This window comes from Osmerus mordax, chromosome 26, assembly GCF_038355195.1.
Source record: "Osmerus mordax isolate fOsmMor3 chromosome 26, fOsmMor3.pri, whole genome shotgun sequence".
NCBI lineage: Eukaryota > Metazoa > Chordata > Actinopteri > Osmeriformes > Osmeridae > Osmerus > Osmerus mordax.
The window spans coordinates 3245043-3386555 of NC_090075.1; the positions used below are offsets into that span (position 1 = coordinate 3245043).

Here is a 141513-nt window from a genome sequence, read left to right on the forward strand (position 1 = left end):
GACAGTCTCAGTTGGAATCTGAACACAATTCTCTCTCTCTCTCTCTCTCTCTCTCTCTCTCTCTCTCTCTCTCTCTCTCTCTCTCTCTCTCTCTCTCTCCTCTCTCTCTCTCTCTCTCCCTAACACACACACACACACACACACACACAAGCCGACACCCACACACATACTTTTTACACACACACACACAAACATCCTGTAGCCACGTAACCTTCTTAGTTGAGGTCATCCCTGAATTCACACTGTCAAGTAGGGTCACAACCCCTAGAAGACCCTGGCGGGACCCCACTCATCGCCAGATGATCCCAGCCTGACCCCCTCGTCTCCTGGCCCACTACATTCCCAGCCCCTGTAGAGAATGCCTGCTATCCACACATAACCACCGGCTAGCTCTCACCAACAACATTTTTCTGCCGTGAGCTTGCTGGCTACCGTTGCATCCTTTCCTGGAAGTCGGCCTGACAGAAAACAACAAGAGGACCTCCATCCGTACATGAATACTCATCATAGAACACTAGCATAGCAAAGTAGGATCATCGTTTTGGGTAGTAAAGTATATATGTTTTCTACACTATGTTTATTTGGTTTTTCGCTGTCATACATTCATGATACTGTATTGGGTGCTACATCTATCTTGCTCTTCACCTCAACTGTAGCAGATGAACTCTGCTACACGCATTTTGCTGATTCATCGGCTCAAGGGAAAGAGTTTGTAAAAGTCTCCATCACCACATTTGAACTTAAATGCCTTTTTGGGGCAAAAAATAAAAGAGTGATGCTGAAATGGTTTGACTGGGGTAGAGATCTGGCCTTTGCGAGGCATCTGAGACTGTTGAGCTGAATTGTTCCAGGGGCCAGAGAGCTGCTGAAGGTGCTGTGATGGCAGAGAGAAGACAGTAGAAATGAAAATGTCAAGTCTCTAGGAGGTCAGACATGAGCAGCAAACACAGTTTGTACTGAGCGTGCGAATGTGGCAGAGCATAATGCGTGTGTGTGTGTGTGTGAGAGAGAGAGAGAGAGAGAGAGAAGGAAGAGGGTTTTCATCATTATAATGAGCCACTGCTTGCTCTCGAAACCTTCCATACACAATCACCGCTACACACCCACATAGCCGCCCCCCGCCCCCCGCCCCCCACACACACACACGCACTCACTCACACTCACTCACACATTGACACTCTTTCTAACCGTGCTCCTTCCCTTTGTCAAGGGGCTGGGGATGAACTCTTTCTCTCTCTCCTCCCTCATCCCTCCATCATCCCCCCCCTTCATCTTTAATCCCTCGCTAACAGAAGCTGGAACAAAGACTAGCCCTGAGCTGGGGAAGAGGCTGCGCTCTGCCAGGGAGGAGGGACGCACTGCTCTGGATGACTCCAGTCTCACACAGTACACACTGCCACCACGCACTGACGCGCATCGCTTTCTTAGATATGGGATTTTACAGTGTTGCCACAGCCTATGGTCTTTTTCGATACTGCGTCCCGTCGTGTAAGTCCCATTTGTAAGCGCGTGGTGTTTCCATCAAGCTGTGGAAAAACGGCTAAAGGACATGATCACTTCATTGGATCATTTGTTATTAAGTCCTATTGCTTTGTGTTAGACACATGCTAATGCAGTGGAGGTATTTGAACAGATGTTTTACAGAAGGGTGATCTCAGGAAGACACTGCATACAATAGAATGAGAGGGGGTGATGTAGTGGTTTCCTAGCAGGGAAGGCTTGGTGTATATCTGGACACTGCCTCTTTGTCTCAGGTCCCAAGGGAAGACTGGCCGTTTGAACTGATATCCTCCTATTGTCCTCCTCCTCCTCTCCTCTCATCTCCTCTCCTCTCCTCTAATCTCCTCCTCTCCTCTCCTCTCCTCTCCTCGCTCTCCTCCTCCTCTCCTCTCCTCCTCCTCTCCTCTCCCTCCTCCTATCCTATCCTCTCCTCTCCTCTCCTCCTCCTCTCCTTTCCAATAACCTATGGTGGTATGTACATGTGTGAATGTGTGTGTGTGTGGTTCCAGGAGTGTTTGGCGTGAGTCCCCCCCGCCTTCACTGTCACCATCAGCACCACCAGTCCTCATCTGACATGACTGTGCCACTAACAATGTCACCACGGCTGTGGCATTTCCAAACGGGGCCTAACCCCACCACATCAACCCATTCAACCCTCTCTGTGAATCACCGAGCCTCCCCGCCTCATTTGTCAAATGAACGAATGACGGCGAGCTCTGAAAGAATGGGCCGTGAAGATCATAGTTCTTTATTTTGTCACTGTGGAGATCACCTTACACATCGTTAGGTTGTTACCCGTGGATACTGGATTACCGTGCAGGTCTTTAGGTTGTTACCATGGAGATCGGTGTGCTTGTCATTATGTTGTTTGTGTGAGGGCGCTGGGAGAGACAGAGGGAGAAGGAGGGAGAGAGATGGAGAGATATCGAGGGAAGGAGGAAGAAGACAGAGGGTGAGAGGTAAGGATGGAGGGAGACGGAGAGAGTGAGAAAGAGGGAGGGGGTTAGACGGAAGGATGGAGAGAGCGGGGGGAGAGAGTAGGAGGAGAGAGATAAAGAGCATGAACAAGGTAAGAGAGAGAAAGAGAGAGAGAGAGAGAGAGAGAAGGAGAGAGACAGAGAAAGTTACAAAGAGAGGAACCAAGATAGAGAGGGCAGTCAGTGGAGCCATGCTGCACTGCCTCTGCATAAGGATTATGCAAATATGGATTCTGTTGAGGAAATTGATTTGAGGGCGACAGCTTCAACACAGGGCCCTTCCTAAGTCTCTCAGATAACGAGTTCCCTCAGACCTCACTGCCAGGCGGAAACGTCAAACGAGCAAGGATTTACCGGCATCATTATACCACCCTGCACCATCTCATGACATCAGACTAGAATAGGCGGGTTTCTGTCTCGGCCCACAAAACGGTCTTTGGGAAAACCCTTTTCTTCTCTCCATTCTCTCTCTCCCTGTCGCAACTAATCCGCTGTGACCGTGTGACTCGGCCCGGTTACGCAATCCTTTTAAGCGTTTGGCAAGCGAGCCGTGCCCCGGAAAGATGCCACGCCGAACACGGAAGGAAAAACTGGCCCCAGGCTGCGGGCGCGGAACACGACTCGCAGTCCAAGTTGTGTCTGGAGCGAGCACAGGAGGGAGCTCCCCTGGTCCTTTAGCAGCCCGCTGGGCCCCTCGCCAAGTCCTCCCAGGACGCTGGACTGGGTGGGAGGGAGAGAGAGAGACAGCGAGAGAGAGACAGAGAGAGAGAGAGAGACAGAGAGAGAGAGAGAGAGAGAGAGAGAGAGAGAGAGAGAGAGAGAGACAGAGAGACAGAGAGAAAGAGACAGAGAGGACAGAGAGACAGAGAGACAGACCAGAGAGAGAGAGAGAGAAAGATAGAGAGGGAGAGAGAGAGAGACAGAGAGAGACAGAGAAAGAGACAGAGAGAGAGAGAGAGAGAGAGAGAGAGAGAGAGAAAGATAGCGAGAGAGAGACAGAGAGAGAGACAGAGGAGAGCGACAGAGAGAGTGACAGAGAGAGAGACAGAGATAGAGAGGGAGAGAGACAGAGAAAGATAGAGAGGGAGAGAGAGAGAGACAGAGAGAGAGACAGAGAGAGACAGAGAAAGATAAGAGAGGGAGAGAGAGAGAGACCAGATGTGTGGGTGTGTCTCGGGGGGGGGGGGCGACATCTCCTCTGGGATGTGCTGAGTCGGAAACGGGGGGGGGGGGAGGGGGGGGGGGGCGAGGTTGATGTTGACACGGCGCGCTGCAGGTTGTTGGTTTCCTGTGTTTGTGTACTCGGACAGATGGATCTTTGGGGCGGTTCTGTGAGGTCACGTTCACTGTTGCTGGATGTGGACCATAGCCGGTGCTTGTGTGCACTGTTTTTGGCAACACTTTGACTGACCTGATGTTGTTTTTCTGTCTCCCTCCCTCCCTCCTCCTCCCCCCATCCCTGCCAACGTCCCATCGTCCTCCTCCATCCACCAATGTCCACCTCTCTCCTGTCCTCCATGACCCCCCCCCCCCTCTCCTCCCAGCATGCCCCCAGGGGACGTTCAAGTCCAGCCAGGGGGCAGGGGCTGTGCCTGCAGTGCCCGCTCAACAGTCGCTCCACCGTGGAGGCCGCCACCATCTGCGGCTGCCGCAACGGCTATTACCGCGGCGACATGGACCAGCCCGAGGCAGCGTGCACTAGTAAGTCTCTCGACCTATCCTGACCTTTGACCGCGTGATGAACACACACGTGCACACACACATGCACGCTAGCACACACGCGCTAGAATAACCCAGCACCTCATACCCAGCCCTACGTTTCGACGCGGAGGGACGCTAGGATATGTGAGGGCGTGAAAAGATGCTGGAAGTAGTCCGACTGTCTCTGAGGTGTGAGACCGTCCAGAGGCTGTCTTCCCCCCATGACCCAGAAACAGGTAATGTAGGTCGGGGCGTGAATAACACTGTCCGGTCCCTAAGCCCTAACCAGACCTCCGAGCCACCACCCTCCTCCCTCCCTCCCTCCCTCCCCTCCCTCCTGGTTCCTCTCCGCTCAGCCCCCACAGGGACAGGAAGTGGGGCGCTCTATCTAGGTGACCTGGAAAAGGAGAGAGATTCTTGGGGAAAAACAGGCAGGAGAGACCAGCTCATTCATGGATGCTCCTGTGTGGGGTCTCTCTTTGTGAATGAATTGTGGCTTGCAGGAAAACAAACATGTTGAAACGGTGCTGCACCGGCCAGATGCCATCCAGACATGTTCTTTGCTCGGGGTGTAGTGGTAGTGGTGTGTGTGTGATTGTGTGTGTGTGATTTTGTGCGTGTGTGTGTGATTTTGTGTGTTTAAGCAAATGTGTATGAACGAGCAAGTGTTTGCGCGCAAACGTGCGGTCGAGCGCGTCCCTGTGTGCATGCGATCTTGCGATCCCGCGCGCATGTGCACACGTGCAGCAAAGTGCAAGTGAAATGCTGCACTGTGACGTCGGGCCCATTTTGCAGTTCTTTCATGTGGCTGCGCCTCGGCTCGGTGATGAGGCCTGGCGTCCTGCAGAGCCTGGGCCCACGGTGATGTTCTAATCCTCATTACCCCCTCCTCTTCCCTGGGGCTGGTACATCCAGAGAGTGGCCTCCTGCTGTGGACCCTGGAGAACAGGCCTTTATCCCCCTTCTTCCCCTGCCAGTTCCAGGCCTGGATCCCCTGGTAGTGTGATTAACAGGATGAAGCCTCTCTCTCTGGGGCGTAGAGTTAGCTCTCAGATGCATCGGGAAGACATGCTGGGACTCACACGTGAGAGGGGAGAAAGAGAGGGCGAGGGAGAGGAAGAAGGAGAGGGGGGGCAGAGGGGGGCATGATTGAAGAGGGAAAGAGAGAAAGACGACAAGAAAAAAGAGAGATGAGTAAGAGAGAGTGCGGGAGGGGAAGCGAGACAAGAGAGAAGATGGCAGGAGAAGGAGAACAGAGGAGATGAAAGAAGAGAAGAGGAGAGCGGAGGCGAGGAGAAAGAGAGAGAGAGACTTCCTCCTCACGCACTCACTAGCACACCAAGGGTGCCCCTGATCTCAGTGGTCCAGTCCCCCGCAAACACCAGACATTCCCAGGGGCGTGCGCTCCTCGGAATGGGTCCCGGGTCTGAACCGTGAGGCTGGTTCAGACCTGATGCCGAGCTCCCATTGTTTCCACTGCGCTGTCATCTGTCTGTTGTCTCTGACCAGCCGGTCGCTTATCCCGTCAGCGTGGATGTAGAGCAGGCCTGTGTAAACCACCACCTGCTGGGGTACAAGACTGAATGACTCGGCAGTGTTGAACACGTTGGATGTTGGGGAGTTGGGGTGGAGGGTAGAGCGCTCCTTCTCCCTGCTGCGTGAGGCTGGGAGCGATGGGGACTGTGGGAGTTGGGGACTGTGTTGACTGTTTGTCAGTAATCACCTTCATTAGAGATGAGTATTGTGGTGGAGTTGAGAGTGAGAGTATGTTCGCATCACACGCTCATACAGATAGACACAGACACAGACACAGATCGACAGACACAGACTGACAGACAGATACAGGAGTCAGGTGGCTGAGCGGTTAGGGAAGCGGGCTTGTAATCAGAAGGTTGCCAGTTCGGCCGTGCCAGATGACGTGTCCTTGGGCAAGGCACTTCACCCTACTTGCCTCGGGGGAATGTCCCCTGCACTTACTGTAAGTCGCTCTGGATAAGAGCATCTGCTAAATGACTAAATGTAAATGTAAATACAGACTGTCACATAAAGGCACACACACACACACACCACACTCAAGGTCATGATCATGAAACAGAATGAGGCCTGACAGATGGATTGGGAGATGAGATGTTCTCTCCAGGGTTTTCCAGAAGGACAAGGTTAAATATCAAAGTTTTCTTCGCGTATCTTGCCTGAATGTGACAGCTGGACTTTCATCGCTTTACACGGGTAAAAAACAACTGAACCAGTCCTGTAGAACGCAGACAGACACACTGAAGCACATTCTGAAGACAACCCAGGCTGACAGGCAGAGAAAGAGATTTGCAGGCCAGAATATTTATGCCCTTTGAAAGATTTTCTCAACAGTGAAATTGATAAGGCTTTCATAAAATGTATCCGACAAGACTATCAAAGTAACTAGTGGGACCGGAACTTTCAAACACCCAGTAGTTGAATCGTTAAAAAGGGAAAATCATTTTACCTTTCCATTCACCATCCTCTCTATTTTCCTTGCTCCCGCCTCTCCTTCATTTGTCTTTTCATCCCTCCTTCTATCCCTCCCTCCCACCCTTTGTCCATCATCCCTCCCTCCCTCCCTCCCCTCCCTCCCTCCCTCCCTCCCCTCCCCTCCCCTCCCTCCCTCCCTCCCTCCTCCCTCCCTCCCCTCCCTCCCTCCCTCCCTCCCTCCCTCCCTCCTCCCTCCCTCCCTCCCTCCCCTCCCTCCCTCCCTCCCTCCCTCCCAGGTGTTCCCTCAGGACCCCGCAACGTCATCTCACTGGTCAACGAGACGTCCGTCATCCTGGAGTGGAACCCGCCCCGCGAGGACCGGCGCCCCGCGGCGACCTCACCTACGACATCCTGTGCAGGAAGTGCCGCGGCGGCGGCGGCGACCGGCGGGGGCCGTGCTCGCCGTGCGACGACAACGTGGACTTTGTGCCGCGGCGTCTGGGCCTGACGGAGGCGCGCGTGGTCATCAGCAACCTGTGGGCGCATACGCCATACGCCTTCGACGTCCAGGCCCTGAACGGCGTGAGCAACAAGAGCCCGTACCCCCCCCAGCACGTCACCATCAACATCACCACCAACCAAGCCGGTCGGTCGCAGCGCTGTGCACGCACACACGTGAATCCGGGCACAAACACACACACACACACAGAGAGAACCACGCGAATACTCGCAGAACCGTACGCACACACACGGAACCGCACAAATGCACACACGCAGATGGGAACACACGTATACGCTCTCTCGCTCGCACACATAGAGGGCCCGTGAATACACACACGGGCAGACCGAAATACACACACACACTCTCCGCACTGTTTTCACATAAGCATCCAGCCAGCACATGATAAACACCGTCTTAGGAGTGTCTGGCTCCATGAAGAGTCAGTAACAGTAATAGATGGGCTGGTCTCTCCTCTCTGCACTGTCAGTCAGGGCCTGGTCTAGTGTTGCTGTGTGTGTGTGTGTGCGCGCATTGATGTGTGTACGTGTGTGTGTGTACGTGTGTGTTTGTGTGTGTGAGGAGGAAGTATCTGATTGGTTTTTGGGAGTTCTTGCACCGTGGGGCTGTTCCTCAGACAGCTATAACTCAGACCAGGCGTGAGGACCAGTGATGCGTGGCTGATTTATTTTCCGGGTGAAAGTGACAGTGCTTTTCTCCCTGCTCTCATATTTGGCTCCTAATTCACCCTGGCAAGCAGCAACAGCAGTGTACGGCTGTCATTGTTAAATGACCGCACACACAAAGTCCACACACACCTACTCACGTACGCACACCTACACACAGTCACACAGCCACACACTCAAACAAACAGGTCGGCGTTGATTCCGTTTCAGTTCAATCAATTCACTTAAAATGCTAACTTTGAAGACTTGTGAAAAGTTTCGTGTAATTTCTGTTTCGCAAACTATTTGAAATAATTTGTTGTGTCAGATGATTCAATTGATGTAACGCTCACGGAACTGACCCCCCACCCCACACACACGCACTCACAAACACACGCACACACAAACACACACACGCACGCCCAAACACACGCTCGCACAAACACACGCACACCCCACACACTACAAACGGCAGGCTGATATTGCTTCCGTCCCTCAGGGTAATATTCAATATTAACTCGAGCCTTTGATGTTTCATCCCACCTGTTCTCATCAAAACACAGTTTTCTTCACCGCTGCTTTTAGAATAAATAGGGCCCAGACTAAACCTGGGCCGAGAACTGAGGAGAGGAGGAGAGAGGAGGACAGGAGAGAGTGTGGTACGTGTTGAAGAAGTGTGTGTGAGAGGTTGCCCTCCTGGCCAGGGCTGGTTAGAGAGCAGCCAGACCAGGGCTGGTTAGAGAGCAGCCAGACCAGGGCTGGTTAGAGAGCAGCCAGACCAGGGCTGGTTAGAGAGCAGCCAGACCAGGGCTGGTTAGAGAGCAGCCAGACCAGGGCTGGTTAGAGAGCAGCCAGACCAGGGCTGGTTAGAGAGCAGCCAGACCAGGGCTGGTTAGAGAGCAGCCAGACCAGGGCTGGTTAGAGAGCAGCCAGACCAGGGCTGGTTAGAGAGCAGCCAGACCAGGGCTGGTTAGAGAGCAGCCAGACCAGGGCTGGTTAGAGAGCAGCCAGACCAGGGCTGGTTAGAGAGCAGCCAGACCAGGGCTGGTTAGAGAGCAGCCAGACCAGGGCTGGTTAGAGAGCAGCCAGACCAGGGCTGGTTAGAGAGCATCCAGACCAGGGCTGGTTAGAGAGCAGCCAGACCAGGGCTGGGGTACTGAAGCGTGTAGAAGAGATGGGCAGGAGGTTCCTCTGCCTGAGCCCAGACTCAGCCAGCAGGTGTGTGTGTGTGCGTTAACGTGTGTGTGCATGTGATAGTGTGTGTGCTTCTGTGTGTGGGTGCGTGCTTCAGTATGTGTGTGTATCTTATATGTGGAGATGAATAGCCCTGGCTGGAGATAGCCTGAAGGGTTATGGGCTCTGAGATAGAAAATAAATTGAAGGGACTTAGTTTCATTCATAAAACATGTTCTGCTGTCTGCTGTGGCATGTTGCTCTCTTTTCTGGAGAGGGGAACTCAACCATGTATCTCACAGGCCATGTGGAGCACGCCCCCTAGGGCTACAGAAAACAGATATGCTACACTATTGGATAGTTCTACTTTGTACCACAGATATAGTACTGTACATCTCAAAAGTAATTTTGATATTCTTATTATATCAAAATTGATTCAAATTCGACTTATTTTTGGGGGGGTTCTCTATGGAAAGATGCTGCAAAAAAAAAAAAATTATTGATGGATTGATCGATTCATGGATTGACAGATTGATTGATTGACTGATTCATGGATGGATGATTCCCATTGGTTGATCGATGTGTTCCCTCCTCCGCCAGCTCCTTCCACGGTTCCCATCATGCACCAGGTGAGCTCCACGAGCCGGAGCTTCACGTTGTCATGGCCACAGCCCGAGCAGCCTAACGGCATCATCCTGGAGTACGAGCTGCGCTACTACGAGAAGGTACGCCCAGAAATGGTGTCATCACTGACACTCAACCAGCATTCACCCACACACACATCCTCAACCCATAGCACCTCTCAAAAACACACCACACACACACCCAGGTCTGAGTATCTGTCAAGAGGCGGTGGGTGTCTGGATACAGTTACCTTGAAGAAAATCTGGACGCCACCAGACCCTGGCTTCACCAAAAATCGGACCCACCTTTATATGGTGGTACTCAGTTTGAGTGTGATTCTCATCTCTGGAGTCATTGGCGTGGTTGCTGTGGTGAGGTCGGCCTGAGGTGGCCTTTCTAAGCGGCCTGATTGTCCTGCTAATTTTGTTTAAGTATCTTCTGCCTCAGACCGGCACACATCGCTAGGTTGCTAGGATACCACAAGGCCCGGACATAGCTGTCTGTGTCCTTATATTCCTCCTCATCCCCTTCTCCCATCCCCTTCTCTCCCCTCCTCTCCTCTTTTCCCATCCCCTTCCCTCCTCTCCTCTCTTCTCCATTTCTCGCCCCATATCTCTTCTCTTCTCCTCCCTTCTCTCTTCTCCTTTTCTTTCCTCTCACCCCGTCCCCGTCCCCTCCCTTCCCTCCAATCCTCTCCTCTTCTCCCTCCAGTAAACTTGATCCCAGTGCTGAGGATCATTGTAAAACAGTCTCTTCCTGAGGTTTAAGTGAGGGCTCACTCTCGCAGGCTCTCTCTCTCTCTCTCTCTCTCTCTCTCTCTCTCTCTCTCTCTCTCTCTCTCTCTCGCCTCCTCTCTCTCTCTCTCTCTCTCTGTCTCTCTCACTCTTTCTCTCTTCTTGCTCCTGGTGGGGTCCTCTGTGCTGTCACAGACTTCCATCTACATCTCCACCTCTTTTCCCCCCATTCCTCTCTTACCCTTTTTTCACTGATGAATGCTGTCTCTCTCTCTCTCTTTCTCACACACACACACACACACACACACACACACACACACACACACACACACACACACACACACACACACCAGACACACATCCTTTCTGTGTTAAATGCCAGTCCCCAGCTGAACCCTCCCTGGACAGTTTGGCCCCTCAGGAGGGCTTTAGAGACAGGGAATGGCCTGGGTTGCTCTGATTGGCTAATGAATACTGAGATAAGGTCAACTCCATCCTACAAAAGGTTTTTCATCCCCCTCCTTTCCTCTCCTCCTCTCCTCTCCTCCAGCCCATCCTCTCTATGGTACAATATATCCTACAGTAAGCAATCAGACGTGCTAGACAGACTGACCGAGTCCTGCTGGCAGTGTGCATGTGAGGACTAGCCCCTTCCGTCCTCCTAGGCTCCAGCTCAAGGTTATGGACGCCTCCCAGGAACCTTGGTGCACATTCTGTCCAGCAGAACCCCACTCTCCCAGGACAGGTGACTGGTCACAGGCTGGCGGGGGGGGGGACATGCTGGGAGAGAATCTCTGCCTGCTCGGTGTCTTCTCTCTGGATGGTCTCATTCCCCTGGTCCCCCCCACCCCCCCCCCCCCCCCCCCCCCCCGAGCATGAGGAAGGGTGAGGATGGATGTTGGGGGGCTGGGAGGATGGGGGGGGGGGGGGGGGGGGGTATGGAGCGAAGGCTGAAGGATGGGGGGTAGGGGCTGGGAGGATGGGGGGGGGGGGGGGGGTATGGAGCCGAAGGCTGAAGGATGGGGGGTAGGGGCTGGGAGGATGGGGGGGGGGGGGGGGGGGGGTATGGAGCCGAAGGCTGAAGGATGGGGGGTAGGGGCTGGGAGGATGGGGGGGGGGGGGGGGGTATGGAGCCGAAGGCTGAAGGATGGGGGGTAGGGGCTGGGAGGATGGGGGGGGGGGGGGGGGGCTTCCGGAGGAGTCACAGAGGAGAGGGGGAGGATCACGGGGCACTTCTGCAGGGGAGAGATAAGTAGCTTTGGGCAGAACAGGAGAGCTTCTCTCTCTCTCTCTACCGAGTCTCCCATATCTAATTCTGTTCTGTGGGTCTCGTTATCTAAGAGCTCGATAGGGTTCAGGGTTGAGAAGGCAGACGTGTTTTAGGGCTAAAGCTTGCTGCATTTCCCTCCGGTGGCCTGTCCCCAGATAGCAGAGGTCTGGTTTACCCGTTCGGCTGAAGAGGTATGGCTTTCGTTGGAGGAGCCTCGTAGAGGATCGCGTCGGAAACGAGCCATCGATCGCCGTGCGTCACTGTCCTACTTTTAATACCGTTGGAGGGTTATCCACAAATATCTGAAATCAATCGAGGGAATCAGCGGACGAAAGCTGGTTCATATGGGAGCTTAATCTTATCTGTACTCTCTGGTATTCAAATGTTCTTCATCTCCCTCTCCCCCGCCTCTCTCGCACCCCCCCTCCAGGACTCCAGTGAGGGGAACTCGTCGGTGGTGCGTAGCCAGCCCAGCACGGTGCGTCTGGAGGCCCTCAGGCCGGGGACCATGTACGTGGTGCAGGTGCGGGCCAGGACCGTGGCTGGCTTCGGCAAATACAGCAGCAAGATGTACTTCCAGACCCTCACAGATGGTACACCGGAGCCGGGGCGTGTGTGTGCGTGTGTGTGTTTGGATTAGAGTGTGTGCGTGTGTTTGGATGAGAGTGTGTGTGTGTTTGGATTAGAGTGAGTGTGTGTGTGTGCGTTGAACTGCAATGAATTTAACAACGGCAAATCCTCCTGTTTCATCTTTCTCCCTGTGGTGTGTGGTGTGTGTGGTGTGTGTGTGTGTGTTCAGATGAGTACAAGTCAGAGCTGAGAGAACAGCTTCCTCTGATTGCTGGCTCTGCAGCTGCGGGTGCTGTCTTCCTCGTTTCCCTGGTGGCTATCTCGATCATCTGCAGCAGGTAACACACACACACACACACATGCGCGCACATACAAACCCCACACACACGCGACACGCCCACCGACACATCCACCCTGTCACACAAACGCATCATGCGTACGGCGATCTCCGCTGATCAGTATGTGTGGACGTTGTAGTTCCAATGAGTCATCAGGGCAAATGTGTGTTCTCTGGCTGTGCTGCAGGAAAAGAGCTTACATGAAGGAGACCGTGTACAGCGACAAACTGCAGCACTACAGCGCAGGCAGAGGTAAGCTGTAATGGACTCACACACTCTTTCGCAGACAGACGCACGCACCCAGGAAGATGCAGCACGCGCAGACAGAGAGAGACACACACACACACACACAAGGACACAGAAAAGGCACGCGCACAAGCTCAGAGAAAAGCACACAGGCGCTCGCACACACCGAGTACAACAAAGACGCCCCACAGAACCTGTTTTCCACCCGCCCCCCCCCCTCCGCCCGGCCTTTCCCCAACACCCCTGCCAGGCTGACATTTGATCAATATCAGTGCAGCTTGCTGCTCTCTTCACATCTCCCAGCCCAGTGTGAGGGGCTAGGACCAGGACCAGGACCAGGCCCAGTCCTGCACTGTACCAGCCCTGTGTGAGGGACTAGGACCAGTCCTGCACTGTACCAGCCCTGTGTGAGGGACTAGGACCAGTCCTGCACTGTACCAGCCCTGTGTGAGGGACTAGGACCAGTCCTGCACTGTACCAGCCCTGTGTGAGGGACTAGGACCAGTCCTGCACTGTACCAGCCCTGTGTGAGGGCCCAGGCCCAGTCCTGCACTGTACCAGCCCTGTGTGAGGGACTAGGACCAGTCCTGCACTGTACCAGCCCTGTGTGAGGGACTAGGACCAGTCCTGCACTGTACCAGCCCTGTGTGAGGGACTAGGACCAGTCCTGCACTGTACCAGCCCTGTGTGAGGGACTAGGACCAGTCCTGCACTGTACCAGCCCTGTGTGAGGGCCCAGGCCCAGTCCTGCACTGTACCAGCCCTGTGTGAGGGACTAGGACCAGTCCTGCACTGTACCAGCCCTGTGTGAGGGACTAGGACCAGTCCTGCACTGTACCAGCCCTGTGTGAGGGCCCAGGCCCAGTCCTGCACTGTACCAGCCCTGTGTGAGGGCCCAGGCCCAGTCCTGCACTGTACCAGCCCTGTGTGAGGGACTAGGACCAGTCCTGCACTGTACCAGCCCTGTGTGAGGGACTAGGACCAGTCCTGCACTGTACCAGCCCTGTGTGAGGGGCTAGGACCAGTCCTGCACTGTACCAGTCCTGTGTGAGGGACTAGGACCAGTCCTGCACTGTACCAGCCCTGTGTGAGGGCCCAGGCCCAGTCCTGCACTGTACCAGCCCCACTGGGAAGCCAAAGAGACCCCAGAGAAGATTCTAGGCTGGTTCTGTACTAGCACAGTTGATGACATTTCGTTATTAGCACCCACGCACATCTCTACCAGATAGGAGAGGAGATTGGTTGGGATTAGAATGCCATGCCATGTCTGTCATGTCTGTTCTCTGAGTTTATTACTGTACTAGCGGCCGTAGCGAAGGGTTAAAAACACACCCAGCGCAGCTTAAGTGATCGATAGAGGATAACAGGCAGCCAATCGTCTGCCTGCGTCTCGGCCGCGACCTCACACTCATCAATCTGTTGCCATGGAGCCAGGATACACACCAATTAACCCCCCCCCTTGCCCCCTGGGGGGGAGGGCCCACAGATAGAGAAGGCTGCTAGTACGGATTGTGGTCTCACTATCACCAGTCGGTCCTCTCATAGAGCTAGATACAGTAAACTCTACATTCATCTAGTATGCTCCCTCATGGAGCTAATACAATTCTGCTATGCTCTCTTATACAGCTAATTTTAATCTGCTGTGCTCTCATGGATATATAGTACAGTACTATACCTGGCTCTCACATTGACAGAATATTACTCTCTTGCTATGCTATACAGAACCACAGGATATGACAGTGCTATGCTGTCTCGGAGAGATGCAGTACGTTTCCACTGTCTCAAACACTGCTACTGTGTTTGAGACAGTGGGAACGAACACTGTGTGTTCGTGTGATGTCGCTGCCCCTATCTGTCCTTCACCTGCATACAGCATCCTCACGCCACTGGGATAATCAGCTGCAACAGCTTGCAGCTCGATCAAAACGTTAAAATTCAATGTCACACTCGTAAACTTGAACAGGCTCTATCTGGCTCTGCGTGCGGACTAAGTACGCTTGGGCAGATGCTGTGGTAACGCAGGGTTATTGTCAGCGCTGCCTGCCAGGCAGCTCATTATGGGATGGAAAGCTACATTTCCTGTCTACCATTGCATCGGGCTAAATCCCCTATGTTTATAAGCGTTTGTGCGAGTCTGGGTGATGTTGTTGTGTGTGAGCGTGTGAATGTGTGTGTCCATGTTTGTCTACATGCGTGAGTGCGGTACATGTGTGCGTGTGTGGGTGTGTGTGTGTGTTTGTGTGTGTGTGAGTACGTGTCGAATCTCACCAGCAGCGTCAGCTCAGAGTAACGAGGACTTGAGATGAACAGATCTGGACCACTCACACAGGCACACACAGGGGATCACTTAACACACACACACACACACCATACAGTTAGTCTACACATAGCATTTACATAACTCTGCTTCCTGCAGAGCGTACGGACATCACACATCCAGCGTTCTGCGTACGGCCGTTCCTGCTGCCGTTTTAATCATCTTTTATTTAACGTGTCCTCAATTGCATCTTGCTGCTCGTTCTTTCGCTGAACGACGGTTCGGTTTCATTTCGTTTTGTTTGTGTTCTTCTCGAAAAAGGATCAGCTTGAACCTTTCATCTGCCCCCCAGAGCTAACCCTCAGACCGGACCTGTCCAACTGCCCCTCCCCCATGGGATGCCCCACCCACTTTTCGGGGTCGCCGGGGGGTCAAGATCTACATCGACCCGTTCACCTACGAGGACCCCAACGAGGCGGTCCGCGAGTTCGCCAAGGAGATCGACGTGTCCTGCGTCAAGATCGAGGAGGTCATCGGAGCAGGTACGCGCCAGAGGTGGAGGAGGGGAAGAGAGGAGGGAGAGGAGGAGGAGGTGGAGGAGGGGAAGAGAGGAGGGAGAGGAGGAGGTGGAGGAGGGGAAGAGAGGAGGGAGAGGAGGAGGACGTTCAGGAGGGGAAGAGAGGAGGGAGATGAGGAGGTGGAGGAGGGGAAGAGAGGAGGGAGAGGAGGAGGACGTGGAGGAGGGGAAGAGAGGAGGGAGATGAGGAGGACGTGGAGGAGGGGAAGAGAGGAGGGAGAGGAGAGGACGTGGAGGAGGGGAAGAGAGGAGGGAGATGAGGAGGAGGTGGAGGAGGGGAAGAGAGGAGGGAGAGGAGAGGACGTGGAGGAGGGGAAGAGAGGAGGGAGATGAGGAGGAGGTGGAGGAGGGGAAGAGAGGAGGGAGAGGAGAGGACGTGGAGGAGGGGAAGAGAGGAGGGAGATGAGGAGGAGGTGGAGGAGGACGGGAAGAGAGGGGGGAGATGAGGAGGAGGAGGGGAAGAGAGGAGGGAGAGGAGGAGGAAGGAGGGGTGGGAGAAATAGGAGGCGGGGGGAGGCAGGAGAGGAGGATGGTAGGAAGGAGGTGGAGCAGGAAGAGGAGAGGTTGTGGGACAGAGCTGTAGAAGCGGAGTGAGGAGAGAGGGCGGAGGAACAGGGGGATGGAGGGGGTGATGTGAGGGAGAGGTTAAGGGGGGATGGTGAAGGGTAGAGGAAAGAAGAGAGAAACAGGAAGGGAGACTGAAAGAAGAGAGAGAAGGAAGGGAAAAGGTGTCATGTTAGACTCTCCTCAATGCAGCATGGACCTGCCTTTCACAGTAGAGAGTGCGGAGGCGGGGGGGCGCGAGGGATGGCAGGATGAAAGGATGGGGGGGGGGCGGGCTGGAGGTGGTGCGGGAGAGGCGAGGTTGCGTAACGTTAGACACCGCAACCCCTGGCACTGTTGAGTGACATCAGCTAATGGCTGATTTGCTCTTTGCCGTAACAGAAGCAGTGAAAGCCCTGCCTTTTCCCCTTTCATTCCGCTTCAGCTAAATCGGAGAGCGGGATGAGGAGGTGTCATTTGAGTCATTTGATCTCCACTTCTCCGGATCGAAAATTCCCTATTTTACCCCCCTCTCTCCCTCTCTCTCTCTCTCTCTCTCTCTCTCTCTCTCTCTCTCTTCATCGTTTTCATTTTGCCGTTCAAGTCCCGTAAGTCCCATTTTCTTGCTCCCTCCGTCTCTCTTTGTCTCCTTTTTCTTTCTCTTTCTAGTCTGCTCTCTTCCTCTCCTGTTTAGCTATTTGCGTCCTGTGAGCAGTATGCTGCTGTGTTGTGGAGGACAGTTTTAGCCGTGATCTCAGAGAGTTAAAAGGCTGATATGTCATCCAACCTCCATCCACTCATCCATTATTCACACAGATTTTATCTGCCAATGGGACTTTTATATCTTTTTTTCTTGACGTGATGACATATTCATGCCTTCAGTAGAGAGTCCCCCCCACCCCCATCCCCCCACACTCCCAGCCTCCCTGTCCTCCTGTCCCCCTGTCCCCACCCCCACCGTCCGCACTCCTGAGTCCCATCAGGGGAGAGTTTGGTGTGGCCTTGAAAATAGAAGCATGTCAAACAGCCTTGATCAGTTATCTGTTAGTTGGCTGTGACCTGACAGGGGAGTTCTACGGTAATTGCTTGGTGGGCGGCGTGGTCTGGATGATTTACTCCGAGGAACCAGATTTGTCCCGCGTGGAGGAAATCGGTGGCATTAACGGAGAACTTACAGTCCGAGGAGGTTTATTACCTGTGACCTATCCAAGCAATGGCATATTAGAGTTATCATTTAGGGTTAGCAGTGCTTCAGTGCTCGTTTGGATGCGGTCAAGCTTGAGGTTTAAAAGCCTTTTGTTTTCTGTGAGGTAAATAGCGTGTCTGTTCTTCCTCTAGGTGAGTTTGGGGAGGTGTACAAAGGGCGTCTGAAACCAGCTGGGAAGAGGGAGATGTCGGTGGCCATCAAGACCCTGAAGTCGGGCTACTCTGAGAGACAGAGGCGGGACTTCCTGTCGGAGGCGTCGATCATGGGCCAGTTCGACCACCCCAACATCATCCGTCTGGAGGGCGTGGTCACCAAGAGCCGCCCGGTCATGATCATCACCGAGTTTATGGAGAACGGGGCGCTGGACTCTTTCCTCAGGGTGAGACATAGCTTCATCATCATCACCATCACCTTCATCATCACCACCATCACCTTCATCATCATCATCACTTTCATCACCACCATCACCTTCATCATCATCATCACTTTCATCACCACCATCACCTTCATCATCATCATCACTTTCATCATCACCACCATCACCTTCATCATCATCACCATCACCTTCATCATCACCACCATCACCTTCATCATCATCACCATCACCTTCATCATCACCACCATCACCTTCATCATCACCACCATCACCTTCATCACCATCACCTTCATCATCATCATCACTTTCATCATTATCATCACCACCATCACCTTCATCATCACCACCATCACCTTCATCATCACCACCATCACCTTCATCATCACCACCATCACCTTCATCATCATCACCATCATCACCATCACCTTCATCATCACCACCATCACCTTCATCATCATCATCACTTTCATCATTATCATCATCACCATCACCTTCATCATCACCACCATCACCTTCATCATCATCATCACTTTCATCATTATCATCACCACCATCACCTTCATCATCACCACCATCACCTTCATCATCATCACCATCATCACCATCACCTTCATCATCACCACCATCACCTTCATCATCATCATCACTTTCATCATCACCACCATCACCTTCATCATCATCATCACCTTCATCATCATCAAGTTCATCATCACCTTCATCATCACCACCATCGCCTTCATCATCATCACCTTCATCATCACCACCATCACCTTCATCCTCATCATCACTTTCATCATCACCACCATCACCTTCATCATCATCATCACCTTCATCATCATCATCACCTTCATCATCACCTTCATCATCACCACCATCGCCTTCATCATCATCATCACCTTCATCATCATCACCTTCATATCATCACCATCATCATCACCATCATAACCATCATGAACATCATCATCCTCCCAGTCATCAGCTCCATCCCCATTACCCTCAGCACCATCATCATCCTCATCATCAACATTCCCTTCTTCATAACATCACCATTCTTATTGCCATCATCTGCAACAGCGATGACCAGATAGTGTTCTTGGTCTAATGTGCTTGGTGTTTGATCCTGACAGCCGGGAGCTGAAGTCGGGCTACTCTGACCTACATCTCACTCCTCCATCTCATCTTCACACAAGTGGCTGGTTTTGGGGCCCCGTCATGTGGCTTCAGTCAATCATAACGATCAATGAGCCTGATCCCTTTATAGCTAATTTGACGGCGTCCTCGTAAACAATGAGTCATGGTTATTGAGATGAGTTGGCACAGGAGATCACTGCAGCAACGTTTTACAGCGAGCTGGATGATCAAAGGTGTTTTAATACCGTGGTTCTCCAGTGTTGGATCTAGGGGAGCATGTGTGTGTGTGTGTGTTTTGTGTAAACACATGTACGGTTTGATCAATTATACATTATGTCAAGTATAAGTGCTCCGCGGAGAGCGGCTCACTGCATCTGGTCGTTCATCTCCACACTGACTGGCCTGGTTCCAATTCTCCTCCTGCACCTTTCTGTCCACTGGTGGAGGCAGAGCGTGGGGAATCCAATCAGTTCTGAACGTGGCCCGGTTTTCTCATCTGCTCCACCTGTCGGCCCCGTAACTTTGATCCTGCCACACTCTCTCGTCCCAAACAGCGGGGCTTTGAAAACGGCTTCTTTGATGTTCCGAACTCCCAGCATGCACCTCTTCCCGGTCGCTGCTCTTGACTCGCTCGGCGATCTCTAATCCTGGAGGGGTTTTTGTGTCCTGGTGATGAGGGCAAAGACAAACGTGTGCAACACACACAAACACATGTACACAAACACATACACACACACACACACGTATACACAAAACACATACACACGCACAGACCCCGCAGTGAATGGCTCCAACCCCGCAGTGTAAGATTTCGGACAAACAGGTATGTGTGTGGAGGCGTATGCCTGCGATGTGTTTCCTGCTCTGTGACATCACATCCTCCTCTGCTCCTCCCCCTCTGCAGCAGAATGACGGGCAGTTTGCGGTCATCCAGCTGGTGAACATGCTGCGTGGCATCGCCTCAGGTATGAAGTACCTGGCAGAGATGAACTACGTCCACCGTGACCTGGCCGCACGGAACATTCTGGTCAACAGCAACCTGGTGTGTAAGGTGTCCGACTTCGGCCTGTCTCGCTATCTCCAGGACGACACGTCAGACCCCACCTACACCAGCTCGCTGGTGAGTGTGGCACGTCACACACACACAAACACACACGCACATGGACCTTCTCTCTCTCTCTCTCTCTCTCTCTCTCTCTCTCTCTCTCTCTCTCTCTCTCTCTCTCTCTCTCTCTCTCTCTCTCTCTCTCTCTCTGTCTCTCTCTGTCTCAAACACACAAACATACAGTACAGTCACACACATATATTCATACATACTGTACACTAGTACACACTCATTCAAACATGCATAAATCTCTGGGTACAGGAAGGAAGTAGGTGTGATGCCAACAAGATCGATTGACTAAAAGAATCGATTGAAGATAAAACCAAATTTGAGGAGAATTGCCCCATGGTCTCTAAACAGTGAACTTCGACCAGTTTAGAAGGTTGTCTGAGAAGCGAAAGAGAAAGTGAGAGAGAGAAAGAGAGAGAGAGAAGAGAGAGAGAGAGAGAGAGAGAGAGAGAAAGAGAAAGAGAGAGAGAGAGAGAGAGAAAGAGAGAGAGAGAAAGAGAGAGAGAGAGAGAGAGAGAGAGAGAGAGAGAGAGAGAGAGAGAGAGAGAGAGAGAGAGGAAGGGGTCCTCTTGAAAGCAGATGGAGGGTACTGTGTCTGTGAATGTCAGACAGATGACTCTCTGTAGGCAGAGGAGCAGCATCCATATTGTCTACCTGTGCCGGCCAGACAAAGCCAGTCGTGACATTATACACCTTTAAGGTTTTCCCCCTCGCTGAGTAAGTGCTATTCTCTTCAGCTCATGAGATCATAAACCAAATTATGCCGCGCTGCCTCCATCGCACTCTCTGTCTCCCCGCCGCCACATTAATAGTCTAATTTATCCTCTCCGATTGGGAGGAAAAACAAAGTCATTTACTCAGACTTCGCATTACTATTTATGATGTGCCTCCGCAGATATACGAGCTTACGTCGGCTGTGTAAATGTGTATCACATTCTGGAGATGGTGTGTGTACTGTGCGGGAGAGGGGGGGAAGAGAGAGGGGGAGGGAGAGAGGTAGGGAAGGGAAGGGGGAAGAGAGAGGGGGGAGGGAGAGAGGTAGGGAAGGGAAGGGGGAAGAGAGAGGGGGAGGAAGAGAGGTAGGGAAGGGAAGGGGGAAGAGAGAGGGGGAGGGAGAGAGGTAGGGAAGGGAAGGGGGAAGAGAGAGGGGGAGGGAGAAAGGTAGGGAAGGGAAGGGGAGGGGGAAGAGAGAGAGAGAGGAAGAACATTCACTGGAGAGACCAAATGAATCTGTGGGAGACAGCAGCGAGGAAGAAGAGTGTTTCTGAGGATGAACATGAGAGAGGGGCACACCCAGTGGATAGGGTGGAGGAGCTCATTTCACGTACTCAGATGCATTATTTATCCGTTCGTGGTCAATTAGTTGAGGACGCCAGTCTCTCAGTCACAACCGGCAAGAAGACGCTGCTCTGCGACGCAGCACAGTCACAGTCTCCTTACGCCGTGATCCATAGACTGGGTCTGTCTCCTCCGGAAGCTGAACACACTCCAAGCTCAGTCTGCGATGTCCTCTCTGCTCTCCCTCTCTCCTCTCTCCCTCTCTTCTCTCTCCCTATCTCCCCTCTCTCCTCTCTCCCTCTCTTCCCTCTCTCCTATCTCCCTCTCTTCTCTCTCCCTATCTCCCCTCTCTCCTCTCTCCCTCTCTTCTCTCTCCTCTCTCTCTCTCTCTTCTCTCTCTCTTCTCTCTCCCTGTCTCCCATCTCTCCCCTCTCTCCTCTCTCCTCTCTCCTCTCTCCCTCTCTCCTCTCTCCCTCTCTTCTCTCTCCTCTCTCCTCTCTCCTCTCTCCCTTTCCTCTCTCCCTCTCTCTCTCCCTCTCTTCTCTCTATCTCTCTTCTCTCTCCCTCCAAGTCTCTCCACTCTCTTTGGAGTTCACAATGTTTGTTGACTGAAAAACCTACTGTAATTCTGTCGACACTATTCTATTGTGTCCCGGGGGAAATTTCTCTAGTCCCAGTCCTTATTAGAGAGCGAAAACTTGTTTCATTACACTTTGCTGCTGCTGTGTGTGTTTGTGTGTGTGTGTGTGACGGGTCTGCGTGCATCTGTGTGTGTGTGGGAGCGGGAGAGAATATCCAAGGCTTTCTTTCTCCACATCCACAGTTTGAGTGTGAATCACAAGAAGTCTTTTTCTTCCTCACAGTTGGCATTTCAACTGTAAGAGCTTTATTAAAACCCGGTGGTCGGACGTTTCTCCCTGTGGTGCTGATAATGTAAACGACACAATACTGCTCACTGCTCCCGCCAGCCAAACCATTAGAACTGCATTAACTCTGCAGAAACACAAGTGGTTGCTGGGAGGTAATTGTATCATATTCATGTATTCTATTGTATCATATTCTATCTGAGAAGAAGACGTTCTGTCTATGGCTTGGATGAGATAGGAGTTTGTTGCAGTGCCCACACTGGTATGAAAAGGGGAAATATAGATCCTCTTTTGTGGTTCGGTTAGTCCCCTTAACACACCATTTCATTTTGATATGCTGGGAAGAGTTTCGGTTTCTCTTGGTCAGCCAAGCTGAATTATCTGTGTGTGTGTGTGTATGCGTGTGCGTGTGTGTGTGTGTGTGTGTGTGGGGGTGGGGGTTCCCAGGGAGGAAAGATCCCTGTGAGATGGACTGCCCCGGAGGCTATCGCGTACAGGAAGTTCACCTCATCCAGCGACGCTTGGAGCTACGGCATCGTCATGTGGGAAGTGATGTCGTTTGGCGAGAGACCCTACTGGGACATGAGCAATCAGGACGTGAGTGTCTCGCAACTTCCTGTCTTCTGGACAGTGCCATTTTCACCTCTGTCATTAGGATAAACACACACACTGTAACACACACACACGCACACGCACTTCAGCAATCAGGTTTCAACAGTCAAAGGAGCACCCCATAATAGCCTCAGCCTTCACAACCCCTCCACATCCCTTAACCCCGTCAAATCCTCTTCCCCCTCAGTTGCTACGGGAAACCATGTTTTTCCTCCCTTTGTGATGGAGTGATTGATATCTGTCTATCAAGACCCTCCCCACCCCCATCCCTCTCTCACCCCTCCTCCCTCCCCACCCCCATCCCTCTCTCACCCCTCCTCCCTCCCTCCCCACCCCCATCCCTCTCCCACCCCTCCTCCCTCCCCACTCCACCGGCCCCTCCCCCGCCCTTTAATCAGAAGGATATCGTGGATCTATGCGAAATCCCCGACGGGGCCTGTCTTCCCTTTTAGTTAGTCATCATCTGGGAGCGTCTCGGCTCCCCGACCTGAGAATGCGCTGACTCCAGCTGCCGCTGCCGTAGAGACGCCGGGCACAGCCCGCTCACCAGAGTCTTGCCGCCTCATTAACGAAACATGAGTCTGTACATTGTGCGATGTGTAGCGCTGCTGTTTTGACTGACAGTTGCGATTGCGGGGGACTAGGAGCAGGGGCCCGGGGTCACACAGAGTGCACGGTGCAGGCTGATGCGGAGCGGCAAACAGTTCACGCCGGGCTCTTTGTGCGTGCTGTGGTGTGGGAGATTGCTTTAGCGGGAGCTTCCTGTTGCCCTCTTTTTAGACCGCTGTCTTTGACACTTTTATTATCGTCTGCTCTGTTCTTTTTTCCCCCTTCTTGCTTCCCTCCTCTCCTCCCGTTTCCTCTGCTTGCGTCTCCTCCCCTTGGCTCTGCTCGTCTCCCGCTGTCTTCCTCTCCGCTCTTCTCCTCTCCTCTCCGCTCCGCTCCCCTCCTCTCCCCTCCTCTCCTCTCCTCTCCTCTCCGCTCCTCTCCTCTCCCTGTTCCAGGTAATTAATGCCATAGAGCAGGACTACAGGCTCCCCGCCCCGATGGACTGCCCCACAGTGCTGCACCAGCTCATGCTGGACTGTTGGCAGAAGGAGAGGAACGCCCGGCCCAAGTTCCCCGACATCGTCAACACCCTGGACAAGATGATTCGCAATCCCACCTGCCTCAAAGCTGTGGCCACCATCACTACCGTGTGGGTTCTCTCTCTTTTGTCTCTCTCTCTCTCTCTCTCTCTCTCTCTCTCTCTCTCTCTCTGTCTCTCTCTCTCTCTCACACACACACACACACATACACACACACGCTCATGCCGAGCCCGTGCTGACCGCTCTTTTTCCTTCCTATCTCCCCTCCTCCCCTCCCTCCTCCCCTCCATCCTCCCCTCCCTCCAGGCCTTCCCAGCCCCTGTTGGACCCCTCCGTCCCAGACTTCAGCAGTGTAACCTCAGTGGAGGAGTGGCTGAGGGCCATCAAGATGAGCCAGTATCGAGACTCCTTCCTGGGGTCAGGGTTCACCTCCCTGCCCCTGGTCACCCAGATTACTCCAGAGTAAGTCCCACTACAACCCAGCCCACTGCCATGTAACATTGCTTTCTATCTGGTCTGAGTCTAAATTGACACTACGTGCATGCTTGTGTGTGTGTGTGCTCCATCAGAGACCTGCAGAGGATAGGCGTGTCCTTGGTCGGCCATCAGAAGAAGATTTTAACCAGTGTCCAGTCCATGAGAGGTCAGACGCTCCAGTCGCCCACTCCTAGCATCTGACCACAGGGGGCCAGGGGGGCCAGGGGGGCAGGGGGGGCAGGGGGGCCAGGGGGGGCAGGGGGCCAGGGGGGCAGGGGGGCCAGGGGGCCAGGGGGGCCAGGTGAAAGAAGGAACAGCAAAGTCTTGACTGACCTGAGTGATCTGTGTGTGTAGAGACCAAAACAGTCTTCCACAGACCTGCCAATGCATCATGAGACCCCCCCCCCCTCACACACACACACACACACACACCCTTGTAGAATAAAAACTCGGGGGAAACCGCAACGTGAACTTCCAAACCCACCCGTGGATCAGTGGATGCCGGCGAGGAGAACCTCAGAGGCTGGTGTCTAGAAGCTACGGCGGGATCTAAGGCATCAAACCCCCCCACCCCACCCCCCCTGCCTGCGCTGTTGTTCCTTCTGCTTCAGCTGAGCTATGAACGCAGCCCATTGGTTTACTGCCTTCCACGCTGCGACCCCCAGCCAGGGCTGCTGGCTTCCTGCGTAGAGGGACACCTGCTGAGCGACCCTTGATGTTTACCGACTGACGCAGACCGCCCAGGACACGTCTCGCAAAATAGCAGGAAAGAAGTGAAGACACGAAGAGAGGAAATGAAAGGGGAGAAGGGTAGAAGGAGTGGGAAAGATGGGAGTAAAAGTGAAGCGATGAGGAGAAAAGCCTGCTTTGAAGGTTAACAGTTGGATCGGATGAGGTCCATCTCCAAACGACAACAAACAAACGATATTTATTAATGAAACATCTGGACAAGCAGATGAACGACTGAATATTTATATGAATCTTCACATTGAAGAATTATGTAGATGATGTAAATAGATGTTATTTTTCTGTGTGTGTTCGTGGGCACACCACAGAATTCTTAATCTGTGGGTTCTTGAAAGTACTGTAGTTCAACATTTCGGTAGAATCATCTGGAAATTCCGTCCAGTTGAGGGTAGAAGGGTCCCAAAGTCTGACCAATGGGACTTCAAAGCATTGTACAGACACTGATTATATTTAAATATGTACATCTCTTTTTTTATGTTTCCACTCGTCACATTTCTAGACACGTTTTCTTTGTGAGTGAAGATTTCAAGTGTTATGCCTTGACTAGTGTTTGACCCAGCGAAGGGGGGAGGGGAGAGGAGGACTGTACAGAAAGTGAAAGCTTTAGGATTCAGCTCCCTGATGGACATTAAGGTCCTGAATGAATCAGTCTTCACCCCGCTACTCTTTTAACAACATTTTGATATGAAAGGAACATCACATGAAACTTCCTTACACACCTCCTCCAAAAGCAAGTAATCCCAGATTACAAGGCATTCTAAAAAGATAAATAATAATAAATAATCCCTTTTCACATTTTAATTGAAACGATAAATGGGAATCTTTGTTGAGTGTGGGGCAAAAGTGAGCCCTCGTGTTACAGACTGAGTGAGAATATTTGAGTGTTTCAGAAAATGTGTGGACATTTCAGACAACCGTGTTTCACCAGCCACCAGTAAATTGCACCAGCCATATACTCCGTTAAAGCACTTGCTTTGTACAGATGCATTGTTAATATGAGGCAGCAGCTATCTGCAACTCTCTTCTAAAGTGGATTAAGTGCAGCAAATCTAGATCATTTGCAATCAGACCGTGTGCATGTCCTTGAGAGAGAGATAGAAAGAGTGAGAAAGAAAGAGAGAAAGAAAGAGAGAGAGAGAGAAAGAGAGAAAAAAAGTTTTTAATTTTCTACATCAGACACATCTGCACATTCAGTTGGATTTAGGATTTATTAATAACGTTGCGGCCTTATAAAAAAAAAAATCTCTCCAAACGCCAATTCCATATCTGTTAGACAGGACTAAGCTATCTATTCTCCTATTCAGTGACTCTGTAATAGACAGGTGGAATTGGGAAAGTTTGTTGTTATTTTGCAGTTCTGACAAGGAGAGAAGAGAACTTTGGTGGAGAGACTCCCGCAAAATGTGAAGCCAGCCAACATAATGAGATTCCAAGTCCTCAGTCATCTCAGCATTTAAAGTGACTCCTATTTCACTCTACTGTTCAGTCTAAGTACTCAGCTCTACACAGACCATACTCTGAAAAGGACCGTGGTTTTTTGCGGTCTTTAGGTTTAATTTATATGGCATGGTAGTCTCCACTTCTCTCTGGTCAAGCCAGTGTAAGAGCATTGTTGTGTTGTTCCCATTGACAATGTTTGTGATTCCCCTATTGTAAATATACGCTGACACTAATAATAGGGATTTTTCTATCTGTGCGTGTGTGTGGGTCTGTGTGTGTGCGTATGTGTGTGTACACTGTGTGTGTGTGTGTGTGTGTGTGTGTCCGTGTGCACCCCTTGTATACATTTAAAGATTTGTTCATTGTGATGAGTGTGTCAGTTTGTGTGTAACTTTCTGAGACAAAAACATTGTATTAAAATGCACTCAATAAAGACAAATCAAGCAAACGTATCAATTGAAACCGTTATGAACGTACATCGTTGGGTGTCGTATGTGTTTCAAGGTATGTACTAAGTGCATGCACAAGACAGAATAATATTGCGGCACAACCGAATGTGCAAACAAATTATATAATTAATAGATGTGTAAGCACCATAGAGTCAAATAACTGTAATTCCATTGGTATTGGCATAATTTGCTTCATGTTAAAACACTGTTCAGTTCAGTTCCCCATCTTCCTTTAAACCATAGGGGAATTAGTTTAGTTGTTTGCCCAATATTTAACCCCCTACACATGCATACTTTCAAAAAGAGGGGTGGCGCGTAACCAACCAATCGTTAGAGGGTGCTAATTAGCATGGATGCTAATTAGCATGGATGCTAACCGTCACGCACCTCTCCTCCCCGAACCGCCACAGCCCACCACCGCCCACCCCTGCTCTCCCACACACTCTGTCATCACACGGGCCACTTCATCAGTGTAATCTCATTAGAAACCTGCGGCATGCTGGGATACCGCTGGGCCTACGCAAACATGGCCGCCTGCGTCTCCAGTGGGAGTCTCCCCAGAGTCAGCGGTAGGCCGGTAGGGCACACTTCACCCTAATCACAGCTTCACAGCGGCAGCCTTTGTCAATTAGCATGTCCTAATGACTGTTCATAGCCCTAATTATCATGTTGCCATAGCTTCTGTTGTGTTCGTCTGTTGTAATGCTGACTGATGAGGTCACTTCTGGAGATTAGTATTGATTTACAGTATCAATCTCTGCAGCAACTCCCTTCTAATACTCTCTGATGAAACTGAAGGGCAAGGATTGATGATTAGGAGCACTACTAAGTCCTGCGTAATTACATTCCAACTGTCTAACATCTAACCGCCAGAACATGTCAGGATGTCAGCAGTCATACTGTTTAAGAGAACCCCACTTATTGTCTACAAACTCTCGCAAGTCTGTTCAGTCTGTGATAGTTGCCCAACAATCCGAGCTTTCTCCAAGAAGATCGAATCACGAACAATCACTCGTTACCTCCGAACAAAGGCCTGCGATTACAAGGCGCCTGTACCAAACCACCAGACTGTTTGGAAACCCCAAACCACCTCTGCTACCCGGGTGTGGGCGTGTGCGGGAGCCTGCCGTGCTCGGTAGAGACCCGAGGAGGAAGCCGGCCGCTGAAAACAGCAGAGGAGCTAAACAGGCTTCATGCGATATGTATGATGTGGTGCCTGGCACGGCTGTGGGCCTCAGTACCAGAGGTTAATGGTTTTCATGACTAAGTGGCCGGGTGCGGCGAGGCGTGTTTGCAGGCCACACAGTGGCTGAGGAAATAGATGAGAGCAGAGGCGAGATCTAGCCTAGATGTATTTCCTGGAATAACTGTGCGATGGAAGAAGGACCAGGGTGTGTGTGTGTGTGTGTGTGGGGGGTAAATCAGGGGAAGGGTGGCTTGCGTGGGCCGAGGAGGATTCTGGGAAGGGTTGATTGAATCCTCAGAGAGTACCGTGTCTGTGGCTGGCCTCTTGGGTGTGTGCCGCTACGGCTAGTCTGCAGCCCTCCTCCTCCTCCTCCCTCCTCCCTCCTCCTCCTCCTCCTCCTCCCTCCTCCCTCCTCCCTCCCTCCTCCCTCCTCCCTCCTCCTCCTCCTCCCTCCTCCTCCTCCCTCCTCCCTCCTCCTCTTCCTCCTCCTCCTCTTCCTCCTCCCTGGGGTCAGCCGGCGGAGGGAGGGATTGATGAGGAGGAAGAAAAGGAGGAAGAAAACCCAAGAGACAGAAAGAGGAACGAGAAGAGAGAGAGATGGAACGCGAGTCAAGCGAATAGAGCCAACCAGCCTCACGCCATTACCATACAACACCACCCCCACCCCCCTCCCCACACTCACACAAGCCCCCTCCCCTGCACCCCCGTGCCACATAGTCCAGCTCTCCTCTCATACCCGGGTGAATTATTTAGCCCTCTTCGCCTGACAGTGATTTAATGCTGCAATACGTTTTGCACTCCAAACCCAAAATTCCTGGAGATGGCATGATGTTTCTGCCCTGGAGTCACGAAACAACTGAATGGTCTGTTGCCTTGGAAGTGGGACCCTGCAGAGCTGGAATGTTGGAATTTGTTGAAAATGCGTCATTTATATTTTAGGACATCCTCAAGGCCGAGGAAGACTAGCTTGTCTCATTAGAAATATTGAGGGGTTTCGCCAAAACTGAAACTTTGAAACACACAGACTCGCGTCATACTATTGAGACCAAGAATGGAGCCAATCTCATCTACACGCTCACCCAGAAACTCACACACACTGACACGCAAACTCACACTCACTCACATATACTGACACACACACTCATACACACATACTGATACACAAACTCACTGTGATACACACACACTGGCACACGCTGACAGACAAACTCACACTCATAAACGCACACATGCCAACTCTCACTCATACGCACACATTCAAACATAAACCGACACTCATACACACACACACACACACACACACACACACACATATAAACTGAAACACACACACAAACACATAGACACCATGCTGTCAGGAACAGTTGGGCTGTCTATCGGTGCCAAGGTCACATTGTGGGGGGTGAGGATGTTTACAGGAAATAGAATTTCTCCGTAGCTCAGAGGAAATTCTACAGATAGCAACAAAGCTTTAAACTCTGTGTTGCGTTCTTCCTGTCTCTTGTAGGAATTGCACATCGCCGGTGTTCAAAGAGCCGAGACTCGTGGCAGAACGCAGCGAGGAGCGGGCACGCAGCTTCGCAGTGAAACATTTATCTTTCGCACCATCTCGAGTCCAGTGGTCAAACTCCTTTTCATGTCACCCCCATCATGCCTTCTTCCTCTCTCCTTTCTTCTCCACCTCATTCATCTCCCCTCTTTTTTCTGGAAACGTGTTCCAGTTTTTCCCTTCAAAGCCACAGGACGTTGAAAGAGAGCACAGAAGTACAGAAAGTAGAAGTCTGTCTCTGTCTCTGTCTGTCTCTGTCTGCCTCTGTCTGTCTCTGTCTGTCTATGTCTGTCTCTGTCTGTCTCTGTCTGTCTCTGTCTGTCTCTGTCTGTCTCTGTCTGTCTCTGTCTGTCTCTGTCTGTCTCTGTCTCTGTCTGTCTCTGTCTGTCTCTGTCTCTCTCTGTCTCTGTCTGTCTCTGTCTCTGTCTGTCTCTGTCTGTCTCTGTCTCTGTCTGTCTCTGTCTGTCTCTGTCTCTCTCTGTCTCTGTCTGTCTCTGTCTGTCTCTGTCTCTGTCTGTCTCTGTCTGTCTCTGTCTGTCTCTGTCTCTGTCTGTCTCTGTCTGTCTCTGTCTGTCTCTGTCTGTCTCTGTCTCTGTCTGTCTCTGTCTCTGTCTGTCTCTGTCTGTCTCTGTCTGTCGGTCGGTCTGAAAAGCTGTGTTCCTAGTCTATCTCAGTCTACCTCGGCAGTGGATTTCTGGTAGTGTGAACCGCAGGGCTATAGCTGTGTTCAGATTAATCTCTGTGTTTACAATTTCCGGACCGTTCCATCATTTCTATTGAACTGCGGAACACAAATCACGCCCTCCCCAAGTATCTGAGAATATTAACACATTAGTAACATGTTAGTAACACATTCACACACTCTGTTTGGTGCGGATTTACCCCTCTCTCCTGCCTGTGTTTGCATCTATGTTCATAACTAGTCCCTGTGTGTGTGTGTGTGTGTGTGTGTGTGTGTGTGTGTGTGTGTGTGTGTGTGTGTGTGTTTGTGTGTGTGTGAGTGCATGTGTGTTGCTAGGCTTTTGACCGGCACTGGGAAGAGGAACCAACTTTACCCCACAGCTTCACTGGCTTCCAGTTAAATCTAGAAATGATTTAAACATTTCATTGTCTGTTCTTTCAAAAGATAACATATGTTTAGGCACCACTTTATACTTCTGACCTTCTCTGCCTCTACGACACGTGTAAAGGTCTCTCAGATCCTCAAACCATATGCTTTTGTGTACTCAAATGCAAACTAGATTTCAGGATGAGGACAATTAGTACCTTCTCTGTTGCTGGCTCAAAGCCAAAGCAATAAAATAGCATTCCTCTGCATGTCCTGGCCTCCCTTCGCCTCAATACATTTCAATCATGCCTGAAGACCCATTGATTTTCCTTGGCTTTTGATTCTCCATAAGGTATAGTCATAGTTTTCCTGTCAGGTCACATGTTATATCATGTGTATTCAGGATGTGTGTGTAGTCCATCTCTTGTGTGGCATGCCTTGTACTTATTTTGGCTTTGTTTCTATTGTACCACTTTGATTGACACTAAATGCGCCGTGCAGATACAATTACGATAGATTTATTGATTGTGTGCTGTGCACAATTGTGTTTGTGTCTGTTTGTGTGCGTTTGTGTGTGTGTGTGTGCGTGCATGAGCAACATTGCTAGGTGTTTTCCTCCCCCTTCTGTCCCTATCCCTGCTAGCCATTAGAAGCACCTGCTCACTATGCTAATGTCCCCAGCCCCGGCGGCTGATGGGAGACAACTTCTTTTTTTTCTTCCAAGCCGCTATTCAAAGGCTCCAGGTCTGGTGAACGCTCGCCTCGCGGGGTTTAATAATTCAGCTTACTGAGACTCTGCGACGCCTCTGCCACTCAGTCCTCCTCCCTCCTCATCAAACGGTTCATATGCAGGACACCTGAGCGCTAACGACGGCACCTGCTAACGTGGCGTTCTAAGGGTATAGCGCTCTCACGGGTTCGCGCGGTTGCTAATTGGGGGAATTCTTTCGAGGGTGATGGAAAGAAGCGCGTCGTGTCGGTCGCTGTGCCCCCCCTCTGGGATCGCATTTGTTAAGGTTGCCTCTCCGCACTCTCTCTCCTGTTCGACTTGCAACCCATCGTTTGCGCGTTTGTGTGCAATCCAGTGTGTTCAGGTCAACAATAGTTGTTTGTGGAATCATAAAAAATATCAAAAGCAGACAAGTCAATTCAAGTCTAATTTATTTCCACCACCCACCCCCCCCTCCCCCCCATCATCTTAGCTACCACAAGCCAGCCTGTCACACACACAGAGAGAGAGAGCAGGGAGAGGAAAGCAGAGAACTAAAGACAACATGCAGACCCCGGTGCTATCTCTACCTCTTCAAACAGCCTAACATGTTGATAATGCTTGGTAGTACCAGACGGAGGCAAGAAGCTGGATTCGCTGCCCCGTCTCCATGGAAACCAGCCGCCCTTTTTTTTATCTTCTTTATAATCTTTCAAAAGATATGATGGCCTCAAGGCATGGGGTGAAGGCTGCACCTTCAGTGACAATAAGACCTCCAAAGACAAGCAAAATACAGTCTGTATCTGTTTGTGTGTCTGTCTGTGTGTTTGTTAGTGTGTTTGTTAGTGTCTGTGTGTGTCTCTGCAAGTGTGTGCATTGGTCTCTGCGTATTTCTGTGAGTGCGTGTGTGTCTATGTGTGTGTTACCCTTTGTGTGGGATGATGTGTGTGCATGTGTCTCCTATGTGTGTATTTGTCTCTTCCATGTGTTTCCCTTTGTGTGTATGTGTGTTAGGTGTGTGTAGGTGAGTGTCTGTGTGTGTGTGTGTGAGAAAGTGAGTGAAAGGGATTGACTGTGGTATGTTGTTCTGTTGTTCCACTGCAGGGTCTGAGGACTAGACATACACTGCAGCTTTCATCTGCTGCTGTTGATGTGGTAGCAGCGGCTCTGTGAAATCATGTCCTCCCCAGGCAGAGAGAGAGAAGGAGAGAGAGAGAGATAGATAGATAGAGAACGAGAGAGCATACTGTAGGGCTCACAGAGAGGATCTGGATCTCAGTGAGCAGACTCTCTCGGTTGCTGCTCTCGTCTCTGGAGTGGTTGTTGCACATGATAGATGAGAGACAAGAGAGCCAGAGTCGTCAGATTGTCTTAATGACAACACCTGCCTCTGCATTCCTGCAGAGATGGATGGCTGGTTCATTCAAACCATTTGGGAGCGGTAAAAGGAAGCCAGTGTTGAGGTTGTCTTCAGCGAAATGACATGAAACACTTCTCCCATGATGAAAAGCCTCACAGAACTCTGCACTGAACCAATCCCGTACTGTACATACACCACAACACATTTTTCCGGGAACGCTCCGCAACTCCACACGCTTGCAAACGGGCCCCCTGGAGGATCTGAATCCCTCTGTGTAATCCTGTCAAGAGACGTATACAGTATGATGCCATGCAGCCCATCCACACATCTCTCTGGCCCGGGTCACAATCCATAAGCCCCCCTGGATGTCTTCTGTGACCCTGCCCCTCAGACACCCAATGACAGGTTGCCTGGGCGTACTCCTCATAACGTGCGCTCAGCTGTCTCAACACATCATCGCTGTGCTTCGTCACGTTACTCCGTGATTAGAGGAGCTCAGGTTTAGTTCCCTGGGAAGCGTGCGTCAGGCAAATCCCGTAGGGGGGTCAGATGGCTGAGCGGTGAGGGAGTCGGGCTATTAATCAGAAGGTTGTTGGTTCGATTCCCGGCCATGCAAAATGACGTTGTGTCCTTGGGCAAGGCACTTCACCCTACTTGCCTCGGGGAGAATGTCCCTGTACTTACTGTAAGTCACTCTGGATAAGAGCATCTGCTAAATGTAAATGTATGTATGTAGGTGTGACCGAACGCAGTGAGGGAACGAGGGGCTGGTGTGTCGCGGTGCGAGCCGGGGCTCAGTCGGCAGGGTGGCGGCGCGTGACAGCAAGAGTTAGAGGATGTTAGGGGGAAACCGCGTCTCGATGCGTGTAGGGGGGGGGGGGGGGGGGGGGGGGCATGTCTGTGGACTGTCGGGGAGTTGTGAGACACAGCGTGGATGAACGCCTGAGTGCTCTCAGTCCTCCTAACTCTGCTGTTTGTTCTTCCGTTGGCCTCGGGTACTGTGGAACAGGATCGAGGGGAGACGTGATGTCATCTGTAAGTGTTGGAGTGCACTCGATATAAGTGGGATTATGATATATAATATGTGGTGGTGCAACACTGTTTTGTTTACAGTCAGAGACACTTTTCAGTTCATGAGGGTTTCCAGTGTGAAGTGAAATCTGTAGGTTACAAATGCCAATGCAATTTCGTACTTTCCAAATGTTGCCATTGTATTTTTCTAAGGCATTCCACTTAATTAGGTTACAATCCCAATGTGTTTGGTATAGTACATTCTATATCTCTACAGGATGCGTTTGCCATAATAACTGTCTTGTAACATTGTCACCTACTTTGGATATACTGGCGTACGGTAGGTCTCTGTTATGGTTTGGCCTGCTGCTAGGCAGCGTCCTTCCTCTCAGCTTCTCCACTCCCTGCTTCCTCTCCGCTCTTCTCCTCACATAACAAAAGGCTCATTATATCAAAGCATCCACAGAAACAGTTTGCAGCCCAGCCTCATTTCCCAGAGCTGTTAAATATTTCACAGAGTGAGCGTTGGGTGTGCGCGCGCTGCCTCTGTCTTTCCCTTCAAGACCAGCACTCCTCATGCGTTGACCACAAGGAAATCTCCATATTAACCAGGTCTGGGCCTGGGTGAGGCCCTGGTATCTGGTCTGTCCTGCCGTTCTGAACCCCTCTGGCCTGTCCTGATCTCCCCAAAGACATCTGTATCCCCATTACCAGGCTGGAAGTCTATGCATGGAGAATACTGGATGAGGGGGGTTCCTAACTGGCTGGGCCCAGGGCTTGAAGACTGGATGGGGGTTGTAGGCTGGGGAGCCTGGGGGTCACGCCAGAAGACAGCTCTGGTTGAGTGGAGAGAGGAGAAGGGAGTTTTTTGGGGGGGCTTGTAGGCTGGTAAGCTGGAGGTGCTTGAGGGCTGGTGGACTGGAGAGAGGGAAGCTTGGGAAGGGCTGGGCGACCGTAACGCCACAATGCTGGAGCACTGGGAGGTTCTCATCCATCAGAACCACGAACCATCATGAAGACCCAGGGGGTTTTGCACGGTCCATGAGGACTGTCCACCAACACGTTCTCTTAAGGATCATCTCAAAGGCAATTATCTCTAACTGCTTTCACCCAGTCTCATTTTCCACTGCTAAAGGGTTTGCCCTTACTTCAGGGATACTCAATAAGAAATAATGAAAGTAGGTGACGTCTAATTTACACTAAGCAACAAGATTCCTGTGATGTGAGAGGAGAAAGTTTGAGAGTAGACTGCACATTGGGTAAAGAGTTTAATTTGATGGACAGGAGATGGCAGCTTAGTAAAGAACCTCGTTCCCAATGTAGACCACCTGAAAAATCGAAAGAAATTCCTCCGTCAGTCACAGAACAACCGGAGAGTTGCTGAGAGTCACTGGAGCCACCATTAAGCCTTGTGAGACTGAGGCACTTCGGTTGGTGGCACGGACAATAAAGACATTTCTTTTATCCACTCGTCCATTTGTCCTCCACCGGTGGCCGCTCATCACATGCCCATCAGGCACTGCGGGGACGAAAGGCCCGGGTTTTAATTGGCTGTTTCTGGGCAGAAGAAGAAAGTCTAAATTGGAGTTGTGGCCAGGAGGTGCAAATGGGTTGGGGAGACTACTCACTGAGATATGTGTGTGTGTGTAGGGGGGGGGGTGTCTATTTGTGCTCGAAGGGCTGTGTGTGTGTGTGGGGGGGGGGTGTGTGGGGGGGGTGTCTATGTGTGCTCGAGGGGCTGTGTGTGTGTGTGTGTGTGTGTGTTGAGGTGAGCCAGGGAGAGCCTCCCGGAGCAGATAAAGCCACACTGTCACAGAGAAGGAGACTTGTGTGGACAGCTAGGAAAGGTTGGCTGTAATGATGGCAGTAATAGAGGCTTCTCCCCCTCCCTCTCCATACCAACTCCATCTCTTTCAGACTCTTCTTGCCCCTCACCCCCCCCCCCCCCCCACACACACACACACACACATATACACACACACAACACGCGCACACTACACTTCAATATCTTTCCCTCACGTTTTCCTTATTTTTTCACCTTTTTTATGTCATTTTACATCATCAAAGCATTCTTCCCAGCACGGACTGATACTCCCTCATACTCACAGTCACCTGAATACCCTTGAACGGCACTGTGAGTCGTATGACATGCACATTGACTTTGTGTAGTGGTACAAGAATGTACCTCCGTATGCGGGTTCAAACCCCAATCTTTTGAGCATCAGCAGCCAAATAATAACTGCATACAATACAGATGTAGGAAACAGACATCCAGTATCAAGAAGTCAAGTTTTATATCCCAAAACAACTTTCCCCCTCACTGCTGTTGTTATTAGTGGTAGGGGAATGTTGTGGGTCAATGTTCTTATCAGGTTTTATAGGCAGCCAGACAGCCAAAGACATCTCTATACACAGCAACGTACGATGGCAAATAAATCTATGAGTTTGTGGGGTGTACAATTTTATGGTCCAATGAGATATGATGAGTGTGTGTGTGTGTGTGCTTGAGTGTGTGCGTGTGTGTGCTTTTGTGTTCAAAACACAGGGCGGTGGAGGTGGTGAAGACAGGGGTCAAATTGACACTAAAAAGTTTTACAACCAAACATCTAAACTACACTCCAGAACTCTCTACGCTGCAGGCGCAACACTGTCAATAGCGCTTACAATCTATCGCACGACGCACACCGACAGTGCATGTTAAAACACTCACTTTGAACCTCATAGGTTAGCACATGAAAAACACTGTGAACTCCCGCGACACGTCAGTCTCCCACCCACCGTGATCGAAAACCCTTTGATACGCTGTCGCAAACCCTTAACTGTTTCTGCCGCTTTTAACCCCCGACATTTGCATCACAGTCATTCTCAGAGGCACATGGGGATTTCCTCTGGCTCGAATCCTATGTTTTCTTCTTGTTTTTCCACTCTCTTTCCACGCAGATTCATTACTAGCGACACAGACTGGGGAACTCATGCAGTCATTTTACTATTCTGTAGACGAAGCCCCCGACAGACTATGATTCATCACCCTTGGTGGCTCTCAAGATGGTAGTTCAGTCTCTGGTTAAATGAGTCTCATCTATTCAGAGAAATTCAATCAGATTTGTGGGCTTGATGATCTTTTTTTTCTGTACATTTCATACGCATATTCATAATAAGGTTCACTTTCATTTGATTAATAGAAGCATGAAGTCAGGTGTTCACCCGAAGATCCTGTCATCAGCTGGAACAGATGAGACAGAGAAGTCCGTTGGTTCTGAACATGGTTCTAGGATCAAGGTTTCAGGTGCTGAAGGAAACTGATGGACACCATCTTTGGATGGTTAGAGGGATTATCTTTGCCCTCGTAAAGTTGAAAGCGAATTATTGACAGGTGTCCAGGATAGAATGGGGATCGTTAAAAAGCCATCACATCCTTGAACTTGAGTGGAAAAACTGTGAAATATTAATGAATCCATAGTTCCCTCAGCATCCAGACCCAGAAACTAGGCCTTTCTCCCAGTAAATTATCAATGAGAAGATTGTCATTCTCAGGCCTCATTAAGACACTGGAGGGGAATGAGGTTTTAATGAGAGTTGTCTCTGGGAACTATGGCTAATGATGATCATGTTCAGGCCCCGGGTGCAGAGGAGTGACTCAGTATTGTGAGCTGTGAAGAAAGCTCTCCCTAGGAACGAATGGCAGGGCTTTGTGGTCGCTCTCCGTGGTGCTGATCTTCGTTTACAGCCGACTCCTCTGGGACTGACAGGCTCTCTTAATAGACACGTGTTTGATCCCATCAGTGGTGGGTTCATCCATCTACCTGAGTCTGTGGCCAAACACAGGTCTGACTGCAGCCTGCTAACCTGCTGTATGACAGATACAAGACGATGTATGATAGATACCGACGAGGAGAGAGACCGAGAGAGAGAGAGAGAGAGAGAGAGAGAGAGAGAGAGAGAGAGAGAGAGAGAGAGAGAGAGAGAGAGAGAGAGAGAGAGAGAGACAGAGCCATAGGAAAAAAAAGAGAGGAATCTACTAACATGATTAAACAGGAAGCAGTTCTTCTATGTGGGTTGGAACAGACACAGTCCGAATGTAAATATCTGCACTTACGTTTTAACTGGGGTTGGGCTAATGGAAGATAATTATGCCTATTGGGACCCCCATCCTCTCCACAGACATGAATAAGACATGTCTATATGTCAGCCAGGTAGAGGCAGTATGGTAAATCCAGTTAGCATTGAGCCCCTCTTCAGAAATCATCATGCAACATGTTACATCAGGCTGCTTTCTTTCTCTTCATTAATCTAGAGGCAAGAGATTGATGCCGACCTGCTACTGTACTGCTGGTGTCGTCATGCCCAGTGTGTGTGAGTGTGTGTGTGTGAGTGTGTGTGAGTGAGTGTGTGTGAGTGTGTGTGTGTATGTGCTTGTACGTCTGAGAGAGAGAGAGAGAGAGAGAGAGAGAGAGACATACAGAGAGAGGGAGAGGTTAGAACATTTTCTTCTCTCCTTTCTTCTTCAGGATGGTTTGAACCTTGTCCTCTCTCCCCTCTCTCGTTCCCTCCATACAGATGGCGCTTGTCTACAGGTAGAGTGAGAATAGACTCAACAATGAGCATGGAAAGGGAGGCAGTGATAGCCAGGGACAGAGGTTGTCTTTTCATCTCCCTCCTCCGTGACAGTCCTGTCTCCAGCTCGCTCCCCACCGGCAGGGGGCTTGATTGACAGGGGAAAGGAGGACAGGTTAGATCCTTTGTCTGGGATGCAAAAGATACACTGAGCTTGTCTTTCAAGCACACTGGACGGGAAGAACGAAGAGACAAAGAGCGGGAGGACGGGAGAGCGGGGGGGGGGGGAGGGAGGGAGGGAGGGAGGGAGGGAGGGAGGGAGGGAGGGAGGGAGGGAGGGAGGGAGGGAGGGAGGGAGGGAGGGAGGGAGGGAGGGAGGGAGGGAGAGTGTAGGATGTGAAAGAGAAGGAAGAGGGAGAAGAGAAAGAAAGACAGTTGAAGATAAAGAGAAAGTGGTTTTGAGACGGAAAGACTGTGTAGTTAGGGAGGGTGTTAAATACTTCTTTGAATGAGTGAGTGAATATTTTACCCCCTGGATGGAGTGGGGCCTCGAGGGACTCCATTACCCAGGAGGCCCTGCTGTTTTCCATTGACTGACTCTGAGATGGCTACAATAGAGGATTGGGTTCCCCAGATGGATATGTGTGTGTGTGCATGTGTGTTAAAGTGTGTGCGTGTGGAAGCTTGTGTATGTGTGTGTGTGTGCGTGCGTGAGTGAATGTGGCCATCCATATTCAAAGCAGGCTCTCCTTGCTGTCTTGCACCTTCCTTTTGATCATGGTGTGATGCAAGCAAATCCAGCTCTGTTCCAACTGCGCAGTAATCACACATCCCTCCTGTTTCGTTCTGTCTCTAGGTGGTGAGGCCGTGTAAGGCACAGGCTAGAAAGCCGTATTAGAATCCGGTGGAACTTTATATTTAAAAATATCAGCAGAGGATTCTGCAGCATTCCGCTGGCTCATGCTATCAGAGACATGAATGTTACATACCAAAGACACAACCCTCTTGTAACACCCACAGAATACATGATACGTGCTCGCAAAAAGAAGTATTTTCAGACGTATCAGTATGTGTGTGGGTGGGGAAGAGGGAAAGAGGGGGGGACCTGTGTGGAACATCCAGTAATTACGCAATGACAAGCATCTGGGTTTGGCACTGACTGGCAGATCTAAAGTCTGAAGAGGAAACAGATGATTGGACTGCGTCAGCAAACCTAATCAAAGGGGATTATCTTCAAATTCCTGAGTTAGATTGCTTCACTCTGGGCTTATTTGTCCCTATTCTATTGTCTACACAAATCCAATAACAGGAGAAATGAAGAGCCACTTAAGATAATTAACTCTTCCTCATTCTCACTCATTATAATAATTACCAAGCGCTTATGAAGCCACAAAGACGAAAGATATGCCATGCCGTAATAACCACAACCCGTTCTGGTAATCCCTTCACTACTCTAGGTAATCATAACTGTAATCTTGTCCTAATTGTAAATGGCATGAATAGATTCTCTTTTCCACCTTGGCCTTTATTAACGGGCTCCTGTTCAGTCCATGTCTTTATTTTCTTGAACAGAAGCTTTCTTTTTTAATGTCTTTTTTTCCCTCTGTTGCAGGAGGGTTTGATTGATTGCCACAGACGCTCTATTAATTCAGCTGGAATTGAATGTCTGTTTGAAATAAGGCAAATCATACTCCAAAACTGAAGCCAATGACAGCAGCTCTGTAAAAGCACACCATAAATCCAGCGTGGGTACCAGTAGAGGCGTCAGGGAAAATAATCCAATTTGATATGAACAAATGTCTTATTCTTTTATAAATAGCATTTACCTTTCTGCATTACCAGCAGATGACGCAGGGCTAGAGGGCCATGATATCTCTACATTTACATTTAGTCATTTAATGTCATAATCTCTAGATTTATACCCCCCCCTGCATCACCACTCTGGTCATTAACCAGAATTTATCTCTGTTACCCACAATCCATCTGTATTAGCCTCAAGCTGTCTGTGCTTTGCTGTGTGTGTATGTTTGTACTGAGCAGGATTAACAGGACTCGTGTCTTACGTGGACGCGAGGTCGGACGTCAGAGTCCTGCGTTTCACTTGCTCTCGTTATCCATCCATCTTCTCATCCTAAGTCTTCTGGCCTCCTGCTTGTCTCTCTGTCTATCTTTCTCTCTCTGTCTCTCTGTCTCTCTCCCGCTATCTACTTCTCTATCCATGTCACCTCTACTTTGTTCTTTACCACCAATTTCTTTTTAATCAATCCATCTTCTAGTTAACTCTACACACACACACCCGCAAGCAGCGACACACACACACACACACGTCAATGTCACTGAGCAGTCTTTTAAAAGAAACACATTTATAGATGTGAGGCGTGCAGGGAAAGAGCCCGTCCCTCCATGAGAATAGTATATATCATGTGTGAGTCCATGAATAAGAGAGCAGTCTCTGGTTAATGAAGGCCCAGATAGAGAGGGCATGTAATGAATAGGCAGAGTGTGCTCTCCTATAATTACATCCGCATCACTGGCCCCCTAAGTGATTTGAAACATCCTGGAAGCCTACGGGTGTGAAATTGGGAATGTGCGTGTGCAGGCCACAGAAGTTAACATACACAGTACGACGTGTTCGGTGTCGCCATGCTAAACTTCAGCGATATTTCCTATTGTAACTTAAACGGTGCGAACAGGATCATCTCGAGGGTGAGAGAGGCAGGTGGTTAACATGTTTCCGGGTTAGAGGCAGCACTCCTGTTTAACTGAGTTGTTCAGGCTGGAAGACTCAGCAGCAGTTAGTTGATAACCACCATATCGACAGTTCAGATACTCTGTCTTAGCATTATGGTCTCTGCTGAGGAACCCAGCTGACACTGCGTCTCGACATCCATGGCATGGTTTCGGGAGTCAGATGGCTGAGCGGTGAGGGAATCGGGCTGGTAATCCGAAGGTTGCCAGTTCGATTCCCGGTCATGCCAACTGACGTTGTGTCCTTGGGCAAGGCACTTCACCCTACTTGCCTCAGGGGAATGTCCCTGTACTTACTGTAAGTCGCTCTGGATAAGAGCGTCTGCTAAATGACTAAAATGTAAATGTAAATGTATGGTCGAAGGGGTGATTGGGTATGCATAATTAGACTGTAGAATTCTGACTGACAGCAAGAGGCTTTGCTCTTTAACATGGTATTGGATTAGAGGCAGGAAAAATGAGGGGGTTAACATGTGTCTGGGTTAGAGGCAGTTCTCCTGGATGACTGAGACTGTTTACGGAGTCTTTTTTGTTACTGTTATGAATAATAGATTGTCACTGTGCTGAACATTCGAATATGGAGCGACCGCAGACAGTTTATCTTCAAAAGAAATCACCTGCACCGACTGTCTGGAAATGAGTCTGTAAAGAAGTGATCACCATATAGACGACTGATCATCATATAGAGAAGTACCACTATGATCATTAAATACTATAGAGGATCCTTTCTGTACAGAGGAGTGTAATTATACAGCATGGAGGAGTATTAACATATAGAGTGTCCCTATGTAGAGGAATGTCACTGTACAGAGAGGTATCACTATGATCCCTACAGTATAAAGACAAATGTTACTAAGTATCAGTTGGATACGGAAACAACAAACGACTAATATTTTGTAAGCTGATTTGGTATCTTTGCTTGTTCTTGCTGCAGTGTTGCAATTGCAGCAATATCTAACAGGCTTCAACAATCATGCTATCAAATGTCACATTATCATACTCCCTTATCAGTTATCATCCTAGCTCTCTCCTAGCTCTCTCCTAGCTCTATCGCCCTCTCTCTCTCTCTCTCTCTCTCCCTCTCTCTCTCTCTCTCTCTCTCTCTCTCTCTCTCTCTCTCTCTCTCTCTCTCTCTCTCTCTGTGTGTGTGTGTGTGTGTGTGTGTGCGTGTGTGTGTGCTTGTCTTTCGCTACTAACTGGTCTACTGTATTTGCCAACTTCAATGTGACACAGAACAGAATACATTGGAAGCTACAAATGAAATTGGACTTAAATGTCAACTTCGTAATGAGAAAATTGGTTTGGCTGTCCTGTCCACAAGGCATTTCGCCCAGATAAAAGAAATGCATGATTAGATTATACAGCGGTTCAGAATTCAGCTGAGGTCTTTGAAGAGTGAATGCAGAATAAGATAAATATTCCAAGCTGAGAAACGGTTTGTCAGTTTGTGTGGATGTGTGGAATACCAATAAGTGGTGCTTCCAGTGAAGCGACTGCAGCAGTTTTCGGTTTCCATGGCGTTGAACCAATCATGGGACCCAATGTCAGTCAATGAGATCAGTGTCACAGCTGAGCCAAGGGAGGTGAAGAGAGGAAAAAATCAAGACAGAATGAAATAGAAATTGAACTGGCCTTTTCTTTTACAAGATATTTCACAGAGAGCTTTACAGGCGCTCACGTAGACGTCAACAGCTTCTGAGGTCCTGTGGGCGACAAGGCCTCCCTAAGTAACTACCTGGGAAAAGAGGATAGGAGACAGGAGAGATGAGGGCAGCGAAAAGAGGGCAAAAGAAAAAAGAAGCGTGAGAACTGGGAAGGGAGAAGGGAAAGATGTTGTGGCGTGAGCACGTTTCACATTTTAAGGGTTTGGACTTCAACCTGCATTTCCACTCTTGAAATGGTTTGCCGGCAGTCATACGTAACAGTCTTTATTAATGATCTGCATCGGAGCTAAGCTGCTATCTGAGGAAAGAGAGAGAAGGTTAAGGATTTTACATAACTGCGTTGTGTGTCTTACTTTAGATAGGTTACTGAGTTCCAGTCACGGCCTGTGACAAACACACAGACTCTCTCTCTCTCTCTCTCTCTCTCTCTCTCTCTCTCTCTCTCTCTCTCACACTTATTCTCTCTTATACACTCTTTTTCTCTTTCTTCATAGCCCCCCACCACCCCCACCCATCTTTCACACACACACTCACACACACGCACACACTCACACACACACACACACACACACACACACACACTACTAGCTTTCAAATGAGTGTCTCCCTGGCGGCGATGAAAAAGATTGGTGAACATCAAAGACTTCCTCTTTCTTAATTACCCCAACTCAGCTCTCACCCTGCCCTCTTCCACTGCAACACTTCTCCTAATGGCTAATTAGATTAGACTATTTATAGTCTCAGATGCTGCGGATCTTTTGAGTTCATATATACTACAGCACTCTTAAACACTTCCTGTTTCTGGTTCTTTAGTTTCGGATGCAAAGTTCTTGTTTTTCCTTTTCCTGTATAGGGGGAACATATTCTGAACCTGTCTTAAACATCTTCAATGTCTGGGTTCATAACGACTGATCGATGCATGGTCATTTTTGTTTCATGGTTGTTTTTTGTTTTGTATGTGATTTTTTTTTCTTTTTTACCTGAAGGAAGAAATACTTCATTTGCTCGGTTACGCATAAGGGTTGTATATGACTGAATATGTCTGATTTGTCACATTCATATATTCGGTCTTGAGCGCAATAAATCCACTCTGTGTCTGCATAGATGTGTTGAATTACGGTTGCAACGTTTACAAATGGGGGTGAGGTGTGTGTGTGTGTGTGTGTGTGGCTGTGTTTGTGTGTGTGTGTCGGCAACAGAAACCTGACAACAGGCTTATCCCTAACATCCACACGACTCAAAAACCTCAGTACATGAAACCAGTAAGCCTTCCATCCTACAGAACCTTCCCTAAGCTAGGACATTCCTCACAACCAAAGTCGGACAAGAACGCAATCCACAATCCACTGCCTTCCTGCATCAAAGCTTCCAGCTGTTGTACCATAATCGTTTCTGTAATGTTTAACCCATGTAATTATTTGGTGGGTTTGTTCTTTCCTTACTTGTTAAGTGTGTGTGTGGGAAACAACCAGACACATCTACCTATGTGGAGAAGACTTGTGGAGGACCCACCTGCTACATCAAAGCACCCAACCTGGCTAACCAGATGCTAATATTGTGTGTTTGGTTGTTATGCACAAGCCCTCCTGTAGGTAGATTGCACAGCTGACAGAGACATTTAATGCTAGGAAGAGGTGATTCCGTTGAAAGCCGACTGCCAGATGCCTGGAGTATCCTTCTAGCTCAATGCCACAGTCGAGCGAGTTCGTCAGAGTGAGTTCGCCAAGAAGTTCATCGTGGATGGACTGGATGGGTACTTACCGTCCGGTGTTGTAGCGGTGTGCCTGGATGAACTGTGCGTGTGTGTGTACGAGGGAAAGTGTGTGCCCACATACATGTCGCCGTGCGTGTCCGCTTTTGTGCGGTCCGCCTCTTCTTTCAGTAAAATGGAGCACTCCCATTGCATGTTTTATATCATGAATTTAAGTGCTGTCAAGTCCGTGAGCTCCTCTTCATCTCTCCCATTCTCACTCGGCCCTTGTTCCTCTCGCTGCCACGGCAACATCTCACTGCCTGACATCAGGGGGGTCAGCAGCTAATGGGCTCCAACATGGCTTTGAAGGGGCCTACCTGCAACCCTAACTTCAATCTTGCTTGCGGATCACACGTCTCAAATCCAACACACACACACACATACATACATTCCTGCACGCACACACACACACACACAGTCACTCACTCACGCCCATCTTCAATCATTTACTCTTCCCGCTGCTAGATACGTTCAGAGACCTTCCATTCCTGGATGGGCTTTTTGCACCTCTTCAACTCCACAGAAAGCCTGAAACACTGATCTGATGGCCTCTCCCCCCCCCCCCCCCCCCCCCACCTGCTGTCTTGCGACTCGAGACAGACAGACAACCAGACAGGCGGACGGGTTGGGAGGAAGGAAGAGAGGCAGACAGACAGACAGACAGACAGACAGACAGGCAGACAGGTAGACAGGCAGACAGGTAGACAGGCAAACAGGCAGACTGACAGGCAGACATACAGACAGACAGGCAGGCAGACAGGCAGACAGGCAGACAGGCAGACAGGCAGACAGGCAAACAGGCAGGCAGACAGACAGACAGACAGACAGACAGACAGACAGACAGACAGACAGACAGACAGACAGACATACATACAGACAGACCGGCAGGCAGGCCGGCAGGCAGAAGGGCTAAGGAAGACAGTTTGGGGTTAGAAAACTTGTGAAGTGGTTCTGCGAGAATTCGAACCCCTCTGGGTCCATGTCAGAGGTAAGAGAGCTGCATGCCCTGTCTCCTGCTGTCAGACGGCCTGCAGAGGCTATGGGCTACCTGCACAGGCTCAGGCAGAGATGTGTGATCTCTGAAGCCCTCCAGAACATCACTGAAGTTTTTCTGACAGTCGCTGTGGCAGAGAATTATAGGCTGTACTGGCCCATACTTAGGCTACTCTTAGGCTCAGCAAATGAGACGATAGGGTTGGGAACACAGAGGGGGACTTTAAGGAGAGGAGGGGAGAGAAGTGAAGAGGAGAGATATTGAATGTGCCAGTACTTCCATGGGGTAAAATCAAAGGGAATCCTCTATGACCTTAGGGAGCAAAACAGATGGGTGGAAAGTTCCACTGGAAAAAATAAACTCTCAATCTCTCTTTCATACTTCTTTCTTTCTTTCTTACTTTCTTACTTTCCACTTCTCTCTGTCTCTTATTTACTAATTATCTTTCCGTGGTGCAGAAAAAAAGCACAGCATTAGGGCGTCAATATTGATGGAGTTGAATTTGGATGACAATTTTTCTCTATCATTGTTCATGTTAAGAGAGGATGAGGAAGGTGAAGATCGATTAACCAGTCGTTCCTGAAGCAACCTTTTCGAAATAACTCTTTGAACTAAAAAGGCGGTAACTCAAAACTGCTTTTACGTTATCGTCGACATCGCAGAACAGGCCTTTAGAGCGTCAGCGAGGCAGATTACTTTTAAAATCACATCAAAGGAGGTCTCTAAACTTTTGTCTCTTGCTTCTTGCGAGCGAGCCCGCAGAGCGTTTTGACATTCTTATCTCGCCCAAACAGACCCTGCTTGCTAACACATCAGCTGGCAGGGCATCTCACACACATACGCACACAACAATGGACGCACACGAATGGATGGAAACACACACACACACACACACACACACACACCCCTGTCAGCTATACCAGTTTCCTCTGTCATCATTTCTTTTTATGTTTATTACAGAAGCTTCTCTCGCCATATTCTGTTTGGATTTGGTAACTGAATGGTTTCCAGATCCATAATCTCTGTCATGGTTTGGCGAGGAACAGACGCACCGGTGTTGTATCACCCGATGCATGACTCTCTGGATTGCCACCCTCTCGCGGGAGCGCGCGCGAATCAAAGAGTGAAGGATTTCGTCTTGATATCGTAACCAAACGAAGGAGAGACAGAAGTCTCACATTATACTTTCTTTGTTATAGAATTCAAGAGAAGAATGTCGTTTATCTGTGTAAATATCAGATACTATTTTCATCACAAAATCCTTAAAATTCGTAATTCAAACCGTATAGTTACAAACGCGAACCAACATTCTTGCTCCACGACATCCCATTCTGAGGAAATGTACCCCAGTATGATTACCAAAGGAAATTTATTTTGTGTAGCAGGTTCAAAGTATTTCACATGGCTCTTCATACTAATGTATAGGTTCAAAGGCATGCGATTTTAATGCAGTTAGCCTGCGCGTACGGTGGGTTACTCAGACAGGTCAAAAACAATTCTGATCCAGAATAGGCTATCAGCTGTCCTGAAAAGGGACCAAAGGTTCACATGCCTATAGCCTTCAAAAGACAAGTACTAAAAACGATGTATCAACTATGTATCAACATCAAAACAATTGTTCTCACAATCAAATCCTTTTTTAAGATAGGAAATATTACTCTTATTGTTTAAGTCAATTAAATAAATGAAAAAATAAAACGTAATAATCCCACACCTACCAAGGACTATTCTGATTTAAGACCTGCATACACATGTATTGGTATTACATTTGATCAATCATTTGATGCTGGGATATACAAAACAGACAATAGAGGGGGGTGCATTTCACGACAGGCTTAATGCACCCCCTGCTAACCCTGACTAGGAAAGTGTCACATGCCTGAAACTTACTGTGGTTATTCATACTAGTGCCCTCAGTGTACAGTAAGAATCATTTGATGCTGGGATATACAGAACAGACAATAGAGGGGGGTGCATTTCACGACAGGCTTGTTGTATTCCTTCTTGCCATGAAATGCACCCCCTGCTAACCCTGACTAGGAAAGTGTTACATGCCTGAAACTTACTGTGGTTACTCATACTAGTGCCCTCAGTGTACAGTAAGAATCATTTGATGCTGGGATATACAGAACAGACAATAGAGGGGGGTGCATTTCACGACAGGCTTGTTGTATTCCTTCTTGCCATGAAATGCACCCCCTGCTAACCCTGACTAGGAAAGTGTTACATGCCTGAAACTTACTGTGGTTACTCATACTAGTGCCCTCAGTGTACAGTAAGAATCATTTGATGCTGGGATATACAGAACAGGCAATAGAGGGGGGTGCATTTCACGACAGGCTTGTGCTGTATCAAAGTATTTTCTGCATCTAATTGTTCCTAGATTTGCTTCATATATTGATTGAGGATGACATGCATGTTGCAGTTGTCTTTGAGACAGCAAAGATATGTTTTGTTTAGGATATTATTTATCAATAGCCTTTTTCTTGTAGGTAATACAGCTTTACTCTAAATGATTTGTTTCTGGCATGTCTCTTTCTATTTGTGTGAGTATTATTTCTGACTGTTAACAGGATATGTTAGACTCTAGCTCTGTCTATGTATGATATCATAATTTAATTTTTAGCAATGAGGCCTTCAACAAATTATTTTCAGAAAACGGGGAAGGAGGTGTATATCTACTACCATCTAGTGGGTGTGCTGAAGTACCACAGCACTGAATGTGAATTCCACTTTACTGCTTTACCGGTTTATTTCGTTGGCCATTGCTTACTGTAAGTGATTTGGACTACAGTAATATTTAAACGTGTGAATACATGTTAATATGTTAACTGACAAAATTATTAACCTTAACCTATTTATGATAAATCATGTTTTTGTTCATTGTTTAGAACATAATAACCTGAACATGACAGGACTTATGTTTCCAAAATTGGGTACTTTTAAAATCTGTAAGTAGTATTGTGTTTCGGGAGTTGTCCAGTAGGCTATACGGTGTAGGTCTGGATATAGCTGGCTGACTCGTGCCAACATGTTGGCCGAGGAATGACCTCGCCCAGTCCATATTGCGGATTCATTGCCGATCTTACATCATTCAGCCTCACCCTCTGATACTAAGTTACCTCCAGTAGGTGATAGTTCATCCATGTTTCTAAGTAGCGAGTTAAAGAAGACTTGATAAGACTGGGCATTTTCATATCGAATGTAGAGCTGTCAAAGGCGAAGGCGGTGATTGTGTGTAGGTTATTTGTTTTCAGAAGCTAATGTGCGATAATTGCGAAGCCCAAGAAGATGAACTATTGGCGCTGTCGAGTATCTATAGTGACGACGAGTTCGTTCGGACAGAGTCGACATCAGGCGGAGAGATCCGAGTTACAGTGGACTTGCCTCGGGACTTCAGTGTAGTTATTAAAGAAGGTAGGAGATGAAATTAAAGCGTTATTCATCATGTTTTAGACTGCTAACAATTTTGCAAGTTAGTCTGCTAAACTATAGCCTATATGCATAAAATGTAAATGTAAATAAGTATGATTTAGTTTGTAGGCTTTGTAGTCAATATCACAGAGGATACAATATCAGTCTACATTTGTAGGTAAGGCCAACCCGGTTTTAAAGCCGTCCTGACGTGTGTAATTTCTGAAAAACATGACTGCATACACCCTTTTCCTGCCATCTGGGATCACTCTCATGTCGCAGCAGTGACATGAGAGTTACTAATTCCTCATGTGAGATGAAGGCTTAAGCATATGAATCAGAATCAGAATGGGATTTATTCGCCATGAAAGTTTGCACAGACAAGGAATTTGCTTTGGCAGGAAGGTGCAAACAATAAACATATAGGGACCTAAAATTTAAATATGTGGACTATCTATACTAAGGGTACATAAACTAGCAGTACTAAGTGGGATTAGAATTAAATAAAATATACAATAAAATAAAATATAAGTTGCCGTAAATTACATTATAAAAAAAAAATACAAATATTACAAAAATGAATAGGCCTCTCATGTGTTGTTGTTATTGTCACCTAGGAGACTCGTTGAAGCAGCACGCCATATCTTTTCTTCCTCCTCTGGTTCTGACCTTCAACCTGCCAGGAGATTATCCTTCCTCTTCCCCACCCACATTCACTCTCAGCACTCGATGGCTGTCACATGCACAGGTGTGAGGGTGTGTGTGTGTGTGTGTTTCTCCACTAACAAGTCTAATGCATTTCCTCAATTTAATGTAATACAACAGCATACATTGGAAGCTGTGTGTGTGTGTTTACGACGTGTATGTATGCATATGTATGTGTGACCTGCTATGACCCCTGGCCCTCTCCCTCAGCTCTCAGCAGTGTCCAGGCATCTGGAAGAGCTGTGGCAGGCTGCAGAGGGCAGCGTGGTTCTGTTCTCCTGGGTCCACTTCCTGAAGGAAGACCTTCTCAGCTTCCTTCACATCCAACCACCCCTTGCGGTCCCGGTCAGCCAGGCACCCGAGGAGCCCAGCCAGTGTGGAGACTCAGGGGCATGTGGAGGAGCTGAGGGCCCCGGGGCCCTGGGCCCTGGAGAGGCCTCGGTCGGTCCCCCAGAAGTTGACCTGCTGGCAGGGCTCCTTGCCTACGATGTGAGCCAGAGACGGAGGGAGTTCGAGGGCCAGGCATTCGACTGCGGCATCTGTTTCCGGGGTATTCCGGGCTCCGGGTGTTTCCAGTTCCCACGGTGCGGTCATGTGTTCTGTGACCCTTGCGTGGCAGAGTACTTCCGGATGCAGATCACCGCCGGCAACGTGCAGAGCCTCACCTGTCCCGAGTCCGAGTGTGACTCCATGGCTACACCTGGCCAGGTAACAACTGAAACACAACCCCTTCAACACCTGCTTATGTCATCAAACACGCGCACGCGCACACACACACACTCATCCCCTCTTCCTCAACTTCCCCTCACACCTTCCAGGTGAAGAAGCAGGTGGGGGAGGAGCTATTCCTTCGCTATGACCGCCTCCTCCTCCAGTCCACTCTGGACAGCATGGCGGACGTGGTGTACTGCCCTCGCCGTGGCTGTGCCTCCGCCGTGGTCCTGGAGACCGACCGCAAGTCCGGCATCTGCCCCGCTTGCCGCTACGCCTTCTGTAGCCTCTGTAGGAGGAGCTACCATGGCCACGCCCCCTGCCAAAAAGAGGAAACGGCGAAGGAGGCGGCACAGGACGAGTATGCAGCCATACCCAAGAATCTGGGTGAGGGGAAGTGTGTGTGTTAGTGTGTGTTTATGTACTAGTGTGTAGGCATGTTGCTGACTCTTCAGTGTGTGTGTGTGTGTGTGTGTGTGTGTGTGTGTGTGTGTGTGTGTGTGTGTGTGTGTGTGTGTGTGTGTGTGTGTGTGTCCAGCCGGTGTGCAGATCCTCTGGGAGGACTACACCACAGGCAGTCTTAAACGAAGGAAGGTTCTAGAGAAACGCTATGGGAAACCCGGACTACTGGCAGACTGTCTAAGTGAGGACTGGCTTTCCCACAACAGCAAGTCCTGTCCTCGGTGTAACTCCAAAATATATGTGAGTCACTGTCCACACTGCACTCCTGCAATAGAGGTCTACCTGACAACATGTTGTATTTTAGTTTAAATTTAAAAAAAGAAATACAGTAGTTGACATAAAAGTGTAATGCTTGTGACTTGGTTTGATACAATGAAGCAAGTCTAACCTCCAACAGCCCTTGTCTAGGGTGGACTATTTGAACAGCCTTTTTACATGCAATGTTACAGACAGCTTCACAGATTCCCACAGGTCCGCACCTGTAACCAACCTAAACCCTCAAGCGCTAACCTGTTATTTCTCTCCCTGCTTCTTTGCAGAAGGACGGAGGCTGCAACAGGATGTGTTGCACTAAATGTGGACTTTATTTCTGCTGGGAGTGTCTGGTCCAACTTCATGAGAAGAATAGCTGCGTACACTTTATGTAAAGAATAGCAAGAGGGCATGCTAGAATATTATCAGCACTTAAGTTTGTAGTGGTAACCATACAATACATTAAACATAACAATTATGATACTGCTACAATGGAAACAGCACTCGTGATGTGTGTGAAAATTCCTACTAATACTGGATCAATGCTAAAAGGATATAATGTTACCATGATAATGGATTAAAATGTATTACAGTATCCTAATCTTATGATAGTAACTTTCGCTTATTTATTTTTGTATAACCGGCAAATGTTTACTGACGGGAAAAATATGTTTTAAAATGTTCTATGTTGACATGATTCAAATGACAATAATCAGTAGATAAAAAATCAGCAGTGTATAGGAACAAATACAAAAAAGACATCATCACAATTTAATAAAAACTATGTAACATTCATATAATCTCTGTGCTTGGTTAATGTGCCCGGAGGCACAAAATCCTTGTTGAATTAAAATACACAGAGAGTCAGATGGCTGAGCGGTGAGGGAGTCGGGCTAGTAATCTGAAGGTTGCCAGTTTGATTCCCGGCCCTGCCAAATGATGTTGTGTGCTTGGGCAAGGCACTTCACCCTACTTGCTTCGGGGGGAATGTCCCTGTACTTACTGTAAGTCTGGATAAGAGCGTCTGCTAAATCACTAAATGTAAATGTAACATTCCCATTCCTCTTGCGGGTTTATTTATTATAATTCAAAACCTTGTGACTTGAACCAATACGGTTTCCAGAATAACCAGTATTATGAGCATCAGGTATCTCAGGGTTTCAAACAGCCTCTCCCTGGTTTATTCTTTATTGTGTTGAAGTGAAAGCGGAGCTTCGGTTGATAGGGAATTTAATGACAGGTTTCTCTCATAAGACTTAACAACAGGGATGCTTTCCAGACAGGTTTACAGGTATTTACATTGCAGGATTTTGGTGTAAAACTCTTTAAAGGACATTTTCAGCTATAAAGCCTAAGAGGTCTGGATATCACAGTCAGTTGAAGAACATCACCGGAGGCAGTTAGACCAGGAGGTTATAGAATGCTTTGGTACACAGCACTCTGTGTGCTTGGATTAATCCTTCCCTGCATACATGGAGACATCTCTGGTAAGATCCGTATCTCACTCGCTGTATTCTGACAGCGCTTCAATGGAGACTAGCAGCTAACCAGCTGCTCTGAGTGATGCAGTGTGTGAGTTTTAAAATAGTAGTTTTTGACAATCAAGTGCCACCCCAAATAAAAGACCCCAGAAATAATGTCCTGGCTACGCCCCTGTGCATCAAAGTCATTACTTTTGTGTTATTGATATTTGTTTAGTTTACACTATTCATTTAGTCACTTCTGAACCTGCGTGTCCAGTTTAGACACCACATGCATGATAGAACATCAAAGCATCGAAGTGTATAGTTCTAGTCACACACTTCACAAAAATCTGAACTGGAAATGTGTGTGTTTGCCAGAAATTCAGACCGTGGTCAGTAACTTGAAGATCTCTGTCCTGGCTTCCTCCAACTCAACGGATGCCTCTATCCAAGCTGCTCTCCAAAATGTAAGAATATCTTTATTATTTATCAGTGCCGATCTGAACTGAGTTCTAAGGCTCAGTGCATTATATTCATAAGGTGTCCTTCTGCTATATTGACTAAGCCAGTGTTGAATTGAATATTGTCATGAAGAGACTGATGTATGTTATTATTTATCTCTCTCTTTCTCTGTCCATTTAAGTATCGATCTCTCTCTGTCTGTCTATGTATCAATCTCACCCTTTGTGTCTTTCAGGCAGCTATCCAGCTTGAGTTCTATCTGAAGACAAACTACGAAGACATCCAATCCTTCAGAATCACCAATATCAAAAAAGCATGACCTGTACAAGTGGTTGTCAGGTGATAAAGCTTAAGCTTGTGATTAATTTATTTGTTGTGGAGTTGCATTATTTCTTGCATAGAAAGTTGTCGAGGTATTTTATCACTGTATCCCAATCTCTCTCAAGGTAATATGTATATTATATATTCATATTAGTGTTCAAAAGAGGAAGTGTAGAGTAGATTAAGTGATTCCCCCAAGACAGCCAGCAGAGGTCCTCATTGATTTGTTGTATTTTTTTCTATCTCAGGATATCAAGTGCTGGATGTATTTTTAATTTCATATTATACATTCTGGTCCTTGGACACCATCTTATGGCTGCAATAAAACACTACACTATTCGGCAATAAAGTGTAGAAGGCCACTGTCGCCTACAGTCTTCACTGCAAATTATAGGCAAAAGCTTTAGATGACACAATAAGCCAGATAATAATTTAATTTGTTGTTGTTCAGTAAGAACCAGTAGGTTGGTTACAGGTGCGGACCTGTGGGAATCTGTGAACCAGTACACTCCAATACAGTACAGATTTACAACATTACAGAATTGCAACACACATTTTTTTTAGTTGTCCAGTAGCCATCAGATTTAATAGAAAATTACATATTGCATAGGCTGAACTGGCTTACTATTCAAATACTGTAGCCAACATAGACGTTTTGCCTTGTGAGTCTATGTTCAAATATTGAATCAGGGAAAACCTTGTAGAGACAGTGTAGAAGGAGAGGAAGCCGGCGTTTGACAATAGGCCCACAGTCTTGTTACGAATTAGACCGAGAGAGAAAGACGGTGAAAGGAGGGGCTACCGACGAGGAAACGTGGATAAATTGGATGACACGGTGCGTGCGCAATGAGGCTGACAAATAACGGTGGATGGGATTTAAGAAAAAGGAAATGACCTGATTCAATACTTGTTTATTCAGATTGAAGCTTCTATTGTTGAAATAATTTTTCCGTGGATTTTTGTTTTTCTGGTTTGTCTGCGGGCCCTCGCGGTTGGCTACCAAGATAATGACCAGTGGAACGCACGTATAATTCATGTTGGATAGAGCTGCAGCGGTTAGTCGGAAATATATTTTAAGCATAGGTCTGTCTATGCATCACAGGGAGGTGATATCGGGGAAAGAGCTTTGTCAAAATATCCCAGATCGTGATTAAACAACATATCTCTCCATCCTCGTCGGTATGTACAGCATGACGCTCGTGTGTGACAGGTTTTAGAATCAACGATATAAACGTGGACGGCTAGAGTGCTTAAACAGGATTATTCTGAACACTCTGTATCAGATGGATATTTAAAGATAGATAGCCGACCGATCGAATGTAGTTTGACTGAAATAAATGAAATGTTATTACTGTATTGTTGTTATTGTAGTGGTGTTATTGGTTCATAATGTAGCTCTATGGCAAATAGGCCTGAATAAAATAATCGATACAAAGATAATATTACTATGTTATGATCTGTATCCTATACCATCTACAAATAGTATATTGTTTTGGTTGCTAGTGTGTTCCAAAATGTCAGGTGATGGCTACTAATAAATGACAGCTATGTATGCATACCAAATCATGTGTAAGCCAGTGTAAACAGATCATATTCCACACCACCTTTCTGAGGTGGAGAACCAGTCGTGCACCCTGCTTGTACGCGTGGGCAGACACAAACAAATAAGACAACATGGCCATTGTTCAGTCAAGGCGTTCAGCTCAGTGGCAGGTCACTCAGCTGGCCTCTCTCTCTCCCTCCATCCCTCCTTCCCCAGGTCGTCTGTGGCGTGTGAGAGATGGTGTGGGTCCTGTCTGTGCTGGTGTTCCTGGTGCTGTCAGTCCACAGCCGGCCCTCTCTGGGCTGCCCCCACAGCTGCCGCTGCTACAGCCTCACGGTGGAGTGTGGCTCCACGGGCCTCAGAGACATCCCCTCCCACGTGCCCCCCTCTGCACAGGTAGGCCGCACGCAGGCACACCTCACACGAGCATGCATGCACACACACGCAAGCATGGACACGGACACACACACGCAAGCGTGCGCACACGCAAGCATATACACCCACACACGCAAGAATGCACACATTTACAGCACTTATACGTACACACGTACAAATAAATATGCTGAACATTCAACACATACACGTGTAACCAGCATTAGAGTTATGTTTATATTCAAGTGATATCTTCTTGTGTTACTCATCATTTATAATATATATTTTTTAAAGAATCTGCATTCCTCTCTTCCTCCTCACGTCCCTTCTCTTCTCCCTTGGCTGCCGCTGTGTAGACCATCTTCCTCCAGGATAATGCCATAGGTCAGATCAGAGTACAGGATCTCTCCCAACTGGGCCACCTTCACTACTTGTATCTACAGAACAACAGCATCTCAGCCCTGGAGCCCGGAGCCTTCCGGAACCAGAATCTGCTGCTGGAGCTGGCACTCAACGGCAACCGCATCCATTTGCTGACTGCAGACATGTTCCGAGGCCTGGAACACCTCCGTATCCTGTATCTGGCAGGAAATGACATCACCCGCCTGCAGGACTACACCTTCAGAGGCCTACAGGTGGGACCCAAAAGCTTTTGAAGTTCTGTGCATTTCCTGGAAACAAACAGAAACCACATTTTAAATGAACGGACATTGATCAAGCGATTCATTTTAATAACCTTGTAAGATGTAAGGCCCCAGACAAAGTATACTATGGTGACAGTGGTTGATCAAATCAACTCAAATTTGAATTGGACTGTCCTTTTAACAAGCAATGCCACATAGGACCTCACACACACCCATAGAACTGCACCTAAACCTCCAACCTAAACCCTCATAAGAAGACAAGGGAAAACTTCCAATAGTTCCAATAAACTTCCAAGAATCAAGCCACAGCCTGACCACCATTCATACAGACGTACCTATTATATGGTGGTTGGGCTGTTGCAAGGCCATCTTTTCTGAAAGCACGATTCTATTATTCATACAAAGCAAGATGCTCACGATCGTAACAGCATGAGGTTTTTCTCCATGGCAGCGTCTGCAGGAGTTGCACCTGCAGCAGAACAGCATCGAGCTCCTGGGGGACCAGGCTCTGGTGGGCCTCACCTCCCTGGCCCTGCTGGACCTGAGCAGGAACAACCTCCAGACCATGGGCCCCGCCACCCTCCGACCTCTGGTCAGCCTCCAGGTCCTGCGGCTCACAGGTCAGACTGCAGGATGTATGCGCTTGTATGTGTGTGGGTGTTTACGGTATACCCCCAGAGTCGAATGTATGCAAAATTATTCTCAGTTTGGACTAGATGGCGAGCAATACGCCCACAGTCAAAGCCTTCATGTCCTTCGTGATTTATTTATTCCCTCTTTTCTCCTCACTGTATCAATGTAACCCCTAACCCTCTACATGCATCACTGCGTCGATCTCTCCACACCACACTTACACAGGTGTAGCCCAAACATCCCTCACCCAACCCTAACCCAACTCCCCCCCCCTCGTCACCTCTGACCCACGCTCCTCCTCTCCTCGCCAGACAACCCGTGGCGCTGCGACTGCGCCCTCCACTGGCTGCGCAGCTGGATCGACGAGGAGGGCCAGCGTCTGCTCAGCTCGGCCGAGCGTCGGCTGGTCTGCACGGAGCCGCCCCGCCTCTCCCACCTCAGCCTGGTGGAGGTGCCCCTCAACAGCCTGGTGTGCATCCCCCCTCTGGTGCAGCTGGAGCCACGCCGCCTGGCCGTGCGGCTCGGCGAGAGCCTGCGGGTGTCCTGCCACGCCTCGGGCTACCCCCGGCCCCAGGTGACCTGGAGGAAGGCCTCCCTGGGCAAGCTGCCGCTGGCCCCCCGCGGCCTGGTGCAGGATCTGGGGGGCGGCGGCGCGGCCGGGAGCGGGGGCGGAGGGGCGGAGAACGCGGCGGGCCACCCGGGGGAGGAGAGGGTGAGGCTGCAGAAGGGGGACGGCGGCGAGAGGTTCGATCCTGACACGGGGAGCGGGATGCTGTTCCTCAGCAACGTGACGGTGGCTCATGCCGGGCTGTACGAGTGCGAGGCCTGGAACGCCGGGGGTGTGGCCCGGGTGACCTTTCAGCTGGGCATCAACTCTTCTTCCTCCTCGTCCTTCTCATCTCCCTGGGCCCCCGTCTCACCCTACGCCCCCTCCTGGCCCCGCCTGCGCTCCTCCCGCCCCGCCGCGTCGGACGTGAGCCGCGAGCCTCTGTACGCCCTCGGCAGCATGGCCTTCAGTGCCCTCGGAGCCGCCACACAGACCGCCATCGCCATCGGGATCTCGCTGCTCGCCCTCACCGCCCTCCTGCTGGTCGCCATGATCTACGGTCGCCAGCGGCAACGCCAGAAGGAGGCGGAGGACAAGGAGGAGAGCATCCTGTACGTCAACGACTACTCCGACGGCCCCACCACCTTCGCCCAGCTGGAGGAGTACCGCGACGAAAGGGGCCACGAGATGTACGTCCTGAACCGCGCCAAACCGGTCCTCCCTCCGCCGCCCCACACCGCCGTGACCACCGCGCTGGGCTACCCCCAGCCGGAGCCCCCCTCCCCTCCCTCTTGCCCCGCCAAGCTCCAGTCTCAGGGCGAGCCTGACATACGGACCATGAGGAGGATGGCGGGGGAGGGAGGGGAGGCGGAGCCAGTCACCACGGCGGAGTCCGAGGGCCTGTTCCTCAACCACACCGGTCTCTTCCTCGACTCGCAGATAGCGTACGAGATCCACTGCTGAAGAGAGGAAGACTGCGAGGAAGAGGAGGTAAGGATGAACAAGTGTGGGTGAATCCTCTGAACTATAGGGACATGGGTTGAGGAGCAGCGGGATCGGGGTGTCGTCCCTCTATGGCCTGATGTGACCGGAGGACCTAGAGATCTCCTGAAACCCTGGAAACTGTGATACGCTCACCAGCATGGAGGTGGAACTGGCCCTTAAGCTGACTAGCTCAGAACAACCAACTGTCCTTCACTAGACAAGTCCCTTTATTTAACTGGGATTTGTGGAGTGGTGTGGCAAATTGATTGGAAGCCTTCCAACCAAGAACTGCTGATGCTGCGTTGTATCTTGCTGTGAGAGAACAGGAAGGATATCAAAGTGTGGGTTCGTTCAGGGCAGTTGTTTTGAAGAAATGTGTTGTGGACGAGCCAAAACAGAATCCAGCCAAACAGAAATACTGTTGTGTTGTGTCTCCTTACCCACTTTCCCTCTTTTAACATACAAACCTAACAGTTGTGTGGATCCAAGAGCAGGCTCCACTGACCTGCTGTATCTCACCTGACCCAGATCAAGAATAAAAACGCACAAAACTCACCGAAATTGTGTAGAATCTGTAATATCTTACAATGGGTTTCTCTGAGACAATATACAGATAGAACCCGATTCCCCATTTTCTACTGCATAGTGTAATCTCCAAAGATTTCTTTGGTCAAATTATGTCGAACCTCTTGGATCTCCTCCAGTTTCTTCTCATCGTATTATTGGCCAAGTTTCCTGAAAATGTGTAACATGTGAACTTGCATGGAGAGGCAATATTACATTGGAGTGCATTATGAGATAGTAAATGTCAGCCATATAAATGCGAAAAATATTTTATAACTAGCCTATGAAAGTAAGGCTTGCTTCTTTATCAACACGTTTTTGTTGCCTGTAAAATTACAGGTGGCCTCCCAATCTCCCAAAAATATTTTCTTATGTGTTCCCTGTATTCACATGGTCACGTGTTTCAGTTGCATTTCATTTCAGTTTACCTCAATAAGTCTAGTTACTGTACAATCTATGTGTAAAATGTGTTGCCTGTTGGCCCATTACTCCCAGCACAGTGTGGAGCCTGTGTGGTACGTTCTGTGTGCTGTGTACTGTGAAGCTGCTCTTACAAATATTTAAATATGTAGAGGGCATCTAATCCCTTAACACTGACAGAAACATTCTTCAACCTGTGATTTTGGCTTCCAGATGTAGAACATTTTCATATTTTGCTAATATGATTATTGCCGGAACGCCTCTACATACAACCAAAAAGGGCGGTTTGCATTTCTACTACGTTAAACTATCGATTTATGAATTTTGTCTCGATGTTATTTATGTTCCAGCTACATATTTATTTCCAAATAAATTACAACTTATTGATGTGTCCTCTTGGTTGTGGGAAGTTTTCATGTTAGAAATTACATGCAACGATGCAGTCAAGTAGGCTGCTATATCAGCATTTTCCGTCAGGCTGTAATCCAGAAGTAGTGGTAGCCTACTATTTTTCAGCTTACTTAGTTAAGAAAATTGTTACCCTTCTATCCATATCCTATCCACATCGGGTAATTTGTTTTACACACCTGTTGTAAATTCACGCTGTTGTAGCGCAAGCAGCGAATGGCTTCCTCATGTCTAATTCAAGGTATGCGCCTCACATTTTTGTTTAAATTCTACCTAAACTTCTGATGTGCACCAACGTGATTTCGTTTTGAGCAGGCAGTATATATAAAGCGTAACTATTTTTTGTATTTTTACAACATATTGATTTCGAGACACGCGACGACCCACAAGTAATTACTGCATCGATCTACGAACGCATCCATTTTTCCTGGGCTGATTCTGTTCAATGTTGTAATCATTGAACAAAAAAAACACGTTTTAATCTTCTGAGCCAAACCGGTATTTTACTCTTGTAAAATACCGGTCGTCATCCTCCCATTGCCCTCCAGACCTTGTCTGGACAAATCCCTTCAGTGACAGGATGAAACTTACTAATCATTGGGGATCAATGAGGTCACAGAAGTAAGAACAAAGGGCATTTGGCTAAAGTTTGACTTCTAATCAAGAGTGGGGGGGGGGAGTCAGTCGTTGGAGTGCTATGTGTGTCCATAGTCTGTTCCACTCTGAATTACCTCATCAAATGGGCCAGTAGCGAAGCTGATTAAGGGACAATTTACAGTAGGAAGGGGAGGGAGACAGTGGGCCAGACAGAAGGAAACACCGGCCAGGAAAGGAAGAACCAGCCTGCCTTGATTAATGGAAGTCAGGAGACATAGAGCAGGCCCCAGAACGGATAGCATAAATGAGAGGGAGGTGAAGGTGAAAGAAAAGAGAGCGACGGTCATGATATTGATGGAGAACATTGAGATGAAGCTGTTTGCCTTTGAGGCCCCGTCACAAGTGGGGCAACTGCAGGAATCCCAGTTTAATGACCCGGACCCAAGCCCAGGCCCTGAAGAGGTAAGAACCACATTCAACCTCACGCTTTACATTGTTAGTATGGACGAGGCAACGTATAACTTCATAGTTTCTCATTGGTTTGTGATCATGTAAAAAAAACTTGCTAGATACTCTGAAAGAGTGAGCTAATATAACATGTTTAGCATTTAAATATAGCATCAAGTTCCATGTTTCAGGTTGGTTGCTTGGAATTCTTTAGTCCAGCTCCTCTTGACAGTTTCCAAGTGGCCTGTCTAAACCTATAGTAAATAATCAAGCCTATAATAAAGAAGTCCTAATGCTATATAAAACATTAGTACTGACTTCACTGGTGTGTCTCTCTCTCTCACAGCCTTACCTTGAACACCCCCTGGTGCCTCTAAATGAGATTGTGACAGAGCCTGTTGATAAACAAAATCCCAGGAACACTACAGAAACTCCGTCACTCACCAGGATGGAGAACAAGGGACCACAGCCCCCTATGATGAAGATGGATAACGTCGAGATAGAGATGGAGGTGTTTCCGTATACAGGGATGACTGAGGAGGACCTGGTGAACAGATGGTCTCGCGCCTCTTCGGTAATGTCCACCGAAAGAAACACCCATGTTGAAAATCTGCTAGAATCTGCATTTGCTTTCTCTTCCTTATGAAACAAGTTGGAGGCCAGATGTCTTCTATTTAGTACATGAGGGGAAGGGGTGGAGGTCTCCACACTTTGTTTTGTTGGGGCTGGGAGAAGGTGAGGGTTGTTTCAACACTTACTGCTGTGTTAGAGTACTTGCTCTGGATGTTGAAGTCATAGAAAGTCAGTTTGGCCCTCCTCTCCATCCAGACCCAAGGAGCGCCCACACCCGAGGCCCCCCACAGCTCACCCACCAAGCTGAAGTGGAGGAGGTCGGTGCCCGAGACGAGGGGTCTGGTGGTGAAGGACGTCGTCTGTCTGCCCAGCGGGCACCCTCGGGGCCAGGAGCTCAGTCACATCGTGCCCTGGGGCAGGGAGAGGGCAGAGCTGGAAGCCCTGGGCCTCGTTACCAGGATGTCCATTGACGACTCCTGGAGTGCCCATGAGATGGAGAGTCGGCTGGCTTCTCTATTCAAGAGACGGTTCTCCAGCAAACAAGGGCAGGCGGTCTCCTTCACCTACCTCAAGGTAGTTAATATTACATTCATGGAAGCCGACTAGGCTCTTCACAATAGACTTACTTTTGTGTGTGTGTGTGTGTGCGTGTGTGTGTGCGTGCGTGTGTGCGTGCGTGTGTGTGTGCGTGCGCCAGTGTCTGCAGGGCTCTCGGGTGTTATTTATCCCTGACTTACCGCTTCAGTCGGATTGGACTGGGAAGCAGGTACTGAAGATCACAGGACACGGACCCCTCTATGTCCTCTGTCACCATGACTACACTGAGGTAAACACTGCCGGCTCTCTCTAGAAATAACCCTGACTGAAAATGGACAAAGGAGGAAATTGGCTTAAGTTACTCTGGTTGCATTCCTCTTTGTTTTGTTTTTGGTGCACTCTACTATTCCATTGTGTGATTTTGATTGAAAGCATCTGTCTGCTTATTTGTTTTGTACAGACAAAAAGTGACTGTGTGGCTGACAGGGCTAAAACTTTGAAAAGGTACACCTTTTTAATCTGATAATTGGTTGCTATAGACGGTTCCAAGAAAATGACTAAGAAATTATACAACCCACATGACCGGTTATGTTGAGTACACAGGGCACGGTTCATTCAAAAAAAAATCTCAATTTCTCATTCAGACAGGAGTTATGTTTGGATGCCAATAAAGATGGTATACATGACGTTAACCCTCTGGATGAAATTAGGGTATCCCGTTTATCTACCCCAACTGTTGAAGAGGTAAGTTTTCAAATTAGTAAGAGATGAATGTTCTAGAGTTGTGTATGGTGTGTTATGTCGGGTGTCAGGTGGCTGAGCGGTTAGGGAATCGGGCTGGTAATCTGAAGGTTGCTGGTTTGATTACCCACCGTGACAAATGACGTTGTGTCCTTGGGCAAGGCACTTCACCCTACATGCCTTAGGGGAAAGTCCCTGTACTTACTGTAAGTCGCTCTGGATAAGAGTGTCTGCTAAATGACAAAAAAAAAAAAAAAGATTACAAATAAATAAATACTGTGCAATGTCATTTTCTTTGGGGGTGGGTAGAGGCAGGGAAGGGTGAGAAACACCAGTTCAGCAGTCTTCTCACCTATGAAGTACTGCTAGTCTTTCCAGGAGACTTTGGAAGTAGATGCCATCCTCAGACTGTTCAGGGAACAGAACATGACCGCAGATGTCCAGACCCATTTCCATGTGCCGAGGTCGGCAATCCTCAGCAGTGCCTTCGCAGCCTTGAAGAATCCCTCCTTCAGCTTCAGGACGACTCCCATCCTCCACCTCGTCGGAGAGGAGGACCAAGGCCACGACGGGTCGCTCAGAGAGTTCTTTAGGTACCCGTTTCCCTGCCAACGTTCGAGGTAACTAGTTTGTATTTACTAAATTACCCAATAATCCCTTCGGGGGTCTCTTTGTGCTACCGCTTCTGCTTGCAGACTGGCTCTGCTGGAGGTGCAGGAGAGCTCCCTACTGGAGGGCCAACCGGGCCTTCTGTTGATGACCTATGACCTGGTCGCCTTGGAAGAAAGGCGCTACTTTGCTGCTGGAGCACTGGTGGGCTGGTCGCTGTGCCATGGAGGACCAGGCCTGCGCTGCCTTCACCCGGCCCTCTACCAGCTCATGTGTGGCCACAACCCCTCATTGGAGGACTTCGACTGGAGGGAGGTGGCGGATGCAGACATTCAGGTCCAACTGCAACAGGTACTTCAGACTTTTCACATACTTGGAATAAGTACTTTTGCTGTAACTCATTCTTGCAGGATTAGTAGTTTGTGCTGCAGTACTAGGGCCAATATTTGACCTTTTCTGCAGTTCAACTGTATACGTGTGTCATGGTGTAGAATACAGTATGTATGCAGTATGAAACTAACTGAACCTCAAAACGTTACACCCATTCCTTCTTCATTCTCTGTGGTGGTGCTGGTGGATGCCCTGCAGCTACTGAATTGTGGCTCAGTCCAGAAGCTCGGTCCCAGCCAGTGTGAGTGGGTGGCAGGATGTGGCCTCCCAGAGATCTACACAGCCCACACCAAAGAGCTTCCCTCCATCTATGCTTGTGTGGTCGAACACTACATCTACCACAGGTAAGATACTTAACCTAAAGTACTCAGAACTGGGACCAAATAGATCCATCTAAAAAATCGAATGGAATACTTGAAAGAATTGTCAGCCTGCAGTGCCAAAATAATGGACAGGGGAATCTCAAGTTTCAAGGTATTGTTTGTTTGTTTGTTTATTCGCATTTATACAATGATTAAAACAATATAAAGATACAACAGAAGAGGAAAAAAACTAAACATGAACTTAATAGTCAATATTATACATTAATCAATATTATACATTAATCAAACTAAACAACATTTTCCAAGATAAACAAAAAAGGTTTAGGTTTATCGTGCTAAACAACCATCGAACCGCTTTTATTGTGAAAACTTCTGATCCTCTCCCCAGGCTGGATAGCATGATCTCACAGTTTACAGAGGGTGTGAACAGCTGCGGTGGTCTATGGGATATCATGAAAGCTCACTCTGCGGCCTTCCTGCCTGTCATGACAAACACCTCAGAGCCTGTGTCTCTCTCGAGATGTTCCAGGTCTCCTTGCCTCTCCCAGAATCTGATCTGACAGCCTCTGAGAGCACCATCACCTGTTGGGAAACTGTCCTCATGGTCAGTGGTAGTTTCTGTCCTGTCTGAATTGATCAGTTCACTTGGTTTCATGTTTATACTGATGATGCGCAGAGCCAGCATGCAATGGCAGTACAGTACACACAGGGACAGTGCAAACAGTACTATGACAAAACTGGTTTAATGTTGTCTATCAACAACTTAACGCTTGTGCTGCCTTCGGGTCACAACGCCCCATCGTCTTGTTGAGACAACTTTACCCAATACAAAAACAAGGTGAAGCATTTTCTTTTAACATTCGCACTGTGGGGGATCTGAGTCAGCGCGACGGTTAAAAGAAAATGCTTCACTTTATTGGTTATTGGGTAAAGTTGTCACAACAGGTTGGTGGATCACAATGACTGAAGGGTCACAATGACCCAAAGGTAACACAAGGGATACATGAAACTCAACAAAAAAACACCAGAACGGAGACTAACTCATCTTGTTGCTACTTCAAACAGAGAACCAGACCACCTTCTCCTTTGAGGACCTCCTTGCCGTCATCACAGGAGCAGATCATGTTCCTCCATTGGGCTTATCATGGGACATCATTCACCCATTCTCTAGCCAGGACCCACACACGATCATTGTGCATCTGCCCTACACCACCACCACCATGGAGCAGCACCTTCTACGGAGAATAACCACTCCGCCTGGCCTTAAGGACCTGTTGATGAAGGCTGTAAACAAGTCTTGAGGCTCTGGACAAATTCTGATCAGCTACACTTTTAACTCACTTTGAAATGGTGGTCGACCCAACATAACTCTATACGTTTCCTGTGCACCAATCACATTCTCAAATGACAGTGGCTCTTCAAAAGTGTCAGTGTGAGTTATTTTAGGACATCATATGAAGGCAACATTGTTTCGTAAATTGAAATTTGATGCATTGTATGTTGTAATAATGTCAGCCCATGGGGTATTTTATCATATTAATATTTCAAAATAATTTCATACTTCAATGTTTTTATTTTTAAAACTAAGACTGAATTAAAACGTTTTTTTAATGTATTGCATGGCTTAATGCTAATTTGCTTAAAACAGAACAACAGATTTAACAAGACAGTATTTTTATTGACTAATATTCTACAAAATATGTCAAAAGCACACTCAAAAGAAACAGTACGTTGCATATGAAACGTTCAGCTGAGATTTAGCTGTCACATGACAGGTACATGACCTGTGTACTTTCACGGTCCAACAGTCTTTTGGAATCTTCTCACTGTGACTTTGACGGGCGTTTTAAGATTATTCAACAAAAGCTGAAAAGTTTTCACATGAATCTTTTGTCAGTCATTATGGCAATTCACTCATTTTGATAAATTTTTGTTGATTCCAGCAATTCCTTAAATTGAATTGGTGGCCACACATATTCACATACTCACCTCTTCAATTAAAGCTGTGACATTTTCGTTTGTCAACTGAACAGTAGAGGTCATCTTGAATTGTCCGTATAGCAGTGCAGTCAAGTCTAAGGGAGTCATGTTAGAAAAAAGGAATGTTACTATCCAAGCACAGTTGTCAAGGAAGAACTAGTATGTGCATGTTTCACAAAGGGAGGACTATAGGAGGAGGACCGGTTGATACAAAATTAATAAAACTGGTTTCAAGTTAATGTATATAATTAACATCCTAACCTTACATAGGTATGTATATACTGTAGTTGCCAAAGCAACACAATGTGTCAATATTCCAATACTATTGCTTTATATACTTTATGTATACATTTTGACTAAGATCATTGTCAAAAACATTGCCTACCTCGAAAAGGTTCTGGAGTTGTTTGGATAGTTATTAAGGGTGGGGTTGTTGGAGTAGCTGTTGGGGCAGCTGTTGGAGCAGCTGTTGGAGCAGCTGTAGGAGCAGCAGTTGGGGCTGCTGTTGGGGCAGCTGTTGGAGCAGCAGTTAGGGCTGCTGTTGGAGCAGCAGTTGGGGCTGCTGTTGGAGCAGCTGTTGGAGCTGCTGTTGGGGCTGCTGTTGGAGCTGCTGTTGGAGCTGCAGTTGGGGCTGCTGTTGGGGCAGCTGTTGGGGCAGCTGTTGGAGCAGCAGTTGGGGCTGCTGTTGGGGCTGCTGTTGGAGCAGCTGTTGGAGCAGCTGTTGGAGCAGCTGTTGGAGCAGCTGTAGGAGCAGCAGTTGGGGCTGCTGTTGGAGCAGCAGTTGGGGCTGCTGTTGGGGCAGCTGTTGGAGCAGCAGTTAGGGCTGCTGTTGGAGCAGCAGTTGGGGCTGCTGTTGGAGCAGCTGTTGGAGCTGCTGTTGGGGCAGCTGTTGGAGCTGCTGTTGGAGCTGCAGTTGGGGCTGCTGTTGGGGCAGCTGTTGGGGCTGCTGTTGGAGCAGCTGTTGGAGCTGCTGTTGGGGCAGCTGTTGGAGCTGCTGTTGGAGCTGCTGTTGGAGCTGCAGTTGGGGCTGCTGTTGGGGCAGCTGTTGGAGCAGCAGTTGGGGCTGCTGTTGGAGCAGCTGTTGGGGCTGCTGTTGGAGCAGCTGTTGGAGCAGCAGTTGGGGCTGCAGTTGGGGCTGCTGTTGGAGCAGCAGTTGGGGCTGCTGTTGGAGCAGCTGTTGGAGCTGCTGTTGGGGCAGCTGTTGGATCTGCTGTTGGAGCTGCTGTTGGAGCTGCAGTTGGGGCTGCTGTTGGGGCAGCTGTTGGGGCAGCTGTTGGGGCAGCTGTTGGAGCAGCAGTTGGGGCTGCTGTTGGGGCTGCTGTTGGAGCAGCTGTTGGAGCTGCTGTTGGAGCAGCTGTAGGAGCAGCAGTTGGGGCTGCTGTTGGAGCTGCTGTTGGAGCAGCTGTAGGAGCAGCAGTTGGGGCTGCTGTTGGAGCAGCAGTTGGGGCAGCTGTTGGTGTGGTGGGAGAAGCTGTGGTTGTTGTTGAACCAGATTTTGTTGTCGGAGCATCTGTGGTTGTTGTTGAGGCTGCCGTGGTTGTAGTGGGAGCAGCTGTTGTAGTTGTAGGTGGAGCTGTGGTTGTAGTGGGAGCAGCTGTGGTTGTTGTTGGAGCCTCTGTGGTAGTTGTAGGTGCAGCTGTGGTTATAGTGGGAGCAGCTGTGGTTGTTGTTGGAACCTCTGTGGTAGTTGTGGGTGCAGCTGTGGTTGTTGTTGGAGCTAGTGTTGATGAGACAACCCCTGTTTGAAAACAAATGTTTTAAACACAATAAATTACAGTCTCACATTGTCACGTCATTAAAAAAGAATGCAGAAATATAAATCCTCATCTGAGCAGTTTGACATAAATTATTTACCATCAGCACTTCTCTACGTTGTTAATCTATAATAGTTAAATGTATTATGTTTCTGGAAATAAAATGTTTTATCCCAATCTTACTTGTCACCGCAATTGAAGATGTGTTCACTGGGAGGGAGAAGTTGGAGCTGTTGCTGGACAAGGCGTCCACCATAGTGGCAGCCACATCAGTGGGCTCAGGGACTGAACTGATGTTGTTAAACACCAGCACAGTATCTACCACAACTGACCCTTGTCTGTAAAATCATAACATATGTCGATGAACAGAGTACCATTATCCGAAATTGTCTAATTGTCTAATACAACAGTTTGTTGTATTATTATAGTAGTATTATTTTAATACAGTTTTTCTCAATTGCTAAAACACTAAAACCCATTGGCTGAACAAAGTTCTCAGTTGCCTGAACTCATGTAGCTAATTGTGCAGTCTGTTGTCAATACCTTAAACCATTTCACATGGTAAAACACAATTTGCAGATCTCACTTAGACTTTTCAGCAACACTCTGAACACATTCTCATTCTCAAAACACATTCTGCACTCTAATGCACATGTCATCCATACTGGTAAACACAAATGGCAACAATCAAATACAAATAGAGAAAACATGTCATTGACAAAACACAACCACTCAAAATTGATTTAACTTGTTTCAAATGATGTGACACAACCAATATAAGCCAGTTCAGAGAGCAAACAGGTTGTTGAAGGTGGGAAAATATTGCTTGTGATGTCGACAAAGTGCTCTGGCCTGATCCAGCCCAAAGACAAGAAGAAGCACATTGATCACATGTTTACTCCTTAGATTGTTGTCACTTTTACTGTATAGTATTGTATACTGTAGTACAGTGCATTGTAGGCTCTATACTGTACAATGAACAAATGGTATGGCCCTGAACATTGTACTTTCCATTTGTTACAGTAACAGTACTGACTGCTCAATAGATTTAGACTGGTTGCAGGTTCATATCAACAAAGAACAAGAGTGAGTTGTAAGTAGTGAGATGCAGGGTATAGTACTGTATAGGGGTACGAGGAGGAGAAAGAACAAGAAAAATTGCAAAGAGCAAAGCAGAGTAGTAATTTCTGATAAATGTTGAGCTACTATGATAGAACATGTTTTCGTTCATCAAAAGACAATGACGGATAAATATGAAATTTGTTTTGAGATTACGTAAAAATGTACTTCTCCTTGAGGACTATATGTTTTGAACAATGTGTTTTCAATTTTTTGGTGTATTGTTTACTGACTGCTTGATAGTGTATATCATTTTGATCACTTTGTTTATGATTTGAGAGCAGTGTTTGATTTTGAGCACAGGTAAATCTGTTTTGAGGCGAAAGTTTGATTTTGAGGTCAGGTAAAACTGTTTTGAGGCGAAAGTTTGATTTTGAGGTCAGGTAAAACTGTTTTGAGGCGAAAGTTTCATTTTGCAGAGGTTTTGTAAATAGTGCTTGAAGATGAGGTTTTGTGTTTACAGTTTTGAGAAAATGGGTGACTGTTTCAAGAATGTGTTTTAGCAATTGTGAAAAACTGTAAATGCACATTTACACACCTGAAACCTTGAATTTCAGTGCGAATGAAGCTGGATCCATATTTGTTTTTGTAGACATTGTTGAGCTGTGTAAAATAAAATAAAACATTCACACTGAGATATTACCAGGCGACCTGTAAATCTCTTCAAGAGGAAACAGTTTAAAACATATTGCAATGATAGCGTCATGATCAACCAAACATAACACTGAGTCCATGCCCAATACTATGATTAAACTAAATATAAAGTTAACTCACTGCAGTTGTTACTGAATTTGCCAACGCTTGGAACTCTGGACTGGATGTATTCTTCAGGTCCTCTGAGAATGTTTGCTCCAGTTTGAACTGTAACTTGACTTCTGGAACTGATGGGGCTGCTGTTGTGGTTGGTGCAGCGGTGGTTGTAGGAGGAGCGGTTGTTGTTGGAGACTCTGTTGTAGTTGTAGGTGCAGCTGTGGTTGTAGTGGGAGCAGCTGTTGTAGGTGCAGCTGTGGTTGTAGTGGGAGTAGCTGTGGTTGTTGTTGGGGCAGCTGTTGGGGCAGCTGTTGGAGCAGCTGTTGGGGCTGCTGTTGGAGCTGCTGTAGGAGCAGCTGTTGTGGTTGTTGAGGATTCAGTTGCGGTTGTTGAAGCAGCTGTTGTGGTTGTTGGAGTAACTGTTGTGGGGGTAGTTGTTGGAGCCGCAGTTGTGGGTGTAGTTGTTGGAGTAGCTGTTGTAGTTGTTGGAGTAACTGTTGTGGGTGTAGTTGTTGGAGTAACTGTTGTGGGTGTAGTTGTTGGAGTAGCTGTTGTGGATGTAGTTGTTGGAGCAGCTGTTGTGGATGTAGTTGTTGGAGCAGCTGATGTGGGTGTAGTTGTTGGGGAAGTTGTTAAGGATGTAGTTGTTGGGGAAGTTGTTAGGGGTGTAGTTGTTGGAGTAGCTGTTGTGGATGTAGTTGTTGGAGCAGCTGTTGTGGATGTAGTTGTTAGGGAAGTTGTTAGGGGTGTAGTTGTTGGAGCAGCTGTTGTGGGTGTAGTTGTTGGGGAAGTTGTTGTGGGTGTAGTTGTTGGGGAAGTTGTTAGGGGTGTAGTTGTTGGAGTAGCTGTTGTGGATGTAGTTGTTGGAGCAGCTGTTGTGGGTGTAGTTGTTGGGGAAGTTGTTAAGGATGTAGTTGTTGGGGAAGTTGTTAGGGGTGTAGTTGTTGGAGTAGCTGTTGTGGATGTAGTTGTTGGAGTAGCTGTTGTGGATGTAGTTGTTGGAGCAGCTGTTGTGGATGTAGTTGTTGGAGCAGCTGTTGTAATTGTTGGAGTAACTGTTGTGGGGGTAGTTGTTGGAGCAGCATTTGTGGGTGTAGTTGTTAGAGCAGCTGTTGTAGTTGTTGGAGTAACTGTTTTGGGGGTAGTTGTTGGAGCCGCAGTTGTGGGTGTAGTTGTTGAAGCAGCTGTTGTGGTTGTTGGGGCTTCAGTTGTAGTTGTTGAAGCAGCTGTTGTTGTTGTTGAGGCTTCAGTTGTAGTTGTTGGAGCAGCTATTGTGTTTGTTGGGGCTTCAGTTGTAGTTGTTGGAGCAGCTGTTGTAGTTGTTGGGGCTTCAGTTGTGGTTGTTGGAGCAGCTGTTGTGGTTGTTGAGGCTTCAGTTGCGGTTGTTGGAGCAGCTGTTGTGGTTGTTGGGGCTTCAGTTGCGGTTGTTGGAGCAGCTGTTGTGGTTGTTGGGGCTTCAGTTGTAGTTGTTGGAGCAGCTGTTGTGGTTGTTGGGGCTTCAGTTGTAGTTGTTGGAGCAGCTGTTGTAATTGTTGGAGTAACTGTTGTGGGGGTAGTTGTTGGAGCAGCATTTGTGGGTGTAGTTGTTGGAGCAGCTGTTGTAGTTGTTGGAGTAACTGTTTTGGGGGTAGTTGTTGGAGCCGCAGTTGTGGGTGTAGTTGTTGAAGCAGCTGTTGTGGTTGTTGGGGCTACAGTTGTAGTTGTTGGAGCAGCTGTTGTAGTTGTTGGGGAAGTTGTTGTGGGTGTAGTTGTTGGGGAAGTTGTTAGGGGTGTAGTTGTTGGAGTAGCTGTTGTGGATGTAGTTGTTGGAGCAGCTGTTGTGGGTGTAGTTGTTGGGGAAGTTGTTAGGGGTGTAGTTGTTGGAGTAGCTGTTGTGGATGTAGTTGTTGGAGTAGCTGTTGTGGATGTAGTTGTTGGAGCAGCTGTTGTGGATGTAGTTGTTGGAGCAGCTGTTGTGGGTGTAGTTGTTGGAGTAGCTGTTGTGGATGTAGTTGTTGGAGTAGCTGTTGTGGATGTAGTTGTTGGAGCAGCTGTTGTGGGTGTAGTTGTTGGAGAATCTGTTGTGGTTGTTGGGGCTTCAGTTGTAGTTGTTGGAGAATATGTTGTAGTTGTTGGGGCTTCTGCTGTAGTTGCAAATAAAAGTTTGTTGAATAAAAATACATAATTGTATGGAATAAATACCCAACTTGAAAACGACAGTGACATCTAAATGTTGGGATACATATAGTCAATAATTTGATTCAAACTGAATATCTCACAGAATAGGTGTGCATATGGCCACAACAAATATTGTGATTGATTAACTAAATAGGACAAACCAAACTAAATAAAATTATTAGCAGGCCTAATTATTACACAGGCTAATGATGCTCGTCATATTTCAGAATTTTCCATCTCATTGTTGCATCCCACACATAGGGAATACTATATAATCAGACTATTAAATACAATTAAAACAAGTCCTTGAAGGACTGACTGTATGCTAAAGTGGATTAGTGATAGGCTCCAATATATTTGATTCGATACATTGAATATCCATTTGAAAACCATTTAGAAATACATTACATGCCAATAATACATTATTTAAGACAGGATTTACAACAATATATTAATAGTAGATAGTCCTTACTGGTTGTTCCTGTAACACACGTGCAGAAAACAGTTGGGGCTGCTGTTGGGGATGTAGTTGTTGGGAAAGTTGTTAAGGGTGTAGTTGTTGGAGCAGCTGTTGTAATTGTTGGGGCTTCAGTTGTAGTTGTTGGAGAATATGTTGTGGTTGTTGGGGCTTCAGTTGTAGTTGTTGGAGAATCTGTTGTGGTTGTTGTGGCTTCAGTTGTAGTTGTTGGAAAATCTGTTGTGGTTGTTGGGGCTTCAGTTGTAGTTGTTGGAGAATCTGTTGTGGTTGTTGAGGCTTCAGTTGTAGTTGTTGGAGAATCTGTTGTAGTTGTTGGGGCTTCAGTTGTAGTTGTTGGAGAATCTGTTGTAGTTGTTGGGGCTTCTGCTGTAGTTGCAAATAAAAGTTTGTTGAATAAAAATACATCATTGTATGGAATAAATACCCAACTTGAAAACGACAGTGACATCTAAATGTTGGGATACATATAGTCAATAATTTGATTCAAACTGAATATCTCACAGAATAGGTGTGCATATGGCCACAACAAATATTGTGATTGATTAACTAAATAGGACAAACCAAACTAAATAAAATTATTAGCAGGCCTAATTATTACACAGGCTAATGATGCTCGTCATATTTCAGAATTTTCCATCTCATTGTTGCATCCCACACATAGGGAATACTATATAATCAGACTATTAAATACAATAAAAAAATATAGCTGCAAGCAGCAATGGCGGATTCCTCCTAACATTGCGAACCATTGAAAAATGTATATTCTTCACAAATTGTCACTGTATAGAAACATCAATGCTGTAGACTTACCAATGGGATACCAAATCTGAAATGCAATACCATCAAGATCCACAAAGGCTTTTATTTCAAGCCAAGGAGTGAAGGGAGGGGGCTTGGTGAGCCTACCCATTTCAGAAAGCCTTGTATCTTTGTGTATCAGGGCGTGGCCTGTAGCGTCACTTATGGGTGATATTGGGCCATTTGTGGTGTGGTAGTTACTCTTGGCCTATACTATCAATGTTTCAGGATTTTGAGAACTTTTTACCATTGCATACAAAATCGGAAATGCAATACCATCAAGATCCACATGGTCCTTTGCTAAAGACCAAGCAATGAGTGGGGGCTTGGTCAGCCCACAATTGCCTGAAATGTTGTGTATGCGTCTCGCCAAGCTTGCGCATGTGTCAAGGGAAAGGCTGTGTGTGAGAATGTGGAGAGCGTGCGCTGAGGAGCAGGGGAGACATTTCATTGGAAATTTCCTTAACAATTAGCCAAGCATGCATTTTTCAAATATTCACCAAAGTTCAACTTTTCATCTTACAGTCAACATTCTCAAGAGTCTTCAAGAACTTGTGATTGAATCAGAGTTCAAGATGGATTCGAGAGACTGCAGATAGAGTTTGGCTAGTTTGGTTTGTTAAACGTTTTAGATCAACACTTGTATTATTGTTTTTGTTGATTTTATGTAAAGCACTTTGAGCTGCAATTCTTGTATGAAAAGTGCTATATAAATAAAGTCTTACTTACTTACTTTAGCGTTAGCGATAAATTCGATTTGCATTATATCAATCATTTTTGGAGTTATGAAGTTGCCTTTGCACATGGTAACATGATGCAGTGTCTTCCACCGATATACCAAGTTAGGTGTTGATATCTCAAAGATTTGCTGAGATTTGACCCAACTTCCTGTTTGGTTGCTTTTTTGCTGATTTTGATTGGCTGTGCCGGACAAACGGTTTAGAAAATCAAAACGCCATGGGATAACTTTTGTGAGGCTTGGTCTCAAGATAATCTCTGGTCATTTTGAAGAAGATATGACAAAAATTGTAGGAGGAGTAGGCTTTCAAAGCTTTTTGATACAACCGGAAATAGCGGAAAATCTATATAACCGGAAATTGACGTCTTGATCCAGGGAATCCAATGGTACCTCATTTTTGAAAATCAACGGTTCAAAAGTTGCATGTGTAAACACAAGTCCAACTTTGACCCATTGGTGGCGCTAGAGTGGTCTAATGGGATACATGAAACTTGGTGTAGGTATAGAAGGAACTGTCCTTAATGAGTGTGCCAAATTACACAAAAAGTTATCCAAGGGTTCTAGGGTCTGCCATTGACTCCCATGGAACTATAATAATAATAATAATAATAACAATAATAATAATAATAATAAAACTAACAATAACAATAGGTTTCCTCCTTATGGAGGAATCCTAATAATAACTAGAGAGGGTACAATTTCTGGGGAAATTGTAGGGTGTGCTTGCTTGCGTCGGTTGCACAGGGGTCCGTTTTTTTATGACATTTTTAAAACTGATATTTCTGTATATTTTATATAAAAATGCATACTTATTATTTATAAAGATTACATAGATTTAAAAAAAAGCTGCTCATTTACAACTGAAAATACGAGTGAAGTGTAGAATGAAATAGATCTTCTCATTTCCCCTGCAAAAGGCATCCTCATCGTTGAATCAAAACGAATAAATTTGGTAGACCGGTGTAAAAATTGACCTGATCTCTATGACGTAAACGTCCTTTTAAGTTTTTCCCTTCTCGTGATATTTTCATGAATTTAGCCTACTCATTGCATTCATTCATGAATAAAGAACCCCCTTTGAAGATTATTCTACGACGTTACCGGCAGTAGAAGATTGAATCGCGATTCAAACAGTACCATCTTCTAACTGAAAATATGCCCCCAAAAACGTAAATAACCTTGACATTTATTTAGAGGAAAATCGCTTTCATGAAAAGCTCACTGGTAGCGATCATTAAGTAACAACAGTAACAACGCAAAGTGCGCTATCCCTGTGTGGAGAAGCTGCCCCGGTAAATTGTACTACTACAGTACACTAGACTACTGCTGTGTCCGTCTTGGTAGCGATTGAGTTGGTTGAATTGGATTTAACGTTCCGTTGTACGGTTTAGGCTGAAATTAATTACTTTCATGAACAGATTGACAAAGTTTAGGCTGTGGCAATGAAGTTAAGGTTAGCAGTTAGATAGACTTTTGATTTAAGTAAGGAGAGTGCTGAACATGTTCTGTCGCCGTTTGACTTCCTAAACAGCTGTGTAGATGTTTTTGTAGTGTCTCGCGTAGGCTACAGCGTTGCAGTGAGCAACACTGGTTTGAAACCACAGGTAATGATAATTTCACCCACAAATCGTTTACTTGTAATGTAATGTCATAATAAATCCTACAACGAAAATGTATTTGTGAGGAATGTTTATTTTAAAGATTGAAAACAGATGCATCATAGACCACTGTGGTATGTGTTGCCCGGGCAACAGAGGCTAATGTCATGATGCTAATGCTTCAGTGAAATAGTAGACTACCGTTTCCAAAAGTAGATGTGGGCCTACTTCCTTAATAATATCAGATAATATTGTACATTACATTTCATAATTGTGTTTCACATCACAAAGTAAAATGAGTAAATAGTTATCACCCTGGCCTCTTTGCTTGTGGCGTTCCTGCAGCTGCCTTGCAGTAAAGCTATAGTTAGCCTAGCTATCCCCCAAGTTAACAGATGTGAAACGAATGTTCTGCTACAGGTAGTCACGCGTGTTTTCGTGACGTTAGTGACGCAGTGACGTTAGTAAGGTCAGTGACTGTGGCTAGCAAATTAGCCACCGTTAGCTTCACTTTTGGCCACAAAAACTTAACTGAAGCCTAAACCATGCAACGGAACGTAAATTCCAATAGAAGCAACTCAATCGCTACCAAGACGAAACTTTTGACACCGCCGTTGTGTATGTAGTCCAAATATTGACTGAGTTTTAGGGGAGCGAAAATAAATAATAATAAATATATATGTGAGAGAACAAAGGTTGTGCTCTCGCCGAAGGCTTGAGCACACCCAATAAAACTAACAATAACAATAGGTTTCCTCCTTATGGAGGAATCCTAACAAGTCCTTGAAGGACTGACTGTATGCTAAAGTGGATTAGTGATAGGCTCCAATATATTTGATTCGATACATTGAATATCCATTTGAAAACCATTTAGAAATACATTACATGCAAATAATACATTATTTAAGACAGGATTTACAACAATATATTAATAGTAGATAGTCCTTACTGGTTGTTCCTGTAACACACGTGCAGAAAACACCTGCTAAACATATCAAAATAAGTTTGTTTTTCATCATTATGGTTTGATAATAGTCCTTATCCTATGCCGTAATAATAATTTAATCCAAAAGTGCTTGTAGTTTACTGGCTGTAACTCCTAGACTGCGCAGGTGAATATGACACTTGATAAAACCTGTCATCCCTATAAGAAGGGCAAAAACCAGTCATACCGGTCGTAAGTACTGCCGATAACTGATCAACAAAGATTGTTGTGAAACAGGTTTCCATGGATAAGCAACCAATTCCACTTCACATAGGTTAGAGACAGACATTTTATCAACTTGCCAATCATAATAAATCAACTTTATTGGACCTTATCCTTTTGACTGTTTCAACAAATAGCCTACTCACACAAATCTTTTTTTAGGTATTTTCCCGTAAGGTAATATAGAAATATGCCAAATAAATACGTTTTTAAGCATAGGTTAATGTTAGGCTGATTTAGGATTAATTCCAGATGTTGACTCTTCTGACTGTGGTAAATGGGTACGCAACATTATGGAACAGTTAATGAAATGTATTAGCCCATTTTGCTCATTCAATAATGATGTCAGGCTCCTTGGTCATCTGTTGTCAAAATGTACGGTGAAACGGTTTAGGTGGCGCTGCTTCGAGTCAAACAGGTGATGCACCGAAAGATGTGACCCATCAGAAACGGACCACATTAATACATTACATCCACGGGTGCAAGCTGTATGATTATTCGCGGTTTGTTGTTGATTCCAAAGAGTAAACCGCTGGTGATCATATTAACCACCTCAGGCATAGTAACATATGTTTATCTAAAAGTAAATATATTAAGGTACATTTTCTCTGAAATGTTTCTAAACGTGTATTTTTTTTGACTGCATGCACGAGTTACATTTGTAATAACCAACCTAAAGAAAAGAAAGAACAAAATCTTTAATGGACAAGCACAGCACATTGGGTAAGTTGTCCGAATATGTGAACCCACTGTAACTGCTTAATAAAGGAGTTAAACTTAAAAATATTGGTTGGGGTAGTTATGTCATCCCTTAACACTAATCTGGACACATGTTCTGTTATTTATACTCATCACAGAGCCAGCCAGTACCTCAGAGGTCACCATATTTTAAGTAGGCTACAGTAGCAGCCGTCAGAATGTGCAGCAACGCCCTCTGCGGTTAGTCGAACACAACGGCAGCTCCGGGAGAGCATCATCAGCCAGTAGCAACTAATATTGCGCGGCTTCAGATGGAGTATTGTCAATCCTATGCATACTATTCACGGTTTATTATTTAAATCCACTTATTTAAGTTCAGGATGGCTGACACAATGTTGCTGGTAGTGGAATGTTTTCTCCAACACTAACCAGTAAACGGAAGTTCCCACTGCTGATTTATTTGAGAGAGGGGGAAGGCTAAAATGTAACACACGCTGTATCGCTAGCTAAAGTGTTTGCTATCAGCTCCACGCCGATTAATGGCGAACGCCGTTTGTAACTTTTATACAACTTCTTTAGATTTTCACCTGTGGGGCTAAAGCATTTAGCTGAATTAGCTGGAGGTCGGATAGTAAGTCTCTCTCGCCACCCAACAGTGCTGCACACTGTTTTTGTGCAGCAGCCTGCTACCACTAGCTACAAAAAAACACATAGAAAATGTTAGCTAACCTACGTTACAGTATAGTAGCAAACTGTCTAGGAATTTGTCTAGCTAGTGGACTGTTCACCAATAGCAAATATGATCGGTATGTAACATTGCTATACAACTTCTAAGGTTCTAAACTATTTCCCCCGTATTTGCAGGATGACGTGCACATGATGAGCTTGCTAGTTAGCTTAACGTTTACTACTAGCTAGACTACTAGCTACATACGACGACAACAACTAGCAACTGACAATGGATAGAGATTTATTGAGGCAATCGTTGGCCTATCACGGACAGTCCCTGTACGCCCATCTGTCATGTGAACAGAGTGAAAATCCAGACTTCAAAGACGTTGCCCCAGACTTATCTAAAGTCAGCTATGAAAGGTAAGCAACTTGGCTTGGTACCGCACATGATGGCAAAACCGTCACAGAATCATCTCATCCAAACAAGATATGTTTTTGTTGTTTGTTTTTTTTACATTTAACAGATATAGTTTAATGCATCACAATCTAGGATTCCGTTACAAGAGTGAAACTGTGTTACAGTCCTCAAATGACCGTTAGTGTGTGGCTGTCTCTTCTAGGAAAGATGGAGGAGTGGGCAGCCACATGGTGGAGCAGTTCATTGCTAGGAAAGCGGACATTCTGTTTGCACCTTCATGGAGGTCTGCTGCACCGGTGGAGGTGGAGCTGGATGAGGAGGCAGAAGGTAGGCCTTTCATGTCCTGTCAAGTTCAAGCGTGAGAAAAGGAGAGCGAGTGAGTACCCGCGGTGTGTGTGTAACAGTGTGACGTGTGTGTGTGTGTAACAGTGTCTCTGTGTGTGTGTAACATTCAGCCGAAATATATTTGTAAATGAATGCTATGGTGCCTGAAGACAGTACTGTGTGCAGAGCCCTACGCCATCATGCCCCCCCTGGAACTCTTCATGGAGGTGTCCTACGAGGACAGAAGGAACATGTTCTACAGGGACGTAGAGAGAGGGGACGCCGTCATCGGAAGGATCAACAACATCCGAGACTTTGGTTTCTTCCTCACGCTCATCTGCATGGGCGGAGGGCTGGAGAGAGACATCGAAGACCTGGAGCTCTCGGTAATGACTGCTGTCCTTCTGCATGTTTTCTTACAATGCCTCGTGCGCCGATCGACGGTGAAGCCTGTGTTGTTGAATTGGACTCTGGAAAGCGTTCTTGCGGACCCGGCCCTCATTAGTCGTTCTGCTTTGAGTGTCAGGGGTATTGCGCTGTGCTTTAGAGCTCTATTCTTTCCCCATCCCCAGGCACTGTGCCCTACAAGAGATGTACCTTCGAACGGAAACCATGACGACCCACTGTCTTACTACCAGATTGGAGATCTGATCAGAGGTGAATGCTGATTGTCTGAGCGATGGGGCAAGTTACTGGGCGTGCCAGTGGATTAGCTGGGGGGGGGGGAGATTATCCGTTACTGTTTTGGGTTGTGAATGTCAACTACTTGTTCCTCTGGAGAGTCAAAGTGGTGGGGGGAGGGAGTGACTGCCCTGGTCCTTCTGGATGGAAGACTCTCCATCCAGGGATTGGAAGACTCCATCCAGGGATTGGAAGACTCCATCCAGGGGTTGGGAGACTCTCCATCCAGGGGTTGATATGACTGAAGAGTTCTGTCCACACGGTTCTGTCCATCTGACCCCTGTGACCTCTGCTGCCCCCTAGCTGGAGTGAAAGACATAGACCGCTACCACGAGAAGGTCACCATTTCTCTCCAGCCCTCCTCCCTCTCTTGCAGTCTGTCCAGACTGAAGCTGGGGGTCATCAGTAAGGACGACCTCCCTCTGCACTACACGTAAGAAGCCGTTCGCTTGTGGGGGGGGACGGGACAGAATTGTATTCTTAGAAGGGCCTGGGGGGCAGGGCTCGCAACTATCTTTTTTCCTCACTGTCCCAGTACCATCCCGACGTGCAAAATGAACCGTCCCAAACTGAACTTGACCTGTCCCAAAATGTAACTTCTTGTGTGTTGGTGGGAGGGAGCGGGGGTGAAACATACTTGTTCTCAACCCCCCCCAGCTGTGCAGTGCTCATGGTGTGTGTGTGTGTGTGTGTCCAGGCGCAGTCTGCGCGTGGCCAACGACAGCACAGAGACCTACGAGAGGGTAATGAGGAGCTCTCTGGGGTACTCCAACCCGTCCATCGTCCAGTTCCTCCTGGGGAAGGTTGGGGTCAGTGATACCCGTCCTCCGTCAGTAATGAGGGGTTTACAGAGGTAGGGAGTGAGAGAGAAGACTCAAGAAAATCTCATGAACAGGTTCTCCTGCGCCACATACACCAATCTGACTGCGAAATTATTTCTTTTTTTTAACTAAGTTCAATGTCTGCACTATGCACTTCATATGCACAATAACATATAGTATCCATGCTGCTATTCTCAGCACTTTACTTCTATATGTTGTTTTTATCGTATATGTTGTTTTTAACCTGTTGATGTCTGTTTGCATGAGTATGTCAAATGTTATAATGTTGTTTTACTTGCATATTTGGACTTTGGGGAAACGCAATTTCGATTGTCTGTGTAACTACTTGTTGCATGGTCTGATTGACAATAAAGTTGACTTTGACAGGGAGGACATCTTTGTTTTTCGAAGTAGGAACAAAGAAGCTATTGTCATTGTATCTTTCCATTTTCAAGCAAACACTTCCTGGAGGAGGACTTTGCCATTTCTCTCAGAAAGAAACAATCTGCCTCGTGGGCACTGAAATGGTATGTGGGACAAGTGCCAACCTTTTGAGAGGAAAACCAAACCTGTAAATCATGCCTTCTCTGAACCCAAACTAACCTTCCCTGTGCTCTGCATCCACACATTTTAGTTAGTAGTTTGGGCCCCATGTTGCACTGTATACACGTTTTACATTTACATTTAGTCATTTAGCAGACGCTCTTATCCAGAGCGACTTACAGTAAGTACAGGGACATTCCCCCCGAGGCAAGTAGGGTGAAGTGCCTTGCCCAAGGACACAACGTCAGTTGGCATGACCGGGAATCGAACTGGCAACCTTTCGGATTACTAGCCCGATTCCCTCACCGCTCAGCCACCTGACTCCCTCCTGACTCACGTTTTCAGTGTGTCCAATACTCTTGTGTTTCAGTGTGAGGTCCGGTGTGGACCATTTCAAGCACAACCGCCACGTCGAAGCTATGAATGAGTACAACAAAGCCCTGGAGATCGACACCAACAACACAGAGGCTCTGGTTGCCCGGGGAGCTCTGTAAGTGTGACTCCTGAGAAGTCAAACACGTTTCTGCCGCGCTGTCCTTTGTGACCCGGTTGGTCTGGGATTTGATTACAGAAGAGGAAAAAGTAAACTATATTCCACAGGTATGCCAACAAGGGCAGCCTTGTGAAGGCAATCAGCGACTTTGAGCTGGCGTTGGAGAGCTGTCCCACTCACAGGAACGCGAAAAAGTACCTGTGTCAGACTCTGGTGGAGCGCGGAGGGCAGTGAGTGTACTTCCTTTCATCGATACATTCCTACCATCGTAACCATTGTTGCGGTTGATGGTGACAATAACTGTACTTGCGGTACTAGTCGGGCGGCATTGGGTAGGTTGCTTATCTCGGGATTAGGTTCCATGTTTAATCCAACCATGTGACTGTGAGTCAGGCTGGAGGAGCAGGAGAAGCTGGTGACCGCCGAGGGTCTTTACCGGAGAGCCCTGGCACTGGACAGCACCTTCCCTGACGCCCAGGAGGCCATGACGAAGATCCAGCTGCTCATCCAGGTGAGCTGGGCAAAACACACACCTCACCTACCCTCTCACCTGACCCAGAGAACACACACCTCACCTGGCCCAGAGAACACACACCTCACCTACCCTCTCACCTGGCCCAGAGAACACACACCTCACCTACCCTCTCACCTGACCCAGAGAACACACACCTCACCTACCCTCTCACCTGACCCAGAGAACACACACCTCACCTACCCTCTCACCTGGCCCAGAGAACACACACCTCACCTACCCTCTCACCTGGCCCAGAGAACACACACCTCACCTACCCTCTCACCTGACCCAGAGAACACACACCTCACCTACCCTCTCACCTGACCCAGAGAACACACACCTCACCTACCCTCTCACCTGGCCCAGAGAACACACACCTCACCTACCCTCTCACCTGACCCAGAGAACACACACCTCACCTACCCTCTCACCTGGCCCAGAGAACACACACCTCACCTACCCTCTCACCTGGCCCAGAGAACACACACCTCACCTACCCTCTCACCTGACCCAGAGAACACACACCTCACCTACCCTCTCACCTGGCCCAGAGAACACACACCTCACCTACCCTCTCACCTGGCCCAGAGAACACACACCTCACCTACCCTCTCACCTGGCCCAGAGAACACACACCTCACCTACCCTCTCACCTGACCCAGAGAATAGACTGCACTACTACCAACTGTCTCACATCCTGCCACCCCAAGTGCTATAAAACACTCTGGAAGGGACCTACCTTGTCACAAAGATATGCCTCGTGTTGCTCACCTTTTGATCTCCAGTGCTAACCAGTGTACAGTGCTGAGGTATTGTGTAATACTGCTGAGGTATTGTGTAATACTGATGAGGTGCTTCCTTCTGTTTGTGTCCCTGTGACCTGGGCCCCCACCCTGACCGCCTGGCTGCCTCACTCGTCGCCTGTCTCTCTGGGGAAAACAACCAATAAACAACCCAACAACCGCCTTCTAACTGTGATGGTTGGTGTCCTGTACCTGGTCTTCAAACGGTAAACTCCAAAACCCCTCTTTTTTCTTTTTCTTCAAACTGGGGGAATTGAAACTGCTATATTCTGTGTCCTTGGCCTGTCACTTTGATCGGTAAATTCCTGCCTCTGTCTGTGTTTTCACAAACCTTGCCTGTGTGTATGAACTTGTTCGACCTCTGCTCCTTCACACTTCCATCGCATTCTAAAATGAATGGATGAACCTCTGGTTTGGGGTTTCTGCACCCCTGGCTGTCTGTGTGCGCTCGAACCGCGGGGGGTGCAATTGTACTCTGTTGATTGGCTGCGTTAAAGAAATCGATGAAACTGCGAGAAGAGGCGGCCGCTAAGGAGCTGGAGGACGCTAAGAACACCACGGAGAGCAGCGCCCAGAAATTGCGTAAGATCTTGAAAGAAGAGAAAAGGTAAATCCACCGTGCCATGGAAACCAAAGGTAACCCCGTCCCGTGTAGTCAGGTACTCACACACATACAAACATGCTTTTATTTGGTAAATATCTGGGTCTTATTTAGAAGAAGTCCTGAGTTCTAAGCGTTCACTCAAGTGACGACGACCTGGAGTCTTAGTTCTGTTGTTCCACGCTCTCTAGGATGAAAAAGAAACGCAAGCGGTCGAGTTCGTCCTCGACGTCCTCCAGCAGCTCTGCCCGCTCCTCGTCCTCTTCCTCCGGACACAGGAAGTCCAAGAAACGGAAGAGGAAGCGCAGGCGCTCGTCCCGTGGGAGCAAACGCCAGCGCAGGCTCTCCTCCCGCGACGAGGAGGAGGACGAGGAGGAGTGGTACCCGGCCCCAGCCAACACCTCTGCCTCCTTCCTCGGCCGGGGGGCCGGGGGCGGGGCCGGGGGGGAGTACACGGGGGCGGACGTGACAGAGTGGGACAGGGAGTCCTACAGCCAGAAGCAGGCCCCACGCTCCCTGTCCCCCTCCCCTCACCGCTCAGACTCCCCGGGCTCCTCCCCCCAGGCGGCAGACCGACAGAGGGATGGAGCAGAGGGGGAGGGGCGCCCCAGCGGGAGCGGCCGGCCAGGAGGAGGAGGCGGGGGGAGCAGCAGGCGGGAGAGGAGCAAGGAGAGAAACGGGGGCGAGAGGGAGGCCTCCAGGGGCCTGGGCAGCCCCAGACACAGGAAGCTGTCCTCGACTTCCTCAGTGGGGTCCGAATACTCCCGCAAGTCTGAGCTCCCGTCCCAGAGCCAGACTTCGTCCAGACGATCTGACGGCTCTAACCAGGACAGTTTCGCTTCCTGGAGATCGGATGGCGGGAAGAAGGAGAGTGATCTCTCCAGGAGATCGGATAGCGGCAGGCACGAGGTTGGAGCCAGGTCCAGCAAGAATGAGGATGTCAAGGCAGCTCGGAAATCGGAGGGAGATAACCAGTTTCCCTCCAATACTTCTCGTAACGGCCGGGGCTCCTTGGATGGAGGTGATAAGAAGGCCCTTCCTGCTAATCTCCTCGACATCTTCAGCCAGATAGCCCAGTTTGAGAAGGAGAAAGGTGGCAAGCAAAACAAATAAATTGAGCTTTTATGTAATCCATGTACTAATCTCTTACATGTGGGCAGGAAGTTACCAAATAGTAAAAAAGAAAGTTTACGCTGGGGTAAAACACATTAACATTTGAACTGTTGAAGGTTAAGCCAGTGTTCAGCCTTCAGATCATATTGTTCTGGTTTCTACGTGAAATTACTACTCATGTTTACGTTTAGTTGCTTAGTGACATCAGTGATAAATTAACTTTTTACCACTGTGTCTGTGCCACATTTTATTTCCTGACCTTAGATTGATGGTAATGTTTGAAGTGTCTCATTTCTGTCCAGCTTTGACAATAAACAGAATGAATGAACTAAGATCTGTTATTTTGTCGGATTTATGTTTGGGTTATTTGACACGAGGGGGGATTGTAAATGCAGGTTTTAGTTAAAGATCAGATCAGATCTTTTGGTTTCCTATGAGAGCCTTATTGTTAATGCTTCACCGTTTACCTTTGCAAGGCCTTGCTTAACAACAACAAGGCGATAATGATAAGAAACCAGGAATTTATGTTTGCCTTGCTCAAACTATTGACTTTGTTAGTAATGGTTATTTCACCATGTCGTACAGCCCAGACTGGTTCTCTCCTGTCACGTCTCACACTTCAACTCCAGAGACGTGTCACCAGCCTGTGTCCCACCCTGGTCCCCATGGCTTATTGGTAAGCTACTTGCTGTCACGTTTATGATTTAATAACTGGACATGATATAACCCTGTAGAGTGAGCGCGACGTGGGTCCCAGACTGGCTTATACACAGCTTAACATCCTCCGCACACCAACTCTGTCATTACTTGGTCCATCACAGACAGCTAGATGTTTCCTCTCTCTGCTTCATCCTGTTACAGGAGATTAGTCACTAATTTACAGGCATCGAATTTTACCCAGCGATGCTCTCTGCCGCTCTAAGAAAGGCATTACCGATGTTGACCACTGGAGGGCAGTGCAACACCAGTTCTGCAGAGGAATTCACTGTTTGTTTCTTAAATTCAATACGGATATCAATCTGATTATTCTGGCAAGTTTATATGGTGTGTAAAGGTACATGATTTCGGAATTTGGACCAGTGAAGAGGGTTAACAAGTGTATTTGTGAGTTGGAAGAAAGAAAATAAGAAAATGGTATTCAGAATAAAAATGTTCTTGTCGTACTTGTGAATAAATGTGACTGTCTGGTGTCTGTGAAGGACCTTCAGTCCTTGGGGTTAGGGAGCAGGCTTCACTGCTTTTTGATGAAACTGCAGATTTTGGCATTTGTGAATCCTGACTTTCCCTTTTCCTTCAAACTCCAAACCTCGAGTCCTTTTCAAAAGAGGGATTCTGTCGTTAAGACGTCTTTCTTCTGTCTGACAATCAGACGGTGGAACATGCAGAGGTGAGACATTTTGAATTAGTGTAAGTTAGGGAACAGGATGTTTCAGTCTCTACAACAAAAGTACCGTCTAAAGTTCTCAGAGCATGACTGAATGACCGAGAAATGGAAAGGCTGTCTTTAAGTTCCAGGATAATTGAGAATTAAGGGTCTTAAAATTCACAGTATAGACTTCCCCTTTTCAGACTCTAAATGGGACATGGGACCTTCACAGCACATTGTCCAATGCTGGAGAGAAATAGTTACAATATACAGTATGATAGTTCATCGTAAATGTCATCTTAATATAAACAGAACATTTAGAGGAGAGTTGCTTTCTGCTAAATACTTTCGACATTTGGCCGGCACTTCAACCATTTCAATTTCAATCGTCATGGCAACTGCACTGCATGTTCTACGTTCCACAAATGTGTTCCAATAGTTTACAATAGTATTTTTATATTGTGTCTTATGTTAAATCAAAGATTGGAAGGGGCAGGCATTCTTATCTGAGGCCTTCAGAGTATTCTTTAACAACAACAAAAACGACAGTAAGTAGAGTGTGGTCTCCTGCAGACAAAGCATCTATTCTAGGAACTGCACAAGACCAAGAGGGCTTTAGAGGAATTTGTACCTTCTCAAACACAAGAAGATGGACTGCATGTAAAAAAGAATACTCTTGACTACTGCCCTCCTTTGCAATCCTCCTTCATCTCCAAGTGTTTGTTTTCCCTGTCAGTCATAACCACATTAGCTTAGCATTCAAAGGCCCACACTTCTGATGGAAATCTCTCGGCAAAATAGTATTTTCTATGGGTTTACTCACTCATTACAAGCAAGGGGAATGCATTGTACAGCACGAGGAAATTTAAATCAGAGTGATAAAATAGCCTACACTCTGATACACACATTGAAGAATAATAAAAAAAAGAAGTCTGCAAATTCCATTATGGCTGAAAAGTCCCAAAGGATTTGGGTTAATTTAGTAAACACAGTGTCAGAGGCTGCTGTACAGAGACGACTGTGAGAGGAGAGAGGAGAGCGATCTCACCGGGTGCATGAGAGCGAGAGAAACGCTGACTGTGTGAACCGCAGCCCCAGCAAGTCTAAACCCAGTCCTCAGATAGCAGCACTTTCTCATTTACTTCCTCCCTATTTTAATAATAGCTGTGCATAAGTAATTTATGAAAGGCCAACCAGGCACCGGGCATGGGAAAATTAAACTCATTTTATCTGAAAGCAGGTGGATTTCTATTTATCATTAACATGCATAGAATTTGCACAATGTTATTTCTGCTACTGATGGAACGTAACCAAATAATGTATGAGGTTTTTTTTTTGTGCTTATGCTGGAGTGAAATTCATAGATAAAAGTACTAGCTTTTTGTGCAATTTTCTGCACACGAAAACTAATTCTGGGAAGCTTCTTATTACAGCACAGGCTCATTTGGTTTGCATTAAATAGGGACATAAGTGACATTAGGATTCCTCTGCAGATTTCAGGAGATGTGCGTCCTGTTAAATCATTAGTCCCCCCCCTCCCTTCCCCCTCACCAATACTTAGCAATCTGCTTCTCTCCAGAACAGACATTAAACAATTTATTTTCACTTGACCAATGTTATGGCATGAATGTGTCTGATGAATGATATTAAAAGATATGATATTGGCGGAAAGATACATTTTACTAAGAAATAAGCCATTTTAAATGATGTATCATCAACAGTGGTAGTATTGTTATCATCACTAGTGTGCTGGAGATCAGCAAAAAACGACGTTTCCTAACCTTTACATTGAATTATCCTTAGTGGATGGATTACTTCAGTTGTCTTTAGTTTATTTGAAGACTATGTTGCCTCAGTAAAAATGTGTGTTGCTGCTTGAGACTTGTACCGTGACAGATGGACCTGTGGCTTTTCACATGATATCAAAATGCATTAGCAAGTCAACTTATCACCCTTACTGGCGTCTGATCCGGTGATTCTGTGTGTACACTGAAGGGCATGGTGGTATTGGAAAGGATCAGAAGACACGATCTGACAGCTATACATACCTCTCACTATTCTGATGATGAACGGTGATGTGCGTGTCTGAGTGTGTGTGTGTGTGTATGTCTGAGTGTATGTGTGCGTCTGAATGTGCGTGTGTGTTTGCGTGTGTGCTCACTGTATCATCTTTGTGCTGCAGCAAACAGCAAAGCTACATAGAGATTCCTGGCCGGCATTGTTTTGTAATGTGTTTCTGACTGTCTGCACTGATCCCAAGCTAAGGTACTTACCAAGCCATTGTTGTCTAAGTATGCTATTTTCTGGCTGGGCAGCTCCAGTATAGATTCTGGGGTTTCAAAGAGACATTTGTTACAGCAAATGGAATGCTAATCCCACTATGTGATATGTATACGTGTCAACACTGGAGCCTTTAAAAGCCGGTAATGCACCAAAGAACAGTCTTGGTCCTTTATGACAACCAGATTTAACCACCTATTCATTCTCCTCTTTCCATAAAGTTGTCCTGACTGACAACACTTCAATATTATTTGTTATAAAACTACTTTTATGTTCAAAGAATATTTAGACTGTCTAATATTATAGTATATTATATGAAATGGAAACACACCAACTGAAACAGTTGAAACTTAATTGTTATAAAATGCACACATTTATTAGGCATTAACAGTACAGCTATGCAGTATTAATGTGATGAAATATAGTATGCTTTATAAATTTGATGTTTTTTTCTCATGGTTATGGTCATGATTAGTCATGACCAGAGATTAAATAAATTACAAAATAAAATATGAAATGTACATTTATGATGGCATGTTTTCCTAATATTCTGTGCAGCATTTTGCAAACTTCTGTGTACCCATTTCTAAACATGCAGTGGAAGATCATAGTTAATTCTGCTGATTTAATGCAAGGGACGTATCGGCCACAGCATCAGAAATACTAACAAGCTTAGTATAAGCTTTGGCTGAAATGTTATGAGGTTTGAATTTCTGGAACGACCATGGTCTGTGGAGGGAAATCTCACTTCAGCAGAAATAGAACGATTCCTGTGCTTAAAAATTAGTGCTACTGCATATCTTTTTTTGCAAGGAAAGGAGGTTTGGTCCTTATAAAAAATGCACCGCATGTAAAAATTGGGTGAAGAAACCGTCTTCCGAGGCCTAATCAGTTAAGAAGTTGTCAAATGTAATGTGCATTAAGAGATTAAGACTTTGCAGGGTTAACGCTGAGATCATTGTTAACTCATTATGAGTGCAAACGTCCTTAAATTTGAGCACTTAACAAATGTATACGTGACAAGTTGGTGTAGCTGCACTTCCAGTGTGCCCATAAATCAGTCAAAACTGACATAAGCATGTTACATTTACAACTCTCATCATTTTGTGGAGCTCTGTGAGGGGCAAGGGGGGGGGGGGGTGTCCTCCCCTGAACATGGTAAATCCTGTTTGTGTCTATGGGTCTCTCCCAGGTTTTACGCTAATCTGGCCATCCTTGCCCCACAGGCATATCTGTTTTAATTTACAGGAAAGAAATAACTTCTTGAACTTGTTTAGCCAGGTGCTAGTCATAATTCAGATTCCAGATGATCTGAATCAAAACGGTGCTATCCCGCTTGTAATAAAAGTATGTGGTTATCGTCAATTGATGTGAGTCACAGCTAAAACCATAAGGGAAATTCCAGACTAGGAGAGCATTTGCATGATCAGACATTATTTTCATATAAACCACATTTTGTGGTTTATGAATTAAGGAAACAGAAATTGTGGAATTAGTTCAAATCAAATTACAAACCACACTATCTCATGTAATAACATGCCTGTTTTTCCATTCTCATTGATTTGAGTAATTAGTTCTGGACCCCAAAATGCTTCCCTTTAAATCCAGGAAAAGCAGATGTGATTTGAGGTGCAATTTAATCTTGCTTTAATGAAGAACTAATGGACGCATTGCAAATTACTTTTTTGTAGTTGAACAGGAAAAAAAATCTATTTCCTGCTTTGAAAAGATCAAGAGTATCTTTCATAATGGCGAGAGTGGCGCAGCCAGCCTCATTGCATCGAGCCAACAAGCTCTTTTACCCAACTCACAATTCAATGGTGAGGAGGCCACAATTAGCGACAAAGCAGGGAAAATGCATGGCTACAGCAGAATTGCTCTCCACGCATGGCTCAACCCTCAAGCTCCTGACGCCTGGTTAGAGCCAGGGTCCAAAGTGTCAGGCAGGAACAATGAGACGTGATAAATTACCCTCCAAAAAAACATGTACTACTAATTTTCAATTATACCTATAATGCATCACAGATCGGAGGGAAAATTGGACGTGGGTGAGAGCAAACATTAATAGATTTTAAGCTCTCTTTCTTTCTCTCTCTCTCTCTCTTTCTCTCCTTCTCTCTCTCTACCACTCTCTCTCTCTCTATTCCTCTCACCTCCCAGATTTGGTTATGGAACAGAAGAGAGCTTCCTAAGAGCCAATAATCCTCCCATTAATGTGTGTGTTTATGGATGAATAGGATAGTGCTTCGGGCTGCTCACCTACCTGGCTGTTTGGTATATCACATGGCAGTATGGACTGTGAAGATACTGGGGACAAAAAGATGTCTCATGACTCATTTGTACAGTCTGAAGAAAAATGTATCGAACTGATTTGCAAATGACCAAAATACACAATTATTATAATGAGTTTATCCTCTCATTCCTTATTGTAAGCTTCACGTCATCGAGAGGCTGTCTTGGTTTGGATGGTGTATGGTTTCGGCAAAAAGCCAGCCATATCTGCAGCCAACCGCTGAAGAGCTTTTTTTAACAACATTACTTGTGATACATGTGAAGGATGTTTTACAAAATACTGAGACTAAACACAAGTGTTTAAGTGGCAAAGAGACTCTATGAGTTATGAAGGTCTCTGTGTGCATGCATTTCACAAAATATAAGCGAGTTTAAAAGCCTAATAGAAGTTGGCTTAACTCTGTAGACAGCATTGCTGTCTATCTGATTACTGAGGGCAGTAATTTTCTTTCTTAAATAAGGAAGAAATTGGATAGGATGAATGAAATTTGGCTGTCACATTGCTGTGATGGTAGCATAGGAGATTACGTATTTTATAATCATTTATCATTTCCACCAGTGTTCAGGCTTAGCATAATGGAATTGGTAAACTGGTTTAAATCTGAAAGTGAGGACATACTATCTGCTGGAGCCTAAATGGTTATATGGTAATGGTTTTGTACCTCAGCAGTAAAATATTTTCACTAGTACAGGCTGGCCTACATTATATTGATTTTATTTATATTTCTCTCTTCACAGCTGGGTCAGACATGCATGCATTAAAATGACTTATTTAACGTGTTTGCAGGGTGATAATTACATTGTTTTTAACAACTGTAGGCTAAGTAATACATTTCATGCATTTAATATTTAGATTTAAAAAAATATTTACTTGACTTAATTAACATTTGCACATAAATATTCACATGCATATACATATTTACCTATGTCCTTTCAACGCTGTAAAATAAGGACAAGGGTACCAGTGAGAAAATGTTGCGGTGAAATGAAATGTGGATGGTTGTATACGACACACACATTGCATCGTTGAGGCGGACTGGCAATGTTGCTTCAAACATCCACCACTAGATGTCACAAAAGGCTTCTAAAATTTTGACCAGACCTCAACATTCAAACATACTCGCTTTGAGTTGGCGCTTTGATTTTATATACTCCAACCTGACTTCCACTTGCCATTATTGTACTTATTTGGGTTGTGATTGGTTGTTAATCACTACAGAGACAACACTGGCATCCTCACTTGCAATATGTGTGACCCCCCCACCACCCTTCCAGGTCTCACACCCCCCCATAATTAAATATATTAAAGATGCCCCACAATTTCAGCTGGAGGACAGTGAGGAGGGGTGCGGTTGTGGATTGTAAAATGATTACTTTCTGTTTGTCGATTTTGCTTATGGAATTCATCTTATAGGCGAAGTCTATTTAGATTGTTAGGCTGATGTCTTATTAAAATGGGTGTGTAGCAACTTTGTACACTTCTAGAACTACCCACTCCCCAGCATGCTTTGCATGTCCAATATGGAGGAACTGACAGTGGAGGTCCGTGGCTCCAACGGGGCTTATTACAAGGTAAATACTGTTTCCTAAATCAAACATGATTTGAAATAAGCACAAGACATACGCACTTTCTTAGTGCCTTGCTGGCTAACACCATTAAAGTTGATCTCTTCCAATAAAAATAGTACATTAGCTAGAACTGACTGATTAGCTCGCTAGCTAGCTAGCTAACAGACTACAGTACTCATTTACTAGACATTCCATGTCTCTTGGTGTTTACAGATCTTTCTCGCTAGCATTCTTATTGTTAAGTAGAAATGCCTATCATTTTTTTAAATCCAGTTAGCTATTTGTTTGCTGTTAAAGTGTACATAGTGTACTGTATATACGGATCTGGATTAGCTGGATAACGTCACATTTTGATTGGTTTCGTTTCTTGTGAAAGGAGATGCAATATGAAGCAGGGCTGGTCAGCTAGCTTATCTAACGTTAGGTGCGGTTTTACATTGGCTTCTTTAAACAAAACTCGACTAGCTGTCGTTGGTGGTCAGGTCTCGTCTAAGCAACAGTGTCCACATTGTTTTAGTTTGTCATTTAGCGTTAGTTAACCAGCTTGCTTGTGAACTTGGATAATGCATGTTAGCTTCCTCCTTGTCTTGTCTCAAGTTTGATTGACCTGGATGAATCGTGCCTGTCTCTATGGGGTTCTGTGAATTTGATAAATTACGATCATTTGGTGTTTTCTTGGACAATATTGCATATATTATTCGATAATCGAGACCCCAGCTAACAATTCTCTAACTGCGGTTGGGAATCTTAGTGTAGCAACTGTAGCTGGCTATTATTTGATCCTCAGCGTCACGTTAAAGTTATGGAATTTCATTCTCAGTACTGCTGTCAGCTGCTTCCTGTCAATCCACAGCTGTCACTAGGCGCTGTAGCTAGCTAAGATACCGCAGACACCTGAGCTATTTCTAGACCCACTGGCTAAATGGATACCAACTAACAGCCCAGGCCTCTGAAATAGTTGGAATAAAAATATGATCTTTCTTAAGTTTATCTTGGCACTTGAATTGCTGTCTTTAAGGGAAGTTTTCATTCGTATTGTATAAACGAATGTCAGTCACACATTTGTTTATACTATAAATGTTGGCACAGTTCGATTAGGCTAAGTGGACACATTTACTAATAGTTTAGGACTGGGGTATTCTACTCTACAAAGGATACTTAACTAATCAAGAGCATTGCAAGCCTTGCTTGAGAATAACTTAGCCAATGTCTTTGTTCCTTGTAGGGGTTTGTCAAAGATATCCACGATGATTCACTCACCATCACCTTTGAGAACAAGTGAGTTTTCACTCAGAGTTGCACTTGTGTGCTCTTCAATCATGCTTGTACCCTTTCAATGTATGTCGATACATTTTAAATTGTTTTAATTGTGTGGTTTTCTTTTCTGTTTACGACTGTGTTTACAACATCCACACAACCAGCCTGTATGATGACTAGTCTGAAAGGTTCTGTAGTTGATATTATAACTTGTCTGTTCTTAAGTTGGCAGCCAGAGAGAAAAGTTCCCTTCAGTGATGTCAGGATGCCCCCTCCAGCTGACGGTAAGAAGGACATCGGCGAGGGAGAGGAGGTGGAGGTAAGTCACTGCACAGCTGCCCCTTCTTATAACCCCTCCCCCCCTGCAGCATCAGCTTTTGTCAACCTCCAGACTTGGGCAGCTGTCTACAAGCTTGATCCCTATCCTAGTCTTCCACCCTGGTTGTAGTGGGTCAGCAGAGCAGAGTGACAAGATTCTTGAACACTGAATGAGTGGTGGGTTTCGCTCGGTGGTTAGAGTATCTGACTCCAGACGGCAAGGTGGCAGGTCCAAATACACCTTAGACTTCCCATCGCTTTGGAGTTTCCGATAAATGAATGCCTCATATTTATGACTTACTTGAAGTGAAAGGCTGGATCATGTTTTTGTTGTCCTGGTCATCATCATCACGGTCACGTTACTACGTCCTGACAGATCTTCTCACGGGCCAATGAGCAAGAGCCGTGTGGTTGGTGGCTGGCTAAAGTCCGCATGATGAAAGGCGACGTGAGTAGGAAGCTTGGATCCTCCGCACGGTTGCTCCATCTCAAAACAAGTCCCCGTGGGCACCATCCATAACCCCGCCTCCTTAAAGCTTGTGCTTCCGTGTTTCAGTTCTACGTGATCGAGTACGCCGCCTGTGACGCCACCTACAATGAGATTGTGACGTTCGAACGCCTCCGGCCCGTGAACGTCAACAAGCCCATCTCCAAGAGCTCCTTCCACAAGTGCACCGTGGCGGTCCCGGACGACCTCAAAGAAGCGTGAGTCTCGCGTGGCTTTCAGCAAGGTCTCGCGCCGTCATCAGACTCATGTAGAATCCAGAGAGGGCTCCACACCAAATAGATATAGAGGGATCTGTACTGGCTTGATAGGCTGTGTCTTTACGCTTGAGAGATAAAAAAAAAAAAGCGAGCGTTTTGTGAGGTCAGCGTCGACAGAAACAGGACATGATGTCGGCGGAATCCATAGTCACGATCCCTCTTTTCTGTTTGACTTCTAAGGTGTCAGAATGAACAGGCCCACAAAGACTTCAAGAAGGCCGTGGAAGCCACGCGCATCGTCTACTGCCCGGAGACGGGCAACCTGGTCATCCTCGTAAGTCAACTCCAGCCGCCCACACGGCTGTCGTCATGACACCGAGCCACACGTCGCTACAGCAAACTCCATTCAACGCACGCGGTCTCCCGAAACGTTCCGAGCGTGTCTAAACCCGGACGACGGCGTTGACCTCCCTCTGTCTCCTTGTGGTGTTTCCCGTCCCGTCCTCGCCGACGGCCCCCCGTCTCCAGTCCATGAACGACACGACGGTGAAGCGCGTGTCCCTGCTCAGCGACATGCACCTGAGGAGCATCCGCACCAAGCTGCTGCTCGTGTCCCGCAACGAGGAGGCCACCAAGCACCTGGAGGTGAGGCCTCTGCCGAGCTCCGCACACAGGCCCCAGAGCCACTCACACAGGGCCCCAGAGCCACTCACACAGGGCCCAGAGCCACACACACAGGGCCCCAGAGCCACGTACACAGGGCCCCAGAGCCACTCACACAGGGCCCCAGAGCCACACACACAGGGCCCCAGAGCCACTCACACAGGGCCCAGAGCCACACACACAGGGCCCCAGAGCCACACACACAGGGCCCCAGAGCCACTCACACAGGGCCCCAGAGCCACGTACACAGGGCCCAGAGCCACTCACACAGGGCCCCAGAGCCACGTACACAGGCCCCAGAGCCACTCACACAGGGCCCCAGAGCCACACACACAGGCCCCTGAGCCACTCACACAGGGCCCCAGAGCCACTCACACAGGGCCCCAGAGCCACTCACACAGGCCCCAGAGCCACACACACAGGGCCCCAGAGCCACTCACACAGGGCCCCAGAGCCACGTACACAGGGCCCAGAGCCACTCACACAGGCCCCAGAGCCACTCACACAGGGCCCCAGACCCAATCACACAGGGCCAGAGCCAGGCTGAGTAAACCCAGCAGTCGAAGACAACCGCTCAGTGACTGTAATGGATTCGATGTTTGGAAAATGTGTCTGGATATAGTCTGCCTCCTTGTTTGAACTTCTGGAACTGTTCTACTGATCTCGGTTAAGTGCGTTTGACGTTTTTAACGGTGTTCCAAATAACATCCTGGCTAACTCACTCACACCTTTTCAACCTGGTAAAAAAAAAAGAAAGAATAATTGAATTAGTCGTTCCTCATCTATTTCCCAAGAGTACCAAGCAGCTGGCGTCGGCCTTCCAGGAAGAGTTCACCGTCAGGGTGGACCTGATGGGCCTGGCCATCGGTAGCCATGGCAACAACATCCAACAGGCCCGGAAGGTTCCTGGCGTCACCGCCATCGAACTGGACGAGGAGACAGGCACCTTCAGGATCTACGGAGAGGTGGGCACACACACACATCCCTCCCTCTGTCAGCTCCTGAATTCTGGTTGTAGTTAGGGAGTCGGGCTAGTAATCTGAAGGTTACCGGTTCGATTCCCGGATGTGCTGAATGACGTTGTGTCCTTGGGCAAGGCACTTCACCCTACTTGCCTCAGGGGGAATGTCCCTGTACTTACTGTAAGTTGCTCTGGATAAGAGCGTCTGCTAAATGACTAAATGTAAATGTAATGTAAGGGCCCAGAAGTTCGTAATGTGTCACCAAACTCAGCGTTATGTTTGTCTGATACAGTGTCAGGGTCATCTGGACAGTGAAAATTGAAAAAATGGAAGTAAGATATATAAATACGTTGTTACTCAAGTCTGCTCTCGTTTGTTTGTGTGTTCCTGCAGAATGTAGAAGCGGTTCAGAAGGCCAGGAACTACCTGGAGTTTCTGGAAGATTCTGTCCAGATTCCAAGGAACTTGGTTGGTATGTACAAAGTTAAATGCAGGCATTCGCAGATGATGATGATTGATTAGGATAAAACTGATCATTCAGTGTGTCTAGGCTGTTGACGTGGGTGTGTGTGTGTCCCAGGCAAGGTGATCGGTAAGAACGGGAAGGTGATCCAGGAGATCGTGGACAAGTCTGGAGTCGTGAGGGTCCGCATAGAAGGAGACAACGACACCAAGCAACCTCGCGAAGAAGTAAGGCCCAACTCTTCTGCCAGCCTCGCCTCACCCCCTCACAACTTCATCCCCTCACCCCTTCACACCCTCACCCCTTCACACCCTCACCCCTTCACACCCTCACCCCTTCACCCCCTCACCCCTTCACACCCTCACCCCTTCACACCCTCACCCCCTCACCCCTTCACACCCTCACCCCTTCACACCCTCACCCCTTCACACCCTCACCCCTTCACACCCTCACCCCTTCACCCCCTCACCCCTTCACACCCTCACCCCTTCACACCCTCACCCCTTCACACCCTCACCCCTTCATCCCCTCACCCCTTCACACCCTCACCCCTTCACACCCTCACCCCCTCACACCCTCACCCCTTCACACCCTCACCCCTTCACACCCTCACCCCTTCACCCCCTCACCCCTTCACACCCTCACCCCTTCACACCCTCACCCCTTCACACCCTCACCCCTTCACCCCCTCACGCCTTCACACCCTCACCCCTTCACACCCTCACACCCTCACCCCCTCCCACCCTGACCACAGTCCTGAAGCTCTGTCCCGGGATGCTAACATTGTTTATTCGTCGTGTGCCGATGCAGGGAACAGTCCCCTTCACCTTTGTGGGCACGAAGGAGAGCATCGGCAACGTGCAGGTCCTCCTGGAGTACCACGTCTCCTACCTCAACGTAAGGCCGCGCTGCTCCTCCTGGTGTGTGTGTGTGTGTGTGTGTGTGTGTGTGTGTGTGTGTGTGTGTGTGTGTGGAACAAGATAACAATGTAGGTTTTACAGGGAATTATGCGTGTGCATAATTCCCTGTGATGTGTTTTGTTTCATGACCATTTATGATGTGTGTCAAGCGTGTGTGTGTCGAGCATGTGTGTGTGTGTGTGTGTGTACTGACCCGTCGGCGGCGTGTGTTCCGAGCAGGAGGTGGAGCAGCTGCGTCTGGAGCGCCTGATGATCGACGAGCAGCTCCGTCAGATCGGGGCTCCCGGCCACAGGCCCGCCCCCGGACGCCCCGCCCCGGACCGCGACCACCGCGACGACGGCCCCAAAGACGCCCCCTCCTCCTCCTCCTCCGCCCTGCACACCAGCCGCTCCTACACCGGCCGGGGCCGGGGGCGCAGGGGGCCCAACCACCCCTCGGGATACGGTGAGACCCTCTGGATGAGCCTGGTGTGATCCTGGCCCCTGAGTGCCTGCTCCACAACTGGCACCCCAGTGGACAGGTAACTTGACGCAGCTTTCGCTTTGTGACCGTCAGGCACCAACTCGGAGCAGTCGAAGACGGAGTCCGAGACGGACTCGGAGCGGAAGGACGAGCTGAGCGACTGGTCCCTGGCCGGGGAGGACCAGGAGAGAGGCCAGAGGGCCCAGAGAGACAGCCGGAGGAGGCCCGGGCCTGGAAGGGGCCGGGGAGGGCCTGGGGGCCGCGGGCGAGGGGCCGGGAGAGGGGCCCCCAACGCCAGTAACCATGGTACTGAACACACACACACAGCCACAGCTCACTGGTACTGAGACGTCACACACTCGCACGTCGGATATTTCCTTCGCTGCTCTGTCAGCAACCCCCTGCCTGCTGCTCTCCCCCCCCTGATCCAGCAGTGAGGGACCCGGATGGGAACCCGTACAGCGTGCTGGACAACACCGAGACTGACCAGACGGCCGACACGGACGCCAGCGACTCCCAGCTCAACACCAACCGCCGTCGCCGCTCCCGCCGCAGGCGCACAGACGAGGACGCCACCCTCATCGACGGCATGAGCGAATCGGACAACGCCTCCCTCAGCGAGAATGGCCTCGGTAAGCCCCGCCCATCCGGCGGCACTTACCTGACAGGTTTTTTCAAGGGGAACACAGCTATCGAGGAAATATCGAAATAAACGAATGTTAAACCCCAGCAAGGAAGGGACATCGAGGAACCATCATCATCTGCTTTTTGTGTTCCAGGAAGTTGTGTCTAGTTTAGCTAGAAAGCTAGTCAAAACTAGGTTAAAATGTAGTTTTGCAGCTATGATCTGAGCCACCTCAGATTGGTGGAAGTAAACAGGGGCCCGCACTGTACAAGAGAGAAAGTTCTAGAATGGAACGTAGCCGCGATGTCACGGCGATCGTTCCCTCAGATTCCCAGCCCTACAGCAGAAGTGCACAAGGCATAGCCTCTGCCCCCACCACCTCTGAACCCCCCTCCCCCCCCCCCCCATCTTCCTAGACGAGTCCGAGGTCAAACCCCAACGGCTTAACCGCAGCCGGCGCCGCAACGTCCGCCCTCCGGAGGAGCGGCAGCCAGGTAACGGCCGGCGGCCGGCAGTAGGCTAGCGGGCCTGGCGTGTGTTTCCCTTCACCTACTGAAGCATGACAGAGGGCTGTGAACCTGCAGTCCTGACCCTTACCACTGCTCCTGTTTCACTGGATCAGTCCCAACACACTCCAGTGGCATTTTCATCTAATATGAACTAACCTGGCTCCCCGCAGTAGTCTGGTCAAGGTGTTGGTTTAACTCACCAGCATGCTAGTATAACAACTAAAAATACAGGTTTGGGTGGGGGGGGGCTATATTTTGTCTGCCGTGTCCTGACCTGCACTGTGTGGGTTTGTTGACAATGCCATGGCCTAAATACCCACTCAGTGGTCAACACGTGTGTGTGTGTGTCTGTGTGTAGTTACAGTAGCAGACTACATATCCCGGGCTGAGTCTCAGAGTAGACAGAGGAACGTCAAGGATCTGAAGAAGAATAAGAAAGAACTGGTAAGTTTGACACGACAGCTACGAGAACCCAGTGCATTTCTGGAACGAGCCCTCCGTGTTTTATTGATGGAGGCAGCTGGTGGAGGTCCTGAAAGCAGGAGGTTTTTCCCAGTTGGGGTTTCCTCAGGCTAACCCTGCACACCTCCTTTTCCTGTGTGCTTCAGGGCCAGGTGGAGTTAATCGCCGAGCAAGGCCCATCCCCAGCAACCACCAATGGCGCCGGTAACGCCCACAGCCACACCAGTGGCGATCCGTCCGGCAGGGCACCCAAGTCTTCATCAGAGAGGCCCACCAAAGCCTCCAAACAGGAGGATGTCAACCCACAACCGGTCCTGAATGGGGTCTACTAATCCCCCCTCCCTCACCACACTCCAGTCCCCCCTCAGCTCTCCCAACTCATCAATTGTACTAAGTTTATACAATAGTTCTTTGTACAAGCTTGCCAAAGATAGACACATATGGACTTCCAGATTCTCTACTGCACTTTTCAGATCCCTGGTCTTGGGACTACCTGGAAGGGGGGTTGAGTAAATAGAAACAGGAAACTGACGCTGGGATTAGATCGAACACGTGTCTGTAGTGATGATGTAGTGGCTGTTGTGTTCCGGTACAATCACAAAGTGGCTTTGGGCCGAACCACTTGGTGATAGGTTCTCTTCCTGGGGGAGTTCACCTCTATTTTCAGATTCAGTAAATTGTTGGTACAGCGTTAACTACCACACTGTGTTGGATCAAATCCCAGACAAGTATGTTTCACGTACAATATCAATGTTGTGCCTTGAGAGTAAATTCAACGTGAAGTTGCTTGACTGTAGAGAGAGTTAAGTAACTTGTGTGGCAACGACAGGAAGAAACCAGTTATCCTAACATCTGTTCAGGACTTAGCTGCTTTTTTGTTACGTTTTAATATGCAACCACTTCTTCATATGAGAAAACGTGTAGGAAATGCAGTCTGAAATAGAGTATGAGAAACAAACAAAAGGTTTTGCACTGAATTGTAATTTCTTTACCATAAGAATGTTAGTCTGTAAACTGGTCTGTTGATGTTTTTGTCCACTTATATGCTGAACGCCACTCTCAGAGAACTCATTTGGTTTTATTTATTTTTCAAAAACTGTACAGTATTTAAAAAAAGAAAAAAATCGAATTCTTGACACTAAAACTGGCCTAGATGTATTTTCACACAGGTGGCAATTTGGACTACTGAGAAAACAATCTCCAGATTTTGTTTGGTCAGCTGCGTTTGTCTGTTTTTTTAATGATCATTCTGGTTGTTTGATGTGCAATATGTTTTGTATGCAGGTAGTTCTTAAATAAAACCTGATCTTTCATCTGGATCTAAAACAGCCTTGTCGATTTTGTAACTTAAGTATGAGATTATTCTGAAGAAGAAAAAACGTATGTCTATAACCAACACGGTACGGTGCAAGGCACCAGTTGTCCACCAGATTTTTTTTTTTTAAGCACCGGGTTTTTAAAAGTTTTGAAAAATATTTTAGGGGACTGTAGCACAACATAGTATCCCCTTTGTACCAGATGCTCGCCCTATATCGTAGCTCCAGGGGAAAACCAAGCAGTTGAGTCGTATATACATAATTTATTTGGGCACATTCAATTACAAAAGATCCCCGCCCCATCCAGTGCAACAATCTGAAAGGTTTATTTCTTTAACTGTCCATCCATTAGATCCTTTGCCTCATTTATCTTGGCTGCTAGGTAGGGTGATCCACCTAGAAAGAAGCAGAGTACCCCTTCAGTTGAAAGTCAGGATGTTTGTGAGATGTTGTTGCAGTGAAGTATGCTTTTTTTGTTCACTGTGTCTAGAAGCTGAGATGTGGTTACTTCACATTGTCTAGAAAATATAGGCCGTTCCTTGACTGACCACCAAAAATACTGTTGGAACTAAGCATTTCTGATCTTTGATCTTCTATGCACCATTTGTACGTCACTTTAGATAAAAACATCTGCTGAATGAGTTAAATGTATAGACACACCAACAGAGACATGTCAGTAGTTTAGCTCCAGACACAAACCTCTGTCTGGATGGTTTAGGATCATCATCTTTCTGTGAGCTTCCCTGATCTTGATCTTGTTGGCAGTGGGACTAAAGAGAGGCAGTGGATTTTAAGAAACAAAATAACTCACATTCACACAACACACAGGTGTATCGTAGTACCTGACTCCTAACACGAGAGAGGCCTCTCTCTTGGTCATCTTTGGCTCAAATCCACCTCTGTAGTATCCGCCTCCAAACGCCTTCAATGAGAAAACACTGAGGTCATAATACGACTTTAAATGAGTAATTCATGCTTTGAATGTATGATAGTTTTGAGGACCGTAAAGCATAAAGGTTGTTTGGGATGACAGGTAAAAGACAATAGCAATGGCTTTGGGTGCATTGTGGTATGAAACTACTGTTCTTTAAGATGTTCTTACAGTTTTGGGGAAACTCTGTAGGGCTTGCTTCATTTGTGGTTCCATATGCTTCATGACCTGCATGGCATAGCGACCTACAGGAGACAGCACATTTACTGACATATACACGCAGCATTTGCCTCACCATGGCTACCTTGCTTTGACCACTATGCCAGGTTCAACCTGACCTCAAACATGATCTTAAGTCACACTCCACTAGTTGACTACTATATTGCCCAGGCTTAATATGCAATGAATGGGGAACATGTCCACTAGGTCAAGGTAGAGAATTCAGCAAGACACATCTATCCCATTCCCCTATTTCTCGAGGTCTGAAAGCAACTGACAGCTTTGGGCCTGAAGATTAGTGTCTGAGAATGATTGTTGCTCTCGGAGATTTCCTAGTAGCTAGCCAATTGCTGACCTGCAAAGCCAGCCGCTGCCAAAGTCAGCCCCACGGCCACAGCGGTAGTGGCCTGTTGATATCAAACAAACAGCCATTAGTGAGTCAAACAATTAGTTAGTTTACTGGCTATGAATCAATCATGAGCTATGATTGATTCATAGCCAGTAAACTAACAAAAGCTATATTAAAGTTCATGGGTACAGTACCAGTTAACTAAAGAGAGTAGGTTTGGCTTGTTAGCTAATGCAGCTACTAGTACATACAAGTGAAGTAGCTAGGTAGCCTACTGCACACTACACTTTAATTTGAGCTAACACGGTAGCTATCTACATGCGCATGCATCTGAGCTGACATGAATAATGTTAGCTTGAACCATTCATAGAAGCTAACTGGCTACTAATATCCTCGGTATAAGCCGAATCATTCCCTTTGTGGCTCTGGATACAACATCTAGTCTAGCTAGCAAACCAAACTGACACAGACATCTAGCTTGCTAGCTACAGAGGTAAACATTCACAGTTTCGTCTCATTCACTTTCTATTACAGAAGCTTTCAACGTACCATGTTCCTTGTTATGATCCGCCTCTGTCAGAAGCTGGAAACATAACTTTCAGTCCACCTTTTTCGCAGATCAAAGTCACAAATGACCTCTCATGTTTTGAACCGACAAAAACTCGTGTCACACTATGGTCTGTCGCAAAGTAAAGCGAAATGTCGTAATGCTTGGAACGTTCACTGTACCTTGAAATTCTCTTTTTAATAATGTGCACTGACTGCTTGCTATGTTTCCAGCTTCTGGCAGAAGACGTAGAAACGTAGAAAGTTCGAGCTAATTTAAAGTTAATGAGACTAAACTACATGTTTACCTGAACATGTATTTGCTGTCACGGAGGTATGGGTCATTCCTGAATTAGAGGATATTATTTTAAAAATGATGAACTATATATGAACTAGATTTTATTTTTTTATAACTCGCATCCGCCAAACCTGGACCAACCCTCCTTTTGGTTTGAAATTAGTTAGTTGTCCCGAGAATGATTCCAGGATGGAGCGTAACATCCGGTCTCAACTCACACCACTTCCCTATGACCTCAGCACTGGTCCATGTGATGTGTGCATGTGGCTGCATTTGTGGGGCAAATCACATTGTTATTACTGATGGCCTGTTAAAGCTGACATGCTGTGTTTTGTAACACATACAATCCAGTACTTTCTGGGTGGTACACACACAGCTAATGTCTTTGCTAATCAGCTATCAGCAAGATTATAGCCATGGGGTGAATCGTCATTGCTATGAGGGCATCCTTTCTATTGCCTTGTCCACAGAGTTACTTTCCACAAAATAAACACATTGGTTTTAGTTGTGTCCTTCAGAACCTCAAATAGTTTGGACGTATCTGGTCTTCCATGGCCTTTGATGAAAAAAAAATCCATCTGGGGCCCCTTTGCCATGGTTTGCTTGAAAGAAATTCCAAGTGCCAGCCTTGAAACCCCAATCATCAAGCTTTGTTCTGAAGAGAAAAGGTTTCCTCATAGCTTGTACTGAGTACAAGGTCCATCGATTACCTAACCGACTATTTTGGCCTGATAGTTGTTTTGAACATAGCCTAGGACTGGAGAAAAATGCTCCCATGTTACAGCAGGCCTTTATCTTTTGAAGGTAAAGCTGAGCTGGATCGGAGGCTTCCCAAATGTATTCATATAGTGCATGGTATAATGTATGTTGATCACCTCTTTATTTGCAGTGCCAAGATTGACAAGTAAGTTGACTGTAGTGTCGAAAATGTCTGGCACTGCCTGTCATTTGGTTTATGATGAGCTCTAGCATGTACTGTTAGGCCCAGGGTGCGAATAACGGGGGGTTTGGGGGGGGGGTCTGCCCCCCCTGAAAAGAAAACAGGTCGGGGGGGGGTCAATACACGCCCTGGAGAAGAAGTTGACCCCTCCGATTGTCATTGTATAATTCGCACTCTGGTTAGGCCTAAATCCTGACCATTCGGCAGGTAACTGAGGGTGAATCGCTTTAGAGCCATGCACTGTGCAGTCAGAAGTAAACAGATGAGCGTAGAAAGTTCTAGTTTCCTAAGCTCATGGTCAATGACGGTGTGGCGTCGTCTCGTGGAGGGCAGCAATGAAGTTGATCTGCACATCTGCGGGCGGTTTCTGAGCAATGTAAAACAGAACACTCGTCTTCCACCCTTTGGAATGAAACAGAGCAGCAACACAATAGGAAGTGGAAGGTCCTAATTATTGCCCCTATCATTTGCATAATTACAATGTTTTTCGAAAGCAAGGGCAGTATAGAAATTGTAAATTGTGGTGGACTTGCACTGGCAGTCAGTGGAAGTCAGGTTTAAAAAGGGGGGGGGGGGAGGGGGGGGGGGCTTCATGCTTTAGGCACGCAGGCAGGCAGGCACACTGGCTGGGCTCTCAATAGGATTTTTAAAAGCCAACTGTGTGGAGAAATTAGAGTTTTGCCCCAAAATCATATGGAATTACAGCGCTGGCTGCATGTGTGGAGCCCAGACACACAAAGCCCAGAGGAAGCAGCTATTTCTGTTGGTTTTATTAAACCAACCAAGCAATTTAATTCTTTTGTTCAGGGGAGTTCTACTTCATTGATTAACAAAAGCAGGGATATAATTTTTTCAGCCCTTTTGAAAAGCCTGAAATGTCAAGCCTTTTAAAGCAGATTATTCTGCCTCTGTGCAATGAATGCAGCCAGAGTAACCTTTTGTCTACAATTAAATATTCCAGCATAAATATAAAAGAAAATCAGAGATGGGGAAGATTGACTCAGGAGAGATTGGAGAGGTAGATCCTCTAGTCTGATAGTGCAAACAGCTTGCTTCTAATTAGATATGCCACAGAGTCTCAGAGCATTTCCTTTGAGCCGCAGAGAGAGGAAGCTAGCTGCCTGAGAATGAACGAGAGAAATCTATCACCTCATCTGTCTGTCCACAGTCTTCCTCTGGGCATCTAAAAGGTATTTCCGTTTTTTTTTTGTTTTCGTAATTATTTGTTTCTCTTTTTTTCTTGGAGAGAGGTAAATCTAAAGGCAATACCTTGAGGAATACGCATAAATAAAGAGGGCACAATGAAAGTTCTCAAGTTGTTTATGATTCAGACAGATGATTAGGCATGACAAAAAGGTACTTCAGGGATAGTGGGGCATTTCTTTGACACTGGAGGAATACCGGGAGCTCATGATATATTTTGGGTGCAGGAGGGGGCATAGAAAGTGGCATTCATTCCCTGCTAGACTTCATTAAGTTGTGTTTTTCAGATTTAGTTATGGACTTTATTATGAATTTTTGAAAATGTCAAGTCAAGACAGACAGCCTTACTATCAATGAGACGGTTTCATCCTCTTCTGTGTTTGTGAGTGTTGTCAGGATAACTGATGTCGTTGATTTAAGTGATGTAAGCGACCTCTAATGAACCAATGTGATCTCATGTGGATGCTCACTTGAGAGATCACTTGAAAGAATTCACGAGCCTTTGTAATACTTTGAATTATTTAAAGTAATTATATTTTGATGTTTACATTTTCCTCAAGTAGAGGCTACAGTATATCTTTGGTTGAAAAGTAAGATATACTGTTTCTGCAGAATTATTTTCAAGTTTACTTTAGTGCTGTAATAGGTTTTGTCAAATACATTTTTTTCATGTCATTCAACTTGGAACGTTTGGAGGTTGTGTTCTAAGAACAAGCTTCCGAGGGCCACAGTGAAATAGGAAGCTACTATTATGGCATGATTTAGTTTAAGTTTAATATTTTGTTAAAGTTGTAAACAATAAAATAATTATGTAACAATGAACATATTTTGTGTTTAGTTTGACTAAAGCCGTCCACTTCAAAAAGTTGCTGTTAGATTGTTTTATCATTTATACTAATTATATACGTTTACTGAGATTTTGTGTGATTAAAATAATAGGTCTGCATGTAAAGAACGCATTTACAAATTCATTTTCAGATAGTTGCTTCAAAAAGTTTCTTTGCTAGAGCAAATCATTTGTGCCTAACATGGAACAGAATATTTGAACAGAAAACAAAATAGAAGTGAGCAGTGAAGGATTGCCACTTCGTTTGTTTTTTTCTAATTAGATATAGTACATGCAGAACGACATTTCTTGTCCCTATACAACCAAAAGGTCACCTCTACACATCAACATCATGTTGATGTGTTTGAAACATGTACTGGTGTGCCACCGCCCTCTCACCCTCACCCCAACCCCAAATCTACTGTTCCCCATCAGCCCTTATCCACCTCCACACCACCCCCATCACCCACACCTCTACACTCCAGCCACACTCTCCTTATTACCTGACCTTATTTCAATGCTTTTCCAACACAGACCCCCCCCCCCCCACACACACACACACACACTGCATCCTATTGTTATATCCTGTTGGGGGATAAGTAGTTAGATAAGTAGTTAAGTAGTTACATATAGACATACTAGATGGGAGGGTACCTGGCCATCTCTGTGTGTAGAAGATAATGGGCCGTGCCCTGACTAGGTGGATGTGATTATGGAGTTTGTAGGACACCTCCTTTCCCTCACCACCTGACAGCACTGGGGGACTGGAGTCTATCCCTCTTCAAGAACAGACACCATACCTACTATAAATCAGGCTTTATGCTGAATTGGTGTTTCCGAAAGAGAGGACTGCCAGGCTAGCGAAAAAAGGAAACAAGAATTATTCAATCAAATGCAGGCCATTCCACGTCCAGATTTGACTTGTGCTGCATAATGCTGCCTGTCTAATCCTTTTATCAAACCCTCAGATGAAGTCGTTGGAAAAGGAGAGAAATATATTTGAGGTCATTCTATCAGTAGTTTATTTTATATTTTCCCCCAAATTCCCCACTCTATTTTTCTTTATCTCCATAGACAATAATTACTTCTGGTGACACATACATATTGCTGAGTCATGTTCCCGGAGTCAGTGGTAAGAATCTTTGCAATAATCAGCAATAACGGTAGCAGGATAAAAAAAATATCTCATCCCTTAACGTTCATGGAAATGTGTATAGAGGGCTTCATATCGTATGTACAAAGTTCAGTTTTAAGTGACAATTTATTTAAGCCATTTATATATTGCCGTGAGATCTACTTGAAATGTCCTTCCATTTTCAACCGTTTGATTATGCAGGGCCACACTATGCTGGTTGATGCCATGCTTGAGCTGCTGTTTTGGGATGTCATTTGTCCATGTAATCTTTGGTTACCTATGGTCATAACGTTTTTTTCAAAGTAATTTTCAGGGGAAATGTTTTTATGTTGTGCAAGGCCCTAGTAAAAAGGAAAAGTCCTTATTACTGGGAGTCAGGTGGCTGAGCGGTGAGGGAATCGGGCTAGTAATCCGAAGGTTGCCAGTTCGATTCCCGGTCATGCTAACTGACGTTGTGTCCTTGGGCAAGGCACTTCACCCTGCTTGCCTCGGGGGAATGTCCCTGTATTTACTGTAAGTCGCTCTGGATAAGAGCGTCTGCTAAATGACTAAATGTAATGTAAATGTATTACGGGGCACCTAAGTGTTGGGAATGAAGGATGACTCACTGACTTCTAAAAACAATTTTAAACTGTACTAATGATACATTATTAGGTATAGCATGATATACAATCAGCCTGTGATTGGAGGTTCCAGGGTATTCCCTAAATTCCATGAAATCGTAGAACACAGAGCCTAAGGGTAGGGAATGTAAGATGGAAGGAGGTGGTTAGAGGCCACACTGTCCTCAAGGTTTAAGGTCTTAAGGTTTAAGTCCTTATGGTTTGATACCCAATCTGTCAGACAAGTACATACAGTGTTCATCAGAGCTGACACCTGATTAGTCTGACCCTGTAGCTGTCAAAAGCTACCTTGGTTGTCTGGAAACCAGTAACATCAGAGCTGAATTGGTCTCACTCTTCTTCTCGTTTCTCTCTCTCTCTCTCTCTCTCTCTCTCTCTCTCTCTCTCTCTCTCTCTCTCTCTCTCTCTCTCTCTCTCTCTCTCTCTCTCTCTCTCTCTCTCTCTCTCTCTCTCTCTCTCTCTCTCTCTCTCTGTCTTCCCCTCTCTTTCTGTCTTCAGATCCCACTCTTTCGGTTTGTTTTCTCTCTTGCTCTCTCTCTCCTCCTCCTCCTCCCTCTCTTTTCCACTTTCTCTCTCTCTTTCTGTGCGTGTGTGTGCTTGATACAGCCCTATAATTATCCGCTGATGAAAAACAAGTACAGGCTGAACTGCCCATTGTGGCCATAGAAATAGGATTACAGCCCATGTCTAGCTCCCTGATAAAAGAATGCGTCTCTCTTTGTGTTGTGAAATGTTTTTAGTCGAGTTTCAACTGTTTGGTATTGTCTGTGCAGGCCAGTCGTGTGTGCATGTCTTTGTTAAACCTCTTTCCAGCAGTCTCAGTGATGGAGAATTGATCAGGCTTGTATTCTAGGCTCAATACCCCCCTCCACCTTCCTCCCTTCATCCTCCTCCATTGTCTAGGTGAATAGCACACACTGAAGGCCATGGGCAGGTTGCTATTAATATGACAGCCTACTCCATATCCATAGTTTCTAATGAAACACCTAATCTCCCTTATTTTGATCCAGCCAGGAGATTGTGTGTGTGTATGTTTGTGTGAAAAAGAGTGGGAGAAAAAGAGAGAGAGAGAGAGGCTAGAGAGAAAAGGCTTTTCTTTGAGTTCCTCCTGTCAGTTGTATAAGAAACCGCAAACCAATAATTTTGTCAAGTTCTTTTTTTAGCCAACTGAAATGCTGTGGATCGCTACAGTTTATAAAGCCTCACAGATAAATCCATTCACCGTGCTGAATGAGGACGCCATCTGTTTTTTTATAACCTCCTTTTTTCTCTTCCTTTTTCAAGCCTTGTAATCAAATTTGAGCAAAATCAAATGGGGGGGGGGGGTTTCAATGAAAGTACCTTTTGTTGGTCTGAAACGAGCAAGTAATTTACAAAATGCCCTTCCTTTGTGCGGGAGGCTAAAGGAAAAAAGAAATCAGTAGCTTTTAAAGCTAGGCCTTGCTGCGACTGAGAAGATAATGAAAGGCGTCTTGTGTTGTGGGCTAGAAAGCATTTCAAAGGCAGGGCCCGACTCAGGGTTACACGGCTGAAAACCCTGCGTGTGTTTGTTTTGTGCGGAGTACCAGGGCTGCCGTCCACCCCCTGCCAACCTCCGGGTGGGGTGAGAGGGAGAAGACGAGGAGTTGGAGGTATGGAGCAAGATCGCCCGGCAGCGCCGATACCTGTTCTCCCCAGACAGTCCCGGAGCCGGAGAGGGTTGGAGGAGGAGGGGAGGGGGGGGGGGGGGAACCGGAGAAGAGAGGAGATTCCTGGAGAGCGGAACAAGCTTCTGCTGCTTCGCGGAGCCGTTGGAAAACTGGAACTCCCGAAGGGTGGACGGATGGAGCGGAAGACGAGAGGAGTAGCCTTCCCCTGGGACGCCGATGCAGTGAGTGGTCCTCTCTCTGTTTCCCTCTGTCTTGCTCGCCCGTCCTCGGGACATGCCTACTTCCTGCCCTCGTACGTCCAGTGAGAGGCAGAGTACTCTTCTGCTGGCCTCTGTCCTTTAGTACAGTTGCACTGAGAGCCACAGGGACATAGAATACAATACGCTGTCTGGGATTGATAACTGATGCTGTGTGTGGGCTGAACAGAAGAGTTGTAGTATCATGTGTTTGCTGTCGTGTTGACCAGGGCTGAAGTGAGTGGATTAGAAGACAGAAAGAAACTATCCGTCACTGCGCCCTGTATAGGCTGCCATGCAATTAACACTTTCTGGCACTTAGTGATAGCAGCAGTCCTAAAAGGCTCTTTGAATCATATTTTCCAAAGTGCCCTCTTTGTAAAGTACAGCAGTACTCACAGTAATTAGCAATCTAGCAAGAGATATGTGGAAGTAATCGAAAAAAATATGCGAAGATGAAGACGTCTGTGATGTTTTATAGTGTTCATAATCAGACTATTATGTCATCATAAACGTCATTTATACTTTTCTATAACATCTGGTTTGGTTTGTTTCATGGTGACTATGCAGGTGTGTAATGATTCAGAATTTCCCCAGCTTGTTTCCCCCTCATTGATGATCTCTATATTGCTGATGTGTTTTGCAGTTGTTTGCAAATATCCTCTCTTAAGCAGTTTAATGTTTAGAAAGTTGGAGTACTCGGTTAGAAGGACCTTTATGAGTTCTTGAAGTTTTCTGTCCCTTGTGTGTTCTTTCAGGTAACAATAGACATGCAGACTATATTGAAATGAGTTGATTTCTCGCTTGGCATATTGAAATGTCAAAATTTGCACTGGAACAAATATCTTGGTAAAATTCAATAGAATAGAATATTTAATCAGTCAACTTCTCCTCTTCCACCCAATAACAAGCTAGGAGACTTCTTTTGGGAGCAGAATCACTCAGCCGCTACGCATTAGGTGTGTGTGTGTGTGACTGCTTTTCTGTGATTGTGTGGGTGTGTGTGTGTGTGTGATTGCATGTGTGTGAGTGAGACTGGGAGCAGTCAAGTGTAGGCTTTGACAGGGATGCCATGACACAAAATAGAGTACTGCGTCTGTCAGCCTGACACAGAGCACTGTTAACACAGGGGTCAGATTGCTGAGCGGTTAGGGAATCGGGCTACCAATCTGAAGGTTGCCGGTTTGATTCCCGTCCATGCAAATTGACGTTGACTAAATGTGAACACTCACACTCAGGGACTTACACAGGAAGTGTTCCCCACACTGATTGATGGTGTTCATCTCCGTTTTTCTATGAAACGTGCGTTCTGTGTGAGGTATCAGGAAGGAACAGTTTTGAAGCTTATTGATCAAGCCCTCCAACGGGTTTCCACAACTTTCCTCACAATAGTACTAGATGAATACTGGGCATTTCCTCTAAGGGTATTTCATTGTACAGTATTTCATTAGGCTAAGGTGAAAGTAAAGGTTAAGCCAATCAGTATGCTTCAGTGCCGGGCCCTAAGGGGTCGTCCAATAAGAGAGTTTAATGGTGTAGTAAAGTGGTGGGCGAGAACAACTCTGAGCTAAAATGGAGGGGCGGGTCTGACCACCAATTAGAAGCTATTAAGCAGAGCACCTGTCAGTGAGGACCGCCAGCAACCCTCTCCCGCACTTGCAGCAATCGACCCCTTCATTATGGCTTCCAGCAGTGGACCTAGCTATTAGCAGCACTACGTCTGTGGTTAGCCTTAACCCCCTCCCTCCTGGAGGGCCCGGCCACTGAAACCCAAGGTGGTTACCATTAACCAGATGTAAACGGTGACTGAATGGATTCTGCCCTCTGAAATGAACTGGCTTTATATTCGGCTTGGTGAAATTGTGAGCTTTTGTGCAAAATAAACAACAATGAAAAAATAACTTATTTGATTTGACAGAAAAGTATACAATTTATTATGCGACAACGGTAATAATCTGTTATAGGCTTCATTTTCTTGTTGTTTCAGTGTAGATCGTGTTTAAATTTGCATGCATGCATAGTGGAGTAATTTTAGTTTACCATCTGGATTATCTGGATTTTTATGCAAAATTAAAGAATATTATACCAGGCTGACCGAGAGCAATGACCTCTTTCAAAGTGTGTGTGTGTGTGGGTGTGTGTGTGTGTTTGTCCATGTGCGCAAGCAGGGTCACAAGTGTAAGGTGTAGTCCTTCATTTAAATATCCCATAAAGGCTTTAATTCTCCTGTAGGCTTAGAGATTAACCTAGGGCCACTTTGTCTTAGAGCTGTCTCGAAGAAACTCCCTCCTAAGCCTCGTCCACAGTCCACCTGATATGGGGAAATTAAAACTGGTTTATAGACAAGCCCCGACGAAGGAGACCAAGCCCTGACTTCGAGGCAGACAGCCCATCTATCACCTGGGGGAAGCTGCAATTAAAGAGAGTAAAGACAGCTCTCTGGCCCTCCTTGTCTTAATCCTGGGATGTAAGTGAGAGGACATGAGGGGCTTTGAGGGGTTGTATTAGTGGATGTCCAGGAGACCCTGGAGGACTTAGGCCTGCTCTCTAGATGTCCCAGCAGACTGCGGCTAGAGGGCCCGATACACAGCCTGGCTCCTCGGGGCCCCACTAACTGACCCTCTTCCACACACACGCACGCACGCACGCACAGGTACAGACTCCGAGAGTATTTCTGTAAGGTTAGACGCAGGCCTAATCGTAGTTACATGAACAGCTATTGTGTGTGTGTGTGTGTGTGTGCAACCGTTTGTTTGTGCAGGCGAGTGTGTGTTATTACGAATAGGCAGGTTTCTTCCTACCTGGTGACCTGTGTCTCTGAATGATTGAATGGAAAAGGCATCCCGCAGAGCCCCCGGTGGATAGGCTTCCATCTTTCTGAATCCCAACAAGCTATTATCTTCAACGGCCCTTTTCATTTCTTCATAGCTGGGGTGTTTTGATGTGACACATCAGCGAGTGCATTTCTACACTTAGTGTGTGTGTAAGTGTGTGTGTGTGTGTGTGTGTAAAGCTTTTTCCCCTGTAATGCTCTGGCCCCCTATGCATGTTACCTTAAACACATATTAAGTTGTTGACAGATCAGAGTGAAGGTGTGTGTGTGTTAATGTGTGTGTGTTTTTTTCTATCTCTTCACACACACAAACATTAAGACTGACGGCCATCATAAAGGGAGGGGGGGGGGTATTCAACGGTACTGAGCTGCAGGGAGAGCTGGGGAGAGAGAGAACAGGGGAAGGCATCACTCACAGGGTGTAATTGGGCCACTCTGGGCTCTCCCTCCCTCCCTCCCTCCCTCCCTCCCTCCCTCCCTCCCTCCCTCCCTCCCTCCCTCCCTCCCTCCCTCCCTCCCTCCCTCCCTCCCTCCCTCCCTCCCTCCCTCCCTCCCTCCCTCCCTCCCTCCCTCCCTCCCTCCCTCCCTCCCTCCCTCCCTCCCTCCCTCCCTCCCTCCCTCCCCGTGAGGGTCTTTGGCTGTAACCATTAAGAGGTGCCACACAGAGAAAGCAGACAGGCTGACCAGGGGCTGACGCCCATCCCCAGCGCCTGACAGAGCGGACCCGCGGCAGTAGCAGTCCATTTAAGCGCCGGCTCGATCCATAAACGATAGCCCTGATTATGAGAGCCCCCACTCACAGCCTTCCCCTGTAATTGTCGCTCATAAATCTTGGTCGTCCGTGACAGGAGCACAATGCGCACTGACGGCTGGTTGGAGGCCAAACGACTTGTGTCTGAATATCAGGCGCGTCTGACAGACAGAATGATGCTCCTCAGTGTTCTGACAGGACAGGGTTTTTAGTTACTTAAGGTTGAAATATATATATTTTTTGCAATCTTCATTTTTACATTCAATAATGAATGAACCAAGACAGGGTTGAGTGATTCCACTTTATAAAAAATAAAAAAACACTTTCTTGTTGAGGAAAAATTGATAATTAAACGTAGTGGCTTGTCATGTGGTGTTCTGGAATGAACATCGACATCAATTCAGAATACAAAGCGAAACTGGTTTCAATCTATGGTTCCAACCTATAGTGCGTTCTGTATTTACACAATGGTAGCTAGTGTGTTAGTGTGTTAGTGTGTGTGTGGGGCGGGGGGGATTTAAAATGAGCTTAAAAGAAGGAAGAGAACGGTGTTGTTATTGCACCAGTGTAATTATTGTTGATTGCCATGTCCCTGACCCTTTCAAGCCCTCTCCACTGCTATAACACACTTCACTCTCTTCCTCTGTGCCCCCCCCCCCCTCTCTCTCTCTCTCTCTCTCTGTGTCTCTCTCTCACACACACACACACACAGACACAAACACACTACATACCAGCCTCTATTAGTATGTGATGGAGATTTCAATTGAATGCAGGAATGGGGAGGTAGAAGGACAGATGGATAGGGGGGACAGAGTGAAAGATCCACTCGACTGTGGAGAGCCCCGCGAACAAACTGGAGAGATTGAGAGATGAAGGGATATGGAGGTTGAACTTCTGAAGGACAGACAAATGATGAAATGTGTCTATAGGCCCAACATGATCCTATAACCTTACACCCTGAACCCTGAAATACTGGCTTTCACCTTGCAGATTAACAGCCAATTATCCTGCTTGACCAAATAATTGTATGTGTATTTTATAGGTGTCTAAGCTGTACTGAAAGATACAGACATTAGAGCACAACCCAGCAAAAAACATTTAATATAAAATACTCTGTATCTGAAGTGCTGCACTATTGACTATCCCAACTACTTACAATTGTTACTAAATACAGTAGCACACATCCTTGTTTTGGATGGAGGGGCACGGTGTGTTCGCTGGGATGCAGTGCCAGGGTGATGAAGGTGTCGGGTTGTTTGGTGACTGCAGCGTTGAAGTACCCCGAGCAGCCTCGCTCGCAGCGCTCCGAGCCTCCCTCCGAGCCTCGCGCCGAGCCTCCCTCCGAGCCTCGCTCCGAGCCTCGCGCCGAGCCTCCCTCCGAGCCTCGTGCCGAGCCTCCCTCCGAGCCTCGCTCCGAGCCTCGCTCCGAGCCTCGCTCCGAGCCTCGCTCCGAGCCTCGCTCCGAGCAGGGAAGGTCAGGGAAGGTCAGGGCCGCTCGGCGCAGCGGGGACGCGTCACGCCGCTGTCGGAGGAGAATAGCAGCCCCACGTGTCGCACGCCAGCTTACCTTGAGGGACTGCTGCACCTGCTGCTCCTGTCCCCCCCCACCCCCACACACAAACCACTATCCGCCCACACTGAACCCATTACCCTCCTGCCAGCCCCATACAACCCACTACACCCCCCCCCCCCTCTTGCCCCCCCTACACACCCTTCTTGTCCATCTTGTAGTCTGTGAAGAATATAAAGGAATATACATTCCTTCTTCTAGTCATGTCTGCTCATGAAGCGTTCCATACTGTACATTCTTGGTGCATGATGAACTCCCCCCCCCCCCTCCCGTGCCTTGGTAGAATATTTATAGATTGAGGTTGTGGTTCACGGACACTGGAAAAATAAGTATTCCTGTTTCGTCTCCACATGTCCATTTCTGTAGGTTTACAAAATGATCACATCATGGGATAATTTCAGTTCTGGTGTCTGGTGTGTGTATGAGAGAACAGCAGTGAGACAGATTGAACTGAGGAAGCAGGAAAATAGACAGAATTCTACACGCTACCTTTTTTAGCCTAGCTTGTGTTGCTGTGGGGTAAACTGTGCTTGTTACTCTGTAGGGAACTGTGTCTCAAAAGAGAGATGATCGTTACTATGTTTTACAATATACAGTACCAGTCAAAAGTTTGGACACATTTTCCCATTTGTTTGTGTGTGTGTTTGTATGTAAATTCTTGTCACAGCAGTGCCCCCTGCAGTAGCATTGAAGCAGAAGAAGATGTCTAGTCTAAAACAAAGCTGCTGAACAGATGCACCACACAAAGATCACTACACCTACTCTTGAGCTGAAAATCTCTTTATTTTGAGTTGTGATTTTGTCACGTCAAGATTTGGCTCGAATGTTATTACCAAGACAACTGTGAGCAGCGTCTTAGAATGGTGCTTTTATCCGGTTCGAAAATACATAAATAAATATATATATACATTTAAATAGATATCTATATAAAACAAAAACTAAATCCCACTCGAAGTTTACCGATAATTTAAGTTTTTTATTGACATAGCCAAATATATATATTTTGTTTTACTAAAAGATAGTATCCCTCTGCAGTTTTCGGGATGCAATCATAGCTCGTGAAGTAACATATTTTGTGTCATCAGTGTAGTCTCCTGTTTTTATCCAGACAAAAAGGCTGTTGCAATGTGTCACTCACTGTGTGAAAGGTGTGAAAAAAGAATATTATATATATATATTTTTTTTATTTTTGCAATTATATATGGTTTTATCTTTTTTCTTTTGCAACAGCAATTGGGCAAATCTTGTTATGTTTTATTATAATATAATGTGTGAAATGCAGCTATTTCTAAGGGCTAGGGAAAGGCTTTTATACGAGGGTCCCTTGTGTTTCTTTCTTGATAAAATGAGCAATTACTCCAATAGATGGCATCCAAACCCTAGTCTACAGAACATACTCTCAGCACACTCTGTGAAGCCTCTAGGAGCAAGTGTGGAGTCCTACACACACACACGCGCGCACACACACACGCGCACACACACACGCACACACACACATATGTCCTCTTCACCGGGAAATAAACAGGAAAATTATGTTCTAAACTTCTGAACTGTTTCCTCGCATATCCAGGTTATTGTTTCATAGTATTAGATCTAGAAATGTGCTATTTGATGGCATATGAGTGACAGTGTTAACCCTTGTAGACATTAAGATGTGTCTAAATATGAATACAGTGGATTATCTTTCCAACATCTGAATGATGGGTTTTTTAGGAGGCTAATTGCAGTTTATATTTGACATGACTTAAATGTGTGATTTGGAAACTTTCGCAAATATTTCATTTCCAGAGCATCATTCTCTGACTACTCACATCAGGACAACATAATGCACATGACACATTAGACATATATGAAGACTGCATGATACATGACATGAATGGGACCAAAGAAACACACATCACCATAGATCACATCTCTGTCATTTCTAACATGATATGGCTTTTAATGGCTTAACATCGGTTTAGACTGTGGGTGTAGAACACAACCTAATATATTAATAGTGAGATGAATCCTTCACAGAGTAGATCTGGTTATTTTTTTTAATCCAAAATGTGTTTGTTTTGTACACTGGTGAAGTGTCTTCACTTTGTTTTTTTTCTCTTGTACCTAACGATTGTAGACTCACCATGCAAATAGGTGCTTATCAGAATACTGAATAACCCTCATTTTCTCTGGTAGTAATTTCCATCTCTTAGCTGTGTGGCAGAGTGGTGCCTCCAGTCTTCTCTCTCTGTTTCTCCGTGAGTACGAACCCACACAACCGAGCGGCTCTGTAGGATTTTTGTGAAGAATCATACCGATTGTTTCGCATAATGCTTCAGTTTTTTTTTTCTTTTAACAAAAAGGAATTAAATTGCAATTTTCATTCAAAATGTTCAAACTGTTTGTAGCAGATAATAAATAATAGGTACATCTGTGGAGTTTTTTTTAAATGGCTGTAAGACTGCTTTTATCAGGTTTTAGATTTAGTATTATTTCACACACATGCACACACAGACTGTAAATTATATACATTTTTGCCGAGGTACTGTAATATTTATTAATGAGTGACGCTTCCTTATGTTATATATTTTTGTATTACTATTTATATCTGTCAAATTAATTTATGCCTTAAAAAATCTTTTTTTTTTTTTTTTCTGTCTTGAACAAATATATAGTCATATTATATTGCAAGTAGTTTTTGTGAAAGTCCATTACGTTAATGCCTATCATGAAGTTATTCCATCTCCATCTTTCGAGAGGGGTATCACTGATAAATATAATCTTCAGGAGCTTTCACTCCATTCCTCAATGTCCTACTCTTTATTCACAATTAAGTTTTAAACCTAATTTGTAAACCTGAAACACAAAAGGCTTACTATAATATCCCCTCCAAAGAGGGCAATTGTGAAGATGATTTGATTGAATAAAAGGAGCATAAGAAATACCTGATGCTGCCTGGGATGCGTCGCCAAGGTTTTTAAGTTCAAGGATGTATTGATGGAAGCCTATCATTTTAGACAATTAATGTGTGGCTGGAGGAAGAGGGTTGATTCTAGACAAACCTGCCTGTTCCCTGTCTCTCAATTCACCCACTCTCTCGTTCTCAAGCGTTCCTTCTCTCAAAAAAGAGAAAAATCAGCTTTTAATAATATCCCACGCATATCCTCCATGATCATCTTCCTGATTAGAGAAGAAAAGGGAAGCCTGAGGTCAGATTGCTGGTTGAGGACGAGGTGCTTCTTACTAGCGAGACTGTCATCCTTGTTCAACAACACACGAGACACATTGGTCTGTAAAAAAGTTAGTGTGCATGTTTGACAAGTAGAAATTAGCAAATTTCTGTGTGCTGTAGATAAAGTGTATAATTAAATTAGTGGTATTATATTACATTACATATTTGTAAAGATGTGTTGGATTTAAGAACATTTAGAATTTCCTTTTAGTGTATTTTGTTTTACTTGTTTCAAAAAAAATTTAACAAGCCAGATCATTTATGACGATAATCTTGTTAATGATAAAGTCTTCAGCTATGTCTCATAATACAGCAGAATGTTTTAAACCGCTTATAAAATTCACCAAGAATCGGGTTCATTTATACTTGTCAGCATTTTATTCTTAACATACAGTGAGTTCCAATCATTTTAGACCTGTAGGTTTAACAGCATAGAGACAGACCTATAACAGCCATAGAGACCATGTCTTACCAGTCCCTCGGCCTCAGGGCTGGGTGTGTAGCTGTGCCCGTGTGTCCCCCTGCCCTCTCACTGCCAGCAGCTGCAGTCACCGGCCTCCTCTCTTCTGCAGCCTTCAGCCTTGTTCCCAGCGCTAAGCTCCCACCTCCCAGCTCCCCGCTCCCCCTGTTCCCAGCGCTCAGCTCCCACCTCCCTGCTCCCCGCTCCCTGGCTCTCCTTCCTCCCTGTCCCCTCTCTCCTCTGGACACTATTGTTATCCTCCAGCGCCTCTTCTCCACACACCGCAGACGACACGGATTGTTCTTTTCTTCCCATTCTGTTGGTCCTCTTGATCGAGGGCGTGCGTGCATGGGGCCGTTTTAATTTTGTAGGTGCAATTAGGAATGTTGATGCTTCCCTCGTGGTTCGCTGTGTGTAATAATCTGGTTTGGGTTCTTACATTTCTCTCTTTTTGCCTTTTTGTAATCGATTTCCAGACGTTTTTTCTTTCTTTAAACGGAAAGAACATTGTCCACACAAAAATAGTTTGATCGCTCTACACTTTTTTCAATTTTATCCATTTTATGTTGCATTTTTCACATTTGCGATTGTTTCTTGTTGTTAATGTCACGATGAAATCAAATTCGATATGCATGTGATTTTAAAAATACACGTATTTTGTAAATACAACATTAACGATTCGAGGTATTTCAAGTCAATCTGATGGCAATTTTCATTTGCTTACAGCTGTGACATTTTGTTGTGGCTTTGTTTACAGACATTAACCATGAAGACCTCCTTGCCATTCCTTCCGGGCCCTTCTGTACCATGTAACTGTTTCAGCCTCAAGTTCTAACTGTCAGAAATCAAAGCAGTTTTTTTCTCCCTGGCTGGCGAGCCAGGTTAAGATAAGGTCAGGCAGTGGCAGGCTTGCAGTGATTAACCCCTGTTTGCTGCATATTCCCCTGACAGGCGGGCTCTCCAGGAGAGGGGCAATTTCCCCCTCATCATTAATAGGATCAGGGGGGCTGGGGGGAGCGGCAAGACTCTCCCTACCGAAGCCACAGCGAGCGTGTGTGTGTGTGTCTTTCCCCTCTCTCCACCTCCGCGTCTCTCTCCGTGTGTGCCGGTGGCGGGAGTTTAGACGAGAGCCGCGTCGCCCGCCTGCTCTCTTGTTTGTGTCCCGTCGGGGATCTTTACTTAATGAGGAGGGGGGATATCTGTTTCCTCAAATCAATCGTCCGTCTTAACTGAACATCCTCGGCCATCTGCTCAGGGGCTTACGCTCCATCCCAATATTTGTTGAAGCTGATCCAGGGGCCCCTCCAGCGACCCCCCCTCCCCCCCGCGCTGCCAATCCCCCCCCATGCCTGGCGATGGGAAAGTCTCCCAGGGCACCTCAGGCACTTTGGCTGGCTGGGGCCCTGTACTTGGCCCTGCTCCCTCCATCCCTCCCTCTTCTCATCCCTTCATCTCTCTCCTCACTGCTCCTCTTTGATTTATCACTAAATCTGTTTGGCACATGGGAGGGAATCTTGAAAGACGGGTGTGTGTGTGTGTGCGCACGTGTGTGTGTGTTTGAGGAAAATTGCAAATGAAAAAGCAAAATGCCAGGCTAATCACCTTAGCTGTGCTTGTCGTGTTGAGAACCTGTAATGAGACAACTGGAGGGTGGTATCTCGCATCTCTTATCGATACCACGACACTGCTCTCTTCCATGTCTCTGTCACCCCCTCTCAGTTTACCTGCCTCTCCCGCAGGTCTCTCTCCCTAGAGCCCCCCCTGCCAGGCCCCCAGGGATAACCTGGTAATTACATCCAACCATCACCGGGCAATCCTGTAAGGATAAGTCTCGCCGCCTGTTTTCTACCTCATCATCCGGCGTTCTGTTCTTCCTCCTCTATTTCATGGAGGGATGGAGACTTGAAAACAACCTGACGCTTGCGATTTCAGGCCTGGCTGTCAGAAGGCTCTCCTCACATCAACCACGGCTGCATGGAATCAGCTTAGAGGGCGTCAGTCTCAGCAGAGCAGAGCAGAGTAGAGCAGAACAGAGTAGAGCAGAGCAAAGTAGAGCAGAGCAGAGCAGAGTAGAGCAGAGTTGAACAAAGTAGATCAGAGTAGAGCAGAGCAGAGTAGATCAGAGCAGAGTAGAGCAGAGCAGAGCAGAGTAGAGCAGAGTAGAACAGAGTAGATCAGAGCAGAGTAGATCAGAGCAGAGTAGAGCAGAGCAGAGTAGATCAGAGCAGAGTAGAGCAGAGTAGAGCAGAGCAGAGCAGAGTAGATCAGAGCAGAGTAAAGCAGAGCAGAGTAGAGCAGAGTAGAACAGAGTAGAGCAGAGTAGAGCAGAATAAAATAAAGTAGAGTAGATTAGAGTAGAGCAGAGTAAAGTAGAGCAGAGTAGAGTAGAGCAGAGTAAAGTAAAGCAGAGTCAAGTAAAGTAGATCAGAGTAGATCAGAGTAGATCAGAGTAGATCAGAGTAAATCAGAGTAAATCAGAGTAAAGTAGAGTAGAGAAGAGTAAAGTAAAGTAGAGTAGATCAGAGTAAATCAGAGTAAAGTAGAGTAGAGCAGAGTAAAGTAAAGTAGAGTAGATCAGAGTAAAGTAGAGTAAAGTAGAGTAGAGCAGAGCAGAGTAGAGTATAGGAGGAACCATAGGTGTCCGTTTGTCCCTGAAACCCAAGTTTTCCCTCTCCGCTCCTTGAGCCCACGTTGACCCCTGGTGTAGGTGTGGGCCAGTCGGGCTGTTTCTCTATCACAGCAGCTAGGTGTGGATCTAAGGCTTCCCTCCCTCTCTTCCCCTCCTCTCTGCTGCCGCCTGTTATCGCTCTGCCAGGACAATGGTGTTTCCACTGGAGCTGAAACCTCAGGGGAAGCGAAAGAACTGTGAATGTGTGTGTGCGTGCGTGCTTCTGTCTGTGTGTGGGTGTGCATGCTTCTGTGAGTGTGTGCGTGTGTGTGTGTGTGGAGCCTCTATACGTATGTTATTTCGCAGAAGGTCACGCACACACTGAAGGTGCGTCTATAGCGCTGGCCCCTGTAGCCTATAAACATTATTGAAAGCAGCACTCCCCCCCCCCCTCACACACACACCAGCACCCCCCAGGAGAAAGCAGACCCAGGAGCAAACACACTCTTCAGAGAGAGAGAGAGAGAGACGGGGCTAACAGGGTTAATTGTCATGTAAAAACCCGCTACAGTTAACCGCAAAGGTCTGCTCACCGCCACCCTCTGCCTCCCCGAACTTCCCTCACCCAATCCCTCCCTCCTCCCTCCTCAGGGACCCCCCACCCCCACCCACACCCTACCCCTCCCCCCACCCTCCCCAGGCCCAGATGGCTGTCTCCCCCTGGGTTGTGACCCTGGTAGGGCTGTCAGCGGCAGGGGGTACAAGGTGCATCTCCTCAGCCTAATTAATTTACTATTATAGCACCTGTTTTAGCACAGATAGGGCCAGCGAGGGGGGCTCTCCCCAGACGCAGCGCGGCGCGGCAGGGGAGGGGGAGAGGGGGGGGTGCATTGGGGAGAGGGGCCGCGGCAGTAAATGGGTTTTGAGCTGATTATATTAAGCTGATGCTTTGATCATCAGAAGGTGTTAAAATGGATTTTTTTTCTCTCTCTCTCTCTCTATCTCTCTCTCTCTCTCTCTCTCTCTCTCTCCCCCCCCCCCCACTAGCTGTGGGCCCTAGTACGTGTGTGTGTGTGTGTGTGTGAGAGAGAGAGAGAGAGAAAGAGAGGCAACCTGGGGATTGGGCTGATTACTTTTGTTGATCACACACACACACTACCACAGTTGTAATTGTATAGCCTCCTTTTTACCAATTATTAGTAACCAGTAAAAAAAAAAATGATGGCCTTGCTTTGAATATGGGAACATTGCACAATTTATCAGAAGACTTACAGTATACATTTAGGTTCAATAATGTATTTTATTATCTAATGTTTATTATCCCACAACATCACCATAGTCTCAATCACCTTTATAAAGTCTGCGATCAACTCTCAAGATGGAAATGCTGTTATACCTGAACATTTTATTATTATTATTATTATATATACAAAAAGAGAATTAAGTTAAGTCCTTTGTCATGTCAATTTTTACAGTGAATTAGAACCCTCTCATGTTCATATGGTGTAACCCCTCCCCCTGCCGTATCTCCTCTCAGTTTCTACGGTAATCCAAGACACAGGGAGAGGAGGAAAACAGCCTTCTGAAACGGAGCCTGGAGGGGGGGGGGGGGGGGGGGGGCAGGGGGGGCAGGGGGGCAGGGGGGGCAGAGGGCTGGGGGGGAGTGGGCGGGTGACTGCGGTGGATGGTATAGTGGAAAGGGGTTGAGGGAGTTTGGGTGTGTGTGTGTTTGGGTGGGGGGGGGGGGGGGGGGGGTGAAATGAAGCATCGATGATGGAATAATAGTGGTAGAAGCTGGAGCTGTGTTCCTAACACTGGCAGGCTGTAAATGGATTTCTGGTGATATGCTAATCCAGACTTCTCTCTCACTTCATTCATTTCCACGCCAGTGCCCCTTCAGGATTAACATAATTCATCACCCATGAAACGCCACAAAACAATTTTTGCTTGTAAAAAAAAAAAAAAGAGAGAAAATAAAATACAGACACACACACACGCGCAGCGACTAGCCTCCCGCTTCGCTGGCTCCTGGTTGTACAGAGAGGAGGAGGTGACGCTGTCTGACCTGGCTGCTTCTCTACGGAGGAGCAACGGCCCTGGAAACGCTATCTGTGTCGTGTCACGGCCTCTTCACCTGCCTGGTGCGTGACAGAGACACGTTGGCCGCGCGGGACTGGCCGCGCAGATTCTCTTGATACCGATGTCATGGTTTGAAACGCGTTCAAAAGTTGTGTGGCGCTCACTTAAATGTCCTTGTTGGCAGGCTTTCATATTAAGTAGTATGGAGTAGAATTCCCTACTATGCTGGCTCATTTTTAATGGTTACTCTGGCTTTCGTGAGTGTATATTGACTGACACCTTAGTTTCATGTCGACGCTAACCTCTATGTGAGGTGGTCGGTCTTCAATTTCACTCTCTGCTCTATTCGCTCCACGTTTCTCCCCGGCAGTTTGCTGGCAGATTGCTCTTATTAGTTTAAAATACAAGAATCTGCAGCCAAATGCCTATTTGTTCCGACAAAACCTGCAACATTTATTACAAAAAAATCTGAATAGATCATGTTGACTGAAACATATGAGACCTAATACTCAGGTAAGGTTTAGCCACTACAGAGTATTGACCTATTACCTTCAGATGACTGATTCTTTTCTCAGCGGACACGCTGGCTCATTCCTAAAACACACAGCGCATCAGACAGAGGTCAGCCTTCCACCGAGGCTATTGTGCCTTGTGCCGTTTAGAGGGATATCACTGTTTGCAGTGCTTCTTCTGACCCATATTCCGATCAGGCTCCCTGTCTTTGTGTGTGTGTTTGTGTGTGTGTACTTTTAACCGAGAGGTGACGCATGTCCTGAGCTTGGCTCTGTGTGTCCTCTCCCTCACACACGTAGGCATCAAGCTGACATGTTGTCCTTGGCATGCTTTCCAAATTGTATCAGAAGGGAGAATAGTGCTTCCGTGCTCCCTTCCACTATTCACACACATCGAAAACACGGGCACAGCCCCGCACTCCCGTCCAGGAGAAGGAGAAGATGGAGACTTGGCTGTATCTTAATATTTATTTTCTCCGTTTCCCCCCTTCTCTTCTGTTTCAAATCAGTGCGCGTGGCGTGGTGTGCGGTGATTATGGGCTGAAGGTTTCTCCCACTTACCTTGGAGCGAACAATAGGCTGCTCCTGAATAGGTGCTGCTCTTTAATGGCCTTCCATGGTGAGATGTGTGAGTGAGAGACAGAGAGAGAGACAAAGGGAGAGAGAGAGAGAGAGAGAGAGAGAGAGAGAGAGAGAGAGAGAGAGAGAGAGAGAGAGAGAGAGAGAGAGAGAGAGAAAAGAGAGGGGGAAAGAGAAAGGGAAAGGGAAAGGGAAAGAGAGGGAGAAAGTAGCCACGTGGATTCAGTATAGAAATCCTTTCAGTGGCATCAGTAGCTTTAGGATTCTATATCTCTTCCTCACAACCTGATTAACCATGAGGATGATGATGGAGACGAAGAAAGAAAGGGTTCATAATGAGTTCTGTGTCCATCTTCTCTGCTCCAGTTAGTCAGTTGCAGCCTGTTCATCTGGGATAGCAGGACATCGATGGTCCTGACATGCGTGTCCAAGCGGACAGGCATCTCCGGGCCCTCTTCAGTCAGCACGTGTGTGTCTGTAATTATCTGTGTCTGTCAGAGTGTCTGTTGTTGTGTTATTGTCTGAGAGAGATTAAAGGGCTGGAATCTTGACTGCTGCTTTCCCGGCCTCCTAATGGGCTTGGAGTAATTGGACGTGTCCAGCGTCATTTCATGTAGGCTGTGTTTTACCACCATATCACGAGCTTGGCAGTGTTTACACACGCTAATAACAAGTTCTGTCTTTCAGGGCCTCCGCGAATTCACAGGCACTTTGGATTTATCGTAATCTGCTTTCCCTTGGTTCACGTTTGTATAGAAAACACAAGATTTCATTTTTCTGTAATTGCCTCTCTTAATTCCACGCACCCCATCAAGCCAAGATTGGAAATATCCAGATTTTGGAAAGTGGGGGGGGGGGGGCATCTTGGGACTCCCGGCAGTATAGATTTGGTGGAGCCGGAGGTTTAGCGCCGGAACTTGAATGGGGGAAAAAACTAGTTTGAAAGTGCAGCCGAGTGGCCTGCTCGGTCATGATAAAAAGTAAGAAATTAAACGTCTTAGTTTTAACCCGGGCTCGCGGACGTGGATGTGGGCCGCGCCTTTCTGCTGTGGCGTTGACGGCTCTTAGCTTCCGCGGTAAGCCGCTCCTCATTGTGTGTGGAAGACACTCTCGAGGACTGCGGAGGGGGGGGGGGGGGGGGGGGGGGTGGGGGGGGGAGGGGGGGGGGGAGGGAGGGGGGGGGGGCGGCAGAGGATGGAGGACGGTTAGTGGGTGACGTGAAATGAAAAGTTTGATCCTCTTTCGAGTTTGTGTGGCTGTGTGGCCACTATCTAGCCCAGGGGGGTGTGAGGGAGGGAGGGAGGGAGGAGAGAGGGAGGGAGGAGGGAGGGAGGGAGGAGGGAGGGATGGGTTGGTGGGGGATGGTACGGCCATGTTGACTGTCTTTGTGGCCGGAAATGTAAATGGATGGACACCACAGCTTGGGTAGCACATCTCTAAAGGGAGTCTATTTAGACTGGCGAAATGGATTTATCGAAAGCTTTTTTCATTGTCTGCGATGTGGCGCTGATGAGGCTGGTCGGTCCAATCAAAACGCCTCGCCTGTCACCGGGATCAATAAACAGCCCGCACGATGGACTGGGAGCGAAACCACACCAGCTCTTCACAGAGGGTCTTACATCCAACTCACCATGTCCCCTGAAACACACAGACATTCAGATGAAATCAGATGAAAGTATACGTACAAGTTGGCGCATCGGAACAATATTGTTATTCCTGCCTACGGTTTCCTGAGAGTTTCCGGTGTTTTCACCGTTTAAACTCATCGGTGCAGTGTACCCTTTTAGACTGTTCCTAATTTACTACTACTCTCACCACCTCCCTCCCCAACTGCACCCTCTCCTCCACCTGTGGAACACGCAGATGTCCAGGAAGGCAACCACAACAACGACGACAATCAGAAGGGGGACAGGAAACAATCAGGGACTATTTTGATGTGAGGAGGCCATCTGCAGCGTGCATCAACTCTATTGAAGCGGGGCTTTTGTTTCCCTGACACATTCGGGAGACACTCGTGAAATATGGATATCCTCAGTTGTCGTAAGGTTCAAATCCTCCTCTCCATCTGAGCTGGGAAGAAGCGGACGAGAGTCTCGATCAAACTTAGTGACGGATGAAGTGGTTTGTTTCATAGTGAGTCTCCTTTGAGGGATAATGATGGGCGCTTCCAGAGATGGGTTGAGGTTGTGGGAGTCAATGTTTCCTTTATGAAGATAAGGATGAATGAGTGCGAAGAGAGGTTCGGATTGCTACACATCTGTTCGTACAGTAGTGTGATTGCCGTTGCGTCATTATAAGCATTGTCAAAGTATTTTCAAATTCCCTGAGCACCAGCAAAGTGCTTTGTTTTTGGAAAAAACTAATCTCAAATGATATGAAGTAAGGTGTACTCAGAAATTCAACAACAATTCAAATGTTGTTTTTCTACCAAGCTCTCGTGATCAGGTACATGAGCCCCCATTGGAGTCATCTTGGCCTAATGGCGGGAGCCGGGTGGTTTGGTATACAGGAGACCGACTCTTAAATAACGGATACTATTAAGGAGATGTATCATCATGCACACGGCACAACACAAGGTCCTTCTGGACAATGACATTGTTGGGACATAGCAAGTAACAGCAACATTGTGGCATCTTTATGACTGACTGTGGTCCGTCACTGCCCAGAGGACTAGAGTGACTGACCGTGGTCCGTCACTGCCCAGAGGACTAGAGTGACTGACCGTGGTCCGTCACTGCCCAGGGGACTAGAGTGACTGACCGTGGTCCGTCACTGCCCAGAGGACTAGAGTGACTGACCGTGGTCCGTCACTGCCCGGAGGACTAGAGTGACTGACCGTGGTCCGTCACTGCCCAGAGGACTAGAGTGACGGACCGTGGTCCGTCACTGCCCGGAGGACTAGAGTGACTGACTGTGGTCCGTCACTGCCCAGAGGGACTAGAGTGACTGACCGTGGTCCGTCACTGCCCAGAGGACTAGAGTGACGGACCGTGGTCCGTCACTGCCCGGAGGACTAGAGTGACTGACCGTGGTCCGTCACTGCCCAGGGGACTAGAGTGACTGACCGTGGTCCGTCACTGCCCAGGGGACTAGAGTGACTGACCGTGGTCCGTCACTGCCCAGAGGACTAGAGTGACTGACCGTGGTCCGTCACTGCCCGGAGGACTAGAGTGACTGACCGTGGTCCGTCACTGCCCAGAGGACTAGAGTGACTGACCGTGGTCCGTCACTGCCCAGGGGACTAGAGTGACTGACCGTGGTCCGTCACTGCCCAGAGGACTAGAGTGACTGACCGTGGTCCGTCACTGCCCGGAGGACTAGAGTGACTGACTGTGGTCCGTCACTGCCCAGAGGGACTAGAGTGACTGACCGTGGTCCGTCACTGCCCAGAGGACTAGAGTGACTGACCGTGGTCCGTCACTGCCCAGAGGACTAGAGTGACTGACCGTGGTCCGTCACTGCCCAGGGGGACTAGAGTGACTGACCGTGGTCCATCACTGCCCAGGGGGACTAGAGTGACTGACCGTGGTCCGTCACTGCCCAGGGGACTAGAGTGACTGACCGTGGTCCGTCACTGCCCAGGGGACTAGAGTGACTGACCGTGGTCCATCACTGCCCGGAGGACTAGAGTGACTGACCGTGGTCCGTCACTGCCCAGGGGACTAGAGTGACTGACCGTGGTCCGTCACTGCCCGGAGGACTAGAGTGACTGACCGTGGGTTGTCCTGGGGATATACATGGATCTTTGTTCCCTCACCTCTCCATCCATCCCCAGGGGAAATAGTCTGATCCTGATTGGCTCTCCTCCTGCCCCGCCCACATCTCTGACTTCTTTGTTGTCCTCCTTCTCTATCCCCCCGTCCATCTACACCCTCTACACCCCCTACACCCCCTACACCTTGATCTGTCTGCTAATTAATTTCATATCTGCGGAGGCAGCCTGCGTATGAGTGTGTGTGTGGTTGGGTGTGTGCGTCTTTGTGTGTGTGTGTGTGGTTGTGTCGTCCCCGGCAACATCCCCAGATGCTTTCGCGGGTGACACTATCTTCAGAGTTGACCACCTGTAGTAAATTGAAAGCAGTGATGTGGAAGAGATGTCTGGGCTCCATTCACGTGGCTCTCAATAGGCTGCCTGCGGACCAGGCGGGCGAGAGCCGAGCGGATAGACCTGTGTCGGGGCTTGTGCCCACACTTCCAGGAAGTTTGAGAATGACGCTTCCTCTCAACTTCTCCCATTCCCGAAGTGTAATCTCTAAAACCCTCTTTTCGATGTTTGCGTGTCCATTTTTTTTTCGTAACGCTATAATGAATGCCTCAACCTGCTATTGTGGTGTGAATCAGGCGGTATATTTTGTTGTCGATCAAATGTCGTATGTTACACCTTTTACCATTTCTTCCGACCCCTTCTCTCTGACCACAGCCTTGGTACAGGAGGATGGTCTCTGTGCCCCGTACAGTGCCAGCCAGGGGGGCTCGTCTCCCAGGGGGCCTGGGGGGCCTGGGGGGCTAGGACAGCCTGCCTTGGAGCTCCCTTCCCCTGCATCTGTTGTTAGGAGGCCAGGGGTGTCTCTGTTAGTGCAAATGAACCCAGCTTTCCATGACAGAGAGAAAGCCAGACAGACAGAGCAAAGCAGCCGTGAGACGGCACCTCGCAATCTGTCGCCCTCCGTCATATCCCCTCACGCAGACGCAGCGAGGCGCTCCTGCTATCTATTGCCGTGTCAGCCGCAATTTCTTCCTCTTTTTTTTTTTGTGTGTGTTATTTGCTTGGTTTGATAGGGCATGTACCGTGTCTCTGTAACTCAATCGGGGGCAGATTTCACCCTTGCTTAATTTCCTTAATTGCAAAAGCGCCTTGTCTGCCAGCGCGATCCCACGGGAGACTGAGTTATCGCAGCCAACGCCGGCACCTTAGCTCATTTGCACACTTTTATCACTCTCTAAATTTATATTTGTAGTTGACTCTGGTTAGAAGGCACTCTGCATTCACCTGTAAATAATCTATCATTGACTGGGAGGATGCGTATCCGCCTTCCTTTCAAAGACCTTTTCTGATTTCGTTTTGAATATAGTTCTGGGGCTGTGTGCGGCTTATGAAATGCGAAAAATCACGTATTCATACAAATGTAATTGTAAAGACAAATGTTTAATTGACACCTGGTAACATTTTATCATCAAGACATTTTTCATGAGTGGCTATGCTATGTCGCTATGTGAGAATTGTTTTTATGATGTTGCAATTGCCTCACCAAAGTCAGTTTTCCTCCTGAACCTTAAACATCAGTTCTGTTTCAGCGACAACTGACTCCTTCTGGAGTGCAACTATGAGAAATTGCCGTGTGAGAATCTCCCCAGCACATTTGGAGATCCCTTTGTGAGGGAATGATCTCAAATTGCTTTTGTGAAGGAAGCTCCTTGGTTCGGTTTTTCTCTCCCGGCCAGCGTGTGAAAGTGGAACAGTGGTGTTACGGCCTAATGTGTCCCCCCCCCACCTCCACCAGGCAGAGGCCAGACCTATATTAACCATGTCAGGGGGAGCAGAGAGAGTTTCTGGGTAGCTCTGTCAGAGAGAGGAAATTCATTGAAGTCGAGGCGGTAAAATGGACTTTGTTCAGGTAGTCACTTTGTCTTCATGGTGATAATATTCATTTAGCTGGAAGATCCCACTTTCCTTTCTTCTGTAGTTTCCTGCTCCCCTTCCTGCCTGTGGGATTAGGATGCAGGGAGACTGCAGGAGGAAACTACCACCCAGTCCCCTCCAGAATCCCTCATTGATTTTATGCTGCAGATAAAAGAAGGTTAGTGGTTAATGGAGTTCATTCCAGTAAAAATCGGCTTCTACCCTACCTGAGTTTTGTTTAGCCGTCTCAGAAGCTCAGCGTTTGGACTGACAAACCCTCTCTCCAATCACAGCATGATGAGAGCCACTCACCCCCATACCAATAATAATAGTAATATATACAATTTTTTTATTTTTTTATTTTTTACAAACACAACTGGCAATTGTTAATTATGGTAATAACAGTCATGTTCTCTCTGGAAACAATCCCTCTCATTTTCTTCATTTTCAAACATATTTATTGTTAAAAAGAGTCTGTGCCTTTTTTAAAAGCCAGTTAGATCAAAGAACATATTATGAATAGTGGAACATTAATTAATGTTTTAAAAAATCCCATAATTTGGTCATTTAATTGGGGATGATGATGAATTAAGTTATTGCATCATTCATTTTTATGCCATTTTTATACTTTTAAATACAATTACAAAATGTATGGTTATGTGACATCATGCACAAATGACAGGATTATTTTATATTTGTATTTGGAAACCTGATTTTATTTAAGTTTGAAAGTGGTTTTATATATGTGCTTTTTAAAGATATATTTCCCGTTTAGCCTTGCTATTGTTTTGGCTTGTGTGCCTGAGGATCATACAGTTCTATGTCTGAGATGCAGACCTTGTATCTCAAGGCTGGCTTTTTCTCTCCTCAGCCAGAAGGCTTGTGTCATCTTGTCCACACTCACCCATCTCCTCCAGTACATTTCCAAATGCTGTAATTTCCTTGGCAAGCTTGATGTTTATTGTGAGCCTGAAATTGAAAATGTTCGGTAATGGAGCAAGCTTCACAGTCCGAGACCAATTCAGAATCTAAATGACTTGCTTCTTTTCAATGGCATCGACTGGAGGTAGCTTTGTGCTGCTCGTACCTAATCAACCCTCGGAGTGACCCTGGCTCTCACCGCCCTCCTGGAGTAATGATAAAAAACCTTGGTTCAAACAATTATTAGACCTGAAATGGCTGGCCATTTTATTCCGAAAATTAAAGAATGTGAAATTAATTTTTTCCGCGCCTCAGCATGTTGTAGTGCAGCACTTATTGCTGAACTATGCCCCCATAAACTCATTTTTTTTAACATTTTGGATAAAAGGTGCTTTTTTAATCTATTTTTCTTTTTTTGTGTGTATGTATGTGCGTGTGATGTCGCCAGCGGCTTGCTTGTCTTTTCGTCTTCCGTGTCAGGGTGACAAGGCACCCGCAGCTGACTGCCTCCCCTGCAGCTGACTGCCTCCCCTGCAGCTGACTCTGCCTCTGCTGCTCTGCGTGTGTGGGGCGAGTCGGCTCCGATTATCTCTCCGCCATGTCTGCTAAATGAGAAGGGACATTTAATAAGTACTGATTAATTATGCCTATCAACAGATTTAATTAAGCTCAACAACAGATCTGTTGGAATCACAACAGGGAGGAATTACTACGAAGAAAGGGTTGTGTCACTTTTAACTGACAAAACAAATCAATTTATTATACAGTAGTTGGTGAAAATATGTCTTTTGACACTCAGACAGTGCATAACTTGAGGTGGGGAACTCGTCCCAGAGTTCAAAGCCATGAGACAAACACACAATGTAATCGAGAACAAAATGTCCCCTTAACACCTTTATGAATTTCTGTCAGGAACCATCCATCCGGCTTGGCAGTGGAGCATACGCCAGTCTGTCAGTGAATCAGCCAGCGCTGTCAGCACCGGTCGTGTGAAGTCTGAAGAGCCACGTTGCTCTGCGAGGGGTTACGTAAGCCGCAAGATCACAGAAGCCCCTGTGTGTGTGCCTGCCGTTCTCACCTGCTCCATCGGGGGGCGCTCTCTGCTGCGGCAGCGCCTCGTCCCCGGTCGCTCAGCTGTCAGCAAAGAAGACTGATGGTCCCTGGATAAGCCTGCTGGTTATGAGCCGTTTGTCTCCATTAGACAACCCAGTCAATTGGTGTGTGTCGCCGTTATGGAGAGAACCATAACAATGTTGGTTCTATGGCAAGGGCATGGCTGGGTGATGCTTGATCTCTCCCCTGAGACAGATGAGTAGAGAGGCTGGTTCTGTCAAGCATCATAGATCATAGCTGTTAGCATCGAGGCCTTGAAACACCCCTATGCGCAAGGAACTGATAGTTACAGTATGTTGTTGATGATCACGTCCCACGCACAGTCAAACACGACATCCTCTCTGGTACTGTGACATGTTCTTACAGTCTGTAGATACTAGATTAAAAAAAAAGTGTTTGTTCTTTGGAAATATCCTATTTTTTTCAGTGATGTTTTTCTTTTTTATTTGATCGAAGAAAGAACGTGGGTGACCGACTAGAGAAGAGGAGAGTGGTAGTCGTCATGTCTGGGATGTCAAACCAATGTCTCTAGGGAGAGATCCTAGCCCCAGGGACAGCCTCAGACTTGATGCCTCAAGCTGGTGATTGTTTAAGACAGGAATCTTAAGATTCACTCACAAAGTGCTGGTATGAGAGAGATGTTGATGGGGTTCGGGAGAGAATGTTCCAGTTTCTTTGAGGAAACCTTAAAAAATGGGTCTCCATGGAAACATTTGACCATTAGGCGAGCTAGGTAGAGGAGTGGTGCTGTTCACAGTAATGCTGTTTCCTTGAGCAAACAACTTGAACTTCAAGGACCGTGGCTAATCATAATCTTAAATGTGGAATTAAATGTTTGTGAAGCATTTTTCAGATGTCATGCAGTATTGGTGGGCGCTTGTTGTTTTTATGTTTGTAACTTTTGTATTGGATATAAGCAATATTTTTTAGCACACAGCATTTAAAATGCTTTTTTACAACTCAAATGTCTGTAAAATATAATTCCGATGCGTTCTGGTTTTCTGTTGTGAAATGTCATACCACTTTAAGTGTGAGACCATACATTTTAAAGAATATGTATTATTGGAGCGGCTTTCAGCCTTAGAATGGACAAAAAAAAACTCGCACACTTTTTCCTGTCTGGCGTAAATACTCAGATTGATTATCCTAACAGAGGGCACACACACACACAATAAGAGGCTTATTATAAGCCATCACCTTCCGTTCTCTCAAGTTTCTGACTTGTTGATCGAAACTCCACTGTATGATAGGGAAACGGCAGAGCTTTAATGAGACTATTCTCTCTCTGCTCAGAGTATTTATCGAAGACCACAGGCCTCTTCTATCCCCACACCTGTGAGATAAAGCACTGTGGATGAGCTGAAGCATCTAGAAGGACTACTGCAGAGAGAAAGAAAAAGAATCCGGGACAGAAAGTACCTACATTGCTGAAAAGATTTGGGATTTAAAAGTAGCCTGACCAGTGGCTGCATCATTATCATACAGACATTATAATATCTTTGCTGTGGGTTCAGGAGTGTGTGTGTGGGTGTGGGGGGGGGGGTCAGTTGTGGTCGCCGTCACTAAGGTTACAGGCGTCAGAAGTCAGGCACGTGACCAGAAGGCCGTTTCCCTCATTATGCTTCTTAAACAATGGTATGTTCATGGCTGCACTAATTATTATTCTGAGAATGTACCAATTTGTTACATCCAAACTGCCAGTCAACACAGGGGCCTGAAAAGGGCAATTTGCCAGCCACTGCAGTCAAGGAAGAAGGAAGCCTTTTATTCACCGAGTAGAGGGACCAGAGTGGCCCTGGCACACACACACACACATACACACACACACACACACATACATACACACATTGGGCATCTATACGTGGGTTTGGAGCAGGCGTGATGCCAAGCCTGCCGGTTGGCTCCCAGGCCTCATCACTCAGCTCCATTGATCCCAGGTTGGGCCTCTGTTGGTATCACGCCGGGGAGCCAAAATAACCGACACTGTTGCTAGGTGAAAGAAACTGCTAGCGTCATGAGAATAACTCAACTTCAGTTTTTTTTTCCGCGTTTATTTAATCTGGCTTCTCTTCCATTTATTCTCCTCTTTTCCTCCTCCTCAAATCGTCTCCTCCTCTCCCACTCTCCCCCTCTTCTCCCCCCAAAACACAGTTATAACTGACCTGGATACACGCAACACCTTTTTGAATTGAGGAAACAAAATGGTCACAGAAAATGTATTTGAATGAATTTATCTCCAACTGGTTCACTCAGTCGAGACATTCGCAAACAAAAACTCGGTCCCAGGGAGTTCTTTTGGCAGAGCAGTATTCTATTGTGTTTCTATGGTTCGGTTGCTTACCTCACGCTGCAAAATATGCTGACCGCCATTTTGTTCTCTGTTGTTGAGTCCAGCCAGTCTGTTGAAGACCAGAAGCATGTCAATAAGTAATGAATTCGCACAGCTCAACTCGCACTGTAGCAACAATACTACACAATCAAGAAGCTGAATTAATATGATGACCTGCTCCAGTTGGTTGTGTCTGTGTGAGAGAGATAGAAGTTAGTCTGGTCCAGTTGTGTGTGTGTGCGTGAGAGAGAGAGAGAGAGAGAGAGAGAGAGAGAGAGAGAGAGAGAGAGAGAGAGAGAGAGAGAGAGAGGGAGAGAGAGAGAGAGAGAGAGAGAGAGAGAGAGAGAGAGAGAGAGAGAGAGAGAGAGAGAGAGAGAAAGAGGTTTGTTAACAGGTGATAGTGGTTTTCCTGTAGACTCATCAACACTATCTGGATAACCAACACAGACTTGAAGAGAGACTGTTTCACATTCTTAACAAACCTGCTCCCCTCCCATACTTTTCTCTTTCTCCCAAACTCTCAAACAGTCTTGTCACCGGCCCCCCCACCACCACCACCACCACCACCCCATACACACACACACACACACACACACACACATACACTGGGACAAACATTTCTCTAATGAGGCCTGTGGCAGGGAGAGCTGGGGTAATGAAGCTGGGCTTTGACCTGTGGCATAGTTGGAGCCCTATTCATATGCATGGCCTCAGGGCCCCCTGTGTGTGTGTGTGTGTGTGTGTCCTGTTCTGTGGGCTGCATGGGCCTCACTGGTCCTTATTGTTTCTCTCCTGAGGTTGGGAACAGAGCTTTGGCAGACAGAGTGGTTATAGGGAACACTCACACTCACACACACGCGCACACACGCATACACACGCACACAGACTCATTATGACATAACTCATCACCTATTAATAGTTTATCACAGTGACAGTAGTGTGAGAAACCAATGGACCTTTTCCTGGAACCAGCAGCAATGAACTGGCCCAGAAAGATCTAGACTGTTCATCTGGAGGAACTCACTGGTACACACCCGTCACACAGTGTTGGCTTGGAGTAGACTGGTATTTAGGTGTTCTCTTTTGGATAGGCCAGACTAGACAAACTTCTTTGTGTGTGTGTGTTGGTGTGTGTGTGTGTGTTGCTGACATGTTTTACAGTCCTACTGTGTAAACCCAAGGAGTCTGTTGGGGCTTTGTTTGACGGAGGATGGGACGTGTTTGTGTGTGAGGGGTGGGGGGGTTAGGGTGAACTGGGTGGGTGGTCACTTTAAGGTCACAGACTTGGCCTCAGGAATGAATGAGGATGTCTGTGGGTGGCTTATCTGTGTGTGTGTGTGTATGTGTTTGAGTGTCTGTTTGCGGGTACGTGTGTGTGTGTTTGAGTGTCTCTTTGTGGGTGTGTGTGTTTGAGTGTTTGATGAGGAGAGGTGTCACTGTGAGGGAGACTGTATGTGTCAGACTTGGCTAACAGTGGACCTTTTCTTCTTTCCCCATCCCAGTGCATGATGGGTAAACTGACTCAGCCTTACTTACAGTAACTCGCCCACCCCACTACGTTCTCCGTCTCCATGGTAACCGATCCGTTGACAGTAGGCCTACCCCGGTCATGTGACATCGCAGAAACCGACCGCATAATTACTTAAAAAATTAGGAGGATGGCGGAACCCAAATTTGACTTCGATTTATTTTATCAATTTAGATTTCCTTGAATGCGCAAGAATTAGGCTGCTTTCCTAAATACATTGTCCATTCAGGGGCAAAGACATGCATTCCTGAACGGTGACACACTCTCTGACTAAGTGGACGGATTTGAAGCAAGGCTATTATTTCTGTCTCACGGGACAGTGAGTCACAGCCAATCAGGCGCCCCCTCTTCCCCACCATCATCATCCCCATCAACACTTGATGTCTGGATCTTGAGACGAAAACAGCAAACATGTCTCAAGACTTCTTCAAACTGCGTTGGCAGATAAGAGGCCCTACAGTAGTACCCAGAACATTTATCTTTAACAAACAAATGTCTTGCAAGATTCAGTGAAATATGTTTTGCATATGACAAGATTTCAACCTATCCTCTTTAATTATTATTCAATTCTGGTAGCATTATTACCAATAATGCAGTGGAGGAGAATTTTTTTGGGGGGAGATACATTGTTATTTACTACAGAGGAGTGACAGTGTCTGCGTTGTGATTGGCTGCGTCTGTAGCCGCGGCGATGCAGTGCAGGAGACGTTTCGGCGTCGACAGGTGCGTGTCACCAAATTACTGTGTACCATTAGCATTTTCGCTAAGAGGCTTGCTATTATCATATCAAAGGAGGCTTGTGGCAGCACCCAACTGTCTAACACACCCCTCTGCTTCCATCTCAGCAATTACAACAGGATGAGGACTTGTACTGGACTTCATTGCTGCAGCCAGACTAGCATAGGTTAGCCTAGCCCAACCCAGTCCAACCCCATGCAGCCCCAGCCCCAGCACAGCCTAGCTTAGCCTAGCTTAGTTTAGCCCTAGTTTAGTTTAGCCTAGCTCAGCCTAGCCTAATTTAGCCTAGCCCATTTTAGCCCAGCCTATCCAGCCAAGTCTAGGCTTGCCTTTCCATCCCTTACCAAGTCTAGTCTAGCCCCAATAGAAAAAAATTCCTGTTTTCCTCCGAAGGCCCTTTTAACAGGATTCAGCTAAAATGTATTGGTCTGACAGCGATATGTGAGTCAATGCATTGTATACCTTTAATGAAGAATTAAGGGTTAGTTTGTGCCCAGAATTAAAGAAGGGCGTGTTATGTTTATTTTGAGGCCTGCTCAGTACATTACTGTGAACAGTCCTTGAAGGGATTTATTTGTTTCATTCTCGACTGGGAACATCCCTCAGCCCTCCAGCAAAATCTGCAGCCTTCGACTCCTGGGCACGTCCCGGCCATGGCGCTAATTGTGCATCTTTTCCTCTCTTCGAAGGAAAAAGAGGGTCCTCTCATTAGGCTTTTTGAAGGAGAAATCCTTTTTTTTTTTTTTTTTTTACCCCTCCCACCCCCACCCCCCCGTCTCCGTGGCTGGAGTGTTGTGGAGGCAGGTTGGCCACTAAACGATCGGCGCTGTAAGTCACAGTTGTTTCTCGCCAGCATAGGCCTGGCGTAGGTGCCAAGAGGCTGTGAAAAGCCCTCTCTTTCCCTGCCCCTCTTCTTCTCTCTTCTTCTCTTTTCTCACTTTCGTTCTGTTCTTCTTTATTTTCTCTCTCTCTCTCTCTCTCTCTCTCTCTCTCTCTCTCTCTCTCTCTCTCTCTCTCTCTCTCTCTCTCTCTCTCTCTCTCTCTCTCTCTCACTCTCCTCCCTCCTCTGTGCTCCCCAGCCCCCCCCCCCCCGCCCATCTCTGTCAGGTGCCCCCTAGCCAGTCTGATGGAGGCTGATGACAGCAGTGTTTTGTCAGAAGCACTTGGCAGCAGACTCAGAGACGATCAGTTCAGGCTCGTGACAGAGAGGGGACCCGGGGTGTGCGGTGCGTGTGCATAACTGCGCTCCGGGCTTCGAAGAGGACGACTACCACTACCTGGAGTTTGAGCGTTGTCAATTAAAACTTTCAAGGTATCAGCGACTAAGGGGTGGCGTGTCCCAAGGCACGTTTCACCACCACTGTGTCCGTGCTCTCAGCCTGTTGTGGGAAGATGGTTTCGGAACTTTGACAGCGAGATGATGCATCCGGTAGGATGTCAAGCTCCTCACCTGCCAACGACACACACCCCAACACCCACCTCTCCTCTCCTCCTCCTCCCTCTCCTCCTCCTTCCCACCTCCAGGCTTATCTTTTGCTCCTATAGATTTGGCTTCTCCCTCTCCCTCCCCTCTCGTGGGTTCACGTCATTCCTTGATGTTTGTGACAGGCAGCCGATAGACGGACACTCTTATCACCGTGGGGTTGGAGGCTCCCGGCTAAATTGAAAATTGCAAATGAAATCTGCCGGGTTTAAAGGTCATCAAGCTATTATGTCAGATGACCTTTGGCATCGGCTGATAAAGCGACGCGAATGCTAGCTGTGATCCAATTTTCGACACTATCCCTCTTCCCTTTTCACTTCATTCTGGCGGGCGGCCTGCCCACTGGAAGTGAAAATGATAGGCTTTCAAGAGAGTGCCATTGTGTTGCAGATTAAGTTTTTTTTTTCTTTCTCCCTCTTCTTCCTCCTCTTCCTACATTCGCTGAGGTCAGTCTTGTCACCCCCCCCCCTCCCCCCCCCCCCTCACCCCCTCCCTCCCCCCAGTCTGGTATTCCACCGTTGTCCAATCGGTGTCACGTATCTGCTGGAGAAGACTTGCAAACACCGCAGATAGACATGGACTGGGGGAAGATCAGGTGACAGGGACTGAGGGGAAGATCAGGTGGGACTTAATGGTTTGCTCTCCCTGGAGTAGCCAGGGTCACTGTGTACCAATATTGACTGGCACATGTTAGTTTAATCTGACATGATCCTACTGCACAGGGGCTGAGATGGACCCCTCTCCCTGGTCTAGTCCACCCCTACCCCCCTCACACACACACACACACACACACACAAGCACCATGGATGGGGGAAGGGGGCGATGCGAGGTAGGGACAGAAGGAGGGGATGTGGGAAGAGAGCACAGGAAGGAGAGAAGGACAGAGGCATGGAGAGAGCCGGGTGAGGATCTGGGAGTGGAAGGGAGGGATGTAAAGGGAGAGAGAGCGAGAGGCCGGAACAAAATGAATAGAGGCCACAGATATTGAGAAATGACATATTCACGCCCCCCCCCCCAAAAAAAATATTTGACTTGAAAAAATGAGATCAGAATAGAGCAAAACAAATGACTCAGCTGATCTGCTGCGGGTCTGCCGAAGTACCAACCTCATCATGTTCTAGATCATGTTCTAGACGTTCCGGGTGTCGCCAGGTGTGAGCATGCTCCCTGAGGTGGGGTCTACAGGTGGACGGCCAGTCATCATCATTACCACGGTAACCGCTGTTCATTCATCGCCACGGAGATGAGAGAGCTTTATCCCTCCGGGTCATGGCAGCTTTGATTGAAACCCGTCACAATGAGAGGTCCCTCAGGAGGAGGTGTGTGTGTGCGTGTGTGTGTGTGGGTGTGTGTGGTGTGCGTGTCTGTGTGGGTGGGTGGGGGTATGGGTGGGTGGGTAGGTCTCACTCACAGTAAGGCGGTGCTTGGATTTTAAATATTCTTCATATAAATCTTTTTGATTGATTGAGGCCAAGGCCGTCGCTGGAAAACAACTCCCCTGGAGAGCGCTGAAGCGAGACTATCTTCGCTCCTCCCCCCCCCCCCACACACCGACATCTGTGGTTTGGTCTCTGCCCGGGTCATGACCAAGGATGTCTCCTGGCCAACACAATCTGCATAGGGAGAATCGGACTGATTGTGGCCTAGGTCGAGGGCGCCAACCCAGACCTACTCACACATTAACTTTCACCTACTACAGATATCACCACCCCCTCCACCCCCATCCAACGCCTTCGCCTGCTTGTTTCCCAGGGTGGCTGGTGTCTGTGTCCAGCGCCTACCATGGCTGCAGGTCCAGATGCGGCTTGTCTACCCACCCCCCCCCCCCACTCCCCCGTTGCAAGTCACGTGTTTTTGTAAATGTTGTTGTGCTTATGTGCTGAGGTTTTTGTCTGTTCCCACACTGTACTACTCTAGGAGCATTGTCTGGGTGTTGCCTTTTTTCTCTCCCCCTCTCTCCTCATGTTGTAAATTTCTAGTCTCGTCCTGTCTACCCCCTTGTCATGTTTGTGTATTAGAAACTGCAAGTGGCAGCTCGGATCTAAGATGGATTCGAGAGACCGCAGATAGAGTGCGGCTAGTTTGGTTTGTTAAACGTTTTAGATCAACACGTGTATTATTGTTTTTTGTTGATTTTATGTAAAGCACTTTGAGCTGCAATTCTTGTATGAAAAGTGCTATATAAATAAAGTCTTACTTACTTACTTACTTACCTCTGCCGCACAGACGTCCCAACCCTCGCTCTGTCTGGTCTAGGAAGCTGTCGGTTCTCACGTTGCAGAAGTGGTGTACTTATGTATATGACGTCATATTTACATGAATTTACATGAAGTGAAAAAACATAAGCCACATTCGTTCTTTGTATTGAAGGTATACATAGTCCTTTTAGCTGTTTGCTTGTATAAGTGTGTGCGTTCATGCGTGACTGTGTGTGTGTGACTGTGTGTGTGCCTAAATGTGTGTGTGTGTGTGAAGTGAGTCTGGGGATGCCCTCTGCACCTGTCCCAGGTGCTAATCATTAATCAGTTATTACGGCAGTTTATTTGGCGGCTGACAAGTTGCAATTTCCCCCTGATTCAGAGTCTCTTTGTCAGGTGGGAATTATAGCAAAGAGGGTATGACAAAACACTTCACCTCCCTCACTCACCCCCACCCCTGTCTCGTTCTCTCTCCTCTTCTCTCCCTCCCTCACTCACCCCCACCCCTTTCCCCACCCCCCTCTATTCTCCTCCTTTCTCCTCCTCTCCCTCCCCGACACACTCTCTCTCCTCCCTTCTCTCCTCCCTCCTCTCTCCTCCCTCGTCCCTCTCCTCCTCTCCCTCTCAGCTTTCTCCACAAACAATATCTGGGGGCTCGGCAGTAATAAGGCAGAATGTATAATTAATCACCCAGCTTGCTCTAATTAGGGATGAATAAGTTGTGTCCTCTCGTCTACCAAACGTGTGCATGGGTAATACCAGTTTATGCTATATTAACTGCAAATATGCAGTCCTTCTGAGAGCACTTTCCTGGATGAATTTGATGAATGTGACAATAATTAGAAGACAGATGAGAGCTAAATTACTGGGGACAATGTAATGTTATCCTGCCTGAGGGCGCGGGTGCGCGCCAGGCTAACGTGGAACACGTGGAACAGACCAGGACCAGAGTCCTAATTAATACCCCACTCTGCCTGGGGGAGAAAAAAAAGAGGACGGTAATTGTTTTCGTCAAAGGCAACGGGGGAGCTATCAGGGTAATAAAGTTAATTAGGAGAACAAACAACCTTTCACCGTTGTAGCTAGGCCCAGAGAAGTTGTCACTCAGCTCTAGGTGAGTCTTAGTCCCCCGATTTGACAGGAGGGAATTTGACACTGGAGAAAGAGAGAGAGAGAGAGAGAGAGAGAGAGGGGGAGAGGGGGGAAAGAGAGAGAGAGGGAGAGAGAGTGAGAGAGAGAGAGAGAGAGAAGAGAGGGAGAAGAGAGAGGGAGAGAGAGAGAGAGAGGAGAGAGAGAGAGAGAGTAGGAGAGAGAGAGAGAGAGAGAGAGAGAGGGAGAGAGAGAGAGAGAGAGAAATTGGTGTGATGTTCGTTATTTTGTGAGGGTCAACTGTACGGAAAAGAATAACATACAAATGAAAGACAAATTTCTTTCTGTTCTCCTTCTGCTATCTTTGACTCATTTTAAAGCTCATGCATTTTCTATCACTGCTCAAGAGCAGAGCGCCCGTGGGTTGATTATGATGTCGCTATCTGCCCGTCTTGCTTGACTTCATCCACAAATTGGTCAAAACCAATTGACATCCCATCACCATGGAGATGATCAAACATGGCTTTATAAATTCAGAGAGAACACACACATTATAGACAAAGAGATGAATTACTGTCTAGAGAGACAATCTGACATGTCTCCGTGGCGATGAGGTGATGCCGTCGCCGTGGCAGCTCTGGTAATGAACCTGTGGTTCCCAGCAGCGATGGTAGGCAAACAGGAAGTAGCTATCGTCGGCTCAGAGCTCATGTCCTGTCTAAAAACAATGTGATTGTGAGTGTCTGTGAGTAGTGAGAGGTGTGTGTGTCCTGGACACATTCATGGTGTCTGTGAGCTGTTGTATGCATTTTCAGTGTGAGTGTGTGTGTGTGTGTTTCTGTGTGTGTGTGTGTGTATGAATGTGTGTGTGCATGTGGTGTAAAAGCGTGTGTGTG

At 47.2% G+C, this 141513-nt stretch overlaps 7 protein-coding genes and 1 long non-coding RNA gene across 11 annotated transcripts in view; 6 read left to right on the top strand and 2 right to left on the bottom strand.

Annotated features, from left to right (window-relative positions):
- LOC136935782 (ephrin type-B receptor 1-like) overlaps positions 1-24472 on the top strand; it is a 40978-nt gene extending 16506 nt beyond the window's left edge. The window contains 16 exon segments of the mRNA XM_067229446.1: positions 4022-4053; positions 4055-4178; positions 6923-7002; positions 7005-7272; positions 9564-9688; positions 12022-12184; positions 12391-12499; positions 12687-12751; positions 15355-15428; positions 15430-15544; positions 17461-17708; positions 19741-19956; positions 22542-22691; positions 23711-23904; positions 24101-24256; positions 24364-24472. Of these exon segments, the coding sequence (XP_067085547.1) occupies positions 4022-4053; positions 4055-4178; positions 6923-7002; positions 7005-7272; positions 9564-9688; positions 12022-12184; positions 12391-12499; positions 12687-12751; positions 15355-15428; positions 15430-15544; positions 17461-17708; positions 19741-19956; positions 22542-22691; positions 23711-23904; positions 24101-24256; positions 24364-24472 (2228 nt within the window).
- A 24179-nt stretch (positions 24473-48651) lies between these two features.
- LOC136936164 (E3 ubiquitin-protein ligase RNF14-like) lies at positions 48652-51789 on the top strand. Its single transcript, XM_067229908.1, has 6 exons — positions 48652-48900; positions 49515-49645; positions 49813-50310; positions 50421-50700; positions 50852-51015; positions 51315-51789. Exons 1-6 carry the CDS (start codon positions 48747-48749, stop codon positions 51420-51422), a joined length of 1335 nt encoding a protein of 444 aa, XP_067086009.1. The 5' UTR covers positions 48652-48746; the 3' UTR covers positions 51423-51789.
- Positions 51790-52234: 445 nt separating this feature from the next.
- On the top strand, positions 52235-53275 carry LOC136936357 (uncharacterized). Its single transcript, XR_010875057.1, has 3 exons — positions 52235-52514; positions 52869-52957; positions 53188-53275. It is a non-coding gene; the product is annotated as an uncharacterized lncRNA (long non-coding RNA).
- A 1099-nt stretch (positions 53276-54374) lies between these two features.
- Positions 54375-57975, top strand: LOC136936313 (leucine-rich repeat-containing protein 24-like). Its single transcript, XM_067230095.1, has 5 exons — positions 54375-54452; positions 55033-55212; positions 55545-55823; positions 56284-56452; positions 56777-57975. Exons 2-5 carry the CDS (start codon positions 55054-55056, stop codon positions 57973-57975), a joined length of 1806 nt encoding a protein of 601 aa, XP_067086196.1. The 5' UTR covers positions 54375-54452; positions 55033-55053.
- Positions 57976-65262: 7287 nt separating this feature from the next.
- On the bottom strand, positions 65263-71585 carry LOC136935783 (GATA zinc finger domain-containing protein 14-like). Its single transcript, XM_067229447.1, has 6 exons — positions 71566-71585; positions 70780-71283; positions 66854-67035; positions 65971-66025; positions 65595-65680; positions 65263-65471 (listed from the first exon to the last, which is right to left on the bottom strand). The coding sequence occupies exons 1-5, from the start codon at positions 71583-71585 to the stop codon at positions 65599-65601; spliced, it is 843 nt and encodes a 280-aa protein (XP_067085548.1). The 3' UTR covers positions 65263-65471; positions 65595-65598.
- A 5592-nt stretch (positions 71586-77177) lies between these two features.
- On the top strand, positions 77178-84199 carry ttc14 (tetratricopeptide repeat domain 14). The gene is made up of 13 exons (XM_067229783.1): positions 77178-77515; positions 77749-77976; positions 78177-78301; positions 78485-78684; positions 78871-78955; positions 79283-79412; positions 79677-79832; positions 80256-80327; positions 80714-80833; positions 80944-81066; positions 81230-81347; positions 82651-82760; positions 82946-84199. The coding sequence occupies exons 2-13, from the start codon at positions 77843-77845 to the stop codon at positions 83865-83867; spliced, it is 2295 nt and encodes a 764-aa protein (XP_067085884.1). The 5' UTR covers positions 77178-77515; positions 77749-77842; the 3' UTR covers positions 83868-84199.
- Positions 84200-91294: 7095 nt separating this feature from the next.
- On the top strand, positions 91295-100047 carry fxr1 (FMR1 autosomal homolog 1). Of its 3 annotated transcripts, none has more exons than XM_067229542.1 (17): positions 91295-91377; positions 92600-92652; positions 92857-92950; positions 93326-93397; positions 93506-93654; positions 93895-93988; positions 94183-94299; positions 95112-95282; positions 95673-95751; positions 95860-95969; positions 96553-96639; positions 96882-97107; positions 97219-97431; positions 97557-97757; positions 98167-98244; positions 98618-98703; positions 98868-100047. In XM_067229542.1, exons 1-17 carry the CDS (start codon positions 91309-91311, stop codon positions 99051-99053), a joined length of 2085 nt encoding a protein of 694 aa, XP_067085643.1. In that variant the 5' UTR covers positions 91295-91308; the 3' UTR covers positions 99054-100047. The 3 variants fall into 3 exon arrangements, with proteins under 3 accessions (XP_067085643.1, XP_067085644.1, XP_067085645.1); XM_067229543.1 differs by having other exon boundaries at positions 97560-97757; XM_067229544.1 differs by lacking the exon at positions 98167-98244.
- A 238-nt stretch (positions 100048-100285) lies between these two features.
- Positions 100286-102222, bottom strand: dnajc19 (DnaJ (Hsp40) homolog, subfamily C, member 19). 2 transcript variants are annotated; one of them, XM_067229545.1, is made up of 6 exons: positions 102086-102220; positions 101543-101594; positions 101140-101213; positions 100880-100959; positions 100737-100807; positions 100286-100433 (listed from the first exon to the last, which is right to left on the bottom strand). In XM_067229545.1, exons 1-6 carry the CDS (start codon positions 102086-102088, stop codon positions 100363-100365), a joined length of 351 nt encoding a protein of 116 aa, XP_067085646.1. In that variant the 5' UTR covers positions 102089-102220; the 3' UTR covers positions 100286-100362. The 2 variants fall into 2 exon arrangements, with proteins under 2 accessions (XP_067085646.1, XP_067085647.1); XM_067229546.1 differs by lacking the exon at positions 101543-101594 and having other exon boundaries at positions 102086-102222.
- Positions 102223-141513: the final 39291 nt, after the last annotated feature.

Coding starts and splice junctions, on each gene's coding strand:
- ttc14 (XM_067229783.1), top strand. CDS start 77,843: ATGGATAGAGATTTATTGAGGCAATCGTTGGCCTATCACGGACAGTCC. Junction 78,302..78,484: donor GCTGGATGAGGAGGCAGAAG/GTAGGCCTTTCA, acceptor TACTGTGTGCAG/AGCCCTACGCCATCATGCCC. Junction 81,348..82,650: donor AGATCCAGCTGCTCATCCAG/GTGAGCTGGGCA, acceptor GCTGCGTTAAAG/AAATCGATGAAACTGCGAGA.
- dnajc19 (XM_067229545.1), bottom strand. Junction 100,808..100,879: donor TCTCTCGTGTTAGGAGTCAG/GTACTACGATAC, acceptor GCCTCTCTTTAG/TCCCACTGCCAACAAGATCA. Junction 100,434..100,736: donor CCTAAACCATCCAGACAGAG/GTTTGTGTCTGG, acceptor GCTTCTTTCTAG/GTGGATCACCCTACCTAGCA.
- LOC136935783 (XM_067229447.1), bottom strand. CDS start 71,585: ATGACGAGCATCATTAGCCT. Junction 67,036..70,779: donor TCCAACAACTACACCCACAA/ATGCTGCTCCAA, acceptor CCACACCAACAG/CTGCCCCAACTGCTGCTCCA. Junction 65,681..65,970: donor AACTCCAGAACCTTTTCGAG/GTAGGCAATGTT, acceptor TGACTCCCTTAG/ACTTGACTGCACTGCTATAC.
- LOC136936164 (XM_067229908.1), top strand. CDS start 48,747: ATGTGCGATAATTGCGAAGCCCAAGAAGATGAACTATTGGCGCTGTCG. Junction 49,646..49,812: donor GATGGCTGTCACATGCACAG/GTGTGAGGGTGT, acceptor CCTCTCCCTCAG/CTCTCAGCAGTGTCCAGGCA. Junction 50,701..50,851: donor AGCCATACCCAAGAATCTGG/GTGAGGGGAAGT, acceptor GTGTGTGTCCAG/CCGGTGTGCAGATCCTCTGG.
- LOC136936313 (XM_067230095.1), top strand. CDS start 55,054: ATGGTGTGGGTCCTGTCTGTGCTGGTGTTCCTGGTGCTGTCAGTCCAC. Junction 55,213..55,544: donor ACGTGCCCCCCTCTGCACAG/GTAGGCCGCACG, acceptor GCCGCTGTGTAG/ACCATCTTCCTCCAGGATAA. Junction 55,824..56,283: donor ACACCTTCAGAGGCCTACAG/GTGGGACCCAAA, acceptor TCTCCATGGCAG/CGTCTGCAGGAGTTGCACCT.
- fxr1 (XM_067229542.1), top strand. CDS start 91,309: ATGCTTTGCATGTCCAATATGGAGGAACTGACAGTGGAGGTCCGTGGC. Junction 93,655..93,894: donor CCGGACGACCTCAAAGAAGC/GTGAGTCTCGCG, acceptor TTGACTTCTAAG/GTGTCAGAATGAACAGGCCC. Junction 97,108..97,218: donor CAACCACCCCTCGGGATACG/GTGAGACCCTCT, acceptor TGTGACCGTCAG/GCACCAACTCGGAGCAGTCG.